Below are 144,179 nucleotides of genomic sequence, written 5' to 3' on the forward strand. Positions count from 1 at the left end.
ATGACGACCATTATGACATCTTCGTCGCCATGACGACCATTATGACATCACCAAAGCCATGACCACCATACTGACATCATCGTCGCCATGACGACCATTCTGACATCACCATTGCCATGACGACCATTATGACATCACCGTCGCCATGACGACCATTATGACATCACCAAAGCCATGACCACCATACTGACATCATCGTCGCCATGACGACCATTATGACATCATCGTCGCCATGACGACCATTATGACATCATCGTCGCCATGACGACCATTATGACATCACCAAAGCCATGACCACCATACTGACATCATCGTCGGCATGACGACCATTATGACATCACCGTCGCCATGACGACCATTATGACATCATCGTCGCCATGACGACCATTATGGCAACACCGTCGCCATGACGACCAGTATGACATCATCGTCGCCATGACGACCATTATGACATCATCGTCGCCATGACGACCATTATGAAGTCATCTTCGCCATGACGACCATTAGTTTATCATCGTCGCCATGACGACCATTATGACATCATCGTCGCCATGACGACCATTATGGCAACACCGTCGCCATGACGACCAGTATGACATAATAGTCGCCATGACGACCATTATGACATCACCGTCGCCATGACGACCAGTATGACATCATCGTCGCCATGACGACCATTATGACATCACCGTCGCCGTGACGACCATTATGACATCATCGTCGCCGTGACGACCATTATGGCAACACCGTTGCCATGACGACCATTATGACATCATCGTCGGCATGACGACCATTATGACATCATCGTCGCCATGACGACCATTATGGCAACACCGTCGCCATGATGACCAGTATGACATCACCGTCGCCATGACGACCATTATGACATCATCGTCGCCATGACAACCATTATGGCAACACCGTCGCCATGACGACCATTATGACATCACCGTCGCCGTAACGACCATTATGACATCATCATCGCCGTGACGACCATTATGACATCATCGTCGCCATGACGACCATTATGACATCACCGTCGCCATGACGACCATTATGACATCATCGTCGCCATGACGACCATTATGGCAACACCGTCGCCATGACGACCAGTATGACATCATCGTCGCCATGACGACCATTATGACATCACCGTCGCCATGACGACCATTATGACATCACCGTCGCCATGACGACCATTATGACATCACCAAAGCCATGACAACCATATTGACATCATCGTCGCCATGACGACCATTATGACATCATCGTCGCCATGACGACCATTATGACATCACCGTCGCCATGACCACCATTATGACATCACCAAAGCGATGACCACCATACTGACATCATCGTCGCCATGGCGACCATTATGACATCATCGTCGCCATGACGACCATTATGACATCATCGTCGCCATGACGACCATTATGACATCACCAAAGCCATGACCACCATACTGACATCATCGTCGGCATGACGACCATTATGATATCACCGTCGCCATGACGACCATTATGACATCATCGTCGCCATGACGACCATTATGGCAACACCGTCGCCATGACGACCAGTATGACATCATCGTTGCCATGACGACCATTATGACATCATCGTCGCCATGACGACCATTATGGCAACACCGTCGCCATGACGACCAGTATGACATCATCGTCGCCATGACGACCATTATGACATCACCGTCGCCGTGACGACCATTATGACATCATCGTCGCCGTGACGACCATTATGACATCATCGTCGCCATGACGACCATTATGACATTACCGTCGCCATGACGACCATTATGACATCACCAAAGCCATGACAACCATATTGACATCATCGTCGCCATGACGACCATTATGACATCATCGTCGCCATGACGACCATTATGACATCACCAAAGCCATGACCACCATACTGACATCATCGTCGCCATGACGACCATTATGACATCACCAAAGCCATGACCACCATACTGACATCATCGTCGCCATGACGACCATTATGACATCATCGTCGCCATGACGACCATTATGACATCATCGTCACCATGACGACCATTATGGCAACACCGTCGCCATGACGACCATTATGACATCATCGTCGGCATGACGACCATTATGACATCACCGTCGCCATGACGACCATTATGACATCATCGTCGCCATGACGACCATTATGACATCATCGTCGCCATGACGACCATTATGACGTCATCGTCGCCATGACGACCATTATGACATCATCGTCGCCATGACGACCATTATGACATCATCGTCGGCATGACGACCATTATGACATCATCGTCGCCATGATGACCATTATGACATCATCGTCGCCATGATGACCATTATGGCAACACCGGCGCCATGACGACCAGTATGACATCACCGTCGCCGTGACGACCATTATGACATCATCGTCGCCATGACAACCATTATGACATCATCGTCGCCATGACAACCATTATGGCAACACCGTCGCCATGACGACCAGTATGACATCATCGTCGCCATGACGACCATTATAACATCACCGTCGCCGTGACGACCATTTTGACATCATCGTCGCCGTGACGACCATTATGACATCACCAAAGCCATGACAACCATACTGACATCATCGTCGCCATGACGACCATTATGACATCATCGTCGCCATGACGACCATTATGACATCATCGTCGCCATGACGACTATTATGACATCACCAAAGCCATGACCACCATACTGACATCATCGTCGCCATGACGACCATTATGACATCATCGTCGCCATGACGACCATTATGGCAACACCGTCGCCATGACGACCATTATGACATCATCGTCGCCATGACGACTATTATGACATCACCGTCGCCATGACGACCATTATGACATCATCGTCGCCATGACGACCATTATGACATCATCGTCGCCATGACGACCATTATGACATCATCGTCGCCATGACGACCATTATGACGTCATCGTCGCCATGACGACCATTATGACATCATCGTCGCCATGACGACCATTATGACGTCATCGTCGCCATGACGACCATTATGACATCATCGTCGCCATGACGACCATTATGACATCATCGTCGGCATGACGACCATTATGACATCATCGTCGCCATGATGACCATTATGACATCATCGTCGCCATGACGACCATTATGGCAACACCGGCGCCATGACGACCATTATGACATCACCGTCGCCGTGACGACCATTATGACATCATCGTCGCCATGACAACCATTATGACATCATCGTCGCCATGACAACCATTATGGCAACACCGTCGCCATGACGACCAGTATGACATCATCGTCGCCATGACGACCATTATAACATCACCGTCGCCGTGACGACCATTTTGACATCATCGTCGCCGTGACGACCATTATGACATCACCAAAGCCATGACAACCATACTGACATCATCGTCGCCATGACGACCATTATGACATCATCGTCGCCATGACAACCATTATGACATCATCGTCGCCATGACGACTATTATGACATCACCAAAGCCATGACCACCATACTGACATCATCGTCGCCATGACGACCATTATGACATCATCGTCGCCATGACGACCATTATGGCAACACCGTCGCCATGACGACCATTATGACATCATCGTCGCCATGACGACTATTATGACATCACCGTCGCCATGACGACCATTATGACATCACCGTCGCCATGACGACCATTATGACATCATCGTCGCCATGACGACCATTATGACATAATCGTCGCCATGACGACCATTATGACATCATCTTCGCCATGACGACCATTATGACATCTTCGTCGGCATGACGACCATTATGACATCACCGTCGACATGACGACCATTATGACATCATCGTCGCCATGACGACCACTATGGCAACATAGTCGCCATGACGACCATTATGACATCATCGTCGGCATGACGACCATTATGACATCACCGTCGCCATGACGACCATTATGGCAACACCGTCGCCATGACAACCAGTATGACATCATCGTCCCATGACGACCATTATGACATCATCGTCGCCATGACGACCATTATGACGTCATCGTCGCCATGACGACCATTATGGCATCATCGTCGCCATGACGACCATTATGACATCATCGTCGCCATGAAGACCATTATGGCAACACCGTCGCCATGACGACCAATATGACATCATCGTCGCCATGACGACCATTATGACATCACCGTCGCCGTGACGACCATTATGACATCATCGTCGCCATGACGACCATTATGACATCACCGTCGCCATGACGACCATTATGACATCACCAAAGCCATGACAACCATAATGACATCATCGTCGCCATGACGACCATTATGACATCACCAAAGCCATGACCACCATACTGACATCATCGTCGCCATGACGACCATTCTGACATCACCATTGCCATGACGACCATTATGACATCACCAAAGCCATGACCACCATACTGACATCATCGTCGCCATGACGATCATTATGACATCATCGTCACCATGACGACCATTATGACATCATCGTCGCAATGACGACCATTATGGCAACACCGTCGCCATGACGACCATTATGACATCATCGTCGGCATGACGACCATTATGATATCATCGTCGCCATGACGAATATTACGACATCACCGTCGCCATGACGACCATTATGACATCATCGTCGCCATGACGACCATTATGACGTCATCGTCGGCATGACGACCATTATGACATCATCGTCGCCATGACGACCATTATGACATCATCTTCGCCATGACGACCATTATGACATCATCGTCGCCATGACGACCATTATGACATCACCAAAGCCATGACCACCATACTGACATCATCGTCGGCATGACGACCATTATGACATCACCGTCGCCATGACGACCATTATGACATCATCGTCGCCATGACGACCATTATAGCAACACCGTCGCCATGACGACCAGTATGACATCATCGTCGCTATGACGACCATTATGACATCATCGTCGCCATGACTACCATTATGACGTCATCGTCGCCATGACGACCATTATGACGTCATCGTCGCCATGACGACCATTATGACGTTATCGTCGCCATGACGACCATTATGACGTCATCGTCGCCATGACGACCATTATGACATCATCGTCGCCATGACGACCATTATGGCAACACCGTCGCCATGACGACCAGTATGACATCATCGTCGCCATGACGACCATTATGACATCACCGTCGCCGTGACGACCATTATGACATCATCGTCGCCGCGACGACCATTATGACATCATCGTCGCCATGACGACCATTATGACATCACCGTCGCCATGACGACCATTATGACATCACCAAAGCCATGACAACCATATTGACATCATCGTCGCCATGACGACCATTATGACATCATCGTCGCCATGACGACCATTATGACATCATCGTCGCCATGACGACTATTATGACATCACCAAAGCCATGACCACCATACTGACATCATCGTCGCCATGACGACCATTCCGACATCACCATTGCCATGGCGACCATTATGACATCACCGTCGCCATGACGAACATTATGACATCACCAAAGCCATGACCACCATATTGACATCATCGTCGCCATGACCACCATTATGACATCATCGTCGCCATGACGACCATTATGACATCATCGTCGCCATGACGACCATTATGACGTCATCGTCGGCATGACGACCATTATGACATCATCGTCGCCATGACGACCATTATGACATCATCTTCGCCATGACGACCATTATGACATCATCGTCGCCATGACGACCATTATGACATCACCAAAGCCATGACCACCATACTGACATCATCGTCGCCATGACGACCATTATGGCAACACCGTCGCCATGACGACCAGTATGACGTCATCGTTGCCATGACGACCATTATGACGTCATCGTCGCCATGACGACCATTATGACGTTATCGTCGCCATGACGACCATTATGATGTCATCGTCGCCATGACGACCATTATGACATCATCGTCGCCATGACGACCATTATGGCAACACCGTCGCCATGACGACCAGTATGACATCATCGTCGCTATGACGACCATTATGACATCATCGTCGCCATGACTACCATTATGACGTCATCGTCGCCATGACGACCATTATGACATCATCGTCGCCATGACGTCCATTATGACATCATCGTCGCCATGACGACCATTATGACATCACCGTTGCCGTGACGACAATTATGACATCATCGTCGCCGTGATGACCATTATGGCAACACCATCGCCATGAAGACCATTATGACATCATCGTCGCCATGACGACCATTATGGCAACACCGTCGCCATGACGACCAGTATGACGTCATCGTCGCCATGACGACCATTATGACGTCATCGTCGCCATGACGACCATTATGACGTTATCGTCGCCATGACGACCATTATGACGTCATCGTCGCCATGACGACCATTATGACATCATCGTCGCCATGACGACCATTATGGCAACACCGTCGCCATGACGACCAGTATGACATCATCGTCGCCATGACGACCATTATGACATCATCGTCGCCATGACGACCATTATGACGTTATCGTCGCCATGACGACCATTATGACGTCATCGTCGCCATGACGACCATTATGACATCATCGTCGCCATGACGACCATTATGGCAACACCGTCGCCATGACGACCAGTATGGCAACACCGTCGCCATGACGACCAGTATGACATCATCGTCGCCATGACGACCATTATGACATCACCGTCGCCGTGACGACCATTATGACATCATCGTCGCCGCGACGACCATTATGACATCATCGTCGCCATGACGACCATTATGACATCACCGTCGCCATGACGACTATTATGACATCACCAAAGCCATGATGACCATTATGACATCATCGTCGCCATGACGACCATTATGACGTCATCGTCGCCATGACGACCATTATGACATCATCGTCGCCATGACGACCATTATGACATCATCTTCGCCATGACGAACATTATGACATCATCGTCGGCATGACGACCATTATGACATCACCGTCGCCATGACGACCATTATGACATCATCGTCGCCATGACGACCATTATGGCAACACCTTCGCCATGACGACCATTATGACATCATCGTCGGCATGACGACCATTATGACATCATCGTCGCCATGACGACCATTATGGCAACACCGTCGCCATGACGACCAGTATGACATCATCGTCGCCATGACGACCATTATGACATCACCGTCGCCGTAACGACCATTATGACATCATCATCGCCGTGACGACCATTATGACATCACCGTCGCCATGACGACCATTATGACATCATCGTCGGCATGACGACCATTATGACATCATCGTCGCCATGACGACCATTATGGCAACACCGTCGCCATGTCGACCAGTATGACATCATCGTCGCCATGACGACCATTATGACATCACCGTCGCCGTGACGACCATTATGACATCATCGTCGCCATGACGACCATTATGACATCACCGTCGCCATGACGACCATTATGACATCACCAAAACCATGACAACCATTATGACATCATCGTCGCCATGACGACCATTATGACATCATCATCGCCATGACGACCATTATGGCAACACCGTCGCCATGACGACCAGTATGACATCATCGTTGCCATGATGACCATTATGACATCACCGTCGCCATGACGACCATTATGACATCACCAAAGCCATGACCACCATACTGACATCATCGTCGCCATGACGACTATTATGACATCACCAAAGCCATGACCACCATACTGACATCATCGTCGCCATGACGACCATTCCGACATCACCATTGCCATGACGACCATTATGACATCACCGTCGCCATGACGAACATTATGACATCACCAAAGCCATGACCACCATATTGACATCATCGTCGCCACGACCACCATTATAACATCATCGTCGCCATGACGACCATTATGACATCGTCGCCATGACGACCATTATGGCAACACCGTCGCCGTGACGACCATTATGACATCATCGTCGGCATGACGACCATTAGGACATCATCGTCGCCATGACGACTATTATGACATCACCGTCGCCATGATGACCATTATGACATCATCGTCGCCATGACGACCATTATGACGTCATCGTCGCCATGACGACCATTATGACATCATCGTCGCCATGACGACCATTATGACATCATCTTCGCCATGACGACCATTATGACATCATCGTCGGCATGACGACCATTATGACATCACCGTCGCCATGACGACCATTATGACATCATCGTCGCCATGACGACCATTATGGCAACACCGTCGCCATGACGACCATTATGACATCATCGTCGGCATGACGACCATTATGACATCATCGTCGCCATGACGACCATTATGGCAACACCGTCGCCATGTCGACCAGTATGACATCATCGTCGCCATGACGACCATTATGACATCACCGTCGCCGTGACGACCATTATGACATCATCGTCGCCATGACGACCATTATGACATCACCGTCGCCATGACGACCATTATGACATCACCAAAACCATGACAACCATTATGACATCATCGTCGCCATGACGACCATTATGACATCATCATCGCCATGACGACCATTATGGCAACACCGTCGCCATGACGACCAGTATGACATCATCGTTGCCATGATGACCATTATGACATCACCGTCGCCATGACGACCATTATGACATCACCGTCGCCATGACGACCATTATGACATCACCAAAGCCATGACAACCATATTGACATCATCGTCGCCATGACGACCATTATGACATCATCGTCGCCATGACGACCATTATGACATCACCAAAGCCATGACCACCATACTGACATCATCGTCGCCATGACGACCATTATGACATCATCGTCGCCATGACGACCATTATGACATCACCGTCGCCATGACGACCATTATGACATCACCAAAGCCATGACCACCATACTGACATCATCATCGCAATGACGACCATTATGACATCATCGTCGCCATGACGACCATTATGACGTCATCGTCGCCATGACGACCATTATGACATCATCGTCGCCATGACGACCATTATGACATCATCTTCGCCATGACGACCATTATGACATCATCGTCGGCATGACGACCATTATGACATCACCGTCGCCATGACGACCATTATGACATCATCGTCGCCATGACGACCATTATGGCAACACCGTCGCCATGACGACCATTATGACATCATCGTCGGCATGACGACCATTATGACATCATCGTCGCCATGACGACCATTATGGCAACACCGTCGCCATGTCGACCAGTATGACATCATCGTCGCCATGACGACCATTATGACATCACCGTCGCCGTGACGACCATTATGACATCATCGTCGCCATGACGACCATTATGACATCACCGTCGCCATGACGACCATTATGACATCACCAAAACCATGACAACCATTATGACATCATCGTCGCCATGACGACCATTATGACATCATCATCGCCATGACGACCATTATGGCAACACCGTCGCCATGACGACCAGTATGACATCATCGTTGCCATGATGACCATTATGACATCACCGTCGCCATGACGACCATTATGACATCACCGTCGCCATGACGACCATTATGACATCACCAAAGCCATGACAACCATATTGACATCATCGTCGCCATGACGACCATTATGACATCATCGTCGCCATGACGACCATTATGACATCACCAAAGCCATGACCACCATACTGACATCATCGTCGCCATGACGACCATTATGACATCATCGTCGCCATGACGACCATTATGACATCACCGTCGCCATGACGACCATTATGACATCACCAAAGCCATGACCACCATACTGACATCATCATCGCAATGACGACCATTATGACATCATCGTCGCCATGACGACCATTATGACATCACCAAATCCATGACCACCATACTGACATCATCGTCGGCATGACGACCATTATGACATCACCGTCGCCATGACGACCATTATGACATCATCGTCGCCATGACGACCATTATGGCAACACCGTCGCCATGACGACCAGTATGACATCATCGTCGCCATGACGACCATTATGACATCATCGTCGCCATGACGACCATTATGACGTCATCTTCGCCATGACGACCATTATGACGTCATCGTCGCCATGACGACCATTATGACATCATCGTCGCCATGGCGACCATTTTGACATCATCGTCGCCATGACGACCATTATGGCAACACCGTCGCCATGACGACCAGTATGACATCATCGTCGCCATGACGACCATTATGACATCACCGTCGCCGTGACGACCATTATGACATCATCGTCGCCGTGACGACCATTATGACATCATCGTCGCCATGACGACCATTATGACATCACCGTCGCCATGACGACCATTATGACATCACCAAAGCCATGACAACCATATTGACATCATCGTCGCCATGACGACCATTATGACATCATCGTCGCCATGACGACCATTATGACATCACCAAAGCCATGACCACCATACTGACATCATCGTCGCCAAGACGACCATTATGACATCACCAAAGCCATGACCACCATACTGAAATCATCGTCGCCATGACGACCATTATGACATCATCGTCGCCATGACGACCATTATGACATCATCGTCACCATGACGACCATTATGGCAACACCGTCGCCATGACGACCATTATGACATCATCGTCGGCATGACGACCATTATGACATCACCGTCGCCATGACGACCATTATGACATCTTCGTCGCCATGACGACCATTATGACGTCATCGTCGCCATGACGACCATTATGACGTCATCGTCGCCATGACGACCATTATGACATCATCGTCGCCATGACGACCATTATGACATCATCGTCGGCATGACGACCATTATGACATCATCGTCGCCATGATGACCACTATAACAACATCGTCGCCATGACGACCATTATGGCAACACCGGCGCCATGACGACCAGTATGACATCATCGTCGCCATGACGACCATTATGACATCACCGTCGCCGTGACGACCATTATGACATCATCGTCGCCATGACAACCATTATGACATCATCGTCGCCATGACAACCATTATGGCAACACCGTCGCCATGACGACCAGTATGACATCATCGTCGCCATGACGACCATTATAACATCACCGTCGCCGTGACGACCATTTTGACATCATCGTCGCCGTGACGACCATACTGACATCATCGTCGCCATGACGACCATTATGACATCATCGTCGCCATGACGACCATTATGACATCATCGTCGCCATGACGACCATTATGACATCATCGTCGCCATGACGACTATTATGACATCACCAAAGCCATGACCACCATACTGACATCATCGTCGCCATGACGACCATTATGACATCATCGTCGCCATGACGACCATTATGACATCATCGTCGCCATGACGACCATTATGGCAACACCGTCGCCATGACGACTATTATGACATCATCGTCGCCATGACGACTATTATGACATCACCGTCGCCATGACGACCATTATGACATCATCGTCTCCATGACGACCATTATGACATCATCGTCGCCATGACGACCATTATGAGATCATCGTCGCCATGATGACCATTATGACATCATCTTCGCCATGACGACCATTATGACATCATCGTCGGCATGACGACCATTATGACATCACCGTCGACATGACGACCATTATGACATCATCGTCGCCATGACGACCACTATGGCAACATAGTCACCATGACGACCATTATGACATCATCGTCGGCATGACGACCATTATGACATCACCGTCGCCATGACGACCATTATGGCAACACCGTCGCCATGACAACCAGTATGACATCATCGTCCCATGACGACCATTATGACATCATCGTCGCCATGACGACCATTATGACGTCATCGTCGCCATGACGACCATTATGGCATCATCGTCGCCATGACGACCATTATGACATCATCGTCGCCATGAAGACCATTATGACATCACCGTCGCCGTGACGACCATTATGACATCATCCTCGCCGTGACGACCATTATGACATCATCGTCGCCATGACGACCATTATGACATCACCAAAGCCATGACAACCATAATGACATCATCGTCGCCATGACGACCATTATGACATCACCAAAGCCATGACCACCATACTGACATCATCGTCGCCATGACGACCATTCTGACATCACCATTGCCATGACGACCATTATGACATCACCGTCGCCATGACGACCATTATGACATCACCAAAGCCATGACAACCATATTGACATCATCGTCGCCATGACGACCATTATGACATCATCGTCGCCATGACGACCATTATGACATCATCGTCGCCATGACGACCATTATGACATCACCTAAGCCATGACAACCATATTGACATCATCTCCGCCATGACGACCATTATGACATCATCGTCGCCATGACGACCATTTTGACATCATTGTCGCCGTGACGACCATTATGACATCACCAAAGCCATGACAACCATATTGACATCATCGTCGCCATGACCACCATACTGACATCATCGTCGCCATGACGACCATTATGACATCATCGTCGCCATGACGACAATTATGACATCACCAAATCCATGACCACCATACTGACATCATTGTCGGCATGACGACCATTATGACATCACCGTTGCCATGACGACCATTATGACATCATCGTCGCCATGATGACCATTATGGCAACACCGTCGCCATGACGACCAGTATGACAACATCGTCGCCATGACGACCATTATGACATCATCGTTGCCATGACGACCATTATGACGTCATCTTCTCCATGACGACCATTATGACGTCATCGTCGCCATGACGACCATTATGACATCATCGTCGCCATGGCGACCATTTTGACATCATCGTCGCCATGACGACCATTATGGCAACACCGTCGCCATGACGACCAGTATGACATCATCGTCGCCATGACGACCATTATGACATCACCGTCGCCGTGACGACCATTATGACATCATCGTCGCCGTGACGACCATTATGACATCATCGTCGCCATGACGACCATTATGACATCACCGTCGCCATGACGACCATTATGACATCACCAAAGCCATGACAAACATATTGACATCATCGTCGCCATGACGACCATTATGACATCATCGTCGCCATGACGACCATTATGACATCACCAAAGCCATGACCACCATACTGACATCATCGTCGCCATGACGACCATTATGACATCACCAAAGCCATGACCACCATACTGACATCATCGTCGCCATGACGACCATTATGACATCATCGTCGCCGTGACGACCATTATGACATCATCGTCACCATGACGACCATTATGGCAACACCGTCGCCATGACGACCATTATGACATCATCGTCGGCATGACGACCATTATGACATCACCGTCGCCATGACGACCATTATGACATCATCGTTGCCATGACGACCATTATGACATCATCGTCGACATGACGACCATTATGACGTCATCGTCGCCATGACGACCATTATGACGTCATCGTCGCCATGACGACCATTATGACGTCATCGTCGCCATGACGACCATTATGACATCATCGTCGCCATGATGACCATTATGACATCATCGTCGCCATGACGACCATTATCGCAACACCGGCGCCATGACGACCAGTATGACATCATCGTCGCCATGACGACCATTATGACATCACCGTCGCCATGACGACCATTATGGCAGCACCGTCGCCGTGACGACAAGTATGACATCTTCGTCGCCATGACGACCATTATGACATCATCGTCGCCATGACGACCATTATGACGTCATCGTCGCCATGACGACCATTATGACATCATCGTCGCCATGACGACCATTATGACATCATCGTCGCCATGACGACCATTATGACATCACCAAAGCCATGACCACCATACTGACATCATCGTCGCCATGACGACCATTATGACATCACCAAAGCCATGACCACCATACTGAAATCATCGTCGCCATGACGACCATTATGACATCATCGTCGCCATGACGACCATTATGGCAACACCGTCGCCATGACGACCATTATGACATCATCGTCGGCATGACGACCATTATGACATCACCGTCGCCATGACGACCATTATGACATCTTCGTCGCCATGACGACCATTATGACATCACCGTCGCCATGACGACCATTATGACGTCATCGTCGCCATGACAACCATTATGACATCATCGTCGCCATGACAACCATTATGGCAACACCGTCGCCATGACGACCAGTATGACATCATCGTCGCCATGACGACCAATATAACATCACCGTCGCCGTGACGACCATTTTGACATCATCGTCGCCGTGACGACCATTATGACATCACCAAAGCCATGACAACCATACTGACATCATCGTCGCCATGACGACCATTATGACATCATCGTCGCCATGACGACCATTATGACATCATCGTCGCCATGACGACCATTATGACATCATCGTCGCCATGACGACCATTATGGCAACACCGTCGCCATGACGACCATTATGACATCATCGTCGCCATGACGACTATTATGACATCACCGTCGCCATGACGACCATTATGACATCATCGTCTCCATGACGACCATTATGACATCATCGTCGCCATGACGACCATTATGAGATCATCGTCGCCATGATGACCATTATGACATCATCTTCGCCATGACGACCATTATGACATCATCGTCGGCATGACGACCATTATGACATCACCGTCGACATGACGACCATTATGACATCATCGTCGCCATGACGACCACTATGGCAACATAGTCACCATGACGACCATTATGACATCATCGTCGGCATGACGACCATTATGACATCACCGTCGCCATGACGACCATTATGGCAACACCGTCGCCATGACAACCAGTATGACATCATTGTCCCATGACGACCATTATGACATCATCGTCGCCATGACGACCATTATGACGTCATCGTCGCCATGACGACCATTATGGCATCATCGTCGCCATGACGACCATTATGACATCATCGTCGCCATGAAGACCATTATGACATCACCGTCGCCGTGACGACCATTATGACATCATCCTCGCCGTGACGACCATTATGACATCATCGTCGCCATGACGACCATTATGACATCACCAAAGCCATGACAACCATAATGACATCATCGTCGCCATGACGACCATTATGACATCACCAAAGTCATGACCGCCATACTGACATCATCGTCGCCATGACGACCATTCTGACATCACCATTGCCATGACGACCATTATGACATCACCGTCGCCATGACGACCATTATGACATCACCAAAGCCATGACAACCATATTGACATCATCGTCGCCATGACGACCATTATGACATCATCGTCGCCATGACGACCATTATGACATCATCGTCGCCATGACGACCATTATGACATCATCGTCGCCATGACGACTATTATGACATCACCAAAGCCATGACCACCATACTGACATCATCGTCGCCATGACGACCATTATGACATCATCGTCGCCATGACGACCATTATGACATCATCGTCGCCATGACGACCATTATGGCAACACCGTCGCCATGACGACTATTATGACATCATCGTCGCCATGACGACTATTATGACATCACCGTCGCCATGACGACCATTATGACATCATCGTCTCCATGACGACCATTATGACATCATCGTCGCCATGACGACCATTATGAGATCATCGTCGCCATGATGACCATTATGACATCATCTTCGCCATGACGACCATTATGACATCATCGTCGGCATGACGACCATTATGACATCACCGTCGACATGACGACCATTATGACATCATCGTCGCCATGACGACCACTATGGCAACATAGTCACCATGACGACCATTATGACATCATCGTCGGCATGACGACCATTATGACATCACCGTCGCCATGACGACCATTATGGCAACACCGTCGCCATGACAACCAGTATGACATCATCGTCCCATGACGACCATTATGACATCATCGTCGCCATGACGACCATTATGACGTCATCGTCGCCATGACGACCATTATGGCATCATCGTCGCCATGACGACCATTATGACATCATCGTCGCCATGAAGACCATTATGACATCACCGTCGCCGTGACGACCATTATGACATCATCCTCGCCGTGACGACCATTATGACATCATCGTCGCCATGACGACCATTATGACATCACCAAAGCCATGACAACCATAATGACATCATCGTCGCCATGACGACCATTATGACATCACCAAAGCCATGACCACCATACTGACATCATCGTCGCCATGACGACCATTCTGACATCACCATTGCCATGACGACCATTATGACATCACCGTCGCCATGACGACCATTATGACATCACCAAAGCCATGACAACCATATTGACATCATCGTCGCCATGACGACCATTATGACATCATCGTCGCCATGACGACCATTATGACATCATCGTCGCCATGACGACCATTATGACATCACCAACGCCATGACAACCATATTGACATCATCTCCGCCATGACGACCATTATGACATCATCGTCGCCATGACGACCATTTTGACATCATCGTCGCCGTGACGACCATTATGACATCACCAAAGCCATGACAACCATATTGACATCATCGTCGCCATGACCACCATACTGACATCATCGTCGCCATGACGACCATTATGACATCATCGTCGCCATGACGACAATTATGACATCACCAAATCCATGACCACCATACTGACATCATTGTCGGCATGACGACCATTATGACATCACCGTCGCCATGACGACCATTATGACATCATCGTCGCCATGATGACCATTATGGCAACACCGTCGCCATGACGACCAGTATGACAACATCGTCGCCATGACGACCATTATGACATCATCGTCGCCATGACGACCATTATGACGTCATCTTCTCCATGACGACCATTATGACGTCATCGTCGCCATGACGACCATTATGACATCATCGTCGCCATGGCGACCATTTTGACATCATCGTCGCCATGACGACCATTATGGCAACACCGTCGCCATGACGACCAGTATGACATCATCGTCGCCATGACGACCATTATGACATCACCGTCGCCGTGACGACCATTATGACATCATCGTCGCCGTGACGACCATTATGACATAATCGTCGCCATGACGACCATTATGACATCACCGTCGCCATGACGACCATTATGACATCACCAAAGCCATGACAACCATATTGACATCATCGTCGCCATGACGACCATTATGACATCATCGTCGCCATGACGACCATTATGACATCACCAAAGCCATGACCACCATACTGACATCATCGTCGCCATGACGACCATTATGACATCACCAAAGCCATGACCACCATACTGACATCATCGTCGCCATGACGACCATTATGACATCATCGTCGCCATGACGACCATTATGACATCATCGTCACCATGACGACCATTATGGCAACACCGTCGCCATGACGACCATTATGACATCATCGTCGGCATGACGACCATTATGACATCACCGTCGCCATGACGACCATTATGACATCATCGTTGCCATGACGACCATTATGACATCATCGTCGACATGACGACCATTATGACGTCATCGTCGCCATGACGACCATTATGACGTCATCGTCGCCATGACGACCATTATGACGTCATCGTCGCCATGACGACCATTATGACATCATCGTCGCCATGATGACCATTATGACATCATCGTCGCCATGACGACCATTATCGCAACACCGGCGCCATGACGACCAGTATGACATCATCGTCGCCATGACGACCATTATGACATCACCGTCGCCATGACGACCATTATGGCAGCACCGTCGCCGAGACGACAAGTATGACATCTTCGTCGCCATGACGACCATTATGACATCATCGTCGCCATGACGACCATTATGACGTCATCGTCGCCATGACGACCATTATGACATCATCGTCGCCATGACGACCATTATGACATCATCGTCGCCATGACGACCATTATGACATCACCAAAGCCATGACCACCATACTGACATCATCGTCGCCATGACGACCATTATGACATCACCAAAGCCATGACCACCATACTGAAATCATCGTCGCCATGACGACCATTATGACATCATCGTCGCCATGACGACCATTATGGCAACACCGTCGCCATGACGACCATTATGACATCATCGTCGGCATGACGACCATTATGACATCACCGTCGCCATGACGACCATTATGACATCTTCGTCGCCATGACGACCATTATGACATCACCGTCGCCATGACGACCATTATGACGTCATCGTCGCCATGACAACCATTATGACATCATCGTCGCCATGACAACCATTATGGCAACACCGTCGCCATGACGACCAGTATGACATCATCGTCGCCATGACGACCAATATAACATCACCGTCGCCGTGACGACCATTTTGACATCATCGTCGCCGTGACGACCATTATGACATCACCAAAGCCATGACAACCATACTGACATCATCGTCGCCATGACGACCATTATGACATCATCGTCGCCATGACGACCATTATGACATCATCGTCGCCATGACGACTATTATGACATCACCAAAGCCATGACCACCATACTGACATCATCGTCGCCATGACGACCATTATGACATCATCGTCGCCATGACGACCATTATGACATCATCGTCGCCATGACGACCATTATGGCAACACCGTCGCCATGACGACTATTATGACATCATCGTCGCCATGACGACTATTATGACATCACCGTCGCCATGACGACCATTATGACATCATCGTCTCCATGACGACCATTATGACATCATCGTCGCCATGACGACCATTATGAGATCATCGTCGCCATGATGACCATGATGACATCATCTTCGCCATGACGACCATTATGACATCATCGTCGGCATGACGACCATTATGACATCACCGTCGACATGACGACCATTATGACATCATCGTCGCCATGACGACCACTATGGCAACATAGTCACCATGACGACCATTATGACATCATCGTCGGCATGACGACCATTATGACATCACCGTCGCCATGACGACCATTATGGCAACACCGTCGCCATGACAACCAGTATGACATCATCGTCCCATGACGACCATTATGACATCATCGTCGCCATGACGACCATTATGACGTCATCGTCGCCATGACGACCATTATGGCATCATCGTCGCCATGACGACCATTATGACATCATCGTCGCCATGAAGACCATTATGACATCACCGTCGCCGTGACGACCATTATGACATCATCCTCGCCGTGACGACCATTATGACATCATCGTCGCCATGACGACCATTATGACATCACCAAAGCCATGACAACCATAATGACATCATCGTCGCCATGACGATCATTATGACATCACCATTGCCATGACGACCATTATGACATCACCGTCGCCATGACGACCATTATGACATCACCAAAGCCATGACCACCATACTGACATCATCGTCGCCATGACGACCATTCTGACATCACCATTGCCATGACGACCATTATGACATCACCGTCGCCATGACGACCATTATGACATCACCAAAGCCATGACAACCATATTGACATCATCGTCACCATGACGACCATTATGACATCATCGTCGCCATGACGACCATTATGACATCATCGTCGCCATGACGACCATTATGACATCACCAAAGCCATGACAACCATATTGACATCATCTCCGCCATGACGACCATTATGACATCATCGTCGCCATGACGACCATTTTGACATCATCGTCGCCGTGACGACCATTATGACATCACCAAAGCCATGACAACCATATTGACATCATCGTCGCCATGACCACCATACTGACATCATCGTCGCCATGACGACCATTATGACATCATCGTCGCCATGACGACCATTATGACATCACCAAATCCATGACCACCATACTGACATCATTGTCGGCATGACGACCATTATGACATCACCGTCGCCATGACGACCATTATGACATCATCGTCGCCATGATGACCATTATGGCAACACCGTCGCCATGACGACCAGTATGACAACATCGTCGCCATGACGACCATTATGACATCATCGTCGCCATGACGACCATTATGACGTCATCTTCTCCATGACGACCATTATGACGTCATCGTCGCCATGACGACCATTATGACATCATCGTCGCCATGGCGACCATTTTGACATCATCGTCGCCATGACGACCATTATGGCAACACCGTCGCCATGACGACCAGTATGACATCATCGTCGCCATGACGACCATTATGACATCACCGTCGCCGTGACGACCATTATGACATCACCGTCGCCGTGACGACCATTATGACATCATCGTCGCCGTGACGACCATTATGACATCATCGTCGCCATGACGACCATTATGACATCACCGTCGCCATGACGACCATTATGACATCACCAAAGCCATGACAACCATATTGACATCATCGTCGCCATGACGACCATTATGACATCATCGTCGCCATGACGACCATTATGACATCACCAAAGCCATGACCACCATACTGACATCATCGTCGCCATGACGACCATTATGACATCACCAAAGCCATGACCACCATACTGACATCATCGTCGCCATGACGACCATTATGACATCATCGTCGCCATGACGACCATTATGACATCATCGTCACCATGACGACCATTATAGCAACACCGTCGCCATGACGACCATTATGACATCATCGTCGGCATGACGACCATTATGACATCACCGTCGCCATGACGACCATTATGACATCATCGTTGCCATGACGACCATTATGACATCATCGTCGACATGACGACCATTATGACGTCATCGTCGCCATGACGACCATTATGACGTCATCGTCGCCATGACGACCATTATGACGTCATCGTCGCCATGACGACCATTATGACATCATCGTCGCCATGATGACCATTATGACATCATCGTCGCCATGACGACCATTATCGCAACACCGGCGCCATGACGACCAGTATGACATCATCGTCGCCATGACGACCATTATGACATCACCGTCGCCATGACGACCATTATGGCAGCACCGTCGCCGGGACGACAAGTATGACATCTTCGTCGCCATGACGACCATTATGACATCATCGTCGCCATGACGACCATTATGACGTCATCGTCGCCATGACGACCATTATGACGTCATCGTCGCCATGACGACCATTATGACATCATCGTCGCCATGACGACCATTATGACATCACCAAAGCCATGACCACCATACTGACATCATCGTCGCCATGACGACCATTATGACATCACCAAAGCCATGACCACCATACTGAAATCATCGTCGCCATGACGACCATTATGACATCACCAAAGCCATGACCGCCATACTGACATCATCGTCGCCATGACGACCATTATGACATCATCGTCGCCATGACGACCATTATGGCAACACCGTCGCCATGACGACCATTATGACATCATCGTCGGCATGACGACCATTATGACATCACCGTCGCCATGACGACCATTATGACATCTTCGTCGCCATGACGACCATTATGACATCACCGTCGCCATGACGACCATTATGACGTCATCGTCGCCATGACAACCATTATGACATCATCGTCGCCATGACAACCATTATGGCAACACCGTCGCCATGACGACCAGTATGACATCATCGTCGCCATGACGACCAATATAACATCACCGTCGCCGTGACGACCATTTTGACATCATCGTCGCCGTGACGACCATTATGACATCACCAAAGCCATGACAACCATACTGACATCATCGTCGCCATGACGACCATTATGACATCATCGTCGCCATGACGACCATTATGACATCATCGTCGCCATGACGACTATTATGACATCACCAAAGCCATGACCACCATACTGACATCATCGTCGCCATGACGACCATTATGACATCATCGTCGCCATGACGACCATTATGACATCATCGTCGCCATGACGACCATTATGGCAACACCGTCGCCATGACGACCATTATGACATCATCGTCGCCATGACGACTATTATGACATCACCGTCGCCATGACGACCATTATGACATCATCGTCTCCATGACGACCATTATGACATCATCGTCGCCATGACGACCATTATGAGATCATCGTCGCCATGATGACCATTATGACATCATCTTCGCCATGACGACCATTATGACATCATCGTCGGCATGACGACCATTATGACATCATCGTCGCCATGACGACCACTATGGCAACATAGTCACCATGACGACCATTATGACATCATCGTCGGCATGACGACCATTATGACATCACCGTCGCCATGACGACCATTATGGCAACACCGTCGCCATGACAACCAGTATGACATCATCGTCCCATGACGACCATTATGACATCATCGTCGCCATGACGACCATTATGACGTCATCGTCGCCATGACGACCATTATGGCATCATCGTCGCCATGACGACCATTATGACATCATCGTCGCCATGAAGACCATTATGACATCACCGTCGCCGTGACGACCATTATGACATCATCCTCGCCGTGACGACCATTATGACATCATCGTCGCCATGACGACCATTATGACATCACCAAAGCCATGACAACCATAATGACATCATCGTCGCCATGACGACCATTATGACATCACCAAAGCCATGACCGCCATACTGACATCATCGTCGCCATGACGACCATTCTGACATCACCATTGCCATGACGACCATTATGACATCACCGTCGCCATGACGACCATTATGACATCACCAAAGCCATGACAACCATATTGACATCATCGTCGCCATGACGACCATTATGACATCATCGTCGCCATGACGACCATTATGACATCATCGTCGCCATGACGACCATTATGACATCACCAAAGCCATGACAACCATATTGACATCATCGTCGCCATGACGACCATTATGACATCATCGTCGCCATGACGACCATTTTGACATCATCGTCGCCGTGACTACCATTATGACATCACCAAAGCCATGACAACCATATTGACATCATCGTCGCCATGACCACCATACTGACATCATCGTCGCCATGACGACCATTATGACATCATCGTCGCCATGACGACCATTATGACATCACCAAATCCATGACCACCATACTGACATCATCGTCGGCATGACGACCATTATGACATCACCGTCGCCATGACGACCATTATGACATCATCGTCGCCATGATGACCATTATGGCAACACCGTCGCCATGACGACCAGTATGACAACATCGTCGCCATGACGACCATTATGACATCATCGTCGCCATGACGACCATTATGACGTCATCTTCTCCATGACGACCATTATGACGTCATCGTCGCCATGACGACCATTATGACATCATCGTCGCCATGGCGACCATTTTGACATCATCGTCGCCATGACGACCATTATGGCAACACCGTCGCCATGACGACCAGTATGACATCATCGTCGCCGTGACGACCATTATGACATCACCGTCGCCGTGACGACCATTATGACATCATCGTCGCCGTGACGACCATTATGACATCATCGTCGCCATGACGACCATTATGACATCACCGTCGCCATGACGACCATTATGACATCACCGTCACCATGACGACCATTATGACATCACCAAAGCCATGACAACCATATTGACATCATCGTCGCCATGACGACCATTATGACATCATCGTCGCCATGACGACCATTATGACATCACCAAAGCCATGACCACCATACTGACATCATCGTCGCCATGACGACCATTATGACATCACCAAAGCCATGACCACCATACTGACATCATCGTCGCCATGACGACCATTATGACATCATCGTCGCCATGACGACCATTATGACATCATCGTCACCATGACGACCATTATGGCAACACCGTCGCCATGACGACCATTATGATATCATCGTCGGCATGACGACCATTATGACATCACCGTCGCCATGACGACCATTATGACATCATCGTCGCCATGACGACCATTATGACGTCATCGTCGCCATGACGACCATTATGACGTCATCGTCGCCATGACGACCATTATGACGTCATCGTCGCCATGACGACCATTATGACATCATCGTCGCCATGATGACCATTATGACATCATCGTCGCCATGACGACCATTATCGCAACACCGGCGCCATGACGACCAGTATGACATCATCGTCGCCATGACGACCATTATGACATCACCGTCGCCATGACGACCATTATGGCAGCACCGTCGCCGTGACGACAAGTATGACATCTTCGTCGCCATGACGACCATTACGACATCATCGTCGCCATGACGACCATTATGACGTCATCGTCGCCATGACGACCATTATGACATCATCGTCGCCATGACGACCATTATGACATCACCAAAGCCATGACCACCATACTGACATCATCGTCGCCATGACGACCATTATGACATCACCAAAGCCATGACCACCATACTGAAATCATCGTCGCCATGACGACCATTATGACATCATCGTCGCCATGACGACCATTATGGCAACACCGTCGCCATGACGACCATTATGACATCATCGTCGGCATGACGACCATTATGACATCACCGTCGCCATGACGACCATTATGACATCTTCGTCGCCATGACGACCATTATGACATCATCGTCGCCATGACGACCATTATGACGTCATCGTCGCCATGACGACCATTATGACGTCATCGTCGCCATGACGACCATTATGACATCATCGTCGGCATGACGACCATTATGACATCATCGTCGCCATGATGACCATTATAACAACATCGTCGCCATGACGACCATTATGGCAACACCGGCGCCATGACGACCAGTATGACATAATCGTCGCCATGACGACCATTATGACATCACCGTCGCCGTGACGACCATTATGACATCATCGTCGCCATGACAACCATTATGACATCATCGTCGCCATGACAACCATTATGGCAACACCGTCGCCATGACGACCAGTATGACATCATCGTCGCCATGACGACCATTATAACATCACCGTCGCCGTTACGACCATTTTGACATCATCGTCGCCGTGACGACCATTATGACATCACCAAAGCCATGACAACCATACTGACATCATCGTCGCCATGACGACCATTATGACATCATCGTCGCCATGACGACCATTATGACATAATCGTCGCCATGACGACTATTATGACATCACCAAAGCCATGACCACCATACTGACATCATCGTCGCCATGACGACCATTATGACATCATCGTCGCCATGACGACCATTATGACATCATCGTCGCCATGACGACCATTATGGCAACACCGTCGCCATGACGACCATTATGACATCATCGTCGCCATGACGACTATTATGACATCACCGTCGCCATGACGACCATTATGACATCATCGTCTCCATGACGACCATTATGACATCATCGTCGCCATGACGACCATTATGACATCATCGTCGCCATGACGACCATTATGACATCATCGTCGCCATGACGACCATTATGACATCATCTTCGCCATGACGACCATTACGACATCATCGTCGGCATGACGACCATTATGACATCACCGTCGACATGACGACCATTATGACATCATCGTCGCCATGACGACCACTATGGCAACATAGTCACCATAACGACCGTTATGACATCATCGTCGGCATGACGACCATTATGACATCACCGTCGCCATGACGACCATTATGGCAACACCGTCGCCATGACAACCAGTATGACATCATCGTCCCATGACGACCATTATGACAGCATCGTCGCCATGACGACCATTATGACGTCATCGTCGCCATGACGACCATTATGGCATCATCGTCGCCATGACGACCATTATGACATCATCGTCGCCATGAAGACCATTATGACATCACCGTCGCCGTGACGACCATTATGACATCATCCTCGCCGTGACGACCATTATGACATCATCGTCGCCATGACGACCATTATGACATCACCAAAGCCATGACAACCATAATGACATCATCGTCGCCATGACGACCATTATGACATCACCAAAGCCATGACCACCATACTGACATCATCGTCGCCATGACGACCATTCTGACATCACCATTGCCATGACGACCATTATGACATCACCGTCGCCATGACGACCATTATGACATCACCAAAGCCATGACAACCATATTGACATCATCGTCGCCATGACGACCATTATGACATCATCGTCGCCATGGCGACCATTTTGACATCATCGTCGCCATGACGACCATTATGGCAACACCGTCGCCATGACGACCAGTATGACATCATCGTCGCCATGACGACCATTATGACATCACCGTCGCCGTGACGACCATTATGACATCATCGTCTCCGTGACGACCATTATGACATCATCGTTGCCATGACGACCATTATGACATCACCGTCGCCATGACGACCATTATGACATCACCAAAGCCATGACAACCATATTGACATCATCGTCGCCATGACGACCATTATGACATCATCGTCGCCATGACGACCATTATGACATCACCAAAGCCATGACCACCATACTGACATCATCGTCGCCATGACGACCATTATGACATCACCAAAGCCATGACCACCATACTGACATCATCGTCGCCATGACGACCATTATGACATCATCGTCGCCATGACGACCATTATGACATCATCGTCACCATGACGACCATTATGGCAACACCGTCGCCATGACGACCATTATGACATCATCGTCGGCATGACGACCATTATGACATCACCGTCGCCATGACGACCATTATGACATCATCGTCGCCATGACGACCATTATGACATCATCGTCGCCATGACGACCATTATGACGTCATCGTCGCCATGACGACCATTATGACGTCATCGTCGCCATGACGACCATTATGACATCATCGTCGCCATGACGACCATTATGACATCATCGTCGCCATGATGACCATTATGACATCATCGTCGCCATGACGACCATTATGGCAACACCGGCGCCATGACGACCAGTATGACATCATCGTCGCCATGACGACCATTATGACATCACCGTCGCCGTGACGACCATTATGACATCATCGTCGCCATGACAACCATTATGACATCATCGTCGCCATGACAACCATTATGGCAACACCGTCGCCATGACGACCAGTATGACATCATCGTCGCCATGACGACCATTATAACATCACCGTCGCCGTGACGACCATTTTGACATCATCGTCGCCGTGACGACCATTATGACATCACAAAAGCCATGACCACCATACTGACATCATCGTCGCCATGACTACCATTATGACATCATCGTCGCCATGACGACCAGTATGACATCATCGTCCCATGACAACCATTACGACATCATCGTCGCCTTGACGACCATTATGACGTCATCGTCGCCATGACGACCATTATGGCATCATCGTCGCCATGACGACCATTATGACATCATCGTCGCCATGAAGACTATTATGACATCACCGTCGCCGTGACGACCATTATGACATCATCCTCGCCGTGACGACCATTATGACATCATCGTCGCCATGACGACCATTATGACATCACCAAAGCCATGACAACCATAATGACATCATCGTCGCCATGACGACCATTATGACATCACCAAAGCCATGACCACCATACTGACATCATCGTCGCCATGACGACCATTCTGACATCACCATTGCCATGACGACCATTATGACATTACCGTCGCCGTGACGACCATTATGACATCATCGTCGCCGTGACGACCATTATGACATCATCGTCGCCATGACGACCATTATGGCAACACCGTCGCCATGACGACCAGTATGACATCATCGTCGCCATGACGACCATTATGACATCATCGTCGCCTTGACGACCATTATGACATCACCAAAGCCATGACCACCATACTGACATCATCGTCGCCATGACGACCATTATGACATCATCGTCGCCATGACGACCATTATGACATCATCGTCACCATGACGACCATTATGGCAACACCGTCGCCATGACGACCATTATGACGTCATCGTCGCCATGACGACCATTATGACATCATCGTCGCCATGACGACCATTATGACATCATCTTCGCCATGATGACCATTATGACATCATAGACGGCATGACGACCATTATGACATCATCGTCGCCGTGACGACCATTATGACATCATCGTCGCTATGACGACCATTATGACATCACCGTCGCCATGACGACCATTATGACATCACCAAAGCCATGACGACCATTATGACATCACCAAAGCCATGACAACCATAATGACATCATCGTCGCCATGACGACCATTATGACATCACCAAATCCATGACCACCATACTGACATCATCGTCGCCATGACGACCATTCTGACATCACCATTGCCATGACGACCATTATGACATCACCAAAGCCATGACCACCATACTGACATCATCGTCGCCATGACGATCATTATGACATCATCGTCGCCATGACGACCATTATGACATCATCGTCGCCATGACGACCATTATGGCAACACCGTCGCCATGACGACCATTATGACATCATCGTCGGCATGACGACCATTATGATATCATCGTCGCCATGACGAATATTTTGACATCACCGTCGCCATGACGACCATTATGACATCATCGTCGCCATGACGACCATTATGACGTCATCGTCGCCATGACGACCATTATGACATCATCGTCGACATGACGACCATTATGACATCATCTTCGCCATGACGACCATTATGACATCATCGTCGGCATGACGACCATTATGACATCATCGTCGCCATGACGACCATTATGACATCATCTTCGCCATGACGACCATTATGACATCATCGTCGCCATGACGACCATTATGACATCACCAAAGCCATGACCACCATACTGACATCATCGTCGGCATGACGACCATTATGACATCACCGTCGCCATGACGACCATTATGACATCATCGTCGCCATGACGACCATTATGGCAACACCGTCGCCATGATGACCAGTATGACATCATCGTCGCTATGACGACCATTATGACATCATCGTCGCCATGACTACCATTATGACGTCATCGTCGCCATGACGACCATTATGACATCATCGTCGCCATGACGTCCATTATGACATCATCGTCGCCATGACGACCATTATGACATCATCGTCGCCATGACGACCATTATGACATCACCAAATCCATGACCACCATACTGACATCATCGTCGGCATGACGACCATTATGACATCACCGTCGCCATGACGACCATTATGACATCATCGTCGCCATGATGACCATTATGGCAACACCGTCGCCATGACGACCAGTATGACAACATCGTCGCCATGACGACCATTATGACATCATCGTCGCCATGACGACCATTATGACGTCATCTTCTCCATGGCGACCATTATGACGTCATCGTCGCCATGACGACCATTATGACATCATCGTCGCCATGGCGACCATTTTGACATCATCGTCGCCATGACGACCATTATGGCAACACCGTCGCCATGACGACCAGTATGACATCATCGTCGCCATGACGACCATTATGACATCACCGTCGCCGTGACGACCATTATGACATCATCGTCGCCGTGACGACCATTATGACATCATCGTCGCCATGACGACCATTATGACATCACCGTCGCCATGACGACCATTATGACATCACCAAAGCCATGACAACCATATTGACATCATCGTCGCCATGACGACCATTATGACATCATCGTCGCCATGACGACCATTATGGCAACACCGTCGCCATGACGACCATTATGACATCATCGTCGCCATGACGACCATTATGACATCACCGTCGCCGTAACGACCATTATGACATCATCATCGCCGTGACGACCATTATGACATCATCGTCGCCTTGACGACCATTATGACATCATCGTCGCCATGACGACCATTATGACATCACCAAAGCCATGACAACCATATTGACATCATCGTCGCCATGACGACCATTATGACATCTTCGTCGCCATGACGACCATTATGACATCACCAAAGCCATGACCACCATACTGACATAATCGTCGCCATGACGACCATTCTGACATCACCATTGCCATGACGACCATTATGACATCACCGTCGCTATGACGACCATTATGACATCACCAAAGCCATGACCACCATACTGACATCATCGTCTCCATGACGACCATTATGACATCATCGTCGCCATGACGACCATTATGACATCACCAAAGCCATGACCACCATACTGACATAATCGTCGCCATGACGACCATTCTGACATCACCATTGCCATGACAACCATTATGACATCACCGTCGCTATGACGACCATTATGACATCACCAAAGCCATGACCACCATACTGACATCATCGTCTCCATGACGACCATTATGACATCATCGTCGCCATGACGACCATTATGACATCATCGTCGCCATGACGACCATTATGACATCACCAAAGCCATGACCACCATACTGACATCATCGTCGGCATGACGACCATTATGACATCACCGTCGCCATGACGACCATTATGACATCATCGTCGCCATGACGACCATTATGGCAACACCGTCGCCATGACGACCAGTATGACATCATCGTCGCCATGACGACCATTATGACATCATCGTCGCCATGACGACCATTATGACGTCATCTTCGCCATGACGACCATTATGATATCATCGTCGCCATGACGACCATTATGACATCATCGTCGCCATGACGACCATTATGGCAACACCGTCGCCATGACGACCTGTATGACATAATTGTCGCCATGACGACCATTATGACATCACCGTCGCCATGACGACCAGTATGACATCATCGTCGCCATGACGACCATTATGACATCACCGTCGCCGTGACGACCATTATGACATCATCGTCGCCGTGACGACCATTATGGCAACACCGTCGCCATGACGACCATTATGACATCATCGTCGCCATGACGACCGTTATGGCAACACCGTCGCCATGATGACCAGTATGACATCACCGTCGCCATGACGACCATTATGACATCATCGTCGCCATGACAACCATTATGGCAACACCGTCGCCATGACGACCATTATGATATCACCGTCGCCGTAACGACCATTATGACATCATCATCGCCGTGACGACCATTATGACATCATCGTCGCCATGACGACCATTATGACATCACCGTCGCCATGACGACCATTATGACATCACCAAAGCCATGACAACCATATTGACATCATCGTCGCCATGACGACCATTATGACATCATCGTCGCCATGACGACCATTATGGCAACACCGTCGCCATGACGACCAGTATGACATCATCGTCGCCATGACGACCATTATGACATCACCGTCGCCATGACGACCATTATGACATCACCGTCGCCATGACGACCATTATGACATCACCAAAGCCATGACAACCATATTGACATCATCGTCGCCATGACGACCATTATGACATCATCGTCGCCATGACGACCATTATGACATCACCAAAGCCATGACCACCATACTGACATCATCGTCGCCATGACGACCATTATGACATCATCGTCGCCATGACGACCATTATGACATCACCGTCGCCATGACGACCATTATGACATCACCAAAGCCATGACCACCATACTGACATCATCGTCGCCATGGCGACCATTATGACATCATCGTCGCCATGACGACCATTATGATATCATCGTCGCCATGACGACCATTATGACATCACCAAAGCCATGACCACCATACTGACATCATCGTCGGCATGACGACCATTATGACATCACCGTCGCCATGACGACCATTATGACATCATCGTCGCCGTGACGACCATTATGACATCATCGTCGCCATGACGACCATTATGACATCACCGTCGCCATGACGACCATTATGACATCACCAAAGCCATGACAACCATATTGACATCATCGTCGCCATGACGACCATTATGACATCATCGTCGCCATGACGACCATTATGACATCACCAAAGCCATGACCACCATACTGACATCATCGTCGCCATGACGACCATTATGACATCATCGTCGCCATGACGACCATTATGACATCACCAAAGCCATGACCACCATACTGACATCATCGTCGCCATGACGACCATTCTGACATCACCATTGCCATGACGACCATTATGACAACACCGTCGCCATGACGACCATTATGACATCACCAAAGCCATGACCACCATACTGACATCATCGTCGCCATGACGACCATTATGACATCGTCGTCGCCATGACGACCATTAAGACATCATCGTCGCCATGACGACTATTATGGCAACACCGTCGCCATGACGACCATTATGACATCATCGTCGGCATGACGACTATTATGACATCATCGTCGCCATGACTATTATGACATCACCGTCGCCATGACGACCATTATGACGTCATCGTCGCCATGACGACCATTATGACGTCATCGTCGCCATGACGACCATTATGACATCATCGTCGCCATGACGACCATTATGGCAACACCGTCGCCATGACGAGCATTATGACATCATCGTCGGCATGACGACCATTATGACATCATCTTCGCCATGACGACCATTATGGCAACACCATCGCCATGACGACCATTATGACATCATCGTCGCCGTGACGACCATTATGACATCATCGTCGCCATGACGACCATTATGGCAACACCGTCGCCATGACGAGCATTATGACATCATCGTCGGCATGACGACCATTATGACATCATCGTCGCCATGACGACCATTATGGCAACACCATCGCCATGACGACCATTATGACATCATCGTCGCCGTGACGACCATTATGACATCATCGTCGCCATGACAACCATTATGACATCACCGTCGCCATGACGACCATTATGACATCAAAAAAGCCATGACAACCATATTGACATCATCGTCGCCATGACGACCATTATGACATCAACGTCGCCATGACGACCATTATGACATCACCACAGCCATGAACACCATACTGACATCATCGTCGCCATGACGACCATTCTGACATCACCATTGCCATGACGACCATTATGACATCACCGTCGCCATGACGACCATTATGACATCACCGTCGCCATGACGACCATTATGACATCACCAAAGCCATGACCACCATACTGACATCATCGTCGCCATGACGACCATTCTGACATCACCATTGCCATGACGACCATTATGACATCACCGTCGCCATGACGACCATTATGACATCACCAAAGCCATGACCACCATACTGACATCATCGTCGCCATGACGACCATTATGGCAACACCGTCGCCATGACGACCATTATGACATCATCGTCGGCATGACGACCATTATGACATCATCGTCGCCATGACGACCATTATGGCAACACCGTCGCCATGACGACCAGTATGACATCATCGTCGCCATGACGACCATTATGACATCATCGTCGCCATGACGACCATTATGACATCACCAAAGTCATGACCACCATACTGACATCATCATCGCCATGACGACCATTCTGACATCACCATTGCCATGACGACCATTATGACATCACCGTCGCCATGATGACCATTATGACATCACCAAAGCCATGACCACCATACTGACATCATCGTCGCCATGACGACCATTATGACATCGTCATGGCCATGACGACCATTTTGACATCATCGTCGCCATGACGACTATTATGACATCACCGTCGCCATGACGACCATTATGACATCATCGTCGCCATGACGACCATTATGACGTCATCGTCGCCATGACGACCATTATGACATCATCGTCGCCATGACGACCATTATGACATCACCAAAGTCATGACCACCATACTGACATCATCATCGCCATGACGACCATTCTGACATCACCATTGCCATGACGACCATTATGACATCACCGTCGCCATGACGACCATTATGACATCACCAAAGCCATGACCACCATACTGACATCATCGTCGCCATGACGACCATTATGACATCGTCATGGCCATGACGACCATTTTGACATCATCATCGCCATGACGACCATTATGGCAACACCGTCGCCATGACGACCATTATGGCAACACCGTCGCCATGACGACCATTATGACATCATCGTCGGCATGACGACCATTATGACATTATCGTCGCCATGACGACTATTATGACATCACCGTCGACATGACGACCATTATGACATCATCGTCGCCATGACGACCAGTATGGCAACACCGTCGCCATGACGACCAGTATGACATCATCGTCGCCATGACGACCATTATGACATCACCGTCGCCATGACGACCATTATGACATCACCAAAGCCATGACCACCATACTGACATCATCATCGCCATGACGACCATTATGACATCATCGTCGCCATGACGACCATTATGACATCATCGTCGCCATGACGACCATTATGACATCACCAAAGCCATGACCACCATACTGACATCATCGTCGGCATGACGACCATTATGACATCACCGTCGCCATGACGACCATTATGACATCATCGTCGCCATGACGACCATTATGGCAACACCGTCGCCATGACGACCAGTATGACATCATCGTCGCCATGACGACCATTATGACATCATCGTCGCCATGACGACCATTATGAAGTCATCTTCGCCATGACGACCATTATGATATCATCGTCGCCATGACGACCATTATGACATCATCGTCGCCATGACGACCATTATGGCAACACCGTCGCCATGACGACCAGTATGACATAATAGTCGCCATGACGACCATTATGACATCACCGTCGCCATGACGACCAGTATGACATCATCGTCGCCATGACGACCATTATGACATCACCGTCGCCGTGACGACCATTATGACATCATCGTCGCCGTGACGACCATTATGGCAACACCGTTGCCATGACGACCATTATGACATCATCGTCGGCATGACGACCATTATGACATCATCGTCGCCATGACGACCATTATGGCAACACAGTCGCCATGATGACCAGTATGACATCACCGTCGCCATGACGACCATTATGACATCATCGTCGCCATGACAACCATTATGGCAACACCGTCGCCATGACGACCATTATGACATCACCGTCGCCGTAACGACCATTATGACATCATCATCGCCGTGACGACCATTATGACATCATCGTCGCCATGACGACCATTATGACATCACCGTCGCCATGACGACCATTATGACATCATCGTCGCCATGACGACCATTATGGCAACACCGTCGCCATGACGACCAGTATGACATCATCGTCGCCATGACGACCATTATGACATCACCGTCGCCATGACGACCATTATGACATCACCGTCGCCATGACGACCATTATGACATCACCAAAGCCATGACAACCATATTGACATCATCGTCGCCATGACGACCATTATGACATCATCGTCGCCATGACGACCATTATGACATCACCAAAGCCATGACCACCATACTGACATCATCGTCGCCATGACGACCATTATGACATCATCGTCGCCATGACGACCATTATGACATCACCAAAGCCATGACGACCATTATGACATCACCAAAGCCATGACCACCATACTGACATCATCGTCGCCATGGCGACCATTATGACATCATCGTCGCCATGACGACCATTATGACATCATCGTCGCCATGACGACCATTATGACATCACCAAAGCCATGACCACCATACTGACATCATCGTCGGCATGACGACCATTATGACATCACCGTCGCCATGACGACCATTATGACATCATCGTCGCCATGACGACCATTATGGCAACACCGTCGCCATGACGACCAGTATGACATCATCGTCGCCATGACGACCATTATGACATCATCGTCGCCATGACGACCATTATGACATCAAAAAAGCCATGACAACCATATTGACATCATCGTCGCCATGACGACCATTATGACATCAACGTCGCCATGACGACCATTATGACATCACCAAAGCCATGAACACCATACTGACATCATCGTCGCCATGACGACCATTCTGACATCACCATTGCCATGACGACCATTATGACATCACCGTCGCCATGACGACCATTATGACATCAAAAAAGCCATGACAACCATATTGACATCATCGTCGCCATGACGACCATTATGACATCAACGTCGCCATGACGACCATTATGACATCACCAAAGCCATGAACACCATACTGACATCATCGTCGCCATGACGACCATTCTGACATCACCATTGCCATGACGACCATTATGACATCACCGTCGCCATGACGACCATTATGACATCACCGTCGCCATGACGACCATTATGACATCACCAAAGCCATGACCACCATACTGACATCATCGTCGCCATGACGACCATTCTGACATCACCATTGCCATGACGACCATTATGACATCACCGTCGCCATGACGACCATTATGACATCACCAAAGCCATGACCACCATACTGACATCATCGTCGCCATGACGACCATTATGGCAACACCGTCGCCATGACGACCATTATGACATCATCGTCGGCATGACGACCATTATGACATCATCGTCGCCATGACGACCATTATGGCAACACCGTCGCCATGACGACCAGTATGACATCATCGTCGCCATGACGACCATTATGACATCATCGTCGCCATGACGACCATTATGACATCACCAAAGTCATGACCACCATACTGACATCATCATCGCCATGACGACCATTCTGACATCACCATTGCCATGACGACCATTATGACATCACCGTCGCCATGATGACCATTATGACATCACCAAAGCCATGACCACCATACTGACATCATCGTCGCCATGACGACCATTATGACATCGTCATGGCCATGACGACCATTTTGACATCATCGTCGCCATGACGGCCATTATGGCAACACCGTCGCCATGACATCCATTATGACATCATCGTCGGCATGACGACCATTATGACATTATCGTCGCCATGACGACTATTATGACATCACCGTCGCCATGACGACCATTATGACATCATCGTCGCCATGACGACCATTATGACGTCATCGTCGCCATGACGACCATTATGACATCATCGTCGCCATGACGACCATTATGACATCACCAAAGTCATGACCACCATACTGACATCATCATCGCCATGACGACCATTCTGACATCACCATTGCCATGACGACCATTATGACATCACCGTCGCCATGACGACCATTATGACATCACCAAAGCCATGACCACCATACTGACATCATCGTCGCCATGACGACCATTATGACATCGTCATGGCCATGACGACCATTTTGACATCATCATCGCCATGACGACCATTATGGCAACACCGTCGCCATGACGACCATTATGGCAACACCGTCGCCATGACGACCATTATGACATCATCGTCGGCATGACGACCATTATGACATTATCGTCGCCATGACGACTATTATGACATCACCGTCGACATGACGACCATTATGACATCATCGTCGCCATGACGACCAGTATGGCAACACCGTCGCCATGACGACCAGTATGACATCATCGTCGCCATGACGACCATTATGACATCACCGTCGCCATGACGACCATTATGACATCACCAAAGCCATGACCACCATACTGACATCATCGTCGCCATGACGACCATTATGACATCATCGTCGCCATGACGACCATTATGACATCATCGTCGCCATGACGACCATTATGACATCACCAAAGCCATGACCACCATACTGACATCATCGTCGGCATGACGACCATTATGACATCACCGTCGCCATGACGACCATTATGACATCATCGTCGCCATGACGACCATTATGGCAACACAGTCGCCATGACGACCAGTATGACATCATCGTCGCCATGACGACCATTATGACATCATCGTCGCCATGACGACCATTATGAAGTCATCTTCGCCATGACGACCATTATGATATCATCGTCGCCATGACGACCATTATGACATCATCGTCGCCATGACGACCATTATGGCAACACCGTCGCCATGACGACCAGTATGACATAATAGTCGCCATGACGACCATTATGACATCACCGTCGCCATGACGACCAGTATGACATCATCGTCGCCATGACGACCATTATGACATCACCGTCGCCGTGACGACCATTATGACATCATCGTCGCCGTGACGACCATTATGGCAACACCGTTGCCATGACGACCATTATGACATCATCGTCGGCATGACGACCATTATGACATCATCGTCGCCATGACGACCATTATGGCAACACCGTCGCCATGATGACCAGTATGACATCACCGTCGCCATGACGACCATTATGACATCATCGTCGCCATGACAACCATTATGGCAACACCGTCGCCATGACGACCATTATGACATCACCGTCGCCGTAACGACCATTATGACATCATCATCGCCGTGACGACCATTATGACATCATCGTCGCCATGACGACCATTATGACATCACCGTCGCCATGACGACCATTATGACATCATCGTCGCCATGACGACCATTATGGCAACACCGTCGCCATGACGACCAGTATGACATCATCATCGCCATGACGACCATTATGACATCACCGTCGCCATGACGACCATTATGACATCACCGTCGCCATGACGACCATTATGACATCACCAAAGCCATGACAACCATATTGACATCATCGTCGCCATGACGACCATTATGACATCATCGTCGCCATGACGACCATTATGACATCACCAAAGCCATGACCACCATACTGACATCATCGTCGCCATGACGACCATTATGACATCATCGTCGCCATGACGACCATTATGACATCACCAAAGCCATGACGACCATTATGACATCATCAAAGCCATGACCACCATACTGACATCATCGTCGCCATGGCGACCATTATGACATCATCGTCGCCATGACGACCATTATGACATCATCGTCGCCATGACGACCATTATGACATCACCAAAGCCATGACCACCATACTGACATCATCGTCGGCATGACGACCATTATGACATCACCGTCGCCATGACGACCATTATGACATCATCGTCGCCATGACGACCAGTATGACATCATGGTCGTCATGACGACCATTATGACATCATCGTCGCCATGACGACCATTATGACGTCATCTTCGCCATGACGACCATTATGACGTCATCGTCGCCATGACGACCATTATGACATCATCGTCGCCATGGCGACCATTTTGACATCATCGTCGCCATGACGACCATTATGGCAACACCGTCGCCATGACGACCAGTATGACATCATCGTCGCCATGACGACCATTATGACATCACCGTCGCCGTGACGACCATTATGACATCATCGTCGCCGTGACGACCATTATGACATCATCGTCGCCATGACGACCATTATGACATCACCGTCGCCATGACGACCATTATGACATCACCAAAGCCATGACAACCATATTGACATCATCGTCGCCATGACGACCATTATGACATCATCGTCGCCATGACGACCATTATGACATCACCAAAGCCATGACCACCATACTGACATCATCGTCGCCATGACGACCATTATGACATCACCAAAGCCATGACCACCATACTGACATCATCGTCGCCATGACGACCATTATGACATCATCGTCGCCATGACGACCATTATGACATCATCGTCACCATGACGACCATTATGGCAACACCGTCGCCATGACGACCATTATGACATCATCGTCGGCATGACGACCATTATGACATCACCGTCGCCATGACGACCATTATGACATCATCGTCGCCATGACGACCATTATGACATCATCGTCGACATGACGACCATTATGACGTCATCGTCGCCATGACGACCATTATGACATCATCGTCGCCATGACGACCATTATGACATCATCGTCGGTATGACGACCATTATGACATCATCGTCGCCATGATGACCATTATGACATCATCGTCGCCATGATGACCATTATGGCAACACCGGCGCCATGACGACCAGTATGACATCACCGTCGCCGTGACGACCATTATGACATCATCGTCGCCATGACAACCATTATGACATCATCGTCGCCATGACAACCATTATGGCAACACCGTCGCCATGACGACCAGTATGACATCATCGTCGCCATGACGACCATTATAACATCACCGTCGCCGTGACGACCATTTTGACATCATCGTCGCCGTGACGACCATTATGACATCACCAAAGCCATGACAACCATACTGACATCATCGTCGCCATGACGACCATTATGACATCATCGTCGCCATGACGACCATTATGACATCATCGTCGCCATGACGACTATTATGACATCACCAAAGCCATGACCACCATACTGACATCATCGTCGCCATGACGACCATTATGACATCATCGTCGCCATGACGACCATTATGGCAACACCGTCGCCATGACGACCATTATGACATCATCGTCGCCATGACGACTATTATGACATCACCGTCGCCATGACGACCATTATGACATCATCGTCGCCATGACGACCATTATGACATCATCGTCGCCATGACGACCATTATGACATCACCAAAGCCATGACCACCATACTGACATCATCGTCGCCATGACGACCATTATGACATCGTCGTCGCCATGACGACCATTAAGACATCATCGTCGCCATGACGACTATTATGGCAACACCGTCGCCATGACGACCATTATGACATCATCGTCGGCATGACGACCATTATGACATCATCGTCGCCATGACTATTATGACATCACCGTCGCCATGACGACCATTATGACGTCATCGTCGCCATGACGACCATTATGACGTCATCGTCGCCATGACGACCATTATGACATCATCGTCGCCATGACGACCATTATGGCAACACCGTTGCCATGACGAGCATTATGACATCATCGTCGGCATGACGACCATTATGACATCATCGTCGCCATGACGACCATTATGGCAACACCATCGCCATGACGACCATTATGACATCATCGTCGCCGTGACGACCATTATGACATCATCGTCGCCATGACAACCATTATGACATCACCGTCGCCATGACGACCATTATGACATCAAAAAAGCCATGACAACCATATTGACATCATCGTCGCCATGACGACCATTATGACATCAACGTCGCCATGACGACCATTATGACATCACCAAAGCCATGAACATCATACTGACATCATCGTCGCCATGACGACCATTCTGACATCACCATTGCCATGACGACCATTATGACATCACCGTCGCCATGACGACCATTATGACATCACCGTCGCCATGACGACCATTATGACATCACCAAAGCCATGACCACCATACTGACATCATCGTCGCCATGACGACCATTCTGACATCACCATTGCCATGACGACCATTATGACATCACCGTCGCCATGACGACCATTATGACATCACCAAAGCCATGACCACCATACTGACATCATCGTCGCCATGACGACCATTATGGCAACACCGTCGGCATGACGACCATTATGACATCATCGTCGGCATGACGACCATTATGACATCATCGTCGCCATGACGACCATTATGGCAACACCGTCGCCATGACGACCAGTATGACATCATCGTCGCCATGACGACCATTATGACATCATCGTCGCCATGACGACCATTATGACATCACCAAAGTCATGACCACCATACTGACATCATCATCGCCATGACGACCATTCTGACATCACCATTGCCATGACGACCATTATGACATCACCGTCGCCATGATGACCATTATGACATCACCAAAGCCATGACCACCATACTGACATCATCGTCGCCATGACGACCATTATGACATCGTCATGGCCATGACGACCATTTTGACATCATCGTCGCCATGACGGCCATTATGGCAACACCGTCGCCATGACGACCATTATGACATCATCGTCGGCATGACGACCATTATGACATTATCGTCGCCATGACGACTATTATGACAACACCGTCGCCATGACGACCATTATGACATCATCGTCGCCATGACGACCATTATGACGTCATCGTCGCCATGACGACCATTATGACGTCATCGTCGCCATGACGACCATTATGACATCACCAAAGTCATGACCACCATACTGACATCATCATCGCCATGACGACCATTCTGACATCACCATTGCCATGACGACCATTATGACATCACCGTCGCCATGACGACCATTATGACATCACCAAAGCCATGACCACCATACTGACATCATCGTCGCCATGACGACCATTATGACATCGTCATGGCCATGACGACCATTTTGACATCATCGTCGCCATGACGACCATTATGGCAACACCGTCGCCATGACGACCATTATGACATCATCGTCGGCATGACGGCCATTATGACATAATCGTCGCCATGACGACTATTATGACATCACCGTCGACATGACGACCATTATGACATCATCATCGCCATGACGACCAGTATGACGTCATCGTCGCCATGACGACCATTATGACATCATCGTCGTCATGACGACCATTATGGCAACACCGTCGCCATGACGACCATTATGGCAACACCGTCGCCATGACGACCATTATGACATCATCGTCGCCATGACGACCATTATGGCAACACCTTCGCCATGACGACCAGTATGACATCATCGTCGCCATGATGACCATTATGACATCATCGTCGCCATGACGACCATTATGACATCATCGTCGCCATGACGACCATTATGGCAACACCGTCGCCATGACGACCAGTATGACATCATCGTCGCCATGACGACCATTATGACATCACCGTCGCCGTGACGACCATTATGACATCATCGTCGCCGTGACGACCATTATGACATCATCGTCGCCATGACGACCATTATGACATCACCGTCGCCATGACGACCATTATGACATCACCGTCGCCATGACGACCATTATGACATCACCAAAGCCATGACAACCATATTGACATCATCGTCGCCATGACGACCATTATGACATCATCGTCGCCATGACGACCATTATGACATCACCAAAGCCATGACCACCATACTGACATCATTGTCGCCATGACGACCATTCTGACATCACCATTGCCATGACGACCATTATGACATCACCGTCGCCATGACGACCATTTTGACATCACCAAAGCCATGACCACCATACTGACATCATCGTCGCCATGACGACCATTATAACATCATCGTCACCATGACGACCATTATGACATCATCGTCGCCATGACGACCATTATGGCAACACCGTCGCCATGACGACCATTATGACATCATCGTCGGCATGACGACCATTATGACATCATCGTCGCCATGACGACCATTATGATGTCATCGTCGCCATGACGACCATTATGACATCATCGTCGCCATGACGACCATTATGGCAATACCGTCGCCATGACGACCAGTATGACATCATCGTCGCCATGACGACCATTATGACATCACCGTCGCCGTAACGACCATTATGACATCATCATCGCCGTGACGACCATTATGACATCATCGTCGCCATGACGACCATTATGACATCACCGTCGCCATGACGACCATTATGACATCACCAAAGCCATGACAACCATATTGACATCATCGTCGCCATGACGACCATTATGACATCTTCGTCGCCATGACGACCATTATGACATCACCAAAGCCATGACCACCATACTGACATCATGGTCGCCATGACGACCATTCTGACATCACCATTGCCATGACGACCATTATGACATCACCGTCGCCATGACGACCATTATGACATCACCAAAGCCATGACCACCATACTGACATCATCGTCGCCATGACGACCATTATGACATCATCGTCGCCATGACTACCATTATGACATCATCGTCGCCATGACGACCATTATGACATCATCGTCGGTATGACGACCATTATGACATCATCGTCGCCATGATGACCATTATGACATCATCGTCGCCATGATGACCATTATGGCAACACCGGCGCCATGACGACCAGTATGACATCACCGTCGCCGTGACGACCATTATGACATCATCGTCGCCATGACAACCATTATGACATCATCGTCGCCATGACAACCATTATGGCAACACCGTCGCCATGACGACCAGTATGACATCATCGTCGCCATGACGACCATTATAACATCACCGTCGCCGTGACGACCATTTTGACATCATCGTCGCCGTGACGACCATTATGACATCACCAAAGCCATGACAACCATACTGACATCATCGTCGCCATGACGACCATTATGACATCATCGTCGCCATGACGACCATTATGACATCATCGTCGCCATGACGACTATTATGACATCACCAAAGCCATGACCACCATACTGACATCATCGTCGCCATGACGACCATTATGACATCATCGTCGCCATGACGACCATTATGGCAACACCGTCGCCATGACGACCATTATGACATCATCGTCGCCATGACGACTATTATGACATCACCGTCGCCATGACGACCATTATGACATCATCGTCGCCATGACGACCATTATGACATCATCGTCGCCATGACGACCATTATGACATCACCAAAGCCATGACCACCATACTGACATCATCGTCGCCATGACGACCATTATGACATCGTCGTCGCCATGACGACCATTAAGACATCATCGTCGCCATGACGACTATTATGGCAACACCGTCGCCATGACGACCATTATGACATCATCGTCGGCATGACGACCATTATGACATCATCGTCGCCATGACTATTATGACATCACCGTCGCCATGACGACCATTATGACGTCATCGTCGCCATGACGACCATTATGACGTCATCGTCGCCATGACGACCATTATGACATCATCGTCGCCATGACGACCATTATGGCAACACCGTTGCCATGACGAGCATTATGACATCATCGTCGGCATGACGACCATTATGACATCATCGTCGCCATGACGACCATTATGGCAACACCATCGCCATGACGACCATTATGACATCATCGTCGCCGTGACGACCATTATGACATCATCGTCGCCATGACAACCATTATGACATCACCGTCGCCATGACGACCATTATGACATCAAAAAAGCCATGACAACCATATTGACATCATCGTCGCCATGACGACCATTATGACATCAACGTCGCCATGACGACCATTATGACATCACCAAAGCCATGAACATCATACTGACATCATCGTCGCCATGACGACCATTCTGACATCACCATTGCCATGACGACCATTATGACATCACCGTCGCCATGATGACCATTATGACATCACCGTCGCCATGACGACCATTATGACATCACCAAAGCCATGACCACCATACTGACATCATCGTCGCCATGACGACCATTCTGACATCACCATTGCCATGACGACCATTATGACATCACCGTCGCCATGACGACCATTATGACATCACCAAAGCCATGACCACCATACTGACATCATCGTCGCCATGACGACCATTATGGCAACACCGTCGGCATGACGACCATTATGACATCATCGTCGGCATGACGACCATTATGACATCATCGTCGCCATGACGACCATTATGGCAACACCGTCGCCATGACGACCAGTATGACATCATCGTCGCCATGACGACCATTATGACATCATCGTCGCCATGACGACCATTATGACATCACCAAAGTCATGACCACCATACTGACATCATCATCGCCATGACGACCATTCTGACATCACCATTGCCATGACGACCATTATGACATCACCGTCGCCATGATGACCATTATGACATCACCAAAGCCATGACCACCATACTGACATCATCGTCGCCATGACGACCATTATGACATCGTCATGGCCATGACGACCATTTTGACATCATCGTCGCCATGACGGCCATTATGGCAACACCGTCGCCATGACGACCATTATGACATCATCGTCGGCATGACGACCATTATGACATTATCGTCGCCATGACGACTATTATGACAACACCGTCGCCATGACGACCATTATGACATCATCGTCGCCATGACGACCATTATGACGTCATCGTCGCCATGACGACCATTATGACGTCATCGTCGCCATGACGACCATTATGACATCACCAAAGTCATGACCACCATACTGACATCATCATCGCCATGACGACCATTCTGACATCACCATTGCCATGACGACCATTATGACATCACCGTCGCCATGACGACCATTATGACATCACCAAAGCCATGACCACCATACTGACATCATCGTCGCCATGACGACCATTATGACATCGTCATGGCCATGACGACCATTTTGACATCATCGTCGCCATGACGACCATTATGGCAACACCGTCGCCATGACGACCATTATGACATCATCGTCGGCATGACGGCCATTATGACATAATCGTCGCCATGACGACTATTATGACATCACCGTCGACATGACGACCATTATGACATCATCATCGCCATGACGACCAGTATGACGTCATCGTCGCCATGACGACCATTATGACATCATCGTCGTCATGACGACCATTATGGCAACACCGTCGCCATGACGACCATTATGGCAACACCGTCGCCATGACGACCATTATGACATCATCGTCGCCATGACGACCATTATGGCAACACCTTCGCCATGACGACCAGTATGACATCATCGTCGCCATGATGACCATTATGACATCATCGTCGCCATGACGACCATTATGACATCATCGTCGCCATGACGACCATTATGGCAACACCGTCGCCATGACGACCAGTATGACATCATCGTCGCCATGACGACCATTATGACATCACCGTCGCCGTGACGACCATTATGACATCATCGTCGCCGTGACGACCATTATGACATCATCGTCGCCATGACGACCATTATGACATCACCGTCGCCATGACGACCATTATGACATCACCGTCGCCATGACGACCATTATGACATCACCAAAGCCATGACAACCATATTGACATCATCGTCGCCATGACGACCATTATGACATCATCGTCGCCATGACGACCATTATGACATCACCAAAGCCATGACCACCATACTGACATCATTGTCGCCATGACGACCATTCTGACATCACCATTGCCATGACGACCATTATGACATCACCGTCGCCATGACGACCATTTTGACATCACCAAAGCCATGACCACCATACTGACATCATCGTCGCCATGACGACCATTATAACATCATCGTCACCATGACGACCATTATGACATCATCGTCGCCATGACGACCATTATGGCAACACCGTCGCCATGACGACCATTATGACATCATCGTCGGCATGACGACCATTATGACATCATCGTCGCCATGACGACCATTATGATGTCATCGTCGCCATGACGACCATTATGACATCATCGTCGCCATGACGACCATTATGGCAATACCGTCGCCATGACGACCAGTATGACATCATCGTCGCCATGACGACCATTATGACATCACCGTCGCCGTAACGACCATTATGACATCATCATCGCCGTGACGACCATTATGACATCATCGTCGCCATGACGACCATTATGACATCACCGTCGCCATGACGACCATTATGACATCACCAAAGCCATGACAACCATATTGACATCATCGTCGCCATGACGACCATTATGACATCTTCGTCGCCATGACGACCATTATGACATCACCAAAGCCATGACCACCATACTGACATCATGGTCGCCATGACGACCATTCTGACATCACCATTGCCATGACGACCATTATGACATCACCGTCGCCATGACGACCATTATGACATCACCAAAGCCATGACCACCATACTGACATCATCGTCGCCATGACGACCATTATGACATCATCGTCGCCATGACTACCATTATGACATCATCGTCGCCATGACGACCATTATGACATCACCAAAGCCATGACCACCATACTGACATCATCGACGGCATGACGACCATTATGACATCACCGTCGCCATGACGACCATTATGACATCATCTTCGCCATGACGACCATTATGGCAACACCGTCGCCATGACGACCAGTATGACATCATCGTCGCCATGACGACCATTATGACATCATCGTCGCCATGACGACCATTATGAAGTCATCTTTGCCATGACGACCATTATGACATCATCGTCGGCATGACGACCATTATGACATCATCGTCGCCATGACGACCATTATGGCAACACCGTCGCCATGATGACCAGTATGACATCACCGTCGCCATGACGACCATTATGACATCATCGTCGCCATGACAACCATTATGGCAACACCGTCGCCATGACGACCATTATGACATCACCGTCGCCGTAACGACCATTATGACATCATCATCGCCGTGACGACCATTATGACATCATCGTCGCCATGACGACCATTATGACATCACTGTCGCCATGACGACCATTATGACATCATCGTCGCCATGACGACCATTATGGCAACACCGTCGCCATGACGACCAGTATGACATCATCGTCGCCATGACGACCATTATGACATCACCGTCGCCATGACGACCATTATGACATCACCGTCGCCATGACGACCATTATGACATCACCAAAGCCATGACAACCATATTGACATCATCGTCGCCATGACGACCATTATGACATCATCGTCGCCATGACGACCATTATGACATCACCAAAGCCATGACCACCATACTGACATCATCGTCGCCATGACGACCATTATGACATCATCGTCGCCATGACGACCATTATGACATCACCGTCGCCATGACGACCATTATGACATCACCAAAGCCATGACCACCATACTGACATCATCGTCGCCATGGCGACCATTATGACATCATCGTCGCCATGACGACCATTATGACATCATCGTCGCCATGATGAACATTATGACATCACCAAAGCCATGACCACCATACTGACATCATCGTCGGCATGACGACCATTATGACATCACCGTCGCCATGACGACCATTATGACATCATCGTCGCCATGACGACCATTATGGCAACACCGTCGCCATGACGACCAGTATGACATCATCGTCGCCATGACGACCATTATGACATCATCGTCGCCATGACGACCATTATGACGTCATCTTCGCCATGACGACCATTATGACGTCATCGTCGCCATGACGACCATTATGACATCATCGTCGCCATGGCGACCATTTTGACATCATCGTCGCCATGACGACCATTATGGCAACACCGTCGCCATGACGACCAGTATGACATCATCGTCGCCATGACGACCATTATGACATCACCGTCGCCGTGACGACCATTATGACATCATCGTCGCCGTGACGACCATTATGACATCATCGTCGCCATGACGACCATTATGACATCACCGTCGCCATGACGGCCATTATGACATCACCAAAGCCATGACAACCATATTGACATCATCGTCGCCATGACGACCATTATGACATCATCGTCGCCATGACGACCATTATGACATCACCAAAGCCATGACCACCATACTGACATCATCGTCGCCATGACGACCATTATGACATCACCAAAGCCATGACCACCATACTGACATCATCGTCGCCATGACGACCATTATGACATCATCGTCGCCATGACGACCATTATGACATCATCGTCACCATGACGACCATTATGGCAACACCGTCGCCATGACGACCATTATGACATCATCGTCGGCATGACGACCATTATGACATCACCGTCGCCATGACGACCATTATGACATCATCGTCGCCATGACGACCATTATGACATCATCGTCGCCATGACGACCATTATGACGTCATCGTCGCCATGACGACCATTATGACATCATCGTCGCCATGACGACCATTATGACGACATCGTCGCCATGACGACCATTATGACATCATCGTCGCCATGACGACCATTATGACATCATCGTCGGCATGACGACCATTATGACATCATCGTCGCCATGACGACCATTATGACATCATCGTCGCCATGATGACCATTATTTCAACACCGGCGCCATGACGACCAGTATGACATCACCGTCGCCGTGACGACCATTATGACATCATCGTCGCTATGACAACCATTATGACATCATCGTCGCCATGACAACCATTATGGCAACACCGTCGCCATGACGACCAGTATGACATCACCGTCGCCATGACGACCATTATAACATCACCGTCGCCGTGACGACCATTATGACATCACCAAAGCCATGACAACCATACTGACATCATCGTCGCCATGACGACCATTATGACATCATCGTCGCCATGACGACCATTATGACATCATCGTCGCCATGACGACTATTATGACATCACCAAAGCCATGACCACCATACTGACATCATCGTCGCCATGACGACCATTATGACATCATCGTCGCCATGACGACCATTATGGCAACACCGTCGCCATGACGACCATTATGACATCATCGTCGCCATGACGACTATTATGACATCACCGTCGCCATGACGACCATTATGACATCATCGTCGCCATGACGACCATTATGACATCATCGTCGCCATGACGACCATTATGACATCATCGTCGCCATGACGACCATTATGACATCATCGTCGCCATGACGACCATTATGACATCATCGTCGCCATGACGACCATTATGACGTCATCGTCGCCATGACGACCATTATGACATCATCGTCGGCATGACGACCATTATGACATCATCGTCGCCATGATGACCATTATGACATCATCGTCGCCATGACGACCATTATGGCAACACCGGCGCCATGACGACCATTATGACATCACCGTCGCCGTGACGACCATTATGACATCATCGTCGCCATGACAACCATTATGACATCATCGTCGCCATGACAACCATTATGGCAACACCGTCGCCATGACGACCAGTATGACATCATCGTCGCCATGACGACCATTATAACATCACCGTCGCCGTGACGACCATTTTAACATCATCGTCGCCGTGACGACCATTATGACATCACCAAAGCCATGACAACCATACTGACATCATCGTCGCCATGACGACCATTATGACATCATCGTCGCCATGACGACCATTATGACATCATCGTCGCCATGACGACTATTATGACATCACCAAAGCCATGACCACCATACTGACATCATCGTCGCCATGACGACCATTATGACATCATCGTCGCCATGACGACCATTATGGCAACACCGTCGCCATGACGACCATTATGACATCATCGTCGCCATGACGACTATTATGACATCACCGTCGCCATGACGACTATTATGACATCACCGTCGCCATGACGACCATTATGACATCATCGTCGCCATGACGACCATTATGACATCATCGTCGCCATGACGACCATTATGACATTATCGTCGCCATGACGACCATTATGACATCATCGTCGCCATGACGACCATTATGACGTCATCGTCGCCATGACGACCATTATGACATCATCGTCGCCATGACGACCATTATGACATCACCAAAGTCATGACCACCATACTGACATCATCATCGCCATGACGACCATTCTGACATCACCATTGCCATGACGACCATTATGACATCACCGTCGCCATGACGACCATTATGACATCACCAAAGCCATGACCACCATACTGACATCATCGTCGCCATGACGACCATTATGACATCGTCATGGCCATGACGACCATTTTGACATCATCGTCGCCATGACGACCATTATGGCAACACCGTCGCCATGACGACCATTATGACATCATCGTCGGCATGACGGCCATTATGACATTATCGTCGCCATGACGACTATTATGACATCACCGTCGACATGACGACCATTATGACATCATCGTCGCCATGACGACCAGTATGACGTCATCGTCGCCATGACGACCATTATGACATCATCGTCGCCATGACGACCATTATGGCAACACCGTCGCCATGACGACCATTATGGCAACACCGTCGGCATGACGACCATTATGACATCATCGTCGCCATGACGACCATTATGGCAACACCTTCGCCATGACGACCAGTATGACATCATCGTCGCCATGATGACCATTATGACATCATCGTCGCCATGACGACCATTATGACATCATCGTCGCCATGACGACCATTATGGCAACACCGTCGCCATGACGACCAGTATGACATCATCGTCGCCATGACGACCATTATGACATCACCGTCGCCGTGACGACCATTATGACATCATCGTCGCCGTGACGACCATTATGACATCATCGTCGCCATGACGACCATTATGACATCACCGTCGCCATGACGACCATTATGACATCACCGTCGCCATGACGACCATTATGACATCACCAAAGCCATGACAACCATATTGACATCATCGTCGCCATGACGACCATTATGACATCATCGTCGCCATGACGACCATTATGACATCACCAAAGCCATGACCACCATACTGACATCATCGTCGCCATGACGACCATTCTGACATCACCATTGCCATGACGACCATTATGACATCACCGTCGCCATGACGACCATTTTGACATCACCAAAGCCATGACCACCATACTGACATCATCGTCGCCATGACGACCATTATAACATCATCGTCACCATGACGACCATTATGACATCATCGTCGCCATGACGACCATTATGGCAACACCATCGCCATGACGACCATTATGACATCATCGTCGGCATGACGACCATTATGACATCATCGTCGCCATGACGACCATTATGATGTCATCGTCGCCATGACGACCATTATGACATCATCGTCGCCATGACGACCATTATGGCAATACCGTCGCCATGACGACCAGTATGACATCATCGTCGCCATGACGACCATTATGACATCACCGTCGCCGTAACGACCATTATGACATCATCATCGCCGTGACGACCATTATGACATCATCGTCGCCATGACGACCATTATGACATCACCGTCGCCATGACGACCATTATGACATCACCAAAGCCATGACCACCATACTGACATCATCGGCGCCATGACGACCATTCTGACATCACCATTGCCATGACGACCATTATGACATCACCGTCGCCATGACGACCATTATGACATCACCAAAGCCATGACCACCATACTGACATCATCGTCGCCATGACGACCATTATGACATCATCGTCGCCATGACGACCATTATGACATCATCGTCGCCATGACGACCATTATGACATCACCAAAGCCATGACCACCATACTGACATCATCGTCGGCATGACGACCATTATGACATCACCGTCGCCATGACGACCATTATGACATCATCGTCGCCATGACGACCATTATGGCAACACCGTCGCCATGACGACCAGTATGACATCATCGTCGCCATGACGACCATTATGACATCATCGTCGCCATGACGACCATTATGAAGTCATCTTTGCCATGACGACCATTATGATATCATCGTCGCCATGACGACCATTATGACATCATCGTCGCCATGACGACCATTATGGCAACACCGTCGCCATGACGACCAGTATGACATAATAGTCGCCATGACGACCATTATGACATCACCGTCGCCATGACGACCAGTATGACATCATCGTCGCCATGACGACCATTATGACATCACCGTCGCCGTGACGACCATTATGACATCATCGTCGCCGTGACGACCATTATGGCAACACCGTTGCCATGACGACCATTATGACATCATCGTCGGCATGACGACCATTATGACATCATCGTCGCCATGACGACCATTATGGCAACACCGTCGCCATGATGACCAGTATGACATCACCGTCGCCATGACGACCATTATGACATCATCGTCGCCATGACAACCATTATGGCAACACCGTCGCCATGACGACCATTATGACATCACCGTCGCCGTAACGACCATTATGACATCATCATCGCCGTGACGACCATTATGACATCATCGTCGCCATGACGACCATTATGACATCACCGTCGCCATGACGACCATTATGACATCATCGTCGCCATGACGACCATTATGGCAACACCGTCGCCATGACGACCAGTATGACATCATCGTCGCCATGACGACCATTATGACATCACCGTCGCCATGACGACCATTATGACATCACCGTCGCCATGACGACCATTATGACATCACCAAAGCCATGACAACCATATTGACATCATCGTCGCCATGACGACCATTATGACATCATCGTCGCCATGACGACCATTATGACATCACCAAAGCCATGACCACCATACTGACATCATCGTCGCCATGACGACCATTATGACATCATCGTCGCCATGACGACCATTATGACATCACCGTCGCCATGACGACCATTATGACATCACCAAAGCCATGACCACCATACTGACATCATCGTCGCCATGGCGACCATTATGACATCATCGTCGCCATGACGACCATTATGACATCATCGTCGCCATGACGACCATTATGACATCACCAAAGCCATGACCACCATACTGACATCATCGTCGGCATGACGACCATTATGACATCACCGTCGCCATGACGACCATTATGACATCATCGTCGCCATGACGACCATTATGGCAACACCGTCGCCATGACGACCAGTATGACATCATCGTCGCCATGACGACCATTATGACATCATCGTCGCCATGACGACCATTATGACGTCATCTTCGCCATGACGACCATTATGACGTCATCGTCGCCATGACGACCATTATGACATCATCGTCGCCATGGCAACCATTTTGACATCATCGTCGCCATGACGACCATTATGGCAACACCGTCGCCATGACGACCAGTATGACATCATCGTCGCCATGACGACCATTATGACATCACCGTCGCCGTGACGACCATTATGACATCATCGTCGCCGTGACGACCATTATGACATCATCGTCGCCATGACGACCATTATGACATCACCGTCGCCATGACGACCATTATGACATCACCAAAGCCATGACAACCATATTGACATCATCGTCGCCATGACGACCATTATGACATCATCGTCGCCATGACGACCATTATGACATCACCAAAGCCATGACCACCATACTGACATCATCGTCGCCATGACGACCATTATGACATCACCAAAGCCATGACCACCATACTGACATCATCGTCGCCATGACGACCATTATGACATCATCGTCGCCATGACGACCATTATGACATCATCGTCACCATGACGACCATTATGGCAACACCGTCGCCATGACGACCATTTTGACATCATCGTCGGCATGACGACCATTATGACATCACCGTCGCCATGACGACCATTATGACATCATCGTCGCCATGACGACCATTATGACATCATCGTCGCCATGACGACCATTATGACGTCATCGTCGCCATGACGACCATTATGACATCATCGTCGCCATGACGACTATTATGACATCATCGTCGGCATGACGACCATTATGACATCATCGTCGCCATGATGACCATTATGACATCATCGTCGCCATGATGACCATTATTTCAACACCGGCGCCATGACGACCAGTATGACATCACCGTCGCCGTGACGACCATTATGACATCATCATCGCTATGACAACCATTATGACATCATCGTCGCCATGACAACCATTATGGCAACACCGTCGCCATGACGACCAGTATGACATCACCGTCGCCATGACGACCATTATAACATCACCGTCGCCGTGACGACCATTTTGACATCATCGTCGCCGTGACGACCATTATGACATCACCAAAGCCATGACAACCATACTGACATCATCGTCGCCATGACGACCATTATGACATCATCGTCGCCATGACGACCATTATGACATCATCGTCGCCATGACGACTATTATGACATCACCAAAGCCATGACCACCATACTGACATCATCGTCGCCATGACGACCATTATGACATCATCGTCGCCATGACGACCATTATGGCAACACCGTCGCCATGACGACCATTATGACATCATCGTCGCCATGACGACTATTATGACATCACCGTCGCCATGACGACCATTATGACATCATCGTCGCCATGACGACCATTATGACGTCATCGTCGCCATGACGACCATTATGACATCATCGTCGCCATGACGACCATTATGACATCATCGTCGGCATGACGACCATTATGACATCATCGTCGCCATGATGACCATTATGACATCATCGTCGCCATGACGACCATTATGGCAACACCGGCGCCATGACGACCATTATGACATCACCGTCGCCGTGACGACCATTATGGCATCATCGTCGCCATGACAACCATTATGACATCATCGTCGCCATGACAACCATTATGGCAACACCGTCGCCATGACGACCAGTATGACATCATCGTCGCCATGACGACCATTATAACATCACCGTCGCCGTGACGACCATTTTGACATCATCGTCGCCGTGACGACCATTATGACATCACCAAAGCCATGACAACCATACTGACATCATCGTCGCCATGACGACCATTATGACATCATCGTCGCCATGACGACCATTATGACATCATCGTCGCCATGACGACTATTATGACATCACCAAAGCCATGACCACCATACTGACATCATCGTCGCCATGACGACCATTATGACATCATCGTCGCCATGACGACCATTATGGCAACACCGTCGCCATGACGACCATTATGACATCATCGTCGCCATGACGACTATTATGACATCACCGTCGCCATGACGACTATTATGACATCACCGTCGCCATGACGACCATTATGACATCATCGTCGCCATGACGACCATTATGACATCATCGTCGCCATGACGACCATTATGACATCATCTTCGCCATGACGACCATTATGACATCATCGTCGCCATGACGACCATTATGACATCATCGTCGCCATGACGACCATTATGACATCATCATCGCCATGACGACCATTATGACATCATCGTCGCCATGACGACCATTATGACGTCATCGTCGCCATGACGACCATTATGACATCATCGTCGCCATGACGACCATTATGACATCATCGTCGCCATGACGACCATTATGACATCATCGTCGGCATGACGACCATTATGACATCATCGTCGCCATGATGACCATTATGACATCATCGTCGCCATGACGACCATTATGGCAACACCGGCGCCATGACGACCATTATGACATCACCGTCGCCGTGACGACCATTATGACATCATCGTCGCCATGACAATCATTATGACATCATCGTCGCCATGACAACCATTATGGCAACACCGTCGCCATGACGACCAGTATGACATCATCGTCGCCATGACGACCATTATAACATCACCGTCGCCGTGACGACCATTTTGACATCATCGTCGCCGTGACGACCATTATGACATCACCAAAGCCATGACAACCATACTGACATCATCGTCGCCATGACGACCATTATGACATCATCGTCGCCATGACGACCATTATGACATCATCGTCGCCATGACGACAATTATGACATCACCAAAGCCATGACCACCATACTGACATCATCGTCGCCATGACGACCATTATGACATCATCGTCGCCATGACGACCATTATGGCAACACCGTCGCCATGACGACCATTATGACATCATCGTCGCCATGACGACTATTATGACATCACCGTCGCCATGACGACTATTATGACATCACCGTCGCCATGACGACCATTATGACATCATCGTCGCCATGACGACCATTATGACATCATCGTCGCCATGACGACCATTATGACATCATCTTCGCCATGACGACCATTATGACATCATCGTCGGCATGACGACCATTATGACATCACCGTCGACATGACGACCATTATGACATCATCTTCGCCATGACGACCACTATGGCAACATAGTCGCCATGACGACCATTATGACATCATCGTCGGCATGACGACCATTATGACATCACCGTCGCCATGACGACCATTATGGCAACACCGTCGCCATGACAACCAGTATGACATCATCGTCCCATGACGACCATTATGACATCATCGTCGCCATGACGACCATTATGACGTCATCGTCGCCATGACGACCATTATGGCATCATCGTCGCCATGATGACCATTATGACATCATCGTCGCCATGAAGACCATTATGGCAACACCGTCGCCATGACGACCAGTATGACATCATCGTCGCCATGACGACCATTATGACATCACCGTCGCCGTGACGACCATTATGACATCATCCTCGCCGTGACGACCATTATGACATCATCGTCGCCATGACGACCATTATGACATCACCGTCGCCATGACGACCATTATGACATCACCAAAGCCATGACAACCATAATGACATCATCGTCGCCATGACGACCATTATGACATCACCAAAGCCATGACCACCATACTGACATCATCGTCGCCATGACGACCATTCTGACATCACCATTGCCATGACGACCATTATGACATCACCAAAGCCATGACCACCATACTGACATCATCGTCGCCATGACGATCATTATGACATCATCGTCACCATGACGACCATTATGACATCATCGTCGCCATGACGACCATTATGGCAACACCGTCGCCATGACGACCATTATGACATCATCGTCGGCATGACGACCATTATGATATCATCGTCGCCATGACGAATATTACGACATCACCGTCGCCATGACGACCATTATGACATCATCGTCGCCATGACGACCATTATGACGTCATCGTCGGCATGACGACCATTATGACATCATCGTCGCCATGACGACCATTATGACATCATCTTCGCCATGACGACCATTATGACATCATCGTCGCCATGACGACCATTATGACATCACCAAAGCCATGACCACCATACTGACATCATCGTCGGCATGACGACCATTATGACATCACCGTCGCCATGACGACCATTATGACATCATCGTCGCCATGACGACCATTATGGCAACACCGTCGCCATGACGACCAGTATGACATCATCGTCGCTATGACGACCATTATGACATCATCGTCGCCATGACTACCATTATGACGTCATCGTCGCCATGACGACCATTATGACATCATCGTCGCCATGACGTACATTATGACATCATCGTCGCCATGACGACCATTATGACATCACCGTTGCCGTGACGACCATTATGACATCATCGTCGCCGTGATGACCATTATGGCAACACCGTCGCCATGAAGACCATTATGACATCATCGTCGCCATGACGACCATTATGGCAACACCGTCGCCATGACGACCAGTATGACGTCATCGTTGCCATGACGACCATTATGACGTCATCGTCGCCATGACGACCATTATGACGTTATCGTCGCCATGACGACCATTATGACATCATCGTCGCCATGACGACCATTATGACATCATCGTCGCCATGACGACCATTATGGCAACACCGTCGCCATGACGACCAGTATGACATCATCGTCGCCATGACGACCATTATGACATCACCGTCGCCGTGACGACCATTATGACATCATCGTCGCCGCGACGACCATTATGACATCATCGTCGCCATGACGACCATTATGACATCACCGTCGCCATGACGACCATTATGACATCACCAAAGCCATGACAACCATATTGACATCATCGTCGCCATGACGACCATTATGACATCATCGTCGCCATGACGACCATTATGACATCATCGTCGCCATGACGACTATTATGACATCACCAAAGCCATGACCACCATACTGACATCATCGTCGCCATGACGACCATTCCGACATCACCATTGCCATGACGACCATTATGACATCACCGTCGCCATGACGAACATTATGACATCACCAAAGCCATGACCACCATATTGACATCATCGTCGCCATGACCACCATTATGACATCATCGTCGCCATGACGACCATTATGACATCATCGTCGCCATGACGACCATTATGACGTCATCGTCGGCATGACGACCATTATGACATCATCGTCGCCATGACGACCATTATGACATCATCGTCGCCATGACGACCATTATGACATCACCAAAGCCATGACCCCCATACTGACATCATCGTCGGCATGACGACCATTATGACATCACCGTCGCCATGACGACCATTATGACATCATCGTCGCCATGACGACCATTATGGCAACACCGTCGCCATGACGACCAGTATGACATCATCGTCGCTATGACGACCATTATGACATCATCGTCGCCATGACTACCATTATGACGTCATCGTCGCCATGACGACCATTATGACATCATCGTCGCCATGACGTCCATTATGACATCATCGTCGCCATGACGACCATTATGACATCACCGTTGCCGTGACGACAATTATGACATCGTCGTCGCCGTGATGACCATTATGGCAACACCATCGCCATGAAGACCATTATGACATCATCGTCGCCATGACGACCATTATGGCAACACCGTCGCCATGACGACCAGTATGACGTCATCGTTGCCATGTCGACCATTATGACGTCATCGTCGCCATGACGACCATTATGACGTTTTCGTCGCCATGACGACCATTATGACGTCATCGTCGCCATGACGACCATTATGACATCATCGTCGCCATGACGACCATTATGGCAACACCGTCGCCATGACGACCAGTATGACATCATCGTCGCCATGACGACCATTATGACATCATCGTCGCCATGACGACCATTATGACGTTATCGTCGCCATGACGACCATTATGACATCATCGTCGCCATGACGACCATTATGACATCACCGTCGCCATGACGACCATTATGACATCACCAAAGCCATGACCACCATACTGACATCATAGTCGCAATGACGACCATTATGACATGATCGTCGCCATGACGACCATTATGACATCACCAAATCCATGACCACCATACTGACATCATCGTCGGCATGACGACCATTATGACATCACCGTCGCCATGACGACCAGTATGACATCATCGTCGCCATGACGACCATTATGACATCACCGTCGCCGTGATGACCATTATGACATCATCGTCGCCGCGACGACCATTATGACATCATCGTCGCCATGACGACCATTATGACATCACCGTCGCCATGACGACCATTATGACATCACCAAAGCCATGACAACCATATTGACATCATCGTCGCCATGACGACCATTATGACATCATCGTCGCCATGACGACCATTATGACATCATCGACGCCATGACGACTATTATGACATCACCAAAGCCATGACCACCATACTGACATCATCGTCGCCATGACGACCATTCCGACATCACCATTGCCATGACGACCATTATGACATCACCGTCGCCATGACGAACATTATGACATCACCAAAGCCATGACCACCATATTGACATCATCGTCGCCACGACCACCATTATAACATCATCGTCGCCATGACGACCATTATGACATCGTCGCCATGACGACCATTATGGCAACACCGTCGCCATGACGACCATTATGACATCATCGTCGGCATGACGACCATTAGGACATCATCGTCGCCATGACGACTATTATGACATCACCGTCGCCATGATGACCATTATGACATCATTGTCGCCATGACGACCATTATGACGTCATCGTCGCCATGACGACCATTATGACATCATCGTCGCCATGACGACCATTATGACATCATCTTCGCCATGACGACCATTATGACATCATCGTCGGCATGACGACCATTATGACATCACCGTCGCCATGACGACCATTATGACATCATCGTCGCCATGACGACCATTATGGCAACACCGTCGCCATGACGACCATTATGACATCATCGTCGGCATGACGACCATTATGACATCATCGTCGCCATGACGACCATTATGGCAACACCGTCGCCATGACGACCAGTATGACATCATCGTCGCCATGACGACCATTATGACATCACCGTCGCCGTGATGACCATTATGACATCATCGTCGCCATGACGACCATTATGACATCACCGTCGCCATGACGACCATTATGACATCACCAAAACCATGACAACCATTATGACATCATCGTCGCCATGACGACCATTATGACATCATCGTCGCCATGACGACCATTATGGCAACACCGTCGCCATGACGACCAGTATGACATCATCGTTGCCATGATGACCATTATGACATCACCATCGCCATGACGACCATTATGACATCACCGTCGCCATGACGACCATTATGACATCACCAAAGCCATGACAACCATATTGACATCATCGTCGCCATGACGACCATTATGACATCATCGTCGCCATGACGACCATTATGACATCACCAAAGCCATGACCACCATACTGACATCATCGTCGCCATGACGACCATTATGACATCATCGTCACCATGACGACCATTATGACATCACCGTCGCCATGACGACCATTATGACATCACCAAAGCCATGACCACCATACTGACATCATCATCGCAATGACGACCATTATGACATCATCGTCGCCAAGACGACCATTATGACATCACCAAATCCATGACCACCATACTGACATCATCGTCGGCATGACGACCATTATGACATCACCGTCGCCATGACGACCATTATGACATCATCGTCGCCATGACGACCATTATGGCAACACCGTCGCCATGACGACCAGTATGACATCATCGTCGCCATGACGACCATTATGACATCATCGTCGCCATGACGACCATTATGACGTCATCTTCGCCATGACGACCATTATGACGTCATCGTCGCCATGACGACCATTATGACATCATCGTCGCCATGGCGACCATTTTGACATCATCGTCGCCATGACGACCATTATGGCAACACCGTCGCCATGATGACCATTATGACATCACCGTCGCCGTGACGACCATTATGACATCATCGTCGCCGTGACGACCATTATGACATCATCGTCGCCATGACGACCATTATGACATCACCGTCGCCATGACGACCATTATGACATCACCAAAGCCATGACAACCATATTGACATCATCGTCGCCATGACGACCATTATGACATCATCGTCGCCATGACGACCATTATGACATCACCAAAGCCATGACCACCATACTGACATCATCGTCGCCATGACGACCATTATGACATCACCAAAGCCATGACAACCATACTGACATCATCGTCGCCATGACGACCATTATGACATCATCGTCGCCATGACGACCATTATGACATCATCGTCGCCATGACGACAATTATGACATCACCAAAGCCATGACCACCATACTGACATCATCGTCGCCATGACGACCATTATGACATCATCGTCGCCATGACGACCATTATGGCAACACCGTCGCCATGACGACCATTATGACATCATCGTCGCCATGACGACTATTATGACATCACCGTCGCCATGACGACTATTATGACATCACCGTCGCCATGACGACCATTATGACATCATCGTCGCCATGACGACCATTATGACATCATCGTCGCCATGACGACCATTATGACATCATCTTCGCCATGACGACCATTATGACATCATCGTCGGCATGACGACCATTATGACATCACCGTCGACATGACGACCATTATGACATCATCTTCGCCATGACGACCACTATGGCAACATAGTCGCCATGACGACCATTATGACATCATCGTCGGCATGACGACCATTATGACATCACCGTCGCCATGACGACCATTATGGCAACACCGTCGCCATGACAACCAGTATGACATCATCGTCCCATGACGACCATTATGACATCATCGTCGCCATGACGACCATTATGACGTCATCGTCGCCATGACGACCATTATGGCATCATCGTCGCCATGATGACCATTATGACATCATCGTCGCCATGAAGACCATTATGGCAACACCGTCGCCATGACGACCAGTATGACATCATCGTCGCCATGACGACCATTATGACATCACCGTCGCCGTGACGACCATTATGACATCATCCTCGCCGTGACGACCATTATGACATCATCGTCGCCATGACGACCATTATGACATCACCGTCGCCATGACGACCATTATGACATCACCAAAGCCATGACAACCATAATGACATCATCGTCGCCATGACGACCATTATGACATCACCAAAGCCATGACCACCATACTGACATCATCGTCGCCATGACGACCATTCTGACATCACCATTGCCATGACGACCATTATGACATCACCAAAGCCATGACCACCATACTGACATCATCGTCGCCATGACGATCATTATGACATCATCGTCACCATGACGACCATTATGACATCATCGTCGCCATGACGACCATTATGGCAACACCGTCGCCATGACGACCATTATGACATCATCGTCGGCATGACGACCATTATGATATCATCGTCGCCATGACGAATATTACGACATCACCGTCGCCATGACGACCATTATGACATCATCGTCGCCATGACGACCATTATGACGTCATCGTCGGCATGACGACCATTATGACATCATCGTCGCCATGACGACCATTATGACATCATCTTCGCCATGACGACCATTATGACATCATCGTCGCCATGACGACCATTATGACATCACCAAAGCCATGACCACCATACTGACATCATCGTCGGCATGACGACCATTATGACATCACCGTCGCCATGACGACCATTATGACATCATCGTCGCCATGACGACCATTATGGCAACACCGTCGCCATGACGACCAGTATGACATCATCGTCGCTATGACGACCATTATGACATCATCGTCGCCATGACTACCATTATGACGTCATCGTCGCCATGACGACCATTATGACATCATCGTCGCCATGACGTACATTATGACATCATCGTCGCCATGACGACCATTATGACATCACCGTTGCCGTGACGACCATTATGACATCATCGTCGCCGTGATGACCATTATGGCAACACCGTCGCCATGAAGACCATTATGACATCATCGTCGCCATGACGACCATTATGGCAACACCGTCGCCATGACGACCAGTATGACGTCATCGTTGCCATGACGACCATTATGACGTCATCGTCGCCATGACGACCATTATGACGTTATCGTCGCCATGACGACCATTATGACATCATCGTCGCCATGACGACCATTATGACATCATCGTCGCCATGACGACCATTATGGCAACACCGTCGCCATGACGACCAGTATGACATCATCGTCGCCATGACGACCATTATGACATCACCGTCGCCGTGACGACCATTATGACATCATCGTCGCCGCGACGACCATTATGACATCATCGTCGCCATGACGACCATTATGACATCACCGTCGCCATGACGACCATTATGACATCACCAAAGCCATGACAACCATATTGACATCATCGTCGCCATGACGACCATTATGACATCATCGTCGCCATGACGACCATTATGACATCATCGTCGCCATGACGACTATTATGACATCACCAAAGCCATGACCACCATACTGACATCATCGTCGCCATGACGACCATTCCGACATCACCATTGCCATGACGACCATTATGACATCACCGTCGCCATGACGAACATTATGACATCACCAAAGCCATGACCACCATATTGACATCATCGTCGCCATGACCACCATTATGACATCATCGTCGCCATGACGACCATTATGACATCATCGTCGCCATGACGACCATTATGACGTCATCGTCGGCATGACGACCATTATGACATCATCGTCGCCATGACGACCATTATGACATCATCGTCGCCATGACGACCATTATGACATCACCAAAGCCATGACCCCCATACTGACATCATCGTCGGCATGACGACCATTATGACATCACCGTCGCCATGACGACCATTATGACATCATCGTCGCCATGACGACCATTATGGCAACACCGTCGCCATGACGACCAGTATGACATCATCGTCGCTATGACGACCATTATGACATCATCGTCGCCATGACTACCATTATGACGTCATCGTCGCCATGACGACCATTATGACATCATCGTCGCCATGACGTCCATTATGACATCATCGTCGCCATGACGACCATTATGACATCACCGTTGCCGTGACGACAATTATGACATCGTCGTCGCCGTGATGACCATTATGGCAACACCATCGCCATGAAGACCATTATGACATCATCGTCGCCATGACGACCATTATGGCAACACCGTCGCCATGACGACCAGTATGACGTCATCGTTGCCATGTCGACCATTATGACGTCATCGTCGCCATGACGACCATTATGACGTTTTCGTCGCCATGACGACCATTATGACGTCATCGTCGCCATGACGACCATTATGACATCATCGTCGCCATGACGACCATTATGGCAACACCGTCGCCATGACGACCAGTATGACATCATCGTCGCCATGACGACCATTATGACATCATCGTCGCCATGACGACCATTATGACGTTATCGTCGCCATGACGACCATTATGACATCATCGTCGCCATGACGACCATTATGACATCACCGTCGCCATGACGACCATTATGACATCACCAAAGCCATGACCACCATACTGACATCATAGTCGCAATGACGACCATTATGACATGATCGTCGCCATGACGACCATTATGACATCACCAAATCCATGACCACCATACTGACATCATCGTCGGCATGACGACCATTATGACATCACCGTCGCCATGACGACCAGTATGACATCATCGTCGCCATGACGACCATTATGACATCACCGTCGCCGTGATGACCATTATGACATCATCGTCGCCGCGACGACCATTATGACATCATCGTCGCCATGACGACCATTATGACATCACCGTCGCCATGACGACCATTATGACATCACCAAAGCCATGACAACCATATTGACATCATCGTCGCCATGACGACCATTATGACATCATCGTCGCCATGACGACCATTATGACATCATCGACGCCATGACGACTATTATGACATCACCAAAGCCATGACCACCATACTGACATCATCGTCGCCATGACGACCATTCCGACATCACCATTGCCATGACGACCATTATGACATCACCGTCGCCATGACGAACATTATGACATCACCAAAGCCATGACCACCATATTGACATCATCGTCGCCACGACCACCATTATAACATCATCGTCGCCATGACGACCATTATGACATCGTCGCCATGACGACCATTATGGCAACACCGTCGCCATGACGACCATTATGACATCATCGTCGGCATGACGACCATTAGGACATCATCGTCGCCATGACGACTATTATGACATCACCGTCGCCATGATGACCATTATGACATCATTGTCGCCATGACGACCATTATGACGTCATCGTCGCCATGACGACCATTATGACATCATCGTCGCCATGACGACCATTATGACATCATCTTCGCCATGACGACCATTATGACATCATCGTCGGCATGACGACCATTATGACATCACCGTCGCCATGACGACCATTATGACATCATCGTCGCCATGACGACCATTATGGCAACACCGTCGCCATGACGACCATTATGACATCATCGTCGGCATGACGACCATTATGACATCATCGTCGCCATGACGACCATTATGGCAACACCGTCGCCATGACGACCAGTATGACATCATCGTCGCCATGACGACCATTATGACATCACCGTCGCCGTGATGACCATTATGACATCATCGTCGCCATGACGACCATTATGACATCACCGTCGCCATGACGACCATTATGACATCACCAAAACCATGACAACCATTATGACATCATCGTCGCCATGACGACCATTATGACATCATCGTCGCCATGACGACCATTATGGCAACACCGTCGCCATGACGACCAGTATGACATCATCGTTGCCATGATGACCATTATGACATCACCATCGCCATGACGACCATTATGACATCACCGTCGCCATGACGACCATTATGACATCACCAAAGCCATGACAACCATATTGACATCATCGTCGCCATGACGACCATTATGACATCATCGTCGCCATGACGACCATTATGACATCACCAAAGCCATGACCACCATACTGACATCATCGTCGCCATGACGACCATTATGACATCATCGTCACCATGACGACCATTATGACATCACCGTCGCCATGACGACCATTATGACATCACCAAAGCCATGACCACCATACTGACATCATCATCGCAATGACGACCATTATGACATCATCGTCGCCAAGACGACCATTATGACATCACCAAATCCATGACCACCATACTGACATCATCGTCGGCATGACGACCATTATGACATCACCGTCGCCATGACGACCATTATGACATCATCGTCGCCATGACGACCATTATGGCAACACCGTCGCCATGACGACCAGTATGACATCATCGTCGCCATGACGACCATTATGACATCATCGTCGCCATGACGACCATTATGACGTCATCTTCGCCATGACGACCATTATGACGTCATCGTCGCCATGACGACCATTATGACATCATCGTCGCCATGGCGACCATTTTGACATCATCGTCGCCATGACGACCATTATGGCAACACCGTCGCCATGATGACCATTATGACATCACCGTCGCCGTGACGACCATTATGACATCATCGTCGCCGTGACGACCATTATGACATCATCGTCGCCATGACGACCATTATGACATCACCGTCGCCATGACGACCATTATGACATCACCAAAGCCATGACAACCATATTGACATCATCGTCGCCATGACGACCATTATGACATCATCGTCGCCATGACGACCATTATGACATCACCAAAGCCATGACCACCATACTGACATCATCGTCGCCATGACGACCATTATGACATCACCAAAGCCATGACCACCATACTGAAATCATCGTCGCCATGACGACCATTATGACATCATCGTCACCATGACGACCATTATGGCAACACCGTCGCCATGACGACCATTATGACATCATCGTCGGCATGACGACCATTATGACATCACCGTCGCCATGACGACCATTATGACATCTTCGTCGCCATGACGACCATTATGACATCATCGTCGCCATGACGACCATTATGACGTCATCGTCGCCATGACGACCATTATGACGTCATCGTCGCCATGACGACCATTATGACATCATCGTCGGCATGACGACCATTATGACATCATCGTCGCCATGATGGCCATTATAACAACATCGTCGCCATGACGACCATTATGGCAACACCGGCGCCATGACGACCAGTATGACATCATCGTCGCCATGACGACCATTATGACATCACCGTCGCCGTGACGACCATTATGACATCATCGTCGCCATGACAACCATTATGACATCATCGTCGCCATGACAACCATTATGGCAACACCGTCGCCATGACGACCAGTATGACATCATCGTCGCCATGACGACCATTTTGACATCATCGTCGCCGTGACGACCATTATGACATCACCAAAGCCATGACAACCATACTGACATCATCGTCGCCATGACGACCATTATGACATCATCGTCGCCATGACGACCATTATGACATCATCGTCGCCATGACGACTATTATGACATCACCAAAGCCATGACCACCATACTGACATCATCGTCGCCATGACGACCATTATGACATCATCGTCGCCATGACGACCATTATGACATCATCGTCGCCATGACGACCATTATGACGTCATCGTCGCCATGACGACCATTATGGCATCATCGTCGCCATGACGACCATTATGACATCATCGTCGCCATGAAGACCATTATGACATCATCGTCTCCATGACGACCATTATGACATCATCGTCGCCATGACGACCATTATGAGATCATCGTCGCCATGACGACCATTATGACATCATCTTCGCCATGACGACCATTATGACATCATCGTCGGCATGACGACCATTATGACATCACCGTCGCCATGACGACCATTATGGCAACACCGTCGCCATGACAACCAGTATGACATCATCGTCCCATGACGACCATTATGACATCATCGTCGCCATGACGACCATTATGACGTCATCGTCGCCATGACGACCATTATGGCATCATCGTCGCCATGACGACCATTATGACATCATCGTCGCCATGAAGACCATTATGACATCACCGTCGCCGTGACGACCATTATGACATCATCCTCGCCGTGACGACCATTATGACATCATCGTCGCCATGACGACCATTATGACATCACCAAAGCCATGACAACCATAATGACATCATCGTCGCCATGACGACCATTATGACATCACCAAAGCCATGACCACCATACTGACATCATCGTCGCCATGACGACCATTCTGACATCACCATTGCCATGACGACCATTATGACATCACCGTCGCCATGACGACCATTATGACATCACCAAAGCCATGACAACCATATTGACATCATCGTCGCCATGACGACCATTATGACATCATCGTCGCCATGACGACCATTATGACATCATCGTCGCCATGACGACCATTATGACATCACCAAAGCCATGACAACCATATTGACATCATCGTCGCCATGACGACCATTATGACATCATCGTCGCCATGACGACCATTATGACATCATCGTCGCCATGATGACCATTATGGCAACACCGTCGCCATGACGACCAGTATGACAACATCGTCGCCATGACGACCATTATGACATCATCGTCGCCATGACGACCATTATGACGTCATCTTCTCCATGACGACCATTATGACGTCATCGTCGCCATGACGACCATTATGACATCATCGTCGCCATGGCGACCATTTTGACATCATCGTCGCCATGACGACCATTATGGCAACACCGTCGCCATGACGACCAGTATGACATCATCGTCGCCATGACGACCATTATGACATCACCGTCGCCGTGACGACCATTATAAGATAAGATAAGATAAGATAAGATATACTTTATTTATCCCGGAGGAAATTACCGCAATTTCCTCCGGGATAAATAAAGTATATCTTATCTTATCTTATCTTATCTTATGACATCATCGTCGCCGTGACGACCATTATGACATCATCGTCGCCATGACGACCATTATGACATCACCGTCGCCATGACGACCATTATGACATCACCAAAGCCATGACAACCATATTGACATCATCGTCGCCATGACGACCATTATGACATCATCGTCGCCATGACGACCATTATGACATCACCAAAGCCATGACCACCATACTGACATCATCGTCGCCATGACGACCATTATGACATCACCAAAGCCATGACCACCATACTGAAATCATCGTCGCCATGACGACCATTATGACATCATCGTCGCCATGACGACCATTATGACATCATCGTCACCATGACGACCATTTTGGCAACACCGTCGCCATGACGACCATTATGACATCATCGTCGGCATGACGACCATTATGACATCACCGTTGCCATGACGACCATTATGACATTTTCGTCGCCATGACGACCATTATGACATCATCGTCGCCATGACGACCATTATGACGTCATTGTCGCCATGACGACCATTATGACGTCATCGTCGCCATGACGACCATTATGACATCATCGTCGCCATGACGACCATTATGACATCATCGTCGGCATGACGACCATTATGACATCATCGTCGCCATGATGACCATTATAACAACATCGTCGCCATGACGACCATTATGGCAACACCGGCGCCATGACGACCAGTATGACATCATCGTCGCCATGACGACCATTATGACATCACCGTCGCCGTGACGACCATTATGACATCATCGTCGCCATGACATCCATTATGACATCATCGTCGCCATGACAACCATTATGGCAACACCGTCGCCATGACGACCAGTATGACATCATCGTCGCCATGACGACCATTATAACATCACCGTCGCCGTGACGACCATTTTGACATCATCGTCGCCGTGACGACCATTATGACATCACCAAAGCCATGACAACCATACTGACATCATCGTCGCCATGACGACCATTATGACATCATCGTCGCCATGACGACCATTATGACATCATCGTCGCCATGACGACTATTATGACATCACCAAAGCCATGACCACCATACTGACATCATCGTCGCCATGACGACCATTATGACATCATCGTCGCCATGACGACCATTATGACATCATCGTCGCCATGACGACCATTATGACGTCATCGTCGCCATGACGACCATTATGGCATCATCGTCGCCATGACGACCATTATGACATCATCGTCGCCATGAAGACCATTATGACATCATCGTCTCCATGACGACCATTATGACATCATCGTCGCCATGACGACCATTATGAGATCATCGTCGCCATGACGACCATTATGACATCATCTTCGCCATGACGACCATTATGACATCATCGTCGGCATGACGACCATTATGACATCACCGTCGCCATAACGACCATTATGGCAACACCGTCGCCATGACAACCAGTATGACATCATCGTCCCATGACGACCATTATGACATCATCGTCGCCATGACGACCATTATGACGTCATCGTCGCCATGACGACCATTATGGCATCATCGTCGCCATGACGACCATTATGACATCATCGTCGCCATGAAGACCATTATGACATCACCGTCGCCGTGACGACCATTATGACATCATCCTCGCCGTGACGACCATTATGACATCATCGTCGCCATGACGACCATTATGACATCACCAAAGCCATGACAACCATAATGACATCATCGTCGCCATGACGACCATTATGACATCACCAAAGCCATGACCACCATACTGACATCATCGTCGCCATGACGACCATTCTGACATCACCATTGCCATGACGACCATTATGACATCACCGTCGCCATGACGACCATTATGACATCACCAAAGCCATGACAACCATATTGACATCATCGTCGCCATGACGACCATTATGACATCATCGTCGCCATGACGACCATTATGACATCATCGTCGCCATGACGACCATTATGACATCACCAAAGCCATGACAACCATATTGACATCATCGTCGCCATGACGACCATTATGACATCATCGTCGCCATGACGACCATTTTGACATCATCGTCGCCGTGACGACCATTATGACATCACCAAAGCCATGACAACCATATTGACATCATCGTCGCCATGACCACCATACTGACATCATCGTCGCCATGACGACCATTATGACATCATCGTCGCCATGACGACCATTATGACATCACCAAATCCATGACCACCATACTGACATCATCGTCGGCATGACGACCATTATGACATCACCGTCGCCATGACGACCATTATGACATCATCGTCGCCATGATGACCATTATGGCAACACCGTCGCCATGACGACCAGTATGACAACATCGTCGCCATGACGACCATTATGACATCATCGTCGCCATGACGACCATTATGACGTCATCTTCTCCATGACGACCATTATGACGTCATCGTCGCCATGACGACCATTATGACATCATCGTCGCCATGGCGACCATTTTGACATCATCGTCGCCATGACGACCATTATGGCAACACCGTCGCCATGACGACCAGTATGACATCATCGTCGCCATGACGACCATTATGACATCACCATCGCCGTGACGACTATTATGACATCATCGTCGCCGTGACGACCATTATGACATCATCGTCGCCATGACGACCATTATGACATCACCGTCGCCATGACGACCATTATGACATCACCAAAGCCATGACAACCATATTGACATCATCGTCGCCATGACGACCATTATGACATCATCGTCGCCATGACGACCATTATGACATCACCAAAGCCATGACCACCATACTGACATCATCGTCGCCATGACGACCATTATGACATCACCAAAGCCATGACCACCATACTGACATCATCGTCGCCATGACGACCATTATGACATCATCGTCGCCATGACGACCATTATGACATCATCGTCACCATGACGACCATTATGGCAACACCGTCGCCATGACGACCATTATGACATCATCGTCGCCATGAAGACCATTATGACATCACCGTCGCCGTGACGACCATTATGACATCATCCTCGCCGTGACGACCATTATGACATCATCGTCGCCATGGCGACCATTTTGACATCATCGTCGCCATGACGACCATTATGGCAACACCGTCGCCATGACGACCAGTATGACATCATCGTCGCCATGACGACCATTATGACATCACCGTCGCCGTGACGACTATTATGACATCATCGTCGCCGTGACGACCATTATGACATCATCGTCGCCATGACGACCATTATGACATCACCGTCACCATGACGACCATTATGACATCACCAAAGCCATGACAACCATATTGACATCATCGTCGCCATGACGACCATTATGACATCATCGTCGCCATGACGACCATTATGACATCACCAAAGCCATGACCACCATACTGACATCATCGTCGCCATGACGACCATTATGACATCACCAAAGCCATGACCACCATACTGACATCATCGTCGCCATGACGACCATTATGACATCATCGTCGCCATGACGACCATTATGACATCATCGTCACCATGACGACCATTATGGCAACACCGTCGCCATGACGACCATTATGACATCATCGTCGCCATGAAGACCATTATGACATCACCGTCGCCGTGACGACCATTATGACATCATCCTCGCCGTGACGACCATTATGACATCATCGTCGCCATGACGACCATTATGACATCATCGTCGCCATGACGACCATTATGACATCATCGTCGCCATGACGACCATTATGACATCACCAAAGCCATGACAACCATATTGACATCATCGTCGCCATGACGACCATTATGACATCATCGTCGCCATGACGACCATTATGACATCATCGTCGCCATGACGACCATTATGACATCACCAAATCCATAACCACCATACTGACATCATCGTCGGCATGACGACCATTATGACATCACCGTCGCCATGACGACCATTATGACATCATCGTCGCCATGATGACCATTATGGCAACACCGTCGCCATGACGACCAGTATGACAACATCGTTGCCATGACGACCATTATGACATCATCGTCGCCATGACGACCATTATGACGTCATCTTCTCCATGACGACCATTATGACGTCATCGTCGCCATGACGACCATTATGACATCATCGTCGCCATGGCGACCATTTTGACATCATCGTCGCCATGACGACCATTATGGCAACACCGTCGCCATGACGACCAGTATGACATCATCGTCGCCATGACGACCATTATGACATCACCGTCGCCGTGACGACCATTATAAGATAAGATAAGATAAGATAAGATAAGATATACTTTATTTATCCCGGAGGAAATTACCGCAATTTCCTCCGGGATAAATAAAGTATATCTTATCTTATCTTATCTTATCTTATGACATCATCGTCGCCGTGACGACCATTATGACATCATCGTCGCCATGACGACCATTATGACATCACCGTCGCCATGACGACCATTATGACATCACCAAAGCCATGACAACCATATTGACATCATCGTCGCCATGACGACCATTATGACATCATCGTCGCCATGACGACCATTATGACATCACCAAAGCCATGACCACCATACTGACATCATCGTCGCCATGACGACCATTATGACATCACCAAAGCCATGACCACCATACTGAAATCATCGTCGCCATGACGACCATTATGACATCATCGTCGCCATGACGACCATTATGACATCATCGTCACCATGACGACCATTTTGGCAACACCGTCGCCATGACGACCATTATGACATCATCGTCGGCATGACGACCATTATGACATCACCGTCGCCATGACGACCATTATGACATCTTCGTCGCCATGACGACCATTATGACATCATCGTCGCCATGACGACCATTATGACGTCATTGTCGCCATGACGACCATTATGACGTCATCGTCGCCATGACGACCATTATGACATCATCGTCGCCATGACGACCATTATGACATCATCGTCGGCATGACGACCATTATGACATCATCGTCGCCATGATGACCATTATAACAACATCGTCGCCATGACGACCATTATGGCAACACCGGCGCCATGACAACCATACTGACATCATCGTCGCCATGACAACCATTATGACATCATCGTCGCCATGACAACCATTATGGCAACACCGTCGCCATGACGACCAGTATGACATCATCGTCGCCATGACGACCATTATGACATCACCGTCGCCGTGACGACCATTATGACATCATCGTCGCCATGACAACCATTATGACATCATCGTCGCCATGACAACCATTATGGCAACACCGTCGCCATGACGACCAGTATGACATCATCGTCGCCATGACGACCATTATAACATCACCGTCGCCGTGACGACCATTTTGACATCATCGTCGCCGTGACGACCATTATGACATCACCAAAGCCATGACAACCATACTGACATCATCGTCGCCATGACGACCATTATGACATCATCGTCGCCATGACGACCATTATGACATCATCGTCGCCATGACGACTATTATGACATCACCAAAGCCATGACCACCATACTGACATCATCGTCGCCATGACGACCATTATGACATCATCGTCGCCATGTCGACCATTATGACATCATCGTCGCCATGACGACCATTATGACGTCATCGTCGCCATGACGACCATTATGGCATCATCGTCGCCATGACGACCATTATGACATCATCGTCGCCATGAAGACCATTATGACATCATCGTCTCCATGACGACCATTATGACATCATCGTCGCCATGACGACCATTATGAGATCATCGTCGCCATGACGACCATTATGACATCATCTTCGCCATGACGACCATTATGACATCATCGTCGGCATGACGACCATTATGACATCACCGTCGCCATAACGACCATTATGGCAACACCGTCGCCATGACAACCAGTATGACATCATCGTCCCATGACGACCATTATGACATCATCGTCGCCATGACGACCATTATGACGTCATCGTCGCCATGACGACCATTATGGCATCATCGTCGCCATGACGACCATTATGACATCATCGTCGCCATGAAGACCATTATGACATCACCGTCGCCGTGACGACCATTATGACATCATCCTCGCCGTGACGACCATTATGACATCATCGTCGCCATGACGACCATTATGACATCACCAAAGCCATGACAACCATAATGACATCATCGTCGCCATGACGACCATTATGACATCACCAAAGCCATGACCACCATACTGACATCATCGTCGCCATGACGACCATTCTGACATCACCATTGCCATGACGACCATTATGACATCACCGTCGCCATGACGACCATTATGACATCACCAAAGCCATGACAACCATATTGACATCATCGTCGCCATGACGACCATTATGACATCATCGTCGCCATGACGACCATTATGACATCATCGTCGCCATGACGACCATTATGACATCACCAAAGCCATGACAACCATATTGACATCATCGTCGCCATGACGACCATTATGACATCATCGTCGCCATGACGACCATTTTGACATCATCGTCGCCGTGACGACCATTATGACATCACCAAAGCCATGACAACCATATTGACATCATCGTCGCCATGACCACCATACTGACATCATCGTCGCCATGACGACCATTATGACATCATCGTCGCCATGACGACCATTATGACATCACCAAATCCATGACCACCATACTGACATCATCGTCGGCATGACGACCATTATGACATCACCGTCGCCATGACGACCATTATGACATCATCGTCGCCATGATGACCATTATGGCAACACCGTCGCCATGACGACCAGTATGACAACATCGTCGCCATGACGACCATTATGACATCATCGTCGCCATGACGACCATTATGACGTCATCTTCTCCATGACGACCATTATGACGTCATCGTCGCCATGACGACCATTATGACATCATCGTCGCCATGGCGACCATTTTGACATCATCGTCGCCATGACGACCATTATGGCAACACCGTCGCCATGACGACCAGTATGACATCATCGTCGCCATGACGACCATTATGACATCACCGTCGCCGTGACGACCATTATGACATCATCGTCGCCGTGACGACCATTATGACATCATCGTCGCCATGACGACCATTATGACATCACCGTCGCCATGACGACCATTATGACATCACCAAAGCCATGACAACCATATTGACATCATCGTCGCCATGACGACCATTATGACATCATCGTCGCCATGACGACCATTATGACATCACCAAAGCCATGACCACCATACTGACATCATCGTCGCCATGACGACCATTATGACATCACCAAAGCCATGACCACCATACTGACATCATCGTCGCCATGACGACCATTATGACATCATCGTCGCCATGACGACCATTATGACATCATCGTCACCATGACGACCATTATGGCAACACCGTCGCCATGACGACCATTATGACATCATCGTCGGCATGACGACCATTATGACATCACCGTCGCCATGACGACCATTATGACATCATCGTCGCCATGACGACCATTATGACGTCATCGTCGCCATGACGACCATTATGACGTCATCGTCGCCATGACGACGATTATGACGTCATCGTCGCCATGACGACCATTATGACATCATCGTCGCCATGATGACCATTATGACATCATCGTCGCCATGACGACCATTATGACATCATCGTCGCCATGACGATCATTATGACATCATCGTCGCCATGACGACCATTATGGCAACACCGTCGCCATGACGACCATTATGACATCATCATCGGCATGACGACCATAATGACATCATCATCGCCATGACGACTATTACGACATCACCGTCGCCATGACGACCATTATGACGTCATCGTCGCCATGACGACCAATATGACATCATCGTCGCCATGACGACCATTATGACATCATCTTCGCCATGACGACCATTATGACATCATCGTCGGTATGACGACCATTATGACATCACCGTCGCCATGACGACCATTATGACATCATCGTCGCCATGACGACCATTATGGCAACACCGTCGCCATGACGACCATTATGACATCATCGTCTGCATGACGACCATTATGACATCATCGTCGCCATGACGACCATTATGGCAACACCGTCGCCATGACGACCAGTATGACATCATCGCCGCCATGACGACCATTATGACATCATCATCGCCATGACGACCATTATGACGTCATCGTCGCCATGACCACCATTATGGCAACACCGTCGCCATGACGACCAGTATGACATCATCGTCGCCATGACGACCATTATGACATCACCGTCGCCGTGACGACTATTATGACATCATCGTCGCCGTGACGACCATTATGACATCATCGTCGACATAACGACCATTATGACATCACCGTCGCCATGACGACTATTATGACATCACCAAAGCCATGACCACCATACTGACATCATCGTCGCCATGACGACCATTATGACATCATCGTCGCCATGACGACCATTATGACATCATCGTCACCATGACGACCATTATGGCAACACCGTCGCTATGACGACCATTATGACATCATCGTCGGCATGACGACCATTATGACATCATCGTCGCCATGACGAATATTATGACATCACCGTCCCCATGACGACCATTATGACATCATCGTCGCCATGACGACCATTATGGCAACACCGTCGCCATGATGACCAGTATGACATCATCGTCGCCATGACGACCATTATGACATCACCGTCGCCGTGACGACCATTATGACATCATCGTCGCCGTGACGACCAGTATGACATCATCGTCGCCATGACGATCATTATGACATCACCGTCGCCATGATGACCATAATGACATCACCAAAGCCATGACAACCATAATGACATCACCAAAGCCATGACAACCATATTGACATAATCGTCGCCATGACGACCATTATGGCAACACCGTCACCATGACGACCAGTATGACATCACCAAAGCCATGACCACCATACTGACATCATCGTCGCCATGACGAGCATACTGACATCACCATTGCCATGACGACCATTATGACATCACCGTCGCCATGACGACCATTATGACATCACCAAAGCCATGACCACCATATTGACATCATCGTCGCCATGACGACCATTATGACATCATCGTCGCCATGACGACCATTATGACATCATCGTCGCCATGACGACCATTATGGCAACACCGTCGCCATGACGACCATTATGACATCATCATCGGCATGACGACCATAATGACATCATCATCGCCATGACGACTATTACGACATCACCGTCGCCATGACGACCATTATGACGTCATCGTCGCCATGACGACCAATATGACATCATCGTCGCCATGACGACCATTATGACATCATCTTCGCCATGACGACCATTATGACATCATCGTCGGCATGACGACTATTATGACATCACCGTCGCCATGACGACCATTATGACATCATCGTCGCCATGACGACCATTATGGCAACACCGTCGCCATGACGACCATTATGACATCATCGTCTGCATGACGACCATTATGACATCATCGTCGCCATGACGACCATTATGGCAACACCGTCGCCATGACGACCAGTATGACATCATCGCCGCCATGACGACCATTATGACATCATCGTCGCCATGACGACCATTATGACGTCATCGTCGCCATGACCACCATTATGGCAACACCGTCGCCATGATGACCATTATGACATCACCGTCGCCGTGACGACTATTATGACATCATCGTCGCCGTGACGACCATTATGACATCATCGTCGACATAACGACCATTATGACATCACCGTCGCCATGACGACCATTATGACATCACCAAAGCCATGACAACCATAATGACATCATCGTCACCATGACGACCATTATGACATCACCAAAGCCATGACCACCATACTGACATCAACGTCGCCATGACGACCATTCTGACATCACCATTGCCATGACGACCATTATGACATCAAAGTCGCCATGACGACCATTATGACATCACCAAAGCCATGACCACCATACTGACATCATCGTCGCCATGACGACCATTATGACATCATCGTCGCCATGACGACCATTATGACATCATCGTCACCATGACGACCATTATGGCAACACCGTCGCCATGACGACCATTATGACATCATCGTCGGCATGACGACCATTATGACATCATCGTCGACATGACGAATATTATGACATCACCGTCCCCATGACGACCATTATGACATCATCGTCGCCATAACGACCATTATGACGTCATCATCGCCATGACGACCATTATGACATCATCGTCGCCATGACGACCATTATGACATCACCAAAGCCATGACCACCATACTGACATCATCGTCGGCATGACGACCATTATGACATCACCGTTGCCATGACGACCATTATGACATCATCATCGCCATGACGACCATTATGGCAACACCGTCGCCATGACGACCAGTATGACATCATCGTCGCCATGACGACCATTATGACGTCATCATCGCCATGACAACCATTATGACGTCATCGTCGCCATGACGACCATTATGACATCATCGTCGTCATGACGACCATTATGACATCATCGTCGCCATGACAAACCATTATGGCAACACCGTCGCCATGACGACCAGTATGTCATCATCGTCGCCATGACGACCATTATGACATCACCGTCGCCGTGACGACCATTATGACATCATCGTCGCCGTGACGACCATTATGGCAACACCGTCGCCATGACGACCATTATGACATCATCGTCGGCATGACAACCATTATGACATCATCGTCGGCATGACGACCATTATGACATCATCGTCGCCATGACGACCATTATGGCAACACCGTCGCCATGACGACCAGTATGACATCATCGTCGCCATGACGACCATTATGACATCATCGTCGCCATAACGACCTTTATGACGTCATCGTCGCCATGACGACCATTATGATATCATCGTCGCCATGACGACCATTATGACGTCATCGTCGCCATGACGACCATTATGGCAACACCGTCGCCATGACGACCAGTATGACATCATCTTCGCCATGACGACCATTATGACATCACCGTCGCCGTGACGACCATTATGACATCATCGTCGCCATGACGACCATTATGACATCATCGTTGCCATGACGACTATTATGACATCACCAAAGCCATAACCACCATACTGACATCATCGTCGCCATGACGAGCATTCTGACATCACCATTGCCATGACGACCATTATGACATCACCGTCGCCATGACGACCATTATGACATCACCAAAGCCATGACCACCATATTGACATCATCGTCGCCATGACGACCATTATGACATCATCGTCGCCATGACGACCATTATGACATCATCGTCGCCATGACGACCATTATGGCAATACCGTCGCCATGACGACCATTATGACATCATCGTCGCCATGACGACCATTATGACATCATCGTCGCCATGACGACTATTATGGAAACACCGTCGCCATGACGACCAGTATGACATCATCGTCGCCATGACGACCATTATGACAACATCGTCGCCATGACGACCATTATGACATCATCTTCGCCATGACGACCAGTATGACATCATCGTCGCCGTGACGACCATTATGACATCATCGTCGCCATGACGACCATTATGACATCACCGTCGCCATGACGACCATTATGACATCATCGTCGCCATGACGACCATTATGACGTCATCGTCGCCATGACGACCATTATGACGTCATCGTCGCCATGACGACGATTATGACGTCATCGTCGCCATGACGACCATTATGACATCATCGTCGCCATGATGACCATTATGACATCATCGTCGCCATGACGACCATTATGACATCATCGTCGCCATGACGATCATTATGACATCATCGTCGCCATGACGACCATTATGGCAACACCGTCGCCATGACGACCATTATGACATCATCATCGGCATGACGACCATAATGACATCATCATCGCCATGACGACTATTACGACATCACCGTCGCCATGACGACCATTATGACGTCATCGTCGCCATGACGACCAATATGACATCATCGTCGCCATGACGACCATTATGACATCATCTTCGCCATGACGACCATTATGACATCATCGTCGGTATGACGACCATTATGACATCACCGTCGCCATGACGACCATTATGACATCATCGTCGCCATGACGACCATTATGGCAACACCGTCGCCATGACGACCATTATGACATCATCGTCTGCATGACGACCATTATGACATCATCGTCGCCATGACGACCATTATGGCAACACCGTCGCCATGACGACCAGTATGACATCATCGCCGCCATGACGACCATTATGACATCATCATCGCCATGACGACCATTATGACGTCATCGTCGCCATGACCACCATTATGGCAACACCGTCGCCATGACGACCAGTATGACATCATCGTCGCCATGACGACCATTATGACATCACCGTCGCCGTGACGACTATTATGACATCATCGTCGCCGTGACGACCATTATGACATCATCGTCGACATAACGACCATTATGACATCACCGTCGCCATGACGACTATTATGACATCACCAAAGCCATGACCACCATACTGACATCATCGTCGCCATGACGACCATTATGACATCATCGTCGCCATGACGACCATTATGACATCATCGTCACCATGACGACCATTATGGCAACACCGTCGCTATGACGACCATTATGACATCATCGTCGGCATGACGACCATTATGACATCATCGTCGCCATGACGAATATTATGACATCACCGTCCCCATGACGACCATTATGACATCATCGTCGCCATGACGACCATTATGGCAACACCGTCGCCATGATGACCAGTATGACATCATCGTCGCCATGACGACCATTATGACATCACCGTCGCCGTGACGACCATTATGACATCATCGTCGCCGTGACGACCAGTATGACATCATCGTCGCCATGACGATCATTATGACATCACCGTCGCCATGATGACCATAATGACATCACCAAAGCCATGACAACCATAATGACATCACCAAAGCCATGACAACCATATTGACATCATCGTCGCCATGACGACCATTATGGCAACACCGTCACCATGACGACCAGTATGACATCACCAAAGCCATGACCACCATACTGACATCATCGTCGCCATGACGAGCATACTGACATCACCATTGCCATGACGACCATTATGACATCACCGTCGCCATGACGACCATTATGACATCACCAAAGCCATGACCACCATATTGACATCATCGTCGCCATGACGACCATTATGACATCATCGTCGCCATGACGACCATTATGGCAACACTGTCGCCATGACGACCATTATGACATCATCATCGGCATGACGACCATAATGACATCATCATCGCCATGACGACTATTACGACATCACCGTCGCCATGACGACCATTATGACGTCATCGTCGCCATGACGACCATTATGACGTCATCGTCGCCATGACGACCAATATGACATCATCGTCGCCATGACGACCATTATGACATCATCTTCGCCATGACGACCATTATGACATCATCGTCGGCATGACGACTATTATGACATCACCGTCGCCATGACGACCATTATGACATCATCGTCGCCATGACGACCATTATGGCAACACCGTCGCCATGACGACCATTATGACATCATCGTCTGCATGACGACCATTATGACATCATCGTCGCCATGACGACCATTATGGCAACACCGTCGCCATGACGACCAGTATGACATCATCGCCGCCATGACGACCATTATGACATCATCGTCGCCATGACGACCATTATGACGTCATCGTCGCCATGACCACCATTATGGCAACACCGTCGCCATGACGACCATTATGACATCACCGTCGCCGTGACGACTATTATGACATCATCGTCGCCGTGACGACCATTATGACATCATCGTCGACATAACGACCATTATGACATCACCGTCGCCATGACGACCATTATGACATCACCAAAGCCATGACAACCATAATGACATCATCGTCACCATGACGACCATTATGACATCACCAAAGCCATGACCACCATACTGACATCAACGTCGCCATGACGACCATTCTGACATCACCATTGCCATGACGACCATTATGACATCACCGTCGCCATGACGACCATTATGACATCACCAAAGCCATGACCACCATACTGACATCATCGTCGCCATGACGACCATTATGACATCATCGTCGCCATGACGACCATTATGACATCATCGTCACCATGACGACCATTATGGCAACACCGTCGCCATGACGACCATTATGACATCATCGTCGGCATGACGACCATTATGACATCATCGTCGACATGACGAATATTATGACATCACCGTCCCCATGACGACCATTATGACATCATCGTCGCCATAACGACCATTATGACGTCATCATCGCCATGACGACCATTATGACATCATCGTCGCCATGACGACCATTATGACATCACCAAAGCCATGACCACCATACTGACATCATCGTCGGCATGACGACCATTATGACATCACCGTTGCCATGACGACCATTATGACATCATCATCGCCATGACGACCATTATGGCAACACCGTCGCCATGACGACCAGTATGACATCATCGTCGCCATGACGACCATTATGACGTCATCATCGCCATGACAACCATTATGACGTCATCGTCGCCATGACGACCATTATGACATCATCGTCGTCATGACGACCATTATGACATCATCGTCGCCATGACAAACCATTATGGCAACACCGTCGCCATGACGACCAGTATGTCATCATCGTCGCCATGACGACCATTATGACATCACCGTCGCCGTGACGACCATTATGACATCATCGTCGCCGTGACGACCATTATGGCAACACCGTCGCCATGACGACCATTATGACATCATCGTCGGCATGACAACCATTATGACATCATCGTCGGCATGACGACCATTATGACATCATCGTCGAAATGACGACCATTATGGCAACACCGTCGCCATGACGACCAGTATGACATCATCGTCGCCATGACGACCATTATGACATCATCGTCGCCATAACGACCTTTATGACGTCATCGTCGCCATGACGACCATTATGATATCATCGTCGCCATGACGACCATTATGACGTCATCGTCGCCATGACGACCATTATGGCAACACCGTCGCCATGACGACCAGTATGACATCATCTTCGCCATGACGACCATTATGACATCACCGTCGCCGTGACGACCATTATGACATCATCGTCGCCATGACGACCATTATGACATCATCGTTGCCATGACGACTATTATGACATCACCAAAGCCATAACCACCATACTGACATCATCGTCGCCATGACGAGCATTCTGACATCACCATTGCCATGACGACCATTATGACATCACCGTCGCCATGACGACCATTATGACATCACCAAAGCCATGACCACCATATTGACATCATCGTCGCCATGACGACCATTATGACATCATCGTCGCCATGACGACCATTATGACATCATCGTCGCCATGACGACCATTATGGCAATACCGTCGCCATGACGACCATTATGACATCATCGTCGCCATGACGACCATTATGACATCATCGTCGCCATGACGACTATTATGGAAACACCGTCGCCATGACGACCAGTATGACATCATCGTCGCCATGACGACCATTATGACAACATCGTCGCCATGACGACCATTATGACATCATCTTCGCCATGACGACCAGTATGACATCATCGTCGCCGTGACGACCATTATGACATCATCGTCGCCATGACGACCATTATGACATCACCGTCGCCATGAAGACCATTATGACATCACCAAAGCCATGACAACCATACTGACATCATCGTCGCCATGACGACCATTATGACATCATCGTCGCCATGACGACCATTATGACATCATCGTCGCCATGACGACTATTATGACATCACCAAAGCCATGACCACCATACTGACATCATCGTCGCCATGACGACCATTCTGTCATCACCATTGCCATGACGACCATTATGACTTCATCGTCGCCATGACGACCATTATGACATCAACAAAGCCATGACCACCATATTGACATCATCGTCGCCATGACGACCATTATGACATCATCGTCGCCATGACGACCATTATGACATCATCGTCGCCATGACGACTATTATGGCAACACCGTCGCCATGACGACCATTATGACATCATCGTCGGCATGACGACCATTATGACATCATCGTCGCCATGACGACTATTATGACATCACCGTCGCCATGACGACCATTATGACATCATCGTCGCCATGACGACCATTATGACGTCATCGTCGCCATGACGACCATTATGACATCATCGTCGCCATGACGACCATTATGACGTCATCTTCGCCATGACAACCATTATGACATCATCGTCGGCATGACGACCAATATGACATCACCGTCGCCATGACGACCATTATGACATCATCGTCGCCACGACGACCATTATGGCAACACCGTCGCCATGACGACCATTATGACATCATCGTCGGCATGACGACCATTATGACATCATCGTCGCCATGACGACCATTATGACATCACCAAAGCCATGACCACCATACTGACATCATCGTCGCCATGACGACCATTATGACATCATCTTCGCCATGACGACCATTATGACATCATCGTCGGCATGACGACCATTATGACATCATCGTCGCCATGACGACCATTATGACATCATCGTCGCCATGACGACCATTATGGCAACACCGTCGCCATGACGACCAGTATGACATCATCGTCGCCATGACGACCATTATGACATCACCGTCGCCGTGACGACCATTATGACATCATCGTCGCCGTGACGACCATTATGACATCATCGTCGCCATGACGACCATTATGACATCACCGTCGCCATGATGACCATTATGACATCACCAAAGCCATGACAACCATATTGACATCATCGTCGCCATGACGACCATTATGACATCATCGTCGCCATGACGACCATTATGACATCACCAAAGCTATGACCACCATACTGACATCATCGTCACCATGACGACCACTCTGACATCACCATTGCCATGACGACCATTATGACATCACCGTCGCCATGACGACCATTATGACATCACCAAAGCCATGACCACCATACTGACATCATCGTCGCCATGACGACCATTATGACATCATCGTCGCCATGACGACCATTATGACATCATCGTCGCCATGACGACCATTATGGCAACACCGTCGCCATGACGACCATTATGACATCATCGTCGGCATGACGACCATTATGACATCATCGTCGCCATGACGACTATTATGACATCACCGTCGCCATGACGACCATTATGACATCATCTTCGCCATGACGACCATTATGACATCATCGTCGGCATGACGACTATTATGACATCACCGTCGCCATGACGACCATTATGACATCATCGTCGCCATGACGACCATTATGGCAACACCGTCGCCATGACGACCATTATGACATCATCGTCTGCATGACGACCATTATGACATCATCGTCGCCATGACGACCATTATGGCAACACCGTCGCCATGACGACCAGTATGACATCATCGCCGCCATGACGACCATTATGACATCATCGTCGCCATGACGACCATTATGACGTCATCGTCGCCATGACCACCATTATGGCAACACCGTCGCCATGACGACCATTATGACATCACCGTCGCCGTGACGACTATTATGACATCATCGTCGCCGTGACGACCATTATGACATCATCGTCGACATAACGACCATTATGACATCACCGTCGCCATGACGACCATTATGACATCACCAAAGCCATGACCACCATACTGACATCAACGTCGCCATGACGACCATTATGACATCACCATTGCCATGACGACCATTATGACATCACCGTCGCCATGACGACCATTATGACATCACCAAAGCCATGACCACCATACTGACATCATCGTCGCCATGACGACCATTATGACATCATCGTCGCCATGACGACCATTATGACATCATCGTCACCATGACGACCATTATGGCAACACCGTCGCCATGACGACCATTATGACATCATCGTCGGCATGACGACCATTATGACATCATCGTCGACATGACGAATATTATGACATCACCGTCCCCATGACGACCATTATGACATCATCGTCGCCATAACGACCATTATGACGTCATCATCGCCATGACGACCATTATGACATCATCGTCGCCATGACGACCATTATGACATCACCAAAGCCATGACCACCATACTGACATCATCGTCGGCATGACGACCATTATGACATCACCGTTGCCATGACGACCATTATGACATCATCATCGCCATGACGACCATTATGGCAACACCGTCGCCATGACGACCAGTATGACATCATCGTCGCCATGACGACCATTATGACGTCATCATCGCCATGACAACCATTATGACGTCATCGTCGCCATGACGACCATTATGACATCATCGTCGTCATGACGACCATTATGACATCATCGTCGCCATGACAAACCATTATGGCAACACCGTCGCCATGACGACCAGTATGTCATCATCGTCGCCATGACGACCATTATGACATCACCGTCGCCGTGACGACCATTATGACATCATCGTCGCCGTGACGACCATTATGGCAACACCGTCGCCATGACGACCATTATGACATCATCGTCGGCATGACAACCATTATGACATTATCGTCGGCATGACGACCATTATGACATAATCGTCGAAATGACGACCATTATGGCAACACCGTCGCCATGACGACCAGTATGACATCATCGTCGCCATGACGACCATTATGACATCATCGTCGCCATAACGACCTTTATGACGTCATCGTCGCCATGACGACCATTATGATATCATCGTCGCCATGACGACCATTATGACGTCATCGTCGCCATGACGACCATTATGGCAACACCGTCGCCATGACGACCAGTATGACATCATCTTCGCCATGACGACCATTATGACATCACCGTCGCCGTGACGACCATTATGACATCATCGTCGCCATGACGACCATTATGACATCATCGTTGCCATGACGACTATTATGACATCACCAAAGCCATAACCACCATACTGACATCATCGTCGCCATGACGAGCATTCTGACATCACCATTGCCATGACGACCATTATGACATCACCGTCGCCATGACGACCATTATGACATCACCAAAGCCATGACCACCATATTGACATCATCGTCGCCATGACGACCATTATGACATCATCGTCGCCATGACGACCATTATGACATCATCGTCGCCATGACGACCATTATGGCAATACCGTCGCCATGACGACCATTATGACATCATCGTCGCCATGACGACCATTATGACATCATCGTCGCCATGACGACTATTATGGAAACACCGTCGCCATGACGACCAGTATGACATCATCGTCGCCATGACGACCATTATGACAACATCGTCGCCATGACGACCATTATGACATCATCTTCGCCATGACGACCAGTATGACATCATCGTCGCCGTGACGACCATTATGACATCATCGTCGCCATGACGACCATTATGACATCACCGTCGCCATGAAGACCATTATGACATCACCAAAGCCATGACAACCATACTGACATCATCGTCGCCATGACGACCATTATGACATCATCGTCGCCATGACGACCATTATGACATCATCGTCGCCATGACGACTATTATGACATCACCAAAGCCATGACCACCATACTGACATCATCGTCGCCATGACGACCATTCTGTCATCACCATTGCCATGACGACCATTATGACTTCATCGTCGCCATGACGACCATTATGACATCAACAAAGCCATGACCACCATATTGACATCATCGTCGCCATGACGACCATTATGACATCATCGTCGCCATGACGACCATTATGACATCATCGTCGCCATGACGACTATTATGGCAACACCGTCGCCATGACGACCATTATGACATCATCGTCGGCATGACGACCATTATGACATCATCGTCGCCATGACGACTATTATGACATCACCGTCGCCATGACGACCATTATGACATCATCGTCGCCATGACGACCATTATGACGTCATCGTCGCCATGACGACCATTATGACATCATCGTCGCCATGACGACCATTATGACGTCATCTTCGCCATGACAACCATTATGACATCATCGTCGGCATGACGACCAATATGACATCACCGTCGCCATGACGACCATTATGACATCATCGTCGCCACGACGACCATTATGGCAACACCGTCGCCATGACGACCATTATGACATCATCGTCGGCATGACGACCATTATGACATCATCGTCGCCATGACGACCATTATGACATCACCAAAGCCATGACCACCATACTGACATCATCGTCGCCATGACGACCATTATGACATCATCTTCGCCATGACGACCATTATGACATCATCGTCGGCATGACGACCATTATGACATCATCGTCGCCATGACGACCATTATGACATCATCGTCGCCATGACGACCATTATGGCAACACCGTCGCCATGACGACCAGTATGACATCATCGTCGCCATGACGACCATTATGACATCACCGTCGCCGTGACGACCATTATGACATCATCGTCGCCGTGACGACCATTATGACATCATCGTCGCCATGACGACCATTATGACATCACCGTCGCCATGATGACCATTATGACATCACCAAAGCCATGACAACCATATTGACATCATCGTCGCCATGACGACCATTATGACATCATCGTCGCCATGACGACCATTATGACATCACCAAAGCTATGACCACCATACTGACATCATCGTCACCATGACGACCACTCTGACATCACCATTGCCATGACGACCATTATGACATCACCGTCGCCATGACGACCATTATGACATCACCAAAGCCATGACCACCATACTGACATCATCGTCGCCATGACGACCATTATGACATCATCGTCGCCATGACGACCATTATGACATCATCGTCGCCATGACGACCATTATGGCAACACCGTCGCCATGACGACCATTATGACATCATCGTCGGCATGACGACCATTATGACATCATCGTCGCCATGACGACTATTATGACATCACCGTCGCCATGACGACCATTATGACGTCATCGTCACCATGACGACCATTATGACAACATCGTCGGCATGACGACCATTATGACATCATCGTCGCCATGACGACCATTATGACATCATCGTCGCCATGACGACCATTATGGCAACACCGTCGCCATGACGACCAGTATGACATCACCGTCGCCATGACGACCATTATGACATCATCGTCGCCATGACGACCATTATGACGTCATCATCGCCATGACGACCATTATGACATCATCGTCGCCATGACGACCATTATGACGTCACCTTCGCCATGACAACCATTATGACATCATCGTCGGCATGATGACCAATATGACATCACCGTCGCCATGACGACCATTATGACATCATCGTCGCCACGACGACCATTATGGCAACACCGTCGCCATGACGACCATTATGACATCATCGTCGGCATGACGACCATTATGACATCATCGTCGCCATGACGACCATTATGACATCACCAAAGCCATGACCACCATACTGACATCATCGTCGCCATGACGACCATTATGACATCATCTTCGCCATGACGACCATTATGACATCATCGTCGGCATGACGACCATTATGACATCATCGTCGCCATGACGACCATTATGACATCATCGTCGCCATGACGACCATTATGGCAACACCGTCGCCATGACGACCAGTATGACATCATCGTCGCCATGACGACCATTATGACATCACCGTCGTCGTGACGACCATTATGACATCATCGTCGCCGTGACGACCATTATGACATCACCGTCGCCATGATGACCATTATGACATCACCAAAGCCATGACAACCATATTGACATCATCGTCGCCATGACGACCATTATGACATCATCGTCGCCATGACGACCATTATGACATCACCAAAGCCATGACCACCATACTGACATCATCGTGACCATGACGACCACTCTGACATCACCATTGCCATGACGACCATTATGACATCACCGTCGCCATGACGACCATTATGACATCACCAAAGCCATGACCACCATACTGACATCATCGTCGCCATGACGACCATTATGACATCATCGTCGCCATGACGACCATTATGACATCATCGTCGCCATGACGACCATTATGGCAACACCGTCGCCATGACGGCCATTATGACATCATCGTCGGCATGACGACCATTATGACATCATCGTCGCCATGACGACTATTATGACATCACCGTCGCCATGACGACCATTATGACGTCATCGTCTCCATGACGACCATTATGACATCATCGTCGCCATGACGACCATTATGACACCATCGTCGGCATGACGACTATTATGACATCACCAAAGCCATGACCACCATACTGACATCATCGTCGCCATGACGAGCATTTTGACATCACCATTGCCATGACGACCATTATGACATCACCGTCGCCATGACGACCATTATGACATCACCAAAGCCATGACCACCATATTGACATCATCGTCGCCATGACGACCATTATGACATCATCGTCGCCATGACGACCATTATGACATCATCGTCGCCATGACGACCATTATGGCAACACCGTCGCCATGACGACCATTATGACATCATCGTCGGCATGACGACCATAATGACATCATCGTCGCCATGACGACTATTATGACATCACCGTCGCCATGACGACCATTATGACATCATCGTCGCCATGACGACCATTATGACGTCATCGTCGCCATGACGACCATTATGACATCATCGTCGCCATGACGACCATTATGACATCATCTTCGCCATGACGACCATTATGACATCATCGTCGGCATGACGACCATTATGACATCACCGTCGCCATGACGACCATTATGACATCAACGTCGCCATGACGACCATTATGGCAACACCGTCGCCATGACGACCACTATGACATCATCGTCTGCATGACGACCATTATGACATCATCGTCGCCATGACGACCATTATGGCAACACCGTCGCCATGACGACCAGTATGACATCATCGCCGCCATGACGACCATTATGACATCATCGTCGCCATGACGACCATTATGACGTCATCGTCGCCATGACCACCATTATGCCATCATCGTCGCCATGACCACCATTATGGCATCATCGTCGCCATGACGACCATTATGACATCATCGTCGCCATGACGACCATTATGGCAACACCGTCGCCATGACAACCAGTATGACATCATCGTCGCCATGACGACCATTATGGCAACACCGTCGCCATGACGACCAGTATGACATCATCGTCGCCATGACGACTATTATGACATCACCGTCGCCGTGACGACTATTATGACATCATCGTCGCCGTGACGACCATTATGACATCATCGTCGACATAACGACCATTATGACATCACCGTCGCCATGACGACCATTATGACATCACCAAAGCCATGACAACCATAATGACATCATCGTCGCCATGACGACCATTATGACATCACCAAAGCCATGACCACCATACTGACATCATCTTCGCCATGACGACCATTCTGACATCACCATTGCCATGACGACCATTATGACATCACCATTGCCATGACGACCATTATGACATCACCGTCGCCATGACGACCATTATGACATCACCAAAGCCATGACCACCATACTGACATCATCGTCGCCATGACGACCATTATGACATCATCGTCGCCATGACGACCATTATGACATCATCGTCGCCATGACGACCATTATGGCAACACCGTCGCCATAACGACCATTATGACATCATCGTCGGCATGACGACCATTATGACATCATCGTCGCCATGACGACTATTATGACATCACCGTCGCCATGACGACCATTATGACGTCATCGTCACCATGACGACCATTATGACATCATCGTCGGCATGACGACCATTATGACATCATCGTCGCCATGACGACCATTATGACATCATCGTCGCCATGACGACCATTATGGCAACACCGTCGCCATGACGACCAGTATGACATCACCATCGCCATGACGACCATTATGACATCATCGTCGCCATGACGACCATTATGACGTCATCATCGCCATGACGACCATTATGACATCACCGTCGCCATGACGACCATTATGACGTCATCGTCACCATGACGACCATTATGACATCATCGTCGGCATGACGACCATTATGACATCATCGTCGCCATGACGACCATTATGACATCATCGTCGCCATGACGACCTTTATGGCAACACCATCGCCATGACGACCAGTATGACATCACCGTCGCCATGACGACCATTATGACATCATCGTCGGCATGACGACCATTATGACATCATCGTCGCCATGACGACCATTATGACATCACCAAAGCCATGACCACCATACTGACATCATCGTCGCCATGACGACCATTATGACATCATCTTCGCCATGACGACCATTATGACATCATCTTCGCCATGACGACCATTATGACATCATCGTCGGCATGAAGACCATTATGACATCATCGTCGCCATGACGACCATTATGACATCATCGTCGGCATGACGACCATAATGACATCATCGTCGCCATGAGGACTATTATGACATCACCGTCGCCATGACGACCATTATGACATCACCGTCGCCATGACGACCATTATGACGTCATCGTCGCCATGACGACCATTATGACGTCATCGTCGCCATGACGACCATTATGACATCATCGTCGCCATGACGACCATTATGACATCATCTTCGCCATGACGACCATTATGACATCATCGTCGGCATGACGACCATTATGACATCACCGTCGCCATGACGACCATTATGACGTCATCGTCGCCATGACCACCATTATGCCATCATCGTCGCCATGACCACCATTATGGCATCATCGTCGCCATGACGACCATTATGACATCATCGTCGCCATGACGACCATTATGGCAACACCGTCGCCATGACGACCAGTATGACATCATCGTCTCCATGACGACTATTATGACATCACCGTCGCCGTGACAACTATTATGACATCATCGTCGCCGTGACGACCATTATGACATCATCGTCGACATAACGACCATTATGACATCACCGTCGCCATGACGACCATTATGACATCACCAAAGCCATGACAACCATAATGACATCATCGTCGCCATGACGACCATTATGACATCACCAAAGCCATGACCACCATACTGACATCATCTTCGCCATGACGACCATTCTGACATCACCATTGCCATGACGACCATTATGACATCACCGTCGGTATGACGACCATTATGACATCATCGTCGCCATGACGACCATTATGGAAACACCGTCGCCATGGCGACCAGTATGACATCATCGTCGCCATGACGACCATTATAACGTCATCGTCGCCATGGCAACCATTATGACGTCATCGTCGCCATGACGTCCATTATGACATCATCGTCGCCCTGACGACCATTATGACGTCATCGTCGCCATGACGACCATTATGGCAACACCGTCGCCATGACGACCAGTATGTCATCATCGTCGCCATGACGACCGTTATGACATCACCGTCGCCGTGACGACCATTATGACATCATCGACGCCGTGACGACCATTATGGCAACACCGTCGCCATGACGACCATTATGACATCATCATCGGCATGACGACCATTATGACATCATCGTCGGCATGTCGACCATTATGACATCATCGTCGCCATGACGACCATTATGGCAACACCGTCGCCATGACGACCAGTATGACATCATCGTCGCCATGACGACCATTATGACATCATCGTCGGCATGTCGACCATTATGACATCATCGTCGCCATGACGACCATTATGGCAACACCGTCGCCATGACGACCAGTATGACATCATCGTCGCCATGACGACCATTATGACGTCATCGTCGCCATGGCGGCCATTATGACGTCATCGTCGCCATGACGACCATTATGACGTCATCGTCGCCATGACGACCATTATGACGTCATCGTCGCCATGACGACCATTATGGAAACACAGTCGCCATGACGACCAGTATGACATCATCGTCGCCATGACGACCATTATGACATCACCGTCGCCGTGACGACCATTATGACATCATCGTCGCCATGACGACCATTATGACATCATCGTCGCCATGACGACTATTATGACATCACCAAAGCCATGACCACCATACTGACATCATCGTCGCCATGACGAGCATACAGACATCACCATTGCCATGACGACCATTATGACATCACCGTCGCCATGACGACCATTATGACATCACCAAAGCCATGACCACCATATTGACATCATCGTCGCCATGACGACCATTATGACATCATCGTCGCCATGACGATCATTATGACATCATCGTCGCCATGACGACCATTATGGCAACACCGTCGCCATGACGACCATTATGACATCATCATCGGCATGACGACCATAATGACATCATCATCGCCATGACGACTATTACGACATCACCGTCGCCATGACGACCATTATGACGTCATCGTCGCCATGACGACCAATATGACATCATCGTCGCCATGACGACCATTATGACATCATCTTCGCCATGACGACCATTATGACATCATCGTCGGTATGACGACCATTATGACATCACCGTCGCCATGACGACCATTATGACATCATCGTCGCCATGACGACCATTATGGCAACACCGTCGCCATGACGACCATTATGACATCATCGTCTGCATGACGACCATTATGACATCATCGTCGCCATGACGACCATTATGGCAACACCGTCGCCATGACGACCAGTATGACATCATCGCCGCCATGACGACCATTATGACATCATCATCGCCATGACCACCATTATGGCAACACCGTCGCCATGACGACCAGTATGACATCATCGTCGCCATGACGACCATTATGACATCACCGTCGCCGTGACGACTATTATGACATCATCGTCGCCGTGACGACCATTATGACATCATCGTCGACATAACGACCATTATGACATCACCGTCGCTATGACGACTATTATGACATCACCAAAGCCATGACCACCATACTGACATCATCGTCGCCATGACGACCATTATGACATCATCGTCGCCATGACGACCATTATGACATCATCGTCACCATGACGACCATTATGGCAACACCGTCGCTATGACGACCATTATGACATCATCGTCGGCATGACGACCATTATGACATCATCGTCGCCATGACGAATATTATGACATCACCGTCCCCATGACGACCATTATGACATCATCGTCGCCATGACGACCATTATGGCAACACCGTCGCCATGATGACCAGTATGACATCATCGTCGCCATGACGACCATTATGACATCACCGTCGCCGTGACGACCATTATGACATCATCGTCGCCGTGACGACCAGTATGACATCATCGTCGCCATGACGATCATTATGACATCACCGTCGCCATGATGACCATAATGACATCACCAAAGCCATGACAACCATAATGACATCACCAAAGCCATGACAACCATATTGACATCATCGTCGCCATGACGACCATTATGGCAACACCGTCGCCATGACGACCAGTATGACATCATCGCCGCCATGACGACCATTATGACATCATCGTCGCCATGACGACCATTATGACGTCATCGTCGCCATGACCACCATTATGGCAACACCGTCGCCATGACGACCATTATGACATCACCGTCGCCGTGACGACTATTATGACATCATCGTCGCCGTGACGACCATTATGACATCATCGTCGACATAACGACCATTATGACATCACCGTCGCCATGACGACCATTATGACATCACCAAAGCCATGACAACCATAATGACATCATCGTCACCATGACGACCATTATGACATCACCAAAGCCATGACCACCATACTGACATCAACGTCGCCATGACGACCATTCTGACATCACCATTGCCATGACGACCATTATGACATCACCGTCGCCATGACGACCATTATGACATCACCAAAGCCATGACCACCATACTGACATCATCGTCGCCATGACGACCATTATGACATCATCGTCGCCATGACGACCATTATGACATCATCGTCACCATGACGACCATTATGGCAACACCGTCGCCATGACGACCATTATGACATCATCGTCGGCATGACGACCATTATGACATCATCGTCGCCATGACGAATATTATGACATCACCGTCCCCATGACGACCATTATGACATCATCGTCGCCATAACGACCATTATGACGTCATCATCGCCATGACGACCATTATGACATCATCGTCGCCATGACGACCATTATGACATCACCAAAGCCATGACCACCATACTGACATCATCGTCGGCATGACGACCATTATGACATCACCGTCGCCATGACGACCATTATGACATCATCATCGCCATGACGACCATTATGGCAACACCGTCGCCATGACGACCAGTATGACATCATCGTCGCCATGACGACCATTATGACGTCATCATCGCCATGACAACCATTATGACGTCATCGTCGCCATGACGACCATTATGACATCATCGTCGCCATGACGACCATTATGACATCATCGTCGCCATGACAAACCATTATGGCAACACCGTCGCCATGACGACCAGTATGTCATCATCGTCGCCATGACGACCATTATGACATCACCGTCGCCGTGACGACCATTATGACATCATCGTCGCCGTGACGACCATTATGGCAACACCGTCGCCATGACGACCATTATGACATCATCGTCGGCATGACAACCATTATGACATCATCGTCGGCATGACGACCATTATGACATCATCGTCGCCATGACGACCATTATGGCAACACCGTCGCCATGACGACCAGTATGACATCATCGTCGCCATGACGACCATTATGACATCATCGTCGCCATAACGACCTTTATGACGTCATCGTCGCCATGACGACCATTATGATATCATCGTCGCCATGACGACCATTATGACGTCATCGTCGCCATGACGACCATTATGGCAACACCGTCGCCATGACGACCAGTATGACATCATCTTCGCCATGACGACCATTATGACATCACCGTCGCCGTGACGACCATTATGACATCATCGTCGCCATGACGACCATTATGACATCATCGTTGCCATGACGACTATTATGACATCACCAAAGCCATAACCACCATACTGACATCATCGTCGCCATGACGAGCATTCTGACATCACCATTGCCATGACGACCATTATGACATCACCGTCGCCATGACGACCATTATGACATCACCAAAGCCATGACCACCATATTGACATCATCGTCGCCATGACGACCATTATGACATCATCGTCGCCATGACGACCATTATGACATCATCGTCGCCATGACGACCATTATGGCAATACCGTCGCCATGACGACCATTATGACATCATCGTCGCCATGACGACCATTATGACATCATCGTCGCCATGACGACTATTATGGAAACACCGTCGCCATGACGACCAGTATGACATCATCGTCGCCATGACGACCATTATGACAACATCGTCGCCATGACGACCATTATGACATCATCTTCGCCATGACGACCAGTATGACATCATCGTCGCCGTGACGACCATTATGACATCATCGTCGCCATGACGACCATTATGACATCACCGTCGCCATGAAGACCATTATGACATCACCAAAGCCATGACAACCATACTGACATCATCGTCGCCATGACGACCATTATGACATCATCGTCGCCATGACGACCATTATGACATCATCGTCGCCATGACGACTATTATGACATCACCAAAGCCATGACCACCATACTGACATCATCGTCGCCATGACGACCATTCTGTCATCACCATTGCCATGACGACCATTATGACTTCACCGTCGCCATGACGACCATTATGACATCAACAAAGCCATGACCACCATATTGACATCATCGTCGCCATGACGACCATTATGACATCATCGTCGCCATGACGACCATTATGACATCATCGTCGCCATGACGACTATTATGGCAACACCGTCGCCATGACGACCATTATGACATCATCGTCGGCATGACGACCATTATGACATCATCGTCGCCATGACGACTATTATGACATCACCGTCGCCATGACGACCATTATGACATCATCGTCGCCATGACGACCATTATGACGTCATCATCGCCATGACGACCATTATGACATCATCGTCGCCATGACGACCATTATGACGTCATCTTCGCCATGACAACCATTATGACATCATCGTCGGCATGACGACCAATATGACATCACCGTCGCCATGACGACCATTATGACATCATCGTCGCCACGACGACCATTATGGCAACACCGTCGCCATGACGACCATTATGACATCATCGTCGGCATGACGACCATTATGACATCATCGTCGCCATGACGACCATTATGACATCACCAAAGCCATGACCACCATACTGACATCATCGTCGCCATGACGACCATTATGACATCATCTTCGCCATGACGACCATTATGACATCATCGTCGGCATGACGACCATTATGACATCATCGTCGCCATGACGACCATTATGACATCATCGTCGCCATGACGACCATTATGGCAATACCGTCGCCATGACAACCAGTATGACATCATCGTCGCCATGACGACCATTATGACATCACCGTCGCCGTGACGACCATTATGACATCATCGTCGCCGTGACGACCATTATGACATCATCGTCGCCATGACGACCATTATGACATCACCGTCGCCATGATGACCATTATGACATCACCAAAGCCATGACAACCATATTGACATCATCGTCGCCATGACGACCATTATGACATCATCGTCGCCATGACGACCATTATGACATCACCAAAGCTATGACCACCATACTGACATCATCGTCACCATGACGACCACTCTGACATCACCATTGCCATGACGACCAGTATGACATCACCGTCGCCATGACGACCATTATGACATCACCAAAGCCATGACCACCATACTGACATCATCGTCGCCATGACGACCATTATGACATCATCGTCGCCATGACGACCATTATGACATCATCGTCGCCATGACGACCATTATGGCAACACCGTCGCCATGACGACCATTATGACATCATCGTCGGCATGACGACCATTATGACATCATCGTCGCCATGACGACTATTATGACATCACCGTCGCCATGACGACCATTATGACGTCATCGTCACCATGACGACCATTATGACATCATCGTCGGCATGACGACCATTATGACATCATCGTAGCCATGACGACCATTATGACATCATCGTCGCCATGACGACCATTATGGCAACACCGTCGCCATGACGACCAGTATGACATCACCGTCGCCATGACGACCATTATGACATCATCGTCGCCATGACGACCATTATGACGTCATCATCGCCATGACGACCATTATGACATCATCGTCGCCATGACGACCATTATGACGTCACCTTCGCCATGACAACCATTATGACATCATCGTCGGCATGATGACCAATATGACATCACCGTCGCCATGACGACCATTATGACATCATCGTCGCCACGACGACCATTATGGCAACACCGTCGCCATGACGACCATTATGACATCATCGTCGGCATGACGACCATTATGACATCATCGTCGCCATGACGACCATTATGACATCACCAAAGCCATGACCACCATACTGACATCATCGTCGCCATGACGACCATTATGACATCATCTTCGCCATGACGACCATTATGACATCATCGTCGGCATGACGACCATTATGACATCATCGTCGCCATGACGACCATTATGACATCATCGTCGCCATGACGACCATTATGGCAACACCGTCGCCATGACGACCAGTATGACATCATCGTCGCCATGACGACCATTATGGCAACACCGTCGCCATGACGGCCATTATGACATCATCGTCGGCATGACGACCATTATGACATCATCGTCGCCATGACGACTATTATGACATCACCGTCGCCATGACGACCATTATGACGTCATCGTCACCATGACGACCATTATGACATCATCGTCGCCATGACGACCATTATGACACCATCGTCGGCATGACGACCATTATGACATCATCGTCGCCATGACGACCATTATGACATCATCGTCGCCATGACGACCATTATGGCAACACCGTCGCCATGACGACCAGTATGACATCATCGTCGCCATGACGACCATTATGACATCACCGTCGCCGTGACGACCATTATGACATCATCGTCGCAATGACGACCATTATGACATCATCGTCGCCATGACGACTATTATGACATCACCAAAGCCATGACCACCATACTGACATCATCGTCGCCATGACGAGCATTTTGACATCACCATTGCCATGACGACCATTATGACATCACCGTCGCCATGACGACCATTATGACATCACCAAAGCCATGACCACCATATTGACATCATCGTCGCCATGACGACCATTATGACATCATCGTCGCCATGACGACCATTATGACATCATCGTCGCCATGACGACCATTATGGCAACACCGTCGCCATGACGACCATTATGACATCATCGTCGGCATGACGACCATAATGACATCATCGTCGCCATGACGACTATTATGACATCACCGTCGCCATGACGACCATTATGACATCATCGTCGCCATGACGACCATTATGACGTCATCATCGCCATGACGACCATTATGACATCATCGTCGCCATGACGACCATTATGACATCATCTTCGCCATGACGACCATTATGACATCATCGTCGGCATGACGACCATTATGACATCACCGTCGCCATGACGACCATTATGACATCAACATCGCCATGACGACCATTATGGCAACACCGTCGCCATGACGACCACTATGACATCATCGTCTGCATGATGACCATTATGACATCATCGTCGCCATGACGACCATTATGGCAACACCGTCGCCATGACGACCAGTATGACATCATCGCCGCCATGACGACCATTATGACATCATCGTCGCCATGACGACCATTATGACGTCATCGTCGCCATGACCACCATTATGCCATCATCGTCGCCATGACCACCATTATGGCATCATCGTCGCCATGACGACCATTATGACATCATCGTCGCCATGACGACCATTATGGCAACACCGTCGCCATGACGACCAGTATGACATCATCGTCGCCATGACGACCATTATGGCAACACCGTCGCCATGACGACCAGTATGACATCATCGTCGCCATGACGACTATTATGACATCACCGTCGCCGTGACGACCATTATGACATCATCGTCGACATAACGACCATTATGACATCACCGTCGCCATGATGACCATTATGACATCACCAAAGCCATGACAACCATAATGACATCATCGTCGCCATGACGACCATTATGACATCACCAAAGCCATGACCACCATACTGACATCATCTTCGCCATGACGACCATTCTGACATCACCATTGCCATGACGACCATTATGACATCACCATTGCCATGACGACCATTATGACATCACCGTCACCATGACGACCATTATGACATCACCAAAGCCATGACCACCATACTGACATCATCGTCGCCATGACGACCATTATGACATCACCGTCGCCATGACGACCATTATGACATCATCGTCGGCATGACGACCATTATGACATCATCGTCGCCATGACGACTATTATGACATCACCGTCGCCATGACGACCATCATGACGTCATCGTCACCATGACGACCATTATGACATCATCGTCGGCATGACGACCATTATGACATCATCGTCGCCATGACGACCATTATGACATCATCGTCGCCATGACGACCATTATGGCAACACCGTCGCCATGACGACCAGTATGACATCACCGTCGCCATGACGACCATTATGACATCATCGTCGCCATGACGACCATTATGACGTCATCATCGCCATGACGACCATTATGACATCACCGTCGCCATGACGACCATTATGACGTCATCGTCACCATGACGACCATTATGACATCATCGTCGGCATGACGACCATTATGACATCATCGTCGCCATGACGACCATTATGACATCATCGTCGCCATGACGACCATTATGGCAACACCGTCGCCATGACGACCAGTATGACATCACCGTCACCATGACGACCATTATGACATCATCGTCGGCATGACGACCATTATGACATCATCGTCGCCATGACGACCATTATGACATCACCAAAGCCATGACCACCATACTGACATCATCGTCGCCATGACGACCATTATGACATCATCTTCGCCATGACGACCATTATGACATCATCGTCGGCATGACGACCATTATGACATCATCGTCGCCATGACGACCATTATGACATCATCGTCGGCATGACGACCATAATGACATCATCGTCGCCATGAGGACTATTATGACATCACCGTCGCCATGACGACCATTATGACATCATCGTCGCCATGACGACCATTATGACGTCATCGTCGCCATGACGACCATTATGACATCATCGTCGCCATGACGACCATTATGACATCATCTTCGCCATGACGACCATTATGACATCATCGTCGGCATGACGACCATTATGACATCACCGTCGCCATGACGACCATTATGACATCATCGTTGCCATGACGACCATTATGGCAACACCGTCGCCATGACGACCACTATGACATCATCGTCTGCATGACGACCATTATGACATCATCGTCGCCATGACGACCATTATGGCAACACCGTCGCCATGACGACCAGTATGACATCATCGCCGCCATGACGACCATTATGACATCATCGTCGCCATGACGACCATTATGACGTCATCGTCGCCATGACCACCATTATGCCATCATCGTCGCCATGACCACCATTATGGCATCATCGTCGCCATGACGACCATTATGACATCATCGTCGCCATGACGACCATTATGGCAACACCGTCGCCATGACGACCAGTATGACATCATCGTCTCCATGACGACTATTATGACATCACCGTCGCCGTGACGACTATTATGACATCATCGTCGCCGTGACGACCATTATGACATCATCGTCGACATAACGACCATTATGACATCACCGTCGCCATGACGACCATTATGACATCACCAAAGCCATGACAACCATAATGACATCATCGTCGCCATGACGACCATTATGACATCACCAAAGCCATGACCACCATACTGACATCATCTTCGCCATGACGACCATTCTGACATCACCATTGCCATGACGACCATTATGACATCACCGTCGCCATGACGACCATTATGACATCACCAAAGCCATGACCACCATACTGACATCATCGTCGCCATGACGACCATTATGACATCATCGTCGCCATGACGACCATTATGACATCATCGTCGCCATGACGACCATTATGGAAACACCGTTGCCATGGCGACCAGTATGACATCATCGTCGCCATGACGACCATTATAACGTCATCGCCGCCATGGCAACCATTATGACGTCATCGTCGCCATGACGTCCATTATGACATCATCGTCGCCCTGACGACCATTATGACGTCATCGTCGCCATGACGACCATTATGGCAACACCGTCGCCATGACGACCATTATGACATCATCATCGGCATGACGACCATTATGACATCATCGTCGGCATGTCGACCATTATGACATCATCGTCGCCATGACGACCATTATGGCAACACCGTCGCCATGACGACCAGTATGACATCATCGTCGCCATGACGACCATTATGACATCATCGTCGGCATGTCGACCATTATGACATCATAGTCGCCATGACGACCATTATGGCAACACCGTCGCCATGACGACCAGAATGACATCATCGTCGCCATGACGACCATTATGACGTCATCGTCGCCATGACGACCATTATGACGTCATCGTCGCCATGACGACCATTATGACGTCATCGTCGCCATGACGACCATTATGACGTCATCGTCGCCATGACGACCATTATGGCAACACAGTCGCCATGACGACCAGTATGACATCATCGTCGCCATGACGACCATTATGACATCACCGTCGCCGTGACGACCATTATGACATCATCGTCGCCATGACGACCATTATGACATCATCGTCGCCATGACGACTATTATGACATCACCAAAGCCATGACCACCATACTGAAATCATCGTCGCCATGACGAGCATACTGACATCACCATTGCCATGACGACCATTATGACATCACCGTCGCCATGACGACCATTATGACATCACCAAAGCCATGACCACCATATTGACATCATCGTCGCCATGACGACCATTATGACATCATCGTCGCCATGACGATCATTATGACATCTTCGTCGCCATGACGACCATTATGGCATCATCGTCGCCATGACGACCATTATGACATCATCTTCGCCATGACGACCATTATGACATCATCGTCGGCATGACGACCATTATGACATCACCGTCGCCATGACGACCATTATGACATCATCGTCGCCATGACGACCATTATGGCAACACCGTCGCCATGACGACCATTATGACATCATCGTCTGCATGACGACCATTATGACATCATCGTCGCCATGACGACCATTATGGCAACACCGTCACCATGACGACCAGTATGACATCATCGCCGCCATGACGACCATTATGACATCATCATCGCCATGACGACCATTATGACGTCATCGTCGCCATGACCACCATTATGGCAACACCGTCGCCATGACGACCAGTATGACATCATCGTCGCCATGACGACCATTATGACATCACCGTCGCCGTGACGACTATTATGACATCATCGTCGCCGTGACGACCATTATGACATCATCGTCGACATAACGACCATTATGACATCACCGTCGCCATGACGACTATTATGACATCACCAAAGCCATGACCACCATACTGACATCATCGTCGCCATGACGACCATTATGACATCATCGTCGCCATGACGACCATTATGACATCATCGTCGCCATGACGACTATTATGACATCAGCGTCACCATGACGACCATTATGACGTCATCGTCACCATGACGACCATTATGACATCATCGTCGGCATGACGACCATTATGACATCATCGTCGCCATGACGACCATTATGACATCATCGTCGCCATGACGACCATTATGGCAACACCGTCGCCATGACGACCAGTATGACATCACCGTCGCCATGACGACCATTATGACATCATCGTCGCCATGACGACCATTATGACGTCATCATCGCCATGACGACCATTATGACATCACCGTCGCCATGACGACCATTATGACATCACCGTCGCCATGACGACCATTATGACGTCATCGTCACCATGACGACCATTATGACATCATCGTCGGCATGACGACCATTATGACATCATCGTCGCCATGACGACCATTATGACATCATCGTCGCCATGACGACCATTATGGCAACACCGTCGCCATGACGACCAGTATGACATCACCGTCGCCATGACGACCATTATGACATCATCGTCGGCATGACGACCATTATGACATCATCGTCGCCATGACGACCATTATGACATCACCAAAGCCATGACCACCATACTGACATCATCGTCGCCATGACGACCATTATGACATCATCTTCGCCATGACGACCATTATGACATCATCGTCGGCATGACGACCATTATGACATCATCGTCGCCATGACGACCATTATGACATCATCGTCGGCATGACGACCATAATGACATCATCGTCGCCATGAGGACTATTATGACATCACCGTCGCCATGACGACCATTATGACATCATCGTCGCCATGACGACCATTATGACGTCATCGTCGCCATGACGACCATTATGACATCATCGTCGCCATGAGGACCATTATGACATCATCTTCGCCATGACGACCATTATGACATCATCGTCGGCATGACGACCATTATGACATCACCGTCGCCATGACGACCATTATGACATCATCGTCGCCATGACGACCATTATGGCAACACCGTCGCCATGACGACCACTATGACATCATCGTCTGCATGACGACCATTATGACATCATCGTCGCCATGACGACCATTATGGCAACACCGTCGCCATGACGACCAGTATGACATCATCGCCGCCATGACGACCATTATGACATCATCGTCGCCATGACGACCATTATGACGTCATCGTCGCCATGACCACCATTATGCCATCATCGTCGCCATGACCACCATTATGGCATCATCGTCGCCATGACGACCATTATGACATCATCGTCGCCATGACGACCATTATGGCAACACCGTCGCCATGACGACCAGTATGACATCATCGTCTCTATGACGACTATTATGACATCACCGTCGCCGTGACGACTATTATGACATCATCGTCGCCGTGACGACCATTATGACATCATCGTCGACATAACGACCATTATGACATCACCGTCGCCATGACGACCATTATGACATCACCAAAGCCATGACAACCATAATGACATCATCGTCGCCATGACGACCATTATGACATCACCAAAGCCATGACCACCATACTGACATCATCTTCGCCATGACGACCATTCTGACATCACCATTGCCATGACGACCATTATGACATCACCGTCGCCATGACGACCATTATGACATCACCAAAGCCATGACCACCATACTGACATCATCGTCGCCATGACGACCATTATGACATCATCGTCGCCATGACGACCATTATGACATCATCGTCGCCATGACGACCATTATGGAAACACCGTCGCCATGGCGACCAGTATGACATCATCGTCGCCATGACGACCATTATAACGTCATCGTCGCCATGGCAACCATTATGACATCACCGTCGCCGTGACGACCATTATGACATCATCGACGCCGTGACGACCATTATGGCAACACCGTCGCCATGACGACCATTATGACATCATCATCGGCATGACGACCATTATGACATCATCGTCGGCATGTCGACCATTATGACATCATCGTCGCCATTACGACCATTATGGCAACACCGTCGCCATGACGACCAGTATGACATCATCGTCGCCATGACGACCATTATGACATCATCGTCGGCATGTCGACCATTATGACATCATCGTCGCCATGACGACCATTATGGCAACACCGTCGCCATGACGACCAGTATGACATCATCGTCGCCATGACGACCATTATGACGTCATCGTCGCCATGACGACCATTATGACGTCATCGTCGCCATGACGACCATTATGACGTCATCGTCGCCATGACGACCATTATGACGTCATCGTCGCCATGACGACCATTATGGCAACACAGTCGCCATGACGACCAGTATGACATCATCGTCGCCATGACGACCATTATGACATCACCGTCGCCGTGACGACCATTATGACATCATCGTCGCCATGACGACCATTATGACATCATCGTCGCCATGACGACTATTATGACATCACCAAAGCCATGACCACCATACTGAAATCATCGTCGCCATGACGAGCATACTGACATCACCATTGCCATGACGACCATTATGACATCACCGTCGCCATGACGACCATTATGACATCACCAAAGCCATGACCACCATATTGACATCATCGTCGCCATGACGACCATTATGACATCATCGTCGCCATGACGATCATTATGACATCATCGTCGCCATGACGACCATTATGGCAACACCGTCGCCATGACGACCATTATGACATCATCATCGGCATGACGACCATAATGACATCATCATCGCCATGACGACTATTACGACATCACCGTCGCCATGACGACCATTATGACGTCATCGTCGCCATGACGACCAATATGACATCATCGTCGCCATGACGACCATTATGACATCATCTTCGCCATGACGACCATTATGACATCATCGTCGGCATGACGACCATTATGACATCACCGTCGCCATGACGACCATTATGACATCATCGTCGCCATGACGACCATTATGGCAACACCGTCGCCATGACGACCATTATGACATCATCGTCTGCATGACGACCATTATGACATCATCGTCGCCATGACGACCATTATGGCAACACCGTCGCCATGACGACCAGTATGACATCATCGCCACCATGACGACCATTATGACATCATCATCGCCATGACGACCATTATGACGTCATCGTCGCCATGACCACCATTATGGCAACACCGTCGCCATGACGACCAGTATGACATCATCGTCGCCATGACGACCATTATGACATCACCGTCGCCGTGACGACTATTATGACATCATCGTCGCCGTGACGACCATTATGACATCATCGTCGACATAACGACCATTATGACATCACCGTCGCCATGACGACTATTATGACATCACCAAAGCCATGACCACCATACTGACATCATCGTCGCCATGACGACCATTATGACATCATCGTCGCCATGACGACCATTATGACATCATCGTCACCATGACGACCATTATGGCAACACCGTCGCCATGACGACCATTATGACATCATCGTCGGCATGACGACCATTATGACATCATCGTCGCCATGACGAATATTATGACATCACCGTCCCCATGACGACCATTATGACATCATCGTCGCCATGACGACCAGTATGACATCATCGTCGCCATGACGACCATTATGACATCACCGTCGCCGTGACGACCATTATGACATCATCGTCGCCGTGACGACCAGTATGACATCATCGTCGCCATGACGATCATTATGACATCACCGTCGCCATGATGACCATAATGACATCACCAAAGCCATGACAACCATAATGACATCACCAAAGCCATGACAACCATATTGACATCATCGTCGCCATGACGACCATTATGGCAACACCGTCACCATGACGACCAGTATGACATCACCGTCGCCATGACGACCATTATGACATCACCAAAGCCATGACAACCATATTGACATCAACGTCGCCATGACGACCATTATGACATCATCGTCGCCATGACGACCATTATGGCAACACCGTCGCAATGACGACCAGTATGACATCATCGTCACCATGACGACCATTATGGCAACACCGTCGCCATGACGACCGGTATGACTTCATCGTCGCCATGACGACCATTATGACATCATCGTCGCCATGACGACCATTATGACATCATCGTCGCCAGGACGACCATTATGACAACACCGTCGCCATGACGACCATTATGGCAACACCGTCGCCATGACGACCAGTATGACATCATCGTCGCCATGACGACCATTATGACATCACCGTCGCCATGACGACCATTATGACATCACCGTCGCCATGACAACCATATTGACATCATCGTCGCCATGACGACCATTATGACATCATCGTCGCCATGACCACCATACTGACATCATCGTCGCCATGACGACCATTCTGACATTACCATTGCCATGACGACCATTATGACATCACCGTCGTCATGACGACCATTATGACATCACCAAAGCCATGACCATCATACTGACATCATCGTCGCCATGACGACCATTATGACATCATCGTCGCCATGACGACCATTATGACATCATCGTCGCCATGATGACCATTATGACATCACTAAAGCCATGACCACCATACTGACATCACCAAAGCCATGACGACCATTATGACATCACCGTCGCCATGACGACCATTCTGACATCATCGTCGCCATGACGACCATTATGGCAACACCGTCGCCATGACGACCAGTATGACATCATCGTCGCCATGACGACCATTATGGCAACACCGTCGCCATGACGACCAGTATGACATCACCGTCGCCGTGACGACCATTATGACATCATCTTCGCCGTGACGACCATTATGGCAACACCGTCGCCATGACGACCATTATGACATCATCGTCGGCATGACGACCATTATGACATCATCGTCGGCATGACGACCATTATGACATCATCGTCGCCATGACGACCATTATGGCAACAGCGTCGCCATGACGACCATTATGACATCATAGTCGCCATGACGACCATTATGACATCATCGTCGCCATGACGACCATTATGACGTCATCGTCGCCATGACGACCATTATGACGTCATCGTCGCCATGACGACCATTATGGCAACACCGTCGCCATGACGACCAGTATGACATCATCGTCGCCATGACGACCATTATGACATCACCGTCGCCGTGACGACCATTATGACATCATCGTAGCCGTGACGACCATTATGACATCATCGTCGCCATGACGACCATTATGACATCACCGTCGCCATGACGACCATTATGACATCACCAAAGCCATGACAACCATACTGACATCATCGTCGCCATGACGACCATTATGACATCATCGTCGCCATGACGACCATTATGACATCATCGTCGCCATGACGACTATTATGACATCACCAAAGCCATGACCACCATACTGACATCATCGTCGCCATGACGACCATTCTGTCATCACCATTGCCATGACGACCATTATGACATCATCGTCGCCATGACGACCATTATGGCAACACCGTCGCCATGACGACCATTATGACGTCATCGTCGCTATGACGACCATTATGACATCATCGTCGCCATGACGACCATTATGACATCATCGTCGCCATGAAGACCATTATGACATCACCGTCGCCATGACGACCATTATGACATCATCGTCGCCATGACGACCATTATGACATCATCGTCGCCATGACGACCATTATGACATCATCGTCGCCATGAAGACCATTATGACATCATCGTCGCCATGACGACCATTATGACATCACCAAAGCCATGACAACCATATTGACATCATCGTCGCCATGACGACCATTATGACATCATCGTCGCCATGACGACCATTATGACATCACCAAAGCCATGACCACCATACTGATATCATCGTCGCCATGACGACCATTGTGACATCACCATTGCCATGACGACCATTATGACATCACCGTCGCCATGACGACCATTATGAAAACACCAAAGCCATGACCACCATAATGACATCATCGTCGCCATGACGACCATTATGACATCATCGTCGCCATGACGACCATTATGACATCATCGTCGCCATGACGACCATTATGACATCACCAAAGCCATGACCACCATACTGACATCATCGTCGGTATGACGACCATTATGACATCACCGTCGCCATGACGACCATTATGACATCATCGTCGCCATGACGACCATTATGGCAACACCGTCGCCATGACGACCAGTATGACATCATCGTCGCCATGACGACCATTATGACGTCATCGTCGCCATGACAACCATTATGACGTCATCGTCGCCATGACGACCATTATGACATCATCGTCGCCATGACGACCATTATGACGTCATCGTCGCCATGACGACCATTATGGCAACACCGTCGCCATGACGACCATTATGACGTCATCGTCGCCATGACGACCATTATGGCAACACCGTCGCCATGACGACCAGTATGTCATCATCGTCGCCATGACGACCATTATGACATCACCGTCGCCGTGACGACCATTATGACATCATCGTCGCCGTGACGACCATTATGGCAACACCGTCGCCATGACGACCATTATGACATCATCATCGGCATTACGACCATTATGACATCATCGTCGGCATGTCGACCATTATGACATCATCGTCGCCATGACGACCATTATGGCAACACCGTCGCCATGACGACCAGTATGACATAATCGTCGCCATGACGACCATTATGACGTCATCGTCGCCATGACGACCATTATGACGTCATCGTCGCCATGACGACCATTATGACGTCATCGTCGCCATGACGACCATTATGACGTCATCGTCGCCATGACGACCATTATGGCAACACCGTCGCCATGACGACCAGTATGACATCATCGTCGCCATGACGACCATTATGACGTCATCGTCGCCATGACGACCAGTATGACATCATCGTCGCCATGCCGACCATTATGACATCACCGTCGCCGTGACGACCATTATGACATCATCGTAGCCGTGACGACCATTATGACATCATCTTCGCCATGATGACCATTATGACATCACCGTCGCCATGACGACCATTATGACATCACCAAAGCCATGACAACCATACTGACATCATCGTCGCCATGACGACCATTATGACATCATCGTCGCCATGACGACCATTATGACATCATCGTCGCCATGACGACTATTATGACATCACCAAAGCCATGACCACCATACTGACATCATCGTCGCCATGACGACCATTCTGTCATCACCATTGCCATGACGACCATTATGACATCATCGTCGCCATGACGACCATTATGGCAACACCGTCGCCATGACGACCATTATGGCAACACCGTCGCCATGACGACCATTATGACGTCATCGTCGCTATGACGACCATTATGACATCATCGTCGCCATGACGACCATTATGACATCATCGTCGCCATGAAGACCATTATGACATCACCGTCGCCATGACGACCATTATGACATCATCGTCGCCATGACGACCATTATGACATCATCGTCGCCATGACGACCATTATGACATCATCGTCGCCATGAAGACCATTATGACATCATCGTCGCCATGACGACGATTATGACATCACCAAAGCCATGACAACCATATTGACATCATCGTCGCCATGACGACCATTATGACATCATCGTCGCCATGACGACCATTATGACATCACCAAAGCCATTACCACCATACTGACATCATCGTCGGCATGACGACCATTCTGAAATCACCATTGCCATGACGACCATTATGACATCACCGTCGCCATGACGACCATTATGACAACACCAAAGCCATGACCAACATAATGACATCATCGTCGCCATGACGACCATTATGACATCATCGTCGCCATGACGACCATTATGACATCATCGTCGCCATGACGACCATTATGACATCACGAAAGCCATGACCACCATACTGACATTATCGTCGGTATGACGACCATTATGACATCACCGTCACCATGACGACCATTATGACATCATCGTCGCCATGACGACCATTATGGCAACAACGTCGCCATGACGACCAGTATGACATCATCGTCGCCATGACGACCATTATGACGTCATCGTCGCCATGACAACCATTATGACGTCATCGTCGCCATGACGACCATTATGACATCATCGTCGCCATGACGACCATTATGACGTCATCGTCGCCATGACGACCATTATGGCAACACCGTCGCCATGACGACCAGTATGTCATCATCGTCGCCATGACGACCATTATGACATCATCGTCGCCATGACGACCATTATGGCAACACCGTCGCCATGACGACCATTATGACATCATCGTCGGCATGACGACCATAATGACATCATCGTCGCCATGACGACTATTATGACATCACCGTCGCCATGACGACCATTATGACATCATCGTCGCCATGACGACCATTATGACGTCATCGTCGCCATGACGACCATTATGACATCATCGTCGCCATGACGACCATTATGACATCATCTTCGCCATGACGACCAGTATGACATCATCGTCGCCGTGACGACCATTATGACATCATCGTCGCCATGACGACCATTATGACATCACCGTCGCCATGACGACCATTATGACATCACCAAAGCCATGACAACCATACTGACATCATCGTCGCCATGACGACCATTATGACATCACCGTCGCCATGACGACCATTATGACATCACCGTCGCCATGACGACCATTATGACATCACCAAAGCCATGACAACCATACTGACATCATCGTCGCCATGACGACCATTATGACATCATCGTCGCCATGACGACCATTATGACATCATCGTCGCCATGACGACTATTATGACATCACCAAAGCCATGACCACCATACTGACATCATCGTCGCCATGACGACCATTCTGTCATCACCATTGCCATGACGACCATTATGACTTCACCGTCGCCATGACGACCATTATGACATCAACAAAGCCATGACCACCATATTGACATCATCGTCGCCATGACGACCATTATGACATCATCGTCGCCATGACGACCATTATGACATCATCGTCGCCATGACGACTATTATGGCAACACCGTTGCCATGACGACCATTATGACATCATTGTCGGCATGATGACCATTATGACATCATCGTCGCCATGACGACTATTATGACATCACCGTCGCCATGACGACCATTATGACATCATCGTCGCCATGACGACCATTATGACGTCATCTTCGCCATGACAACCATTATGACATCATCGTCGGCATGACGACAAATATGACATCACCGTCGCCACGACGACCATTATGGCAACACCGTCGCCATGACGACCATTATGACATCATCGTCGGCATGACGACCATTATGACATCATCGTCGCCATGACGACCATTATGGCAACACCGTCGCCATGACGACCAGTATGACATCATCATCGTCGCCATGACGACCATTATGACATCATCGTCGCCATGACGACCATTATGACGTCATCGTCGCCATGACGACCATTATGGCATCATCGTCGCCATGACGACCATTATGACATCATCGTCGCCATGACGACCATTATGGCAACACCGTCGCCATGACGACCAGTATGTCATCATCGTCGCCATGACCACCATTATGACATCACCGTCGCCGTGACGACCATTATGACATCATCGTCGCCGTGACGACCATTATGGCAACACCGTCGCCATGACGACCATTATGACATCATCGTCGGCATGACGACCATTATGACATCATCGTCGGCATGACGACCAGTATGACATCATCGTCGCCATGACGACCATTATGACGTCATCGTCGCCATGACGACCATTATGACGTCATCGTCGCCATGACGACCATTATGACGTCATCGTCGCCATGACGACCATTATGACGTCATCGTCGCCATGACGACCATTATGGCAACACCGTCGCCATGACGACCAGTATGACATCATCGTCGCCATGATGACCATTATGACATCACCGTCGCCGTCACGACCATTATGACATCATCGTCGCCGTGACGACCATTATGACATCATCGTCGCCATGACGACTATTATGACATCACCAAAGCCATGACCACCATACTGACATCATCGTCGCCATGACGAGCATTCTGACATCACCATTGCCATGACGACCATTATGACATCACCGTCGCCATGACCACCATATTGACATCATCGTCGCCATGACGACCATTATGACATCATCGTCGCCATGACGACCATTATGACATCATCGTCACCATGACGACCATTATGGCAACACGGTCGCCATGACGACCATTATGACATCATCGTCGGCATGACGACCATAATGACATCATCGTCGCCATGACGACTATTATGACATCACCGTCGCCATGACGACCATTATGACATCATCGTCGCCATGACGACCATTATGACGTCATCGTCGCCATGACGACCATTATGACGTCATCGTCGCCATGACGACCATTATGACATCACCAAAGCCATGACAACCATACTGACATCATCGTCGCCATGACGACCATTATGACATCATCGTCGCCATGACGACCAGTATGACATCATCGTCGCCATGACGACTATTATGACATCACCAAAGCCATGACCACCATACTGACATCATCGTCGCCATGACGACCATTCTGTCATCACCATTGCCATGACGACCATTATGACTTCACCGTCGCCATGACGACCATTATGACATCAACAAAGCCATGACAACCATATTGACATCATCGTCGCCATGACGACCATTATGACGTCATCGTCGCCATGACGACCATTATGACGTCATCGTCGCCATGACGACCATTATGGCAACACCGTCGCCATGACGACCAGTATGACATCATCGTCGCCATGACGACCATTATGACATCACCGTCGCCGTGACGACCATTATGACATCATCGTAGCCGTGACGACCATTATGACATCATCGTCGCCATGACGACCATTATGACATCACCGTCGCCATGACGACCATTATGACATCACCAAAGCCATGACAACCATACTGACATCATCGTCGCCATGACGACCATTATGACATCATCGTCGCCATGACGACCATTATGACATCATCGTCGCCATGACGACTATTATGACATAACCAAAGCCATGACCACCATACTGACATCATCGTCGCCATGACGACCATTCTGTCATCACCATTGCCATGACGACCATTATGACATCATCGTCGCCATGACGACCATTATGGCAACACCGTCGCCATGACGACCATTATGGCAACACCGTCGCCATGACGACCATTATGACGTCATCGTCGCTATGACGACCATTATGACATCATCGTCGCCATGACGACCATTATGACATCATCGTCGCCATGAAGACCATTATGACATCACCGTCGCCATGACGACCATTATGACATCATCGTCGCCATGACGACCATTATGACATCATCGTCGCCATGACGACCATTATGACATCATCGTCGCCATGAAGACCATTATGACATCATCGTCGCCATGACGACCATTATGACAACACCAAAGCCATGACCACCATAATGACATCATCGTCGCCATGACGACCATTATGACATCATCGTCGCCATGACGACCATTATGACATCATCGTCGCCATGACGACCATTATGACATCACCAAAGCCATGACCACCATACTGACATCATCGTCGGTATGACGACCATTATGACATCACCGTCGCCATGACGACCATTATGACATCATCGTCGCCATGACGACCATTATGGCAACAGCGTCGCCATGACGACCATTATGACATCATAGTCGCCATGACGACCATTATGACATCATCGTCGCCATGACGACCATTATGACGTCATCGTCGCCATGACGACCATTATGACGTCATCGTCGCCATGACGACCATTATGGCAACACCGTCGCCATGACGACCAGTATGACATCATCGTCGCCATGACGACCATTATGACATCACCGTCGCCGTGACGACCATTATGACATCATCGTAGCCGTGACGACCATTATGACATCATCGTCGCCATGACGACCATTATGACATCACCGTCGCCATGACGACCATTATGACATCACCAAAGCCATGACAACCATACTGACATCATCGTCGCCATGACGACCATTATGACATCATCGTCGCCATGACGACCATTATGACATCATCGTCGCCATGACGACTATTATGACATCACCAAAGCCATGACCACCATACTGACATCATCGTCGCCATGACGACCATTCTGTCATCACCATTGCCATGACGACCATTATGACATCATCGTCGCCATGACGACCATTATGGCAACACCGTCGCCATGACGACCATTATGACGTCATCGTCGCTATGACGACCATTATGACATCATCGTCGCCATGACGACCATTATGACATCATCGTCGCCATGAAGACCATTATGACATCACCGTCGCCATGACGACCATTATGACATCATCGTCGCCATGACGACCATTATGACATCATCGTCGCCATGACGACCATTATGACATCATCGTCGCCATGAAGACCATTATGACATCATCGTCGCCATGACGACCATTATGACATCACCAAAGCCATGACAACCATATTGACATCATCGTCGCCATGACGACCATTATGACATCATCGTCGCCATGACGACCATTATGACATCACCAAAGCCATGACCACCATACTGACATCATCGTCGCCATGACGACCATTGTGACATCACCATTGCCATGACGACCATTATGACATCACCGTCGCCATGACGACCATTATGAAAACACCAAAGCCATGACCACCATAATGACATCATCGTCGCCATGACGACCATTATGACATCATCGTCGCCATGACGACCATTATGGCATCATCGTCGCCATGACGACCATTATGACATCACCAAAGCCATGACCACCATACTGACATCATCGTCGGTATGACGACCATTATGACATCACCGTCGCCATGACGACCATTATGACATCATCGTCGCCATGACGACCATTATGGCAACACCGTCGCCATGACGACCAGTATGACATCATCGTCGCCATGACGACCATTATGACGTCATCGTCGCCATGACAACCATTATGACGTCATCGTCGCCATGACGACCATTATGACATCATCGTCGCCATGACGACCATTATGACGTCATCGTCGCCATGACGACCATTATGGCAACACCGTCGCCATGACGACCAGTATGTCATCATCGTCGCCATGACGACCATTATGACATCACCGTCGCCGTGACGACCATTATGACATCATCGTCGCCGTGACGACCATTATGGCAACACCGTCGCCATGACGACCATTATGACATCATCATCGGCATTACGACCATTATGACATCATCGTCGGCATGTCGACCATTATGACATCATCGTCGCCATGATGACCATTATGGCAACACCGTCGCCATGACGACCAGTATGACATAATCGTCGCCATGACGACCATTATGACGTCATCGTCGCCATGACGACCATTATGACGTCATCGTCGCCATGACGACCATTATGACGTCATCGTCGCCATGACGACCATTATGACATCATCGTCGCCATGACGACCATTATGACATCATCGTCGCCATGACGACTATTATGACATCACCAAAGCCATGACCACCATACTGACATCATCGTCGCCATGACGACCATTCTGTCATCACCATTGCCATGACGACCATTATGACATCATCGTCGCCATGACGACCATTATGGCAACACCGTCGCCATGACGACCATTATGGCAACACCGTCGCCATGACGACCATTATGACGTCATCGTCGCTATGACGACCATTATGACATCATCGTCGCCATGACGACCATTATGACATCATCGTCGCCATGAAGACCATTATGACATCACCGTCGCCATGACGACGATTATGACATCATCGTCGCCATGACGACCATTATGACATCATCGTCGCCATGACGACCATTATGACATCATCGTCGCCATGAAGACCATTATGACATCATCGTCGCCATGACGACGATTATGACATCACCAAAGCCATGACAACCATATTGACATCATCGTCGCCATGACGACCATTATGACATCATCGTCGCCATGACGACCATTATGACATCACCAAAGCCATTACCACCATACTGACATCATCGTCGGCATGACGACCATTCTGAAATCACCATTGCCATGACGACCATTATGACATCACCGTCGCCATGACGACCATTATGACAACACCAAAGCCATGACCAACATAATGACATCATCGTCGCCATGACGACCATTATGACATCATCGTCGCCATGACGACCATTATGACATCATCGTCGCCATGACGACCATTATGACATCACGAAAGCCATGACCACCATACTGACATTATCGTCGGTATGACGACCATTATGACATCACCGTCACCATGACGACCATTATGACATCATCGTCGCCATGACGACCATTATGGCAACACCGTCGCCATGACGACCAGTATGACATCATCGTCGCCATGACGACCATTATGACGTCATCGTCGCCATGACAACCATTATGACGTCATCGTCGCCATGACGACCATTATGACATCATCGTCGCCATGACGACCATTATGACGTCATCGTCGCCATGACGACCATTATGGCAACACCGTCGCCATGACGACCAGTATGTCATCATCGTCGCCATGACGACCATTATGACATCATCGTCGCCATGACGACCATTATGGCAACACCGTCGCCATGACGACCATTATGACATCATCGTCGGCATGACGACCATAATGACATCATCGTCGCCATGACGACTATTATGACATCACCGTCGCCATGACGACCATTATGACATCATCGTCGCCATGACGACCATTATGACGTCATCGTCGCCATGACGACCATTATGACATCATCGTCGCCATGACGACCATTATGACATCATCTTCGCCATGACGACCAGTATGACATCATCGTCGCCATGACGACCATTATGACATCATCGTCGCCATGACGACCATTATGACATCACCGTCGCCATGACGACCATTATGACATCACCAAAGCCATGACAACCATACTGACATCATCGTCGCCATGACGACCATTATGACATCACCGTCGCCATGACGACCATTATGACATCACCGTCGCCATGACGACCATTATGACATCACCAAAGCCATGACAACCATACTGACATCATCGTCGCCATGACGACCATTATGACATCATCGTCGCCATGACGACCATTATGACATCATCGTCGCCATGACGACTATTATGACATCACCAAAGCCATGACCACCATACTGACATCATCGTCGCCATGACGACCATTCTGTCATCACCATTGCCATGACGACCATTATGACTTCACCGTCGCCATGACGACCATTATGACATCAACAAAGCCATGACCACCATATTGACATCATCGTCGCCATGACGACCATTATGACATCATCGTCGCCATGACGACCATTATGACATCATCGTCGCCATGACGACTATTATGGCAACACCGTCGCCATGACGACCATTATGACATCATTGTCGGCATGATGACCATTATGACATCATCGTCGCCATGACGACTATTATGACATCACCGTCGCCATGACGACCATTATGACATCATCGTCGCCATGACGACCATTATGACGTCATCTTCGCCATGACAACCATTATGACATCATCGTCGGCATGACGACAAATATGACATCACCGTCGCCACGACGACCATTATGGCAACACCGTCGCCATGACGACCATTATGACATCATCGTCGGCATGACGACCATTATGACATCATCGTCGCCATGACGACCATTATGGCAACACCGTCGCCATGACGACCAGTATGACATCATCATCGTCGCCATGACGACCATTATGACATCATCGTCGCCATGACGACCATTATGACGTCATCGTCGCCATGACGACCATTATGGCATCATCGTCGCCATGACGACCATTATGACATCATCGTCGCCATGACGACCATTATGGCAACACCGTCGCCATGACGACCAGTATGTCATCATCGTCGCCATGACCACCATTATGACATCACCGTCGCCGTGACGACCATTATGACATCATCGTCGCCGTGACGACCATTATGGCAACACCGTCGCCATGACGACCATTATGACATCATCGTCGGCATGACGACCATTATGACATCATCGTCGGCATGACGACCATTATGACATCATCGTCGCCAGGACGACCATTATGGCAACACCGTCGCCATGACGACCAGTAAGACATCATCGTCGCCATGACGACCATTATGACGTCATCGTCGCCATGACGACCATTATGACGTCATCGTCGCCATGACGACCATTATGACGTCATCGTCGCCATGACGACCATTATGACGTCATCGTCGCCATGACGACCATTATGGCAACACCGTCGCCATGACGACCAGTATGACATCATCGTCGCCATGATGACCATTATGACATCACCGTCGCCGTCACGACCATTATGACATCATCGTCGCCGTGACGACCATTATGACATCATCGTCGCCATGACGACTATTATGACATCACCAAAGCCATGACCACCATACTGACATCATCGTCGCCATGACGAGCATTCTGACATCACCATTGCCATGACGACCATTATGACATCACCGTCGCCATGACCACCATATTGACATCATCGTCGCCATGACGACCATTATGACATCATCGTCGCCATGACGACCATTATGACATCATCGTCACCATGACGACCATTATGGCAACACGGTCGCCATGACGACCATTATGACATCATCGTCGGCATGACGACCATAATGACATCATCGTCGCCATGACGACTATTATGACATCACCGTCGCCATGACGACCATTATGACATCATCGTCGCCATGACGACCATTATGACGTCATCGTCGCCATGACGACCATTATGACATCATCGTCGCCATGACGACCATTATGACATCATCTTCGCCATGACGACCAGTATGACATCATCGTCGCCGTGACGACCATTATGACATCATCGTCGCCATGACGACCATTATGACATCACCGTCGCCATGACGACCATTATGACATCACCAAAGCCATGACAACCATACTGACATCATCGTCGCCATGACGACCATTATGACATCATCGTCGCCATGACGACCAGTATGACATCATCGTCGCCATGACGACTATTATGACATCACCAAAGCCATGACCACCATACTGACATCATCGTCGCCATGACGACCATTCTGTCATCACCATTGCCATGACGACCATTATGACTTCACCGTCGCCATGACGACCATTATGACATCAACAAAGCCATGACAACCATATTGACATCATCGTCGCCATGACGACCATTATGACGTCATCGTCGCCATGACGACCATTATGACGTCATCGTCGCCATGACGACCATTATGGCAACACCGTCGCCATGACGACCAGTATGACATCATCGTCGCCATGACGACCATTATGACATCACCGTCGCCGTGACGACCATTATGACATCATCGTAGCCGTGACGACCATTATGACATCATCGTCGCCATGACGACCATTATGACATCACCGTCGCCATGACGACCATTATGACATCACCAAAGCCATGACAACCATACTGACATCATCGTCGCCATGACGACCATTATGACATCATCGTCGCCATGACGACCATTATGACATCATCGTCGCCATGACGACTATTATGACATGACCAAAGCCATGACCACCATACTGACATCATCGTCGCCATGACGACCATTCTGTCATCACCATTGCCATGACGACCATTATGACATCATCGTCGCCATGACGACCATTATGGCAACACCGTCGCCATGACGACCATTATGGCAACACCGTCGCCATGACGACCATTATGACGTCATCGTCGCTATGACGACCATTATGACATCATCGTCGCCATGACGACCATTATGACATCATCGTCGCCATGAAGACCATTATGACATCACCGTCGCCATGACGACCATTATGACATCATCGTCGCCATGACGACCATTATGACATCATCGTCGCCATGACGACCATTATGACATCATCGTCGCCATGAAGACCATTATGACATCATCGTCGCCATGACGACCATTATGACAACACCAAAGCCATGACCACCATAATGACATCATCGTCGCCATGACGACCATTATGACATCATCGTCGCCATGACGACCATTATGACATCATCGTCGCCATGACGACCATTATGACATCACCAAAGCCATGACCACCATACTGACATCATCGTCGGTATGACGACCATTATGACATCACCGTCGCCATGACGACCATTATGACATCATCGTCGCCATGACGACCATTATGGCAACAGCGTCGCCATGACGACCATTATGACATCATAGTCGCCATGACGACCATTATGACATCATCGTCGCCATGACGACCATTATGACGTCATCGTCGCCATGACGACCATTATGACGTCATCGTCGCCATGACGACCATTATGGCAACACCGTCGCCATGACGACCAGTATGACATCATCGTCGCCATGACGACCATTATGACATCACCGTCGCCGTGACGACCATTATGACATCATCGTAGCCGTGACGACCATTATGACATCATCGTCGCCATGACGACCATTATGACATCACCGTCGCCATGACGACCATTATGACATCACCAAAGCCATGACAACCATACTGACATCATCGTCGCCATGACGACCATTATGACATCATCGTCGCCATGACGACCATTATGACATCATCGTCGCCATGACGACTATTATGACATCACCAAAGCCATGACCACCATACTGACATCATCGTCGCCATGACGACCATTCTGTCATCACCATTGTCATGACGACCATTATGACATCATCGTCGCCATGACGACCATTATGGCAACACCGTCGCCATGACGACCATTATGACGTCATCGTCGCTATGACGACCATTATGACATCATCGTCGCCATGACGACCATTATGACATCATCGTCGCCATGAAGACCATTATGACATCACCGTCGCCATGACGACCATTATGACATCATCGTCGCCATGACGACCATTATGACATCATCGTCGCCATGACGACCATTATGACATCATCGTCGCCATGAAGACCATTATGACATCATCGTCGCCATGACGACCATTATGACATCACCAAAGCCATGACAACCATATTGACATCATCGTCGCCATGACGACCATTATGACATCATCGTCGCCATGACGACCATTATGACATCACCAAAGCCATGACCACCATACTGACATCATCGTCGCCATGACGACCATTGTGACATCACCATTGCCATGACGACCATTATGACATCACCGTCGCCATGACGACCATTATGAAAACACCAAAGCCATGACCACCATAATGACATCATCGTCGCCATGACGACCATTATGACATCATCGTCGCCATGACGACCATTATGACATCATCGTCGCCATGACGACCATTATGACATCACCAAAGCCATGACCACCATACTGACATCATCGTCGGTATGACGACCATTATGACATCACCGTCGCCATGACGACCATTATGACATCATCGTCGCCATGACGACCATTATGGCAACACCGTCGCCATGACGACCAGTATGACATCATCGTCGCCATGACGACCATTATGACGTCATCGTCGCCATGACAACCATTATGACGTCATCGTCGCCATGACGACCATTATGACATCATCGTCGCCATGACGACCATTATGACGTCATCGTCGCCATGACGACCATTATGGCAACACCGTCGCCATGACGACCAGTATGTCATCATCGTCGCCATGACGACCATTATGACATCACCGTCGCCGTGACGACCATTATGACATCATCGTCGCCGTGACGACCATTATGGCAACACCGTCGCCATGACGACCATTATGACATCATCATCGGCATTACGACCATTATGACATCATCGTCGGCATGTCGACCATTATGACATCATCGTCGCCATGACGACCATTATGGCAACACCGTCGCCATGACGACCAGTATGACGTCATCGTCGCCATGACGACCAGTATGACATCATCGTCGCCATGCCGACCATTATGACATCACCGTCGCCGTGACGACCATTATGACATCATCGTAGCCGTGACGACCATTATGACATCATCTTCGCCATGACGACCATTATGACATCACCGTCGCCATGACGACCATTATGACATCACCAAAGCCATGACAACCATACTGACATCATCGTCGCCATGACGACCATTATGACATCATCGTCGCCATGATGACCATTATGACATCATCGTCGCCATGACGACTATTATGACATCACCAAAGCCATGACCACCATACTGACATCATCGTCGCCATGACGACCATTCTGTCATCACCATTGCCATGACGACCATTATGACATCATCGTCGCCATGACGACCATTATGGCAACACCGTCGCCATGACGACCATTATGGCAACACCGTCGCCATGACGACCATTATGACGTCATCGTCGCTATGACGACCATTATGACATCATCGTCGCCATGACGACCATTATGACATCATCGTCGCCATGAAGACCATTATGACATCACCGTCGCCATGACGACCATTATGACATCATCGTCGCCATGACGACCATTATGACATCATCGTCGCCATGACGACCATTATGACATCATCGTCGCCATGAAGACCATTATGACATCATCGTCGCCATGACGACGATTATGACATCACCAAAGCCATGACAACCATATTGACATCATCGTCGCCATGACGACCATTATGACATCACCAAAGCCATGACAACCATATTGACATCATCGTCGGCATGATGACCATTCTGAAATCACCATTGCCATGACGACCATTATGACATCACCGTCGCCATGACGACCATTATGACAACACCAAAGCCATGACCAACATAATGACATCATCGTCGCCATGACGACCATTATGACATCATCGTCACCATGACGACCATTATGACATCATCGTCGCCATGACGACCATTATGACATCACGAAAGCCATGACCACCATACTGACATTATCGTCGGTATGACGACCATTATGACATCACCGTCACCATGACGACCATTATGACATCATCGTCGCCATGACGACCATTATGGCAACACCGTCGCCATGACGACCAGTATGACATCATCGTCGCCATGACGACCATTATGACGTCATCGTCGCCATGACAACCATTATGACGTCATCGTCGCCATGACGACCATTATGACATCATCGTCGCCATGACGACCATTATGACGTCATCGTCGCCATGACGACCATTATGGCAACACCGTCGCCATGACGACCAGTATGTCATCATCGTCGCCATGACGACCATTATGACATCATCGTCGCCATGACGACCATTATGGCAACACCGTCGCCATGACGACCATTATGACATCATCGTCGGCATGACGACCATAATGACATCATCGTCGCCATGACGACTATTATGACATCACCGTCGCCATGACGACCATTATGACATCATCGTCGCCATGACGACCATTATGACGTCATCGTCGCCATGACGACCATTATGACATCATCGTCGCCATGACGACCATTATGACATCATCTTCGCCATGACGACCAGTATGACATCATCGTCGCCATGACGACCATTATGACATCATCGTCGCCATGACGACCATTATGACATCACCGTCGCCATGACGACCATTATGACATCACCAAAGCCATGACAACCATACTGACATCATCGTCGCCATGACGACCATTATGACATCACCGTCGCCATGACGACCATTATGACATCACCGTCGCCATGACGACCATTATGACATCACCAAAGCCATGACAACCATACTGACATCATCGTCGCCATGACGACCATTATGACATCATCGTCGCCATGACGACCATTATGACATCATCGTCGCCATGACGACTATTATGACATCACCAAAGCCATGACCACCATACTGACATCATCGTCGCCATGACGACCATTCTGTCATCACCATTGCCATGACGACCATTATGACTTCACCGTCGCCATGACGACCATTATGACATCAACAAAGCCATGACCACCATATTGACATCATCGTCGCCATGACGACCATTATGACATCATCGTCGCCATGACGACCATTATGACATCATCGTCGCCATGACGACTATTATGGCAACACCGTCGCCATGACGACCATTATGACATCATTGTCGGCATGATGACCATTATGACATCATCGTCGCCATGACGACTATTATGACATCACCGTCGCCATGACGACCATTATGACATCATCGTCGCCATGACGACCATTATGACGTCATCGTCGCCATGACGACCATTATGGCATCATCGTCGCCATGACGACCATTATGACATCATCGTCGCCATGACGACCATTATGGCAACACCGTCGCCATGACGACCAGTATGTCATCATCGTCGCCATGACCACCATTATGACATCACCGTCGCCGTGACGACCATTATGACATCATCGTCGCCGTGACGACCATTATGGCAACACCGTCGCCATGACGACCATTATGACATCATCGTCGGCATGACGACCATTATGACATCATCGTCGGCATGACGACCATTATGACATCATCGTCGCCAGGACGACCATTATGGCAACACCGTCGCCATGACGACCAGTATGACATCATCGTCGCCATGACGACCATTATGACGTCATCGTCGCCATGACGACCATTATGACGTCATCGTCGCCATGACGACCATTATGACGTCATCGTCGCCATGACGACCATTATGACGTCATCGTCGCCATGACGACCATTATGGCAACACCGTCGCCATGACGACCAGTATGACATCATCGTCGCCATGATGACCATTATGACATCACCGTCGCCGTCACGACCATTATGACATCATCGTCGCCGTGACGACCATTATGACATCATCGTCGCCATGACGACTATTATGACATCACCAAAGCCATGACCACCATACTGACATCATCGTCGCCATGACGACCATTATGACATCACCGTCGCCATGACCACCATATTGACATCACCGTCGCCATGACCACCATATTGACATCATCGTCGCCATGACGACCATTATGACATCATCGTCGCCATGACGACCATTATGACATCATCGTCACCATGACGACCATTATGGCAACACGGTCGCCATGACGACCATTATGACATCATCGTCGGCATGACGACCATAATGACATCATCGTCGCCATGACGACTATTATGACATCACCGTCGCCATGACGACCATTATGACATCATCGTCGCCATGACGACCATTATGACGTCATCGTCGCCATGACGACCATTATGACATCATCGTCGCCATGACGACCATTATGACATCATCTTCGCCATGACGACCAGTATGACATCATCGTCGCCGTGACGACCATTATGACATCATCGTCGCCATGACGACCATTATGACATCACCGTCGCCATGACGACCATTATGACATCACCGTCGCCATGACGACCATTATGACATCACCAAAGCCATGACAACCATACTGACATCATCGTCGCCATGACGACCATTATGACATCATCGTCGCCATGACGACCATTATGACATCATCGTCGCCATGACGACTATTATGACATCACCAAAGCCATGACCACCATACTGACATCATCGTCGCCATGACGACCATTCTGTCATCACCATTGCCATGACGACCATTATGACTTCACCGTCGCCATGACGACCATTATGACATCAACAAAGCCATGACAACCATATTGACATCATCGTCGGCATGACGACCATTCTGAAATCACCATTGCCATGACGACCATTATGACATCACCGTCGCCATGACGACCATTATGACAACACCAAAGCCATGACGACCATTATGGCAACACCGTCGCCATGACGACCATTATGGCAACACCGTCGCCATGACGACCATTATGACGTCATCGTCGCTATGACGACCATTATGACATCATCGTCGCCATGACGACCATTATGACATCATCGTCGCCATGAAGACCATTATGACATCACCGTCGCCATGACGACCATTATGACATCATCGTCGCCATGACGACCATTATGACATCATCGTCGCCATGACGACCATTATGACATCATCGTCGCCATGAAGACCATTATGACATCATCGTCGCCATGACGACCATTATGACATCACCAAAGCCATGACAACCATATTGACATCATCGTCGCCATGACGACCATTATGACATCATCGTCGCCATGACGACCATTATGACATCACCAAAGCCATGACCACCATACTGACATCATCGTCGGCATGACGACCATTCTGAAATCACCATTGCCATGACGACCATTATGACATCACCGTCGCCATGACGACCATTATGACAACACCAAAGCCATGACCAACATAATGACATCATCGTCGCCATGACGACCATTATGACATCATCGTCGCCATGACGACCATTATGACATCATCGTCGCCATGACGACCATTATGACATCACCAAAGCCATGACCACCATACTGACATCATCGTCGGTATGACGACCATTATGACATCACCGTCGCCATGACGACCATTATGACATCATCGTCGCCATGACGACCATTATGGGAACACCGTCGCCATGACGACCAGTATGACATCATCGTCGCCATGACGACCATTATGACGTCATCGTCGCCATGACGACCATTATGACGTCATCGTCGCCATGACAACCATTATGACGTCATCGTCGCCATGACGACCATTATGACATCATCGTCGCCATGACGACCATTATGACGTCATCGTCGCCATGACGACCATTATGGCAACACCGTCGCCATGACGACCAGTATGTCATCATCGTCGCCATGACGACCATTATGACATCACCGTCGCCGTGACGACCATTATGACATCATCGTCGCCGTGACGACCATTATGGCAACACCGTCGCCATGACGACCATTATGACATCATCATCGGCATGACGACCATTATGACATCATCGTCGGCATGTCGACCATTATGACATCATCGTCGCCATGACGACCATTATGGCAACACCGTCGCCATGACGACCAGTATGACGTCATCGTCGCCATGACGACCATTATGACGTCATCGTCGCCATGACGACCATTATGACGTCATCGTCGCCATGACGACCATTATGACGTCATCGTCGCCATGACGACCATTATGACGTCATCGTCGCCATGACGACCATTATGGCAACACCGTCGCCATGACGACCAGTATGACATCATCGTCGCCATGACGACCATTATGACATCATCGTCGCCATGACGACCATTATGACATCACCGTCGCCGTGACGACCATTATGACATCACCGTCGCCATGACCACCATATTGACATCATCGTCGCCATGACGACCATTATGACATCATCGTCGCCATGACGACCATTATGACATCATCGTCACCATGACGACCATTATGGCAACACGGTCGCCATGACGACCATTATGACATCATCGTCGGCATGACGACCATAATGACATCATCGTCGCCATGACGACTATTATGACATCACCGTCGCCATGACGACCATTATGACATCATCGTCGCCATGACGACCATTATGACGTCATCGTCGCCATGACGACCATTATGACATCATCGTCGCCATGACGACCATTATGACATCATCTTCGCCATGACGACCAGTATGACATCATCGTCGCCGTGACGACCATTATGACATCATCGTCGCCATGACGACCATTATGACATCACCGTCGCCATGACGACCATTATGACATCACCGTCGCCATGACGACCATTATGACATCACCAAAGCCATGACAACCATACTGACATCATCGTCGCCATGACGACCATTATGACATCATCGTCGCCATGACGACCATTATGACATCATCGTCGCCATGACGACTATTATGACATCACCAAAGCCATGACCACCATACTGACATCATCGACGCCATGACGACCATTCTGTCATCACCATTGCCATGACGACCATTATGACTTCACCGTCGCCATGACGACCATTATGACATCAACAAAGCCATGACAACCATATTGACATCATCGTCGCCATGACGACCATTATGACGTCATCGTCGCCATGACGACCATTATGACGTCATCGTCGCCATGACGACCATTATGGCAACACCGTCGCCATGACGACCAGTATGACATCATCGTCGCCATGATGACCATTATGACATCACCGTCGCCGTGACGACCATTATGACATCATCGTAGCCGTGACGACCATTATGACATCATCGTCGCCATGACGACCATTATGACATCACCGTCGCCATGACGACCATTATGACATCACCAAAGCCATGACAACCATACTGACATCATCGTCGCCATGACGACCATTATGACATCATCGTCGCCATGACGACCATTATGACATCATCGTCGCCATGACGACTATTATGACATAACCAAAGCCATGACCACCATACTGACATCATCGTCGCCATGACGACCATTCTGTCATCACCATTGCCATGACGACCATTATGACATCATCGTCGCCATGACGACCATTATGGCAACACCGTCGCCATGACGACCATTATGGCAACACCGTCGCCATGACGACCATTATGACGTCATCGTCGCTATGACGACCATTATGACATCATCGTCGCCATGACGACCATTATGACATCATCGTCGCCATGAAGACCATTATGACATCACCGTCGCCATGACGACCATTATGACATCATCGTCGCCATGACGACCATTATGACATCATCGTCGCCATGACGACCATTATGACATCATCGTCGCCATGAAGACCATTATGACATCATCGTCGCCATGACGACCATTATGACAACACCAAAGCCATGACCACCATAATGACATCATCGTCGCCATGACGACCATTATGACATCATCGTCGCCATGACGACCATTATGACATCATCGTCGCCATGACGACCATTATGACATCACCAAAGCCATGACCACCATACTGACATCATCGTCGGTATGACGACCATTATGACATCACCGTCGCCATGACGACCATTATGACATCATCGTCGCCATGACGACCATTATGGCAACACCGTCGCCATGACGACCAGTATGACATCATCGTCGCCATGACGACCATTATGACATCATCGTCGCCATGACGACCATTATGACGTCATCGTCGCCATGACGACCATTATGGCAACACCGTCGCCATGACGACTAGTATGTCATCATCGTCGCCGTGACGACCATTATGACATCACCGTCGCCGTGATGACCATTATGACATCATCGTCGCCGTGACGACCATTATGGCAACACCGTCGCCATGACGACCATTATGACATCATCATCGGCATGACGACCATTATGACATCATCGTCGGCATGTCGACCATTATGACATCATCGTCGCCATGACGACCATTATGGCAACACCGTCGCCATGACGACCAGTATGACATAATCGTCGCCATGACGACCATTATGACGTCATCGTCGCCATGACGACCATTATGACGTCATCGTCGCCATGACGACCATTATGACGTCATCGTCGACATGACGACCATTATGACGTCATCGTCGCCATGACGACCATTATGGCAACACCGTCGCCATGACGACCAGTATGACATCATCGTCGCCATGACGACCATTATGACGTCATCGTCGCCATGACGACCAGTATGACATCATCGTCACCATGACGACCATTATGACATCACCGTCGCCGTGACGACCATTATGACATCATCGTAGCCGTGACGACCATTATGACATCATCGTCGCCATGACGACCATTATGACATCACCAAAGCCATGACAACCATACTGACATCATCGTCGCCATGACGACCATTATGACATCATCGTCGCCATGACGACCATTATGACATCATCGTCGCCATGACGACTATTATGACATCACCAAAGCCATGACCACCATACTGACATCATCGTCGCCATGACGACCATTCTGTCATCACCATTGCCATGACGACCATTATGACATCACCGTCGCCATGACGACCATTATGGCAACACCGTCGCCATGACGACCATTATGGCAACACCGTCGCCATGACGACCATTATGACGTCATCGTCGCTATGACGACCATTATGACATCATCGTCGCCATGACGACCATTATGACATCATCGTCGCCATGAAGACCATTATGACATCACCGTCGCCATGACGACCATTATGACATCATCGTCGCCATGACGACCATTATGACATCATCGTCGCCATGACGACCATTATGACATCATCGTCGCCATGAAGACCATTATGACATCATCGTCGCCATGACGACCATTATGACATCACCAAAGCCATGACAACCATATTGACATCATCGTCGCCATGACGACCATTATGACATCATCGTCGCCATGACGACCATTATGACATCACCAAAGCCATGACCACCATACTGACATCATCGTCGGCATGACGACCATTCTGAAATCACCATTGCCATGACGACCATTATGACATCACCGTCGCCATGACGACCATTATGACAACACCAAAGCCATGACCAACATAATGACATCATCGTCGCCATGACGACCATTATGACATCATCGTCGCCATGACGACCATTATGACATCATCGTCGCCATGACGACCATTATGACATCACCAAAGCCATGACCACCATACTGACATCATCGTCGGTATGACGACCATTATGACATCACCGTCGCCATGACGACCATTATGACATCATCGTCGCCATGACGACCATTATGGGAACACCGTCGCCATGACGACCAGTATGACATCATCGTCGCCATGACGACCATTATGACGTCATCGTCGCCATGACAACCATTATGACGTCATCGTCGCCATGACGACCATTATGACATCATCGTCGCCATGACGACCATTATGACGTCATCGTCGCCATGACGACCATTATGGCAACACCGTCGCCATGACGACCAGTATGTCATCATCGTCGCCATGACGACCATTATGACATCACCGTCGCCGTGACGACCATTATGACATCATCGTCGCCGTGACGACCATTATGGCAACACCGTCGCCATGACGACCATTATGACATCATCATCGGCATGACGACCATTATGACATCATCGTCGGCATGTCGACCATTATGACATCATCGTCGCCATGACGACCATTATGGCAACACCGTCGCCATGACGACCAGTATGACGTCATCGTCGCCATGACGACCATTATGACGTCATCGTCGCCATGACGACCATTATGACGTCATCGTCGCCATGACGACCATTATGACGTCATCGTCGCCATGACGACCATTATGACGTCATCGTCGCCATGACGACCATTATGGCAACACCGTCGCCATGACGACCAGTATGACATCATCGTCGCCATGACGACCATTATGACATCATCGTCGCCATGACGACCATTATGACATCACCGTCGCCGTGACGACCATTATGACATCATCGTCGCCATGACGACGATTATGACATCATCGTCGCCATGACGACTATTATGACATCACCAAAGCCATGACCACCATACTGACATCATCGTCGCCATGACGAGCATACTGACATCACCATTGCCATGACGACCATTTTGACATCACCGTCGCCATGACGACCATTATGACATCACCGTCGCCATGACAACCATATTGACATCATCGTCGCCATGACGACCATTATGACATCATCGTCGCCATGACCACCATACTGACATCATCGTCGCCATGATGACCATTCTGACATTACCATTGCCATGACGACCATTATGACATCACCGTCGTCATGACGACCATTATGACATCACCAAAGCCATGACCATCATACTGACATCATCGTCGCCATGACGACCATTATGACATCATCGTCGCCATGACGACCATTATGACATCACCAAAGCCATGACCACCATACTGACATCACCAAAGCCATGACGACCATTATGACATCACCGTCGCCATGACGACCATTCTGACATCATCGTCGCCATGACGACCATTATGGCAACACCGTCGCCATGACGACCAGTATGACATCATCGTCGCCATGACGACCATTATGACGTCATCGTCGCCATGACGACCACTATGACGTCATCGTCGCCATGACGACCATTATGACATCATCGTCGCCATGACGACCATTATGGCAACACCGTCGCCATGACGACCATTATGACATCATCATCGGCATGACGACCATTATGACATCATCGTCGGCATGTCGACCATTATGACATCATCGTCGCCATGACGACCATTATGGCAACACCGTCGCCATGACGACCAGTATGACATAATCGTCGCCATGACGACCATTATGACGTCATCGTCGCCATGACGACCATTATGACGTCATCGTCGCCATGACGACCATTATGACGTCATCGTCGCCATGACGACCATTATGACATCACCGTCGCCATGACGACCATTATGACATCATCGTCGCCATGACGACCATTATGGCAACACCGTCGCCATGACGACCAGTATGACATCATCGTCGCCATGACGACCATTATGACGTCATCGTCGCCATGACAACCATTATGACGTCATTGTCGCCATGACGACCATTATGACATCATCGTCGCCATGACGACCATTATGACGTCATCGTCGCCATGACGACCATTATGGCAACACCGTCGCCATGACGACCAGTATGTCATCATCGTCGCCATGACGACCATTATGACATCACCGTCGCCGTGACGACCATTATGACATCATCGTCGCCGTGACGACCATTATGGCAACACCGTCGCCATGACGACCATTATGACATCATCATCGGCATGACGACCATTATGACATCATCGTCGGCATGTCGACCATTATGACATCATCGTCGCCATGACGACCATTATGGCAACACCGTCGCCATGACGACCAGTATGACATAATCGTCGCCATGACGACCATTATGACGTCATCGTCGCCATGACGACCATTATGACGTCATCGTCGCCATGACGACCATTATGACGTCATCGTCGCCATGACGACCATTATGACATCACCGTCGCCATGACGACCATTATGACATCATCGTCGCCATGACGACCATTATGGCAACACCGTCGCCATGACGACCAGTATGACATCATCGTCGCCATGACGACCATTATGACGTCATCGTCGCCATGACAACCATTATGACGTCATCGTCGCCATGACGACCATTATGACATCATCGTCGCCATGACGACCATTATGACGTCATCGTCGCCATGACGACCATTATGGCAACACCGTCGCCATGACGACCAGTATGTCATCATCGTCGCCATGACGACCATTATGACATCACCGTCGCCGTGACGACCATTATGACATCATCGTCGCCGTGACGACCATTATGGCAACACCGTCGCCATGACGACCATTATGACATCATCATCGGCATGACGACCATTATGACATCATCGTCGGCATGTCGACCATTATGACATCATCGTCGCCGTGACGACCATTATGGCAACACCGTCGCCATGACGACCAGTATGACATAATCGTCGCCATGACGACCATTATGACGTCATCGTCGCCATGACGACCATTATGACATCATCGTCGCCATGACGACCATTATGACATCATCGTCGCCATGACGACCATTATGGCAACACCGTCGCCATGACGACCAGTATGACATCACCGTCGCCGTGACGACCATTATGACATCATCTTCGCCGTGACGACCATTATGGCAACACCGTCGCCATGACGACCATTATGACATCATCGTCGGCATGACGACCATTATGACATCATCGTCGGCATGACGACCATTATGACATCATCGTCGCCATGACAACCATTATGGCAACACCGTCGCCATGACGACCATTATGACATCATCGTCGCCATGACGACCATTATGACATCATCGTCGCCATGACGACCATTATGACGTCATCGTCGCCATGACGACCATTATGACGTCATTGTCGCATTGACGACCATTATGGCAACACCGTCGCCATGACGACCAGTATGACATCATCGTCGCCATGACGACCATTATGACATCACCGTCGCCGTGACGACCATTATGACATCATCGTAGCCGTGACGACCATTATGACATCATCGTCGCCATGACGACCATTATGGCAACACCGTCGCCATGACGACCAGTATGACATCATCGTCGCCATGACGACCAGTATGACATCATCGTCGCCATGACGACCATTATGACGTCATCGTCGCCATGACAACCATTATGACGTCATCGTCGCCATGACGACCATTATGACATCATCGTCGCCATGACGACCATTATGACGTCATCGTCGCCATGACGACCATTATGGCAACACCGTCGCCATGACGACCAGTATGTCATCATCGTCGCCATGACGACCATTATGACATCACCGTCGCCGTGACGACCATTATGACATCATCATCGGCATGACGACCATTATGACATCATCGTCGGCATGTCGACCATTATGACATCATCGTCGCCGTGACGACCATTATGGCAACACCGTCGCCATGACGACCAGTATGACATAATCGTCGCCATGACGACCATTATGACGTCATCGTCGCCATGACGACAATTATGACATCATCGTCGCCATGACGACCATTATGACATCATCGTCGCCATGACGACCATTATGGCAACACCGTCGCCATGACGACCAGTATGACATCACCGTCGCCGTGACGACCATTATGACATCATCTTCGCCGTGACGACCATTATGGCAACACCGTCGCCATGACGACCATTATGACATCATCGTCGGCATGACGACCATTATGACATCATCGTCGGCATGACGACCATTATGACATCATCGTCGCCATGACAACCATTATGGCAACACCGTCGCCATGACGACCATTATGACATCATCGTCGCCATGACGACCATTATGACATCATCGTCGCCATGACGACCATTATGACGTCATCGTCGCCATGACGACCATTATGACGTCATCGTCGCATTGACGACCATTATGGCAACACCGTCGCCATGACGACCAGTATGACATCATCGTCGCCATGACGACCATTATGACATCACCGTCGCCGTGACGACCATTATGACATCATCGTAGCCGTGACGACCATTATGACATCATCGTCGCCATGACGACCATTATGACATCACCGTCGCCATGACGACCATTATGACATCACCAAAGGCATGACAACCATACTGACATCATCGTCGCCATGACGACCATTATGACATCATCGTCGCCATGACGACCATTATGACATCATCGTCGCCATGACGACTATTATGACATCACCAAAGCCATGACCACCATACTGACATCATCGTCGCCATGACGACCATTCTGTCATCACCATTGCCATGACGACCATTATGACATCATCGTCGCCATGACGACCATTATGGCAACACCGTCGCCATGACGACCATTATGGCAACACCGTCGCCATGACGACCATTATGACGTCATCGTCGCCATGACGACCATTATGACGTCATCGTCGCCATGACGACCATTATGACGTCATCGTCGCCATGACGACCATTATGACATCATCGTCGCCATGACGACCATTATGACGTCATCGTCGCCATGACGACCATTATGGCAACACCGTCGCCATGACGACCAGTATGTCATCATCGTCGCCATGACGACCATTTTGACATCACCGTCGCCGTGACGACCATTATGACATCATCGTCGCCGTGACGACCATTATGGCAACACCGTCGCCATGACGACCATTATGACATCATCATCGGCATGACGACCATTATGACATCATCGTCGGCATGTCGACCATTATGACATCATCGTCGCCATGACGACCATTATGGCAACACCGTCGCCATGACGACCAGTATGACATAATCGTCGCCATGACGACCATTATGACGTCATCGTCGCCATGACGACCATTATGACATCATCGTCGCCATGACGACCATTATGACATCATCGTCGCCATGACGACCATTATGGCAACACCGTCGCCATGACGACCAGTATGACATCACCGTCGCCGTGACGACCATTATGACATCATCTTCGCCGTGACGACCATTATGGCAACACCGTCGCCATGACGACCATTATGACATCATCGTCGGCATGACGACCATTATGACATCATCGTCGGCATGACGACCATTATGACATCATCGTCGCCATGACAACCATTATGGCAACACCGTCGCCATGACGACCATTATGACATCATCGTCGCCATGACGACCATTATGACATCATCGTCGCCATGACGACCATTATTACGTCATCGTCGCCATGACGACCATTATGACGTCATCGTCGCCATGACGACCATTATGACATCATCGTCGCCATGACGACCATTATGACATCATCGTCGCCATGACGACCATTATGGCAACACCGTCGCCATGACGACCATTATGACATCATCATCGGCATGACGACCATTATGACATCATCGTCGGCATGTCGACCATTATGACATCATCGTCGCCATGACGACCATTATGGCAACACCGTCGCCATGACGACCAGTATGACATAATCGTCGCCATGACGACCATTATGACGTCATCGTCGCCATGACGACCATTATGACGTCATCGTCGCCATGACGACCATTATGACGTCATCGTCGCCATGACGACCATTATGACATCACCGTCGCCATGACGACCATTATGACATCATCGTCGCCATGACGACCATTATGGCAACACCGTCGCCATGACGACCAGTATGACATCATCGTCGCCATGACGACCATTATGACGTTATCGTCGCCATGACAACCATTATGACGTCATTGTCGCCATGACGACCATTATGACATCATCGTCGCCATGACGACCATTATGACGTCATCGTCGCCATGACGACCATTATGGCAACACCGTCGCCATGACGACCAGTATGTCATCATCGTCGCCATGACGACCATTATGACATCACCGTCGCCGTGACGACCATTATGACATCATCGTCGCCGTGACGACCATTATGGCAACACCGTCGCCATGACGACCATTATGACATCATCATCGGCATGACGACCATTATGACATCATCGTCGGCATGTCGACCATTATGACATCATCGTCGCCATGACGACCATTATGGCAACACCGTCGCCATGACGACCAGTATGACATAATCGTCGCCATGACGACCATTATGACGTCATCGTCGCCATGACGACCATTATGACGTCATCGTCGCCATGACGACCATTATGACGTCATCGTCGCCATGACGACCATTATGACATCACCGTCGCCATGACGACCATTATGACATCATCGTCGCCATGACGACCATTATGGCAACACCGTCGCCATGACGACCAGTATGACATCATCGTCGCCATGACGACCATTATGACGTCATCGTCGCCATGACGACCATTATGACGTCATCGTCGCCATGACGACCATTATGACATCATCGTCGCCATGACGACCATTATGACGTCATCGTCGCCATGACGACCATTATGGCAACACCGTCGCCATGACGACCAGTATGTCATCATCGTCGCCATGACGACCATTATGACATCACCGTCGCCGTGACGACCATTATGACATCATCGTCGCCGTGACGACCATTATGGCAACACCGTCGCCATGACGACCATTATGACATCATCATCGGCATGACGACCATTATGACATCATCGTCGGCATGTCGACCATTATGACATCATCGTCGCCATGACGACCATTATGGCAACACCGTCGCCATGACGACCAGTATGACATAATCGTCGCCATGACGACCATTATGACGTCATCGTCGCCATGACGACCATTATGACATCATCGTCGCCATGACGACCATTATGACATCATCGTCGCCATGACGACCATTATGGCAACACCGTCGCCATGACGACCAGTATGACATCACCGTCGCCGTGACGACCATTATGACATCATCTTCGCCGTGACGACCATTATGGCAACACCGTCGCCATGACGACCATTATGACATCATCGTCGGCATGACGACCATTATGACATCA

The sequence above is a fragment of the Phyllobates terribilis genome, unplaced genomic scaffold (assembly GCF_046119375.1).
Source record: "Phyllobates terribilis strain yellow unplaced genomic scaffold, ASM4611937v1 Scaffold_43__1_contigs__length_10536358, whole genome shotgun sequence".
NCBI lineage: Eukaryota > Metazoa > Chordata > Amphibia > Anura > Dendrobatidae > Phyllobates > Phyllobates terribilis.